Genomic DNA, 121,896 nt, shown 5'->3' with positions numbered 1-121,896 from the left:
TAAATGAAATTGAACCTCATAGGTATATTTCCCAAAATGTTGGTGTTTTCTTTTAAGAGTTGTAGCACTATGAATGCATTTGTGACCACCTTTGGGAAAATAATAAATTATTATACTGTAATAAGGGCCACCAGTTTGTCTTTCCTTGTTTTCTCACTTTGTACTTTAGTCCTCTGCCAGCAAGAGGTCATGACAGCCTTTGTCAAGCCCCTTCTCAAACAATTATCCCATTTGTACCATGCCAATAATCTATGGATGAAGTAATTTCCACTAGTTAAGTTGATGATTGACAGCGATGTTTGCAAGCGACATTCACATGTTCAATTCAGTTAACAGCTCATTATCTTTTTCTCTTTAACTGTAAAAATGTATTTTGGGGGTTTATTATTATTATTATTATTATTATTATTATTATTATTATTATTTCAATTATTATGCTTGAAAGAGCAGACATTTTGTAATGATGAGAGATGTGAATAGTGTTGTTTTGTACTGGCTGCAGACAGAGTCTTAACCCTGGGGGGGTGCTGTGCTGAGGCATGCAGTCCCTCTGGAGCATCCACAATGACCCTCTCAGAGGAGAATTTCTCACTAATTCCCACAAATGAGAGACTTTATAAATAGGTTCGCCATTTACTCGTTCTCACAATAAATATAATATGTATAATCCCTGGATTCTTATTTTTCCACGTCGGATTCGACAAGGCTGCCTTTAGAAAACTATCCTATAGGACAAGTCTGATCTGGGACCCGCAAGGTCGGTGGTTCGATCCCTGCTGTAGTCACAATAAGATCTACACAGCCGTTGGGCCTTTGAGCAAGGCCGTTAACCCTGCATTGCTCCAGAGGAGGATTGTCTCATGCTTAGTCTATAATGTAATGTAATGTAACCTTAGGATTTAGCCTGAAACTAACACAAGCCTATTCATGATGAGTCAATGGCACATACACTCAGTGAGCACTTTATTTGGTATTTATTAGACCTATTTTTTTTCTGCTGCTGTAGCCTATCCGCTTAGAGGTTTGACACATTGTGTGTCAGAGATGCTCTTCTGCATACCACTGTTATAATGTGTGGTTATTTGCATTACTGTCACCTTCCTGTCAGCTTTGACCAGTCTGGCCCTTCTCCTCTGACCTCTCTCATTAACAATGTGCTTCTTCCCATAGAACTGCTGCTCACTGGATGTGTTTTATTTTTCGCACCATTCTCTGCAAACTCTAGAGATTGTTGTACATGAAAATAACAGGAGATCAACTGTTTCTGAGATACTCAAACCCCCATGTCTGGCACTAACAATCATTCCACGGTCAAAGTCACTTTGATCACATTTTCTTTCACCATTCTGATGGTTGATGTGAACATTAACTGAAGCTCATGACCAGTATTGGCATGATTTTATGCATTGCACTGGTGCCACATGATTGGCTGATTAGATTATCGCATGAATAAGTAGGTGTACAGGTGTTCCTAAAGTGCTCAGTGAGTGTATGTTCACACTGAAAGTGTCGTTCATGAAGGAGCAGCAGCTTTGCACTGTCATCCACAGTTAGAGGAGCTATCAAAGGTAATAAAGAGTGGAAAAGTCCACAGAGAGGGGAAAGGAAAGTCATCAATCTGACAGTTACTCCACTGGCAAATAACTCACTGTGCAACAATGAGACACTCCCTCCTCATTTCTCTTTAAAGGCTTCCTGTTACAACTCATGTTAAAACATAGATACTAGTTTAGTCAGGGCAGTGGATGGAATATCCCCATACCTGCAATCCTGTACTGATAGTCACAATGCCTGCCTGTACTCACTCCCAATGGAGGAGTGCACTACTCCAGTAGTGGTCAGGATACCAGAATCATTAGTCACCTTCTGGCCAACTGAAGACCTCTTCAAACCAAATCTTAGTTCCCCTCCCATGTCTTTTATTATGGTTTTATGTTTCTCTTTTTAAGACTGCTTATGGATGTTAACTATTGCTTTACTGAGACCTACCTGGGAATGTCGGAAGACAGGTGTGACTACTGCTAATTTAATTACTGCTAATGTTTCTCCAACATTGTTTGTCACTCTGGATAATAGTGTCTGCTCAATTCATGTAATGCAATGTAAAGTAATGCAGAAGACAACAAACTTCAGCTGATATATTTCCTGTTTGTTTTCATTGCTTCTTTGTTTCAGATTGCAGTCATAATAAATACATTTGGAAATTACTTTGTTATATACAATCAACACACTCTAGATGAGGGCGGCACGGATGGTAAAGTGGGTAGCACTGCCGCCTCACAGCAAGGAGGTCCTGGGTTCAAATCCCTGTCGGCCGGGGCCTCTCTGTGTGGAGTTTGCATGTTCTCCCCGTGTCTGCGTGGGTTTCCTCCGGGTACTCCGGTTTCTTCCCACAGTCCAAAGACATGCAGGTTAGGCTGATTGGAGAGTCTAAATTGCCCATAGGTGTGAGTGTGTGAGTGTGTGAGTGAATGGTGTGTGTGCCCTGTGATGGACTGGCGACCTATCCAGGGTGTATTCCTGCCTTTTGCCCAATGTATGCTGGGATAGGCTCCAGCCCCCTGTGACCCTGTTCAGGATAAGCGGGTTAAGATAATGGATGGATGGATGGATGGACACTCTAGATGAAGTTCACTGCAATTGCTGGGTAATGTGCCTTCATCCTCTAGCCAAAATTTAACACACAATACTTTGGCACAAGTAGAATAAACACTTTCACCCCTTCAAATCCACAAAATATATTGAATAGCTGTAGGATATTTTTTCTAACTGACCTCTTTTGCTTACAGAGTTTTGCTGAAATAGTGTGGATGTGATGTAATGTCTAGGACTGAAAACAATCATATTGTACAATTAAAATGTCTCTTACTATTTTTGGCTGTTTCACATTATTAGTTCCCGTCTCAACCACCAATTTTTCCATCTATGTGGCCAAAGTCTGCTGGGCTCTCTCTGTGTCCTCCCAATGAGACTCCTCCTGGGAGCTGCAGGATCTCAGAGGAAAACACCACTGGCCACCAAGTGCTCGGCTGTAAAAACAGTCACCGGGAATGCGGACAGTGTACCCAAATATCCACATCCATTTATGCTACTAATATGGCCACCAGTCAAATGTAACTGGAATGATAGGAATATAATGCAGCTGTACCACAAATACTGAAATAGGGCCAATAATCTTAGTAGTTAAATGTTTCTACATGGTTTGCATATTACTACCAGTTTAACTGCTGGTAAAATGTAAAATATCTTCAGTGAATTTAGCTATAAACAGGCACCTGTGTTCACTTGGCTGGTTACAAACCCAGAGGCAGCAGTATTAACTATGGCCACCAGAGGTCACTCTAGAAACATGGCACTTTTTACAGTTTGAAATCCATTATTGGGATATGGATGAACATCACACTCTTACATTGCAGTTCTAACACAGGATTTAGATTATTGGATTCTGGTTATCCTGTGATTTATTACGAAATAATTTCCAACAGCAGTGGGTTTTTTTCTCTCAGTTTTCAATCCAAAAATATTGCTAAGTTTAAGATGGCCATTGCAGAACATGATTTGTGATTTACTTAACCATTTGTGGATGTTGATGTATGGTTGGAGACATTGTCCTGCTGGTTTCAGTTTCCTAGCAGAGACAGCCAGATTTTCTGCCAAGATGTCCTGGTACTGATTTCCTGTTGAATTAATTAATTGTGCCATTGATCTTAAATAGAGCCCATGGACCCCTGGCAGCAAAACATCTCCAAAACATGTTGATGGTGTTTGTGGCCAAAACATACAATTTTGGTCTCATCTGACCAATGCACTCTCTTCCAGTCATAATTCCAATGAGGTTTGGCAAACTCAAGATGCTTGGTTTTGTTTATTAAGTTCAGTAAGGGCTGTCTTCATGCCACCCAGAGTTTGTCGGTATTGAAGGGCCATTTTATGGGCCATTTTATTCCCGTGGGGGTAATATGCACTCGTGTCTTCTTCCTGGCAGATTTGCAACTATTGCATCTATTGCATTTTACACATTTTAATTATTGCCCTTAGTGCTAAGTGGTATGTTTAACCGTGTATGGGGGTTTTTTGTACCCATTACTCGACTTGTGATGGTCAATTACTATCTGTGTCTTCTGAATTCTTATAGTTGGCTTTTCCCATGCTAATGATTGAAAAGGGATTTTTGCCAGATTTCTACCTCATTTTGATACTCTAGCAAAAGAGGAAGTGACGGAATTACACAATATAGTTTCTTTAGACTGAGATTAACAGTATTAAGTAAAATTATATTACCAATTTCACTAATTCACAAAAAATGAGAATACATAGGAAGCATTGAATCAGGAAAGTAAATGCATTGAAATAAAATAATATAGTTTTAATACATTTGCACATAAAATATAGATCATTATACATGTTGTGTATTATATGCAGTCTTTTTTCTCCATTTGTATTAAGGGTGCCAATAATTCTGGAGCTCACTGTATATAACATGGTATGTTTTGTGAAATGCATTTATGAAGTTGGTTTTCCAGGGCTGATTGGGTAAATGTAATTTTAGCTGTAAGGAAGTTTATTGCAGATCCCAGTCGGGGATTTACCTCTGTGCTCCAGACATGATTGCTGTTGTGTTTCTGTCTTCATTTTCCACAGACCATTTCCAAAGTTCTCCACCAAGTGGCATCAGCTTCTTTTCTTTTTTTAGCTTGAACTATTTTAGCTTTAACTATTTTGGCCCAAGGTATTCCTAATATTTCTGAAGGAAAATTTCAAATGACCACATGCCCCAGATATTCCTCAGAATTAACTTTTGCAAATAAATATACTCACTGAGCACTTTATTCGGTAGATCTGTACACCAGCTTGTTAGTGCAAATATATAATCAGCCAATTATATAGCAGAAACTAAATCCATACAAGCATGCAGACATGGTCAAGAGGTTAAACTGTTTTTCAGACCAAATGTCAGAATGGGAAGAAATGTGATCTAGGTGACTTTGACTGTGGAATTATTGTTGGTGTTTGAAAATCTCCTTGGATTTTCACACACAACAGTCTCTAGAGTTTGCAGAGAATGGTGCAAAAAAACTAAAAAACATCCAGTGAGCAGCTGCTCTGAGGGCAACACGTTTTTAATGACCTCTATCATTAACAACGTGTTGTTAATGAGAGAGGTCAGAGGAGAAGGGCCAGACTGGTCAAAGCTGACAGGAAGGTGACAATAACGCAAATGACCAGAGATTACAACAGTGGTATACCATAACATAACATAACATAACGTAATGCCGAGAACAGGTCATTCAGCCCAGCAATGCTCACCTTTTCCTACCCCTGAGTATGTAGAAGAGCAGTGGATAGGCTACAGCAGCAGAACACCGATAAGTCTAAAAAATAAGTCTAATAAAATAAAGAACTCATTGAGTGTATATATAATGTCTCTTTTCTTCTGCATTCTTATCTGATGCAGATGTTTTAAGGAGGGCAGCTTATAAATGCTTCTTTAATCAGTTACCACTTTGTGGACTTTGGCAGAGATTTTGCAGGCTCCATAGTCTCTGACATTTATGTGAGCACATATAAATGAAAAGTACAGAATATCAAGCTTACGTGATTTTTACACGGTTCGCACAACTTGGCTTGTGTGAACTACTCAAACTAAGTCAAAAGCTCTTTCCTGTCTGGCTGTATAAATGGGTCTAAGATGATTTAATATAGCCAGCACCTGGTCTGAGGTTATTTAGTCTGGTTGCTGAAGCAGGCCTCACCAGTTTCCATTGTCTAATCAGCAAGCAAAGCTCTGCCTACTGCACAATAAATAGCTTTCGTTGGACAGCTGTCTGTCTCTGGTATTCACACTGGGGTGCTGTGAGCAGCATAGCAGCCACAGGCTGTGTTTTTATATTAGATTACACACAGGAATGCTGCCTCCAAACCTGTTTACAAGTGTCATCTCTGCTACTTGATACCCATTCATTTTGCCTCAGACTTTGCCCCTGGGTAAACGTACACTAGAGCAACATTCAATGGTAAAGGAGTCTCTTCTTTCAATTTATGTTGAAGTGTCTTTTCTTTCTGAGAAGGAAGTTTCAGTTATTGGTGGTGTGTGCTATTTTTCTGCTCCAGAAAAATGAGGACCTTCAAATGCAATGCTATTCAGTATTAATTCAGTACGTTTTGCTTTAAAACCCCTCAAATAGCCCTTGTTTACCGAGGGAACATGCTCTTTGATCACGGCAGCAATATATCACTTTGGACCATAGTCCAGAACATTATTGCTCTTCGCCTCCCATCCCCTGCATACTAATTCATTACAGACAGAGCTACTCCCTTCAGCACAGAACATACTGTACAATCAGAAAACATACATTCCCAGTCACCCATAACCACACATGTGCAAACTCAATGACACTAATTACAGTTAGCGATTGTGTGACTGATCCCAATAATGCCACATCATTGTCACTTGTGTGGAGTTCTATTTACAAAATAAGAAAAACATGGGTTCATTTACTGCAAGTAGACCCAATATTCCTGAACTTACTATTGCCCACCTGCAGGTGTACATTTGAGTTCAATATATTTTTTTATTGTTCAGTTTATACCGGTTTTGTACTGCAGTCTCTGAGTTAGTAAAATACAGAAATACATAAATAAATAAATAGAAGTAGGTGCCTGAAAATGTTTAGCTTCCTTGACTGTCACTGGCTCAACTCTGGACCTCATGTTGACAATGCCAATGACAATAAGCCTAGAATCAAGACTAGATACTGGAAGTTTTTGAATATACCAGGCCATTCAGAAGCAGCTGAGAAGCCAACTGTCCAATTACTTTTGGTCCCCTAATATGCATATAAATACCATCAAACTAAAGGGAACAGTCTGCACTTTAACCTCACATTTATTGTTTAATTTCAAAGCTGAAGTGCTGCACCACAGAGCCAAAAGAACAGAAATTGCACCAACTATCCAAATACAAAATGTCTAAATATTGTGTACAGTATGTACTATATGGAACCAGAAAAATCTGATATCTGCTCCACTTTAGTATTGATGTTGGGATTGATGTCTTTCATGGTGCAGATGTACAGTATGTATGAATTATGGTTGCAACCGAAGGAATTCACATTGTTCTTGAGTTCTTGGCCCTTGAGTCTTATTTTCATAGTGTATGCCCTGCGATGGACTGGCGACCTGTCCAGGGTGTATTCCTGCCTTTCGCAACCCTTTCGCTCCAGCCCCCCTGCAACCCTGTTCAGGATAATGAATGAATTAATGAATGATCTGAAACATTTTATATTCTTAGGATTCATTTGTCATTAATTGTATGACATAATCCTATGATGTGACTTTTTATATACTGTATATCCCCTTTGATTAAAGCACCTGATCAATAAATAATATAATTGTAATACTGAGGTGAAAAGAATACCTGCATTAAGGCAACTTAGTTAGGATGCATTATATTTTGATTTGAAGACCTTTTGTTAAAGTCAAGTTTGTTTTAGAGTCAAAGCTTCAACACACTAAATAAATAATGACTCTAGCAGGACTAGCTCCAGACATTTTATGTTTTTTTTTTTTTAATTGGCTGGATTTATTTCAGTATTGTAACATGTTTTTTTAAGCATTTATTAACAAACAATCTAGCAACAGGAATGCTCCAGTGATTCCAACCCCATTGTAGTGGCACATCTCTGGGGTACTGGGCCAGCCAAGTGGTGACCACTTTAATATGACTGGAGTCAGCACTATATCCTGGCTTTTAGATAGCTCTTTGAATCACTCTCTGTTTTCCACACCATCCCACTGGACTGTGCGGTCAGAGACAGTTCTCGTGTTATGTAACCTTTCAGAACTGCACTCGGGCCCAGGCACCATGTTTAGGCAGTTATCCCCTGTTACAAAAGCCCTTCAAAGGACCATTGTGTGTGGATCAATGTGCTCTCTGTGGAATGATGTGGAAGGAAAACCTTGGCAGGGATTTGACCATTTGAGGCGCTCTTTTTAGCGTGTGCCAGGTTTTGTTGCTTTACCCAGCCTTTAGTATTTTAGATGACCTAATCCAAACACATGGTTTAAAAGTTGCTTCTGGATTCACAGGGATCAATGAAATGCATTTTGTTTGATTTTATTGATCCTTTGTTTACTCAGGGGAAAATGCCCATTTTGATTAATATAATATAAACATTTCAGGGGGGGTTTTTATGTTCACATAAAAACAAATAGACAAGAATACACAAGACAACATTAAGACAGACAATAAGGTTAAATGGTGACATTCCTTTATAATGAGTGGAGAGAGGAGAGAAGGTAAGTTCCCATCCAGTCTCATTAAGATACTTATGTTTGATGGTGCAAGGAAGCTGCAAACACCCTTGGTAGATGAGCAGGCTAGTGGGGAAATATGGAGCTTCATGATACTTATAGAAAAGAAAACCATTGCACTTGAAGAAAAATGCACACTCATAGCTGAGGAATAAAAAACCTGCCAATGTCAGTACTGAAATGTGAACTTTGGGTCTCCTATCACATCCACTGCCTGGTGCTCTAGCCCATGCATCTACTGACAGTGCTCTTTTCTAAATGGTGAATGGTTGGCATTTATATAGTATCTTTATCCAAAGCGCTGTACAATTGATGCTTCTCATTTACCCATTCATACACACACTCACACACCAACGGCGATTGGCTGCAAGGCGCCGACCAGCTAGTCAGGAGCATTTGGGGGTTAGGTGTCTTGCTCAGGGACACTTCAACACAGCCTGGGCGGGGGATCGAACTGGCAACCCTCCGACTGCCAGACGTCTGCTCTTACTGCCTGAGCCATGTCACCCATCAGCTCTAGTAAGGGCACAAGACAAATGTATGATTAAATCAAACAAGTTCCTTTTTTAAAAATTATTTCCTGCAGCACACTGCTTATTGCAGGAAAACCACTTTACCTGAAGTCCTCATAATGTGAGAAAGTAACTCTATCATTCTCATAATGTGTCTGTGATTGAGCCCAGAGCACATGGTAGTTACATGGCATTGAACTACCATGTGCATTCTACTTTATAGTATCTCTGTCAACAGGACAGTGTGCATTCTGTTCTAGAACTGCTTATATACCATAACAGATCTAAAGGTCACAGCTGAAAGCGAAGGCTGGCTGGATGGTAGCACATGTATTTATATGTGCTTGTGTACAGGTGTCTGCTCCAGCGTATGCCAGTGCCTGAGTCTAAAGGCTTTTATAACCTTTGGTTGAGGCATTCAAGCCAGTACCTGCTGTAATGAAGTCAGTGATTGGTCAAAGGTTAGGGAAACTTCAAGCTGTAGTTATCAACAATTTATTACGCAAGAAATGCCAACAGCAACAGAACTGGCTAGACACCACAAACAAAGAACAATGTGTGCTGGCCACTGCAATTACTGAGGTGGCGCAGAAATTGGTAGCAGAGGTAACAGCGTATGCGTTACTAAAAAGGAAAGGTTGGTAGTTAACTTTCAGTGTTAAAAACAATAGCAATACTGTTAAATGAGAAGCCATTTATGAGTCATGAGCTTATCAGAGATGTGGTTGTGCAGCATGTTTTCCGCCAGCGTAAGCCTTCACGTCATGTTTGTGTGCCAAGTTTGTATGCACTCTGCAAGACTGGTTGTGAATTTGGCTTTCACGAAAAGAAATACTGCAGTTACCATGGTGCCCAACTTTTTTTGGACCCTCTATAATTGAGTCTTGCATTTTTAGCCCAAATTCCTCTACAATACAAAGCCCTGATTATTCCTAGGCAGCGGAGTATGCCCTTCCAGCCCTCGAGAAAAAAAGAAAGAACACGGCGATTGAATGAATGCCATAGTTCCTTTCTCATGAACTCAATTGGACGCTCAGTCACTGTCCTTGAAGCTGCATTCTTTGACTGTACTCACTGTGTAGTCTCCCTTTGTTTGCTAATCTCATCCCATGGCCCCTCGTTAATGGCTAACATAGCAAACGTGGAACACGTCAATAACACCACTCCTACCGATACCGTGATATCAATGTTTACGGTTTCAATCACAGCCATTACAAACTGGAACTTTTAATTCAAAGGCATTTATTTGAGAGTTCTACATTCTCAAGAGTAAATCGGCAGACCTTATAGATAAAATGCGCCTTAGCTGTTACTTTAGTCATTCCAGAAGTAACCATGTCCACTCTTCGTTAAACGACGCCATCATAAAATTGCGTAAGTTTTAAAGCCAACACAACAGCTTTTGTTTGGTTTACACTCCCCTCTCATGTACATATATTGAGTAACCCTGAAGAAGCAGTCCTTATTCAGAGAGCTTCCTTATGTGACGAAGACCTTTGCAAACCCACTAGAGAGCTTGAAACTTTACACACATTACCCCTACTCTGCGAACCATATCCGACGCAAATCAGTGGCTTCAGTGTTCAACCAGTCATCCGCCTCCCACAAAGAGCTGGAATATTATTCCACACCCACCCCCGCATTTAACACCCTGCTCAGCCATCTGCAACGTTACTCCCCTCCCCTGAAAACAGTAAAAAAAAAGAAAACAATGGGCTTCATTTAGGTAAATTTGAGGTCAATGGTACATTCAGATGTTCCCATGTCATGCTTTAGAAGCAGGAGGAAACTCTTCAGACAGTCTATTCAGTTCAGCCCCACAACATTATATTTCTATAATCACATGACTGACGAAATGAGTTTCAGTGGCAACTAAAAATCTCAGCGAACCACCTTCTCAGGACATGATCGTATGCGAGCTGAGGATCCTTCTTGGTTTTCCAGTGATCCGTTTTACATTCCCAGATGACTATGGAAGATCACTATTTGAAGCACATAAAATGCCTTTTGATAAAGCCATGGAATCCGCACTGAGCCACATGTAATGAAGGCAATGGACGCAGGCCCAAGGATTGCTCCTATAAATGTTTCCAGAAACCGTGGGACATGAGAACGAGTGGCCGTCGTCCAGAAAACCCTCTTCCGAGGTCTTGTGAGGCTAGCTTCAGTCATAAGATTTATGGGCTTTTCTTCTCGTATGAACAGATTTAGAGCATATTCAGTGCACCATTCTTCCAAAGATCCCAGCTCTGTATTTAAAAAAAATGGTTGAATGTGGCAATTTATTAAGCAAGCCATTCCACAACAGGTTCATGGTAAAGGCCTGCAGCACAACTGTCAACTTGGAGGAAAAAGGAGAGGTATTACCAGTCATGGATTTGAATCCCAAGGGAGAGAGCTCTCCCGGAAAGATACTATTTAGTTTGCCATAAAAGCCACTTTGACTTTCATAAATGAACTCAGGTCAGATGTCAGGTCCCAGTTTCATCAACTACAAAATGGAGGTTCATGTGACCAATGTATTAAAGGCTTTATTTATAACATACACTGTGTTCATAAAAAGATCCATACAACAGAGGAACAGTTTATATTGAAAAGACATGGCAATAAATACAGGGGAGTAGGGGTTTTCAATGAATAAGGACATTATGGCACTAGGGAGCAACGGCATAAAAGCTGGAAGATAAACTTGTGTTTGGTCGTAACAAATGAATAAACCGCTTAGAATACCCACACTTCACCACAGCAGAAAAACACATTCCAGTGATTTCACATGAATTGAAAGGAGACTAGAATGCTGTATACAAGCCTCCTGTATGTACCCTCATTACACTACAGATCTCAGTGAAACCAAATCATTTTAAACACTTTTTAAAGACGATGTCCATTTTAAGATCCTGTCCTTTTCAAGATCTTGTCTGATAGGGAGGGGGTGGTGGTGGGGTAAGGTGGGGGAAGGTGGGTTGCTCAAACAAGGCCAGTGTAAACAGCATCCAGGGACTGGCAAGTTTGAGTTTGCATCACTTCCTTTAAAAGCAATGCATTGCTCGATTAAAAAGTAAATTTAAAAAGAAAGAAATTGTGTACGAAGCCAATGCTGCATAGTTTCTGAAAAGGGAATTATTACTTCACAGTACTCCATACTTCATAAAAGGTTAAAGAGGATAAAAAGGAATGTTCTTTCTCATAACAGAACTCAATATCATTACAGTTCTACACAAAACTATGATTGATTAAAAAATACTGCCACTCAAATGGATGATAGGAATGCAAATAAGGCAATATTCATATTGTATGCATCAATAAAAACAAACAAGGAAGACTAGCAAGGATAGCAAAAGACTTGCTCTGTTGATAGAAGGTACTTAACGTTAATACTGCTCAGACTACAGCCTAAGGCTCCTAATAGTCGATGCCCTGGTCGTTGTAATGCTCGCTGTACTCGTCGTGATAGCTGCCCTGGTACTCCTCGGGGTACTCCGCCTGATAGTCACTGTCGCTGATCTCGGAGCCGTTGGTGCCCGTGCCCTGGCTGCCGTTGGTGTGGATGACAGGCTCCGTGGGGGTGGCGCAGTATTTGGGGTCGTACACCTGCCGGCCCAGCCCGTACACGCTCATGCCTTTCTGCGAGGCCACTTTGTTTGTGCCCATCTGCAGGGAGATGGTGGAGGAGTCCACCGGCTGGACTGCCACCTTCTGGTCGAAGATGTCTCTCCTGGTGCCCGGGGCTGACATTCCAGCCTGGAGGGGGGGGGGGATTGAGTTAAAGGGAGAGAGAGAGACAGCAAGGGAGAATGAGACATTTTTTAAATAACGGGATTGTTAACCCTTTCAGTCCCAAGAATGCCATATGGCACTCTCGAACTTATACCTTTTCAAAAATCTAAATTGCTGCTACCGAGCCCCTTTTAAAACCTGACTAAATTCTCAATGTTCTCAATTTTCTAAACCAAAGCCAAAACCCTTTGGGATTTGGGTGGAGCCATGTCATATTGGGCTTGGGATTGAAAGGGTTAAGCAGCCTCAGAGGAGAAATGGCAAAAGTAAAAGGATCCAGCAGTTCCATGAGAAATTGTCTCTAGGTCAGACTAAAAACAATACAACTCCATGACAATATGACTCCAAAAATGCCTCAAAAATGCCTCAAAACACAAGACTGAGAGCACATTTGCTGAGGAACTAATGATTAGTAATTAATGCCACACACCAGAAAACATGCCAGAATCTTGATTGTGAAAGAATCAAATAAATCAAGCTCAAAGCTTACAGCAAAGCACATTTCGTCCTACGGAACTTTAACCTTGGCCTCGCAGTCAAAGCAAAAATGTAGTCTTGATTACATAAACAAGCTTAATCTCTTGCTCCTTGAAAAAAATGTGGATTGTTCTAAGGATGGTGTCTTATTGTATCAATGTGTTATTTAAAATTTGTGCCAACTTTCAAAATTGAGTGACTTAGGAACGGGAATTCCTCTCAAGGTAGAGTTACCTGGCTAGCTCCCTTGTTGGTTCCCATTTGAAGGCTGATGGTGGTCTGATCATAAGGCTTGTCTGCCTGTGTCTTCGGGTCATAGAGATGCCTCCTGGTCCCATAAGCTGTCATTCCAGCCTGACTGGCACACTTGTTGGTCCCCATCTGCAAATTGAAGAAGTGAAGAAATGGCCCACAGTAACCATGGAGAATGCACCTCCATGTCTTGCACCTCACTTGAACCAACTGCCTGAAACTATGCAGCAATATAGCTATAAACAGTGGAAAGTTTGAGGATAATTTGTTAAGGGTTGGGCATAGCCTACACAACTTACCTGCAGTCCGATAACACACTGGCCAGCCTTCATCTTCGCTTCATCAAAGTGCCTTGCCTGCTTGTCGGAGTATTTCACACCAATGTCAATCTTCGTGTCCAAACCTTTTGTCTTTGCCTGTAAGTTCAGAAGCGAAAAATTAAAAACTTAACTCAGTGTGGTCTAAGAGTACTGTATATGCATATACTGTAACATACTGCATATACGGTAAACCAGGGATTCCAGGCTAATTTAAATCCTAACCCAACATGATGTAATCATCCAAAGGAGCAAAAGCATGACCTTACATAGCCAAAATAAATGCTAATGTCCAGAACAAGATTCAGAAAAAAAACCAAGAAAAAAATTGAACTTTTTTGAAGAAATACAAATACAACTCATTCAGCACAAGCAGTTAAAGCATTTGGTCATCTAGATTTCAAAAGTTTTGAGATTAAGAAAAATGAGATTTCATTGCAACAGTCTTGCAAGCCAATATGAAACCTGCGACAATTCATCCTGTTTCGGCTGAAAAAGCCAGACAGAATGGCGACCATAAAAATGACAGCTGGGTCCGCAGGACTCCATCTTGAGAACTGCACAAACAAGATGTGGGACGCAGGAAATCCTCCCTCGCTCCTGACGGAAGTTGAAAGCTTACCATACTAGCCAGGGCGAGGAGGGTGGTCTGTACTTGAGTCATGTTCCCGTTTTCAAAGAGGTCATTGGCTTCAAAAATGTCATTGGGCTTCAAGCCATATGCTAGGATGGCTTTGATAAAATTCCCAAGGTTCTCCAGCTGCAGGACACAAGAATACAAGGCTTTACAGCAACTCGGTCAGAGTGCAACACTCCACAGTAATGCTCCTCCCCAAGTGTTATCCACGTAACCACGTAACAATGGAGTTTACACACACCAATGAGAAAGCATGTTGCAAGTCTTAATATTGTTATTGCAGGAGATGGGGAGTTTATGTTTTTTCCTTCCTGCGGTCACTATTCCAGACAGCATCTGACCAATCCCATGAGGCTCTCATGAGACAGTTGGTTTAATAAAAGAAAAAGGCCCAGTCTAAATGGAGTCTTACCTTGTGCCAGTTCAGTTGTGAGTGGTTGATTCTCTTTATTGAGCCAGGCTGTAGTTTGTTAATCAACCTAGAAAAGAAGCAAGTGATTTCACAAAACCGTTTCCCACAACCCCTTACTACATCAGCTTTGAAGAATGCGAGCTCTCTAAACCCATCTGACTGGAAATGCAAGTCAAGGGTCATGAAGGATGCAGGCTATGAAAACAAAACACAGTGAAGATGGTTCACCCAAGACAGCAGTACACGGTTGATACAAAGGGAACAATAGGCTGCATGGCTTTGCAAAGAGCGGTCGTCTGCATAGAAACAGGCACAGACAGGCTCTGGCATTGATTATGTGTAAATCTTAGTGGGGATGTACACTGCGCCATTAGCTATGGATTACAGCAGCGCTGTAGCTGCAGAGGGGGCCTGACTCCCTGCAAAGTCAGGGCTTTGTGGCAATGTCAGCCATACTGCAGTCCCCAGGGAGATGACATGGACACACAGACACACAGACACACAGACACACAGACACACAGACACACAGACACACAGACACACAGACACACTCACTCGCAGAGGATAACGCCATCCTTCAGGCCTTTCTGAAAGTTGTCTCCGATGGGCATGCCCGTCACGTCCTCAATCCAGTACCGAAGCTCCTCCTCCTTCTGTGGGTCATATTTCTGTGCGATCTGATGAGATTGCAAACATAAAAAACATCACCGCCTGTCTCTCCTCTGACACCTCTCAACAAGAATCCCATTCATATACAGCCATCTTGTCCTTGCTGAAAAGAGGTTTCATCCACAACCAATTTACTGTTCTCAAAGAGCACAAGATGAGGTTCACAATAGTAGGTACAACCAAACCCAATGGGAATAAAATCCAAATGAGTTTCTTTAATACTTCACTACACACCTCATTAATTTACCCACTTAATTACATTACTTAACCCAATGTGTTACATTTCAATGTTTTACTCCCAGATGAATCCCTTTGGTATTTATGAAGATGCAAATAAGAATTGCAAGACACATTCTGTTCATAACAAATACATTTAATAATAAATAATTATTTTCATCCAATGCCATGAGCAGGTTTGAAAACTTAACCTTATCATGGCCCACTAAGTGTGGCATTACACTGGCTTTAAAAAAAAGAAATTATAACACATCCTGGACCAATAATCAGCTCAACAGAATATCATTTTATATGCATCAATACACAGACATTTTACATAGCAGCCTACGCTGTATAATATTCATACCAGTAAATATTTTTCTCAGTTTTTTTTCCTTAAATGAAGAACATGAAGGCTAGGGTCCAAAATAATTTTGGCTTGCCACTTAGGCTGGAATGAATTTCAATCCCCCATTAATAAGTTGATAGAGCCTCTGTTTCAAGCCACATGTAAAACAATCAATAAATTATGGAAATTGTTCAATTACCATTTAAATTATCATTTAATCAGAAAGTAAGTACAATGTTTGTCTGATGACAATAGGTGTGAGACACAGAACTTTCTTTGTGGAAATGGAAAATGTTGATTTAAGAAAAGCAACCTGTTCTACAGTGCTAAACTAAAATGATTTTAAAGCAGTTTTTCAGGGGCACATCAAAACTGAACTTGGCATATGAAAGCAAACTAAAAAGTCAAATTCTCAAAACCATATTCACTGCCTGTTGGTCTACACTACAAGTGACAGGTAGCATCTGTGTTAGTCTAAACGGATAAGTATTTTCTCAGCTCTAGCCTCTATCCCGGAATTCATCCATAGACATTTCAACATTATCCTCATTTTTGTGAATTTTACACTCACATTCCGTAAATCGTATTAAGCCGTTTGGACTAGGGATGGGACCATTTACTCCAGTAAGCGAGTACTCGCCCGCCGATTCTGTCATTTTTTGCATTTTCGTTTCTTTCAGCACCAGCAAATTGTAGTCTTTGTCTCCACATCTTTGACAAAGTAAATGGCAGTATGCAATGTACCTGTTGTTTTCATCTGTCATTGTGTTAGATGTTGTTCAAGCAGCCAAGCTTTACAGCATTATTGTATCATCTCACACCTCATAATTAGGCCTCCTCCCCAATTGTACAATGAGAGAGGGTGCAGACAGCCAAATGACTGCTGAACACTGAAGTAACTGTAGAGACACCTGGAGTACTGCTGAAAGCCAAGATGACACACTGAAAGAATTCTCCAAGCCCTAATCACACAGCATTTTATGGAAAATAAAAAGCTTGTAACAGCTACAGCCATGCAAAACAAATCATATAGCCATGAGGCTATAGCTAGTATCACCAGAGGTTAAACACCGAAGCAGGAATGTGCAGACCTTGTTGTTCGGCGTGTTTTTGTGGTTGTTGTGGTGTCAGGCGCTTTGCGCTTGTGTCATGGGTCTCTGTAAACCAGAGATAAGGCTAGACAAACGGTCAGTCAGACTGAGTCACAGCATTCTAACAGCATTCCCACGCCTGGATTAATTCCCCTTCAAATATCTGTTGGGGGGTGGTTTCATCTATTACTTCACACAGTACATTTACTAAACCTGAAACTACCTAGCATTTCATGTACACTTCATGCAAGGGCTGCATTTAAACTTTCAGCCAGATCACATATTCATGTACGGTAGGACATATAGGCCACTAAATTTTGAAATAATTGAAATAGGATGGGTAACAAAATGATAGTTTAAAACTTCCAGTAAGAAGTAAATATTTAAATGCGGAGATGGAAGTACTGACGGAGGCATCACCTGTCATGACTATCTGCCTACCAACAATCTCCCAATGTGGTCATGGTAACCAGCTATTGAGATAAAGAAACGAAAATGCATTTTTTTGCATGGAAAGCTTAGTGAAAAGGCACCAGTGAGGTCATGCTCAAAACAGCAGTTAATCATGCGCAGAGTAACAAATGGCAATCAATACCTCACATCCTCTCCTCTTTGATTTATCGGTTAAAATGGTTCAATAGCTTCTCCTATTTTACTCCCCAACACCATTTCATTCCATTTTTAAACGCCAAGTTCAGTAATAACATTCAAAACTGAGTTTGAATTTGGAGCAGAGTACTTTTCACACTTCCTGTCTTTACAATGTAGAAACAAAGTGGTTATCTAATGGACAGTGTTACCAGCAGCCACCAATTCCCACACTACGAGTGTCCCTTTGCTGAATGTCCATTTCCAAATGACAAAATGAGTCAAGAGAAAGAGCACAACAGGTCTGAACTGAAGGGAGAGAGGGTCTATACCGAAGGGAGAGAGGAATTTGGTCGAACACATTTCCAAAACATTCTTCATTCAATATTTTCGTGTTTTTCTTGGACTAAAGCCAACAGCAGCTAGCCGCACAGGAAATTGCATGGACGAATTCCCTCTCAGTGAAGTCCCAGTCAGGACGTGGAGGACGGCTCCACGTATTTCAGGCTCAACAATTTCAGGGCCTGAACTAATGCACATGACAAGAAACAACACTACACGAGGACAGTAGGATAAGGCAAGGACTTCTCAGAAAGATAACAATCGGCATGTGTTTTCAGGGGAAACTGCTGTGAAAGCAAAGCCCAGTAGCAGAGCAGGCTTATTACAGCAAAGCCCTCACCTGGTGCGGCTTGGCCAAGATAGTCATCTGACAGTATGCTATTGTGACCCTCTAGTCTTCCTCATTCGTTTAATTCCTGCCACTATCCTATGTTTGAATCACACCACTTGTCCTCCAATATTCCATCTGCCTTATTTTAATTAAATGGAGCTTTAAGCTTCTCAATAAACCATTCCAAACATCTCTTGGTTAGACCTAGGGCTGCACGATATGAGTAAAATATGTGATAACGTTGTTGAGTATTGCAATAACAATATGCGATAAACAAATAAACAATTTAAATAAATACTATTAATCTGAGTTCAATGAGTCTCACAATGTATTTATTGTGCATGCTCCTCGATGACGATACATACACAATATAGTGCAGCCCTAGCTGCATCATAATACGGTTTCAAAATGTTTTCAATAACCTCACAAGGTGAAAATTAGAAAATACTGGAAAAACAAACAAGGTGAAAGGAACTTTGCAAAAACTCATATTTAACCTTTTGATTCTGCTTTAACAATTCCTAATTCGAATCCTTTGGATTTTTAAATTTAAACCACTTCAAGTATTGGGCTACGCCACTTAAATGTAATCTTATTTGAATTGTTATGCTTCTATTTCTTTCTCTGAAGCACTTTGAACAGCAAATAACTATGTACATTATTATTAAATGAGAATAATTATTATTAAATGAAAATTGCTTTCGCAATGTTCCTTTAATCGGGACTACTTTCAGTTATGGTTATGAGACACTTTATTCAGCGGTCCAGGGGGAGCATGCCATATATTCCTCAAACAGAAAATCTCCTGTTTGTTCTCTGCAGGCTACTCATTGTTTTAAATCTTCACCGTTTCTACACAATAGAATTTACCCCTGCATCAAAAAAAAAATATATATATTCCTTGTCCCCATTTTAACATACAAAAAGGGACTCAAAAAAACCAAAAAAAACAAATCCCAAAGCAGGCAGACTTTAAACTGCAAAGAGATAGCATCCCTTAAAGCTGCAGTAGGCAACTCCCCCCCCCCCCCCCCAACAGTCACAATGTTGTGAAAACATCTTGAAAATCCTAACACCCCCCTGATTCTCTACACACCTCGTAGTGAATGTGAATCAACATTTTTAGCTATGACTCCTTGGCAAGCAGGATTACAGAGTGGCTAACTTTAGCTACACTAGAGTACATCAGCTCCAAGATTCCAGGTAAAACAGAATCTTTTTGTTGTTGAATAAATTGCACAATAAATTGTGCACTGGGACCTCTCACAGTATCTCCAAATTTCTAAACCTTTTACCATATGGTTCTAGGGGTTGCCATAGACATCCTAGCCAGAAGAAAAAGACAATGATGAATAACAAGAAAAAGTAGAGACACTGTGTGCCTACACATCTTTGCTGCTTGGCCTCCCATTTCTCCACAATCAGCTCCGTATCAGCTCAGAAAAATCTCATTCACACATAAGGTCAGCAAGTCTTTGAAAAGGTCAAAGCTGTAGTCATTTTCCAAAATGGCCTCAATGCCGTATGTGTGTCCATAAAGAGAACTCTGACATCAATATTGTTAACAGCAATCCTCAGAGCACATTCAGCGAGGAATTAATGACGGCTAATGAGGGGGGACTGCAACATTTAGAGACCCACACCAGAGGATACACTGAAGCTCTTCTAAGCCAGAACTGTACAGATTAGAGGGCAGAGCCTCTTTCTCTCTGCTTTTTCCAACAGTCACTCTCCAGGAAGAGAGCCAAGTCCAAGAAGGAAGAGGCAGAGATGAGAGGGAAAGAGAGAAAGTGTGTGTGTGTTAGAGAGACAGAGACAGAGACAGAGACAGAGACAGAGACAGAGACAGAGACAGAGACAGAGAGAGGTACACATTTCTCCTCTTGACAGCAGAATCGTTGAGCCGAGCCTCAGTGGAAGAATGCTGAAAACTATGGGCCGATCCCGCAAGAGCCAAAAGCTGGCCACAGAGGGCAGCCCCCTCAGCCTTTCCTGATGACTGTGCACAGTGAAAGGAACGCACCAACAGGGCCAGGAGAGAGAGCGCCGCAGGGGCCTCGAACGCCAAACCACACATTCATCACAGGCACACAACACACAAGCCTGTGGAATCTTTCACATAGGCTCGCACACAAAGCGGTCCCGAACTAGATTTGCTTTGCAGGCCTTTACCAAAATACAACTGCGTAGCTCATCCATTAGGCTACTTGCAACCTGACTGTAACGTTAGGGGTACAGGGCCATGGTGGTGACAGCATGAAAATTCCAGTGAGGAATGTCAAGAAATAGCCATATTTCTACCGCAAACACATAACCAAGATGCATGTAAACCGAGAGGACAGTGTGTAGTATGGTCTTCAGCAAAATTGATCAGCCGAGCAAAAAATTAAAGGCACCAAAATTTTGTCATATATCCAAGGTTAGTACTGAAACGGTCAACCAATCAAATTCATCTTGATTTTGCTTGCTAAAAGCTAGTAGGACATCACTGTCAAACATATAGCCTAGTACTTGTTAGGCCTGCTAAACTCATGTGGACGTCCCATTATTAAATACAATCTAGCTATACTTTTTACCACTAGCTGGCATCTTCATCGTTACATTGACTAACCTAACTTACTCAGCCCGAGGGCTTGTGACCCACCACACATTCATTTGGCTTTTGGAGCACATGTACTGTGGCTTTACTACCTCATTGGTGGTCCCTAAAGGCCAGGGGGTTATGAGACCCACACAGTAGCAAGCACACACATCTAAGAGGAATAGCAGTGTCAAGACATGGTCCAACCAGCGCTGATAGCACAAAGCGGTTTTTATTTTTAAGCAAAATTATGCTATTCAGCACAACCAAGTAAAAGTGCTGCCACACGTTTCATCCACGCATGATGACAGCTGATTTCTATCTCTGGGGACTTTTACTTTCTGAACCAGGATTTTCCACCACTGAGCACAACAGTTAAGTATGCCTTACCAAGTCAATTTGGATATAGCGTCACCCAATCTATTGTGAAATTGTATTGTGCCATGACCAGCATGCCTCAAAACATTGCTATTGCTGGTTGGGTCCGGCCCCATCGACCCATAATTCAGAAACACCCCTTCCAGTGCAGAGTGCTCATTCGGTAAGCTTACATCTCACACAGGAACAGGAAATAAAGAGGGCTCGCTCAGCTAGCTAATTCAGATCATGTTTATAAATAATTAACCTTTGGTTTGCTCAAGAAAGGTTTTACTTGTCACCAAGCAGGAGCTCATCCATACAGGGCATATACAGGCTTCTGGTAGAAGAATAGGCCGCAAAGACCATTGTGGAATGCTTGTGAAAATTAGGCTATACATTGCCTGCAACAAAGCAAATCCTCGTTTCTGTAGAAAAAACACTAAATACATTTAAAAGAGCATCCATAATTATGTTTTAATCTTCAGAGATTTCCTCATGGAATGTTAGGATAATTAGTATTTAGAGACACAGGAGAGATAAGCACTAGGAGTTTTGAGAGGATGTTTTGTTAAACTGAAATTAAATCCATTTTCATTTGGCAAAGTTTGTCTGGCTCGTTTAAATCCTTCCTCTGTAATTCCATTAGGCATGAAAGACTGACAATTAACTTCTGTCCGCCTTCCAACATTGAGACCCCAGGAGAGCTTTTAATGACACTGTTTTTGTTATGCATTAGAATGAATTCTATGATGTTCTGTATTTGTAGAAGTCCATAAAATTATTTCATAAGTAGTCATTTGTTACAGGGATTCTGCTTCCACTGCATGGAGTTCAGGGCTTGGCATTATATTATTACAGTAATGTTCATATCTCTCAAACTTCATATAACATCCACCTATAAGCACGTCATACGCAGTGGATTTAATTTAGACTGGGTGAGGAGCAAACCAGATATCTTTCAATTGAAATGGTACACCAGATTAAAAATAAAAATATAAATGGAGTGGGACCAGAGCTAAACCTTTATCAATCTTTCCTACCCCTTGTGCATATTCTTCACATGTTATCATAACGCATAAAGACTATGAAGCTTTCCAGGACTGGCAGCACAGGGTTAAATGACAATGCGTGGAGCTGAAAGCACACTGCAAAATGCCTGATGATCCCATCCAGGGAAAAAGCCCCTCGTCAGCACACTGCAGCTAGCACAGTAGACACCAAAACCCTCCCTCCCCCCTGCATTACGGCATCTGTACTGCGCACTGGCGGCCATTCCGCGAAGAGCCCGGGAGGAGTTTAGGAGCACGACTCCCAGTGGGCACATCTCCACCTCCTAAAGGTGGGGCCCCAGAGCCAGTAGCACAGGTGCCTCCTCCAAACCCCGGCGTTGACCTCCCCTCCCCCACGGAGGCGATATTTATTCCACAGCTGACCCACCTCCGAGGCGGCTTTTTTAGGTCCCGTATGACAAATCCACGCACAGGGTGGGGCGATTTTCCAGGAGAAAGCCTACATCATCTGTTCACCGAACGCTTCCGTGACATCCCGCTTAACTTTTCCGGTTCTGAAGTTGTCGTGAAGCCTACGCTACGCTAGCCTGCGCTACGCTACACCTGTAGCGTAGTGGTTAAGGTAAATGACTGGGAAACACAAGGTCGGTGGTTCGAATCCCAGTATAGCCACAATAAGATCCACACAGCCGTTGGGCCCTTGAGCAAGGCCCTTAACCCTGTATTGCTCCAGGGGAGGATTGTCTCCTGCTTAGTCTAATCAACTGTACGTCGCTCTGGATAAGAGCGTCTGCCAAATGCCAATAATGTAATGTAATGTAATGCCTCACGCTCATGACTACTGTCTGTTCTGGCTCGACGGTGGTGGAACGAACTCCCCGTTGAGGTCAGAACTGTAGAATCTCTCCCCACCTTCAAGCGCAAGCTGAAGACACACCTCTTCACGCAGCACCTCTCCCCATCCCTCCCTACCTCCCTGTGAACCTTAATTGTTGTCTCTGTGACTTGCTTTGTGTATCGGTATTTTTAGTTGGCTAGGTAAGCAGTGTTTGGATAGTTAACTTTGGTCACTTTTGCTCGGTTTGTTTGTTTCTTTGTTCAAAAAATATATATATTGGCCCTCGTCCTTAGCTTTGTTGTACAGGTAGCAGTTGAAATTATACTTCCCTCTAGGGTCTTTCAGCGAACTTATCCCTGGTTATGGGTATGCACTTTGTTGTACGTCGCTCTGGATAAGAGCGTCTGCCAAATGCCAATAATGTAATGTAATGTAATGTAATGAAGTTAGCGTGGGTATGTAGAGCTGAAAGGAAATCAAAAGCACTGGCTCTTCCCATCAGCTCAGAATACGGAGCAGTTATCAACATTATTTATTTGCTTCGCTCCAGGGTGACTTAGCCTAAATAGCACGCATTCTTTCATGCTATAAAACTCATACAGCTGGAAATTTGCTTAAGAAATTCCAGCAAGGTCCCTTAGACACAAGGATAAAGGCCACTGCTAAACTGAACCAGCAAATATCTGGTTGCAGGCTCAATTCTTCACTGACCACACCACGGCTATGTGCGCACATGAAAGCAGCATCTGGGGGCCAGAGTTACATCTGTGAACGAAGAAAGGAAACCATTTCCAAAACAGACATTTGTGCCCAGTGCCGTGTATCACAGCAAGGCCAAAAGCAGCCTTCCCTTCAGAGCTCTGAGCCTTGAACCCGGCAACACGCACGACCGCAACGCCGAGCGCACATTCTACGAAGGGAGCCAGCTGTGAAAGGGTAAATTTACCATTTACTCCAAACAAAGCACCGACCAATTTGTTGAGAGCAATTGGGGGTTAGGCGTCTTGCTCAGGGCCACTTCGAAACACAGGGCGGGGGATCGAACCGGCAACTTTTTGGCTGGAAGACGACCACTCTTACCTCCTGAGCCGAGATCCCCACCCTCCCCCTAGATCATTTCGATGAAAAGATCAGGAAGGGTACGCACAAACGCACAGGGCCTTATTATTGCTTTCTGCCATTTCGGCCCTAAGGAATTCACACCGGTTCGGTTCAGTAGCCAGCAGGCTGAGGCGGTTGGAGAAGTCCACTGCAGTGCTGCAGAGTTAATGACTTGGCAGTGCGGTTCTCTGTGCAGCTGTGTCAGTAATGCAGCTCTGAATAAGAATGAGTCTGGGCACTCAGTCTGCCGCCTGCGTGTGTTTTCATTCCCCATGGTCACAGAATCACAAGCCTCTGTACTGCACCGCTTTTGTGCCAACAATTTGCCCACCCAAAAGCAAATCCCCACTACAGCACACCAACAAACCTCATGCCTTATATTAAGGGCCTTATTATTGCTTGGATTATAAAAAGGAACAGCAAACAAACAAATACAAGTATTTCACGTAGCAACTATTTTGGAGAGTGGAAAAATCTAGAAGAAAAATAACTTCACCAGCAATTTTCCTAAAGCTTAGGAACACTTTATAATTTGCATAAAAGACTGCACATTTTGTATACAATAAAAGGCCCAATCCAACATGTGCTATAAGACTCATTATAGTGTGTGAGCCAAGACAAGCAAGGCAAAATCTTAGCTACTTAGCTGAAATTTTTATCATCATCCAGTAACACGGAGGCACAATCAAAAAGCTGCAGGGGGGTTAGCTGGTAAAGGTCTTTCCCACAGACACCAGCCTGATTCTACCCTTGCCATTAGTCCATCACTGTAAAACCACAGGGTGCCTGGGGAAATCAATCCCTGTGGTTTTAAAACCATTACATATGACCATGTAGTACTGTCACTGGCTGATGTGCGCCAACAATAAGCACGCAATATGAAAATAACCTATGAAATGTCCTCCACCACAGTTTGTAGCCTCGCAGTATATACGCAAAGGAAAAAGTGAGTGACAGGATATTCAGTTGTCAGGAACAGGAAACAGGAAAAAAATTGAAAGAGACGTTTCCAAGATTGGAAACAATTGCAAAACGTGCAATTATTACGCTCACCATCCCCGTTTTCTTGGGCATTTGATAATATCAGTAAAAGCACAGTACTGGCGAGTAAGATGGCTTAAAACAGCATGAGCCACAAGAGTTAGAAACGTGCACCCAGCTGACGAGGCCTTTACCCGAGGTGTTATCTGCCATCGAAACTCAGCTAGAGATAGTAAGCCAATTAACAGGTGGCAGACAGAATTTCTTCACAGTGATGTAACGGTGGAATTTGTCAGCTGCAAGAACGCTGTGTGACTGGCTGCACGTTGGTAGACAGTGTCCAAAATGGCACGCAACAGGCCCACAGGCAGAGTTTGATCTCTGGACCACACTGGTTAACATGCATAATTAGTTTGATTATTCAAAACTTGCTGCAGCGATCAAGTAACTGATTTGTCAACCACAAGTGCACAAAGCATGCTTTTTTAACAGGCCTGAAGGGATTCACAGACAGTAGAGAGAGAGAGAGAGAGAGAGAGACAGAGAGAGAGAGGAGAGATAAGAAAGAGGACTTTCTGAACATATTTAAAAGGCCACGATAAGACCAGAAAAAAAAAATGACAGTGTCGAATTGCAGCCGACGGATTTGCATGAGGGAAGCGGAGTACTTCTTATTGAATAAAAGCCCCTTTATACGGAGATCAGACCTCCTGGGCCTCCTGATCTTTAGGATTTAACGTGAAGGAGAAAATGAATGGATTTACAGTCAAATCCAATGAACTGTGCCTTCTTGTGAATGGATTACTCAAAGCTCAAAGGCAATATTTTAGTCTAGTCAAGGAATGGGTCTTATTAGTGAAATGAAGACAGGTGACATGTACCACCAAACAGGAAATTTTGAGAAATCTGGGGTGATGCAAGTCTCGTGAGATTTTTCTAAAAGATTTTTCAAATTGCATAACTTGCTAGAAAGCACGATGGAGAAAAAATATTAAAGCACCACTCAAGCACTTGCAGTTTAACTGCAAAGAAACAGGTGAAAAGAATTCAAGCCACGTGGTGTAAAAAGGGAATAAACGGAATTAAATGGACACAAAAACAAACATGTTTCAGAATTATAGAACACTAATACTTTTTTTTTGTTTTTTTACATTTTTATCTCTGTTGTGGTTCCCATTTTCTATGCACCTGTAGTATAGCAAATCACTTCATCACCAGCTTAACTGACAAGCACATCAAAATTCACTCAGGTCACAGTCCAAAGCTCTGGCCGTGTCGGTTGTGATAGACACTGTACACTGAGGAACAAACAGAAGAGAAGCTGAACATGGTAAAAAAAAAAAAGGGGGGGGGGGGGGCAGGGTACATTGTGATAAAGGAAGAGTATGGGTAGATACTCTGACAAATGGAGAGATAGTGAAAAGGAGTGTGCGAGAAAGATACGTAGGGCATCATACGTCAAAAGTCTAGCGCATGAGTATAGCTCTCGGGATCTTTAGTTACATATACAGGGCTGCTTTCACTCAGCCAAGATCAACATCTGCTTTCTACACCAAGATAAAGCAGCCAACACTACATTTATCTTTGCACGTTTCCCTTCTCTCCATACCAAACCCAACTGCCACTGCCTCTCTTCACTCTCAGGAACAAAAAGGTATGAAAGCGCATAAAAAGGTACAAAAGCTTGTCACTGGGGTGGTACCAGATAGGTACACAAAACTGGACCCCTCACCCTGGGTTTAATCATTAATTTGTACCTTTTTTGCTTGTAAAATGGTGCTTATTTAGTACCAAATAAGATTAGTGTAGCTCCTGCTAAATGTACCTTTCAGGGTACATTTAGAAGATTAGCTCCTGAAAGAACAAAAATGTGCCTCAACTGTACCATTATTTCTGAGAGTGTTGGAATACACAGGGTCAACATTCAACAAAAAAAAAATATCATGGGTCATGCACATCCAAGAGTAGAAGGAATCCCATGATAATTTAAGCCCCGATTACCTCAACTCAACTATATTCACCTCCTCTCATCCTCAGTACATTGCAGACACAATCTCAGGATCAATAAGGGCTTGACCAACACACACTTTTTTTGAGCCTAAAAAGAGCACTTCATGCTATGCTGGCACCACCCAGCATCTTTTTCAACTCACATTATGAAAAACTGGAAAACCTGCTAGTGGGTTCTATAATCTTGCGATTTTGAAAAGGGTAAAAATGCTAATTTGGATTTAATCAAAGATTAATTTGGATTTAATCAAGTTAAGACACAATAATACAGAATAGAACTGTCTCATGGAATTAAATCAGAAATAAGATACTCACTGAGCACTTTATTGGGTAGACCTGTACACCAGCTTGTTAATGCTAATATTTAAATTAGCCAATCATGAGGCAGCAACTAAATACATAAAAGCAGGCAGATATGGTGAAGAGGTTCAGCTGCTTTTCAGACCAAATGTAAGAATGAGGAAGAAATGCAATCTAAGTGACTTTGACCATGGAATGATTGTTGGTACCAGACAGGGTGTTTTGCATATCTCAAACTGGGATTCTCCTGGGATTTTCACACACCTCTAGTGTTTGAAGAAATTATCTAATGAACCATCTAATCTTGCAACTTGTTGAACTATATTTTGCACTTTTGCTATAAATAATGCAATATAACAATAGTAATGCAACAGACATCAATAATAAAAAGTAAACCTACATTATTGGACACTAATCTAAAAAAAAAAGTAAATTGATGAGGTCGGAACTGTGTGAATGAAGTAGTTACTTCGGTCTTGCCTGAATTTATCACAGTATAAAAGATGATAAGTAGGCTAAATGCAAGGAATACTTCAGTGAACAAGTCACACATACTTTACATAAGTATGTAGCAATGGTGTTGACTGGAACCACAGAGAGAACACAGAACGTTGTTTAGAAATAATCATCTAATAAAATGGTTTGGCCATTATTAACAGCTGGGGGTACTCCCAGGAGCTTGTGCAAGGGTTCATTCACAGTTCCCCTGAAATTCAGGCTGCTCTTCCTTTTTACACAAGCTATCAAAAACTGCTAAGTATATCAGTCAGCACTTGAAGAAATGGGATACTTGGCAGCAAAGATGGAAAATATTTCAAATCACACTGGCCTGAAAGAAAGCTATTATTTTAATTTCATGTCCCATTGCAGACTTTTTCATCTGACTCCATTCCATGCAAATGAATTAAACAGATTTTAAGAGCAGAAATAATTCTGTTTTTCTTTTCTTTTTTCTTTTTTATTTCACATGGTAATCCCACAAACTGCAAGTGAAGTGGCCTGCACAACTGGGCTCAGCTGTGCACACCTGCAGCGCTGGTTTTGAACCACCTCCAGTGCAACCTGAAGCTGAAGATGTACTGATGTACCTCTGATTGACGACTTGTCATGTCACAGTGCAACTTCCACAAAACTGTATAGCCTGCTTCTCATCAGACCAAGTTATATATGGCCTTGGAAGCTTCCCTGCACTACAGTAGGGAAAAAGGAAACTCACAAAACAATCCATCCATATGCTAGAGCTCACAAACCATCATATCTAAACAAAGTTCTCAATTTATAATGAAGTGAATTATAACGCTAATATCCCAAATATTACATAAACTATAGTTACTCTTTGAGGTCAATAAACATAAAAGGGTGCGGAGTTTGATTGGAACGGGTGTTATGGAAGCTTTGTTTGGCTAAAAGACAATAATGCAAATAAAGAACAAATCCGGGCAAGAGCATATGGCAGCCAGTCTTGCTTCCCCTGGCCCACTCGCTTCCCATGGATAACCGATGATGTCATGCTTAAGTAATTCTGAAAAGGACAAGGATTGCCATCCTACGTGCTTACGCTTTGACCATCGTCATGCAGAACTAACGTTTTATAAAATTGATATATTGAATCTAACTTTGAAATACTTTGATACTTGTTTCTACCAAAATAAATAAATAAATGGGAGAAAAAATAGAAAAAATAAATAAAAGAATGTTTTAAACGTTTAGCGAAACCAATTTCTTTCTTTCTTTATTTTATTTTACAGCTGAAGACATCACAGTTCTGGATACGTAGGCTACTCAAGCCCGACTGAGTCGCATTTCTTTTAACAAAATACTCTGAAAGCACTTATTTAATATAGGCCTGCTGAACTGCCCAGATCGAGACTCCTCCCACAGCAACTCGAACAATGAATCAGGCATGGATTTCATTCATATGGCATAGCCTCCCCACTGGAAAAAACTGGTAGCCTACCTTTGAAAACACTAGGACCAAATTAGCTAGCCAATTAGAATCGCAAATGACGATTTTATAAAAAGTTATGAAATAATATGCTATTTTGATTAGTTTGGTGACCTCAGTATTCCCAGTCACGATTAGCCTAATCTTTGTTACTAATTAGGCTAATCATAGTATAGACTTAATCAAACAGAAATATAAAACCTATTCTAAAAGAATAATAAAACGGTAAACAGACCAAGCTGCTAGGATCAGGTGCAGGTCGGGATATTCCATGCAAACGCAGCACGATGAGCTGAATTAAAATCTATGACAATTTCAGAAATAACATCGAAATAATAAGCATGGCCTAACGTTACCGTAATTTTTGAGTTGTTTTGGAAATATTCATCGCCAGAACACAATGTGTTAGGCGAACTTATAATTCAGCTATTCCTAGAGTTTGTGCCATTCTCTGTCAACGACGAACAGAGTAACGTGACTATGAAAGCTCACCACTGCAGAACTGCAGAACGCAGAAGTAATCCAAAATCTGGTACGGTTATAAATGTTAGATAGGGGTATGTTAACGTTCATTCGCAAAACAGTGAGCTTTTTCGTCACATCAAAAATCGGAATCACGCCATTAGCCAGACAACTAACCTATTCATGAACATCTCTGGGACATGAACAGTAAAAAAAAGTAAAAGGCTGAACATGAAAGTAGACTAACGTGAATGTTTATTTTCTTACCTTGCTTTTGACTTCTGCGGATAACCCATACGCAGGTCCCTTGTTGAACTGAGTCATTTTCTTTAAGTTTTTAAATGGTGCCAATGTCTAAAGTAAAACGATTTGTAAAGTATTTTCCAGTCCTTTATTTCAATCAATGAGTTGAATATTTGTTTCAGTACAGATCCAATCCAAAGCGATATATAAATCCCGAGTGCTCTCCGAGGATCAGGAGAGTTTTGAGAAGGTAGCCTACCGGAGCTACACAAAGTTCTCGTTTCACAATAGCTCAGTTTTGTGCTGGAAAAAAATGTCGAACGACGATTGACGGACGCTTTCGAACCAATCAGAAGCGTACTTTTTCCATACGGTCTTTCTTTTGTTAGATTCGTGACTACAGCCAAGTAAGTTACCAGCTGAACACTTGTGACATATCCTATACTAGTAGCCTCCAAAGAAAAACAGATCGAAGTATGTAATGTGCGAAATTACGCTTGCATAATTAATTGCCACTTTTTTAAGATATTGCAAAATGTCCAAAGCGCGTATGCACAGAATCAGCTGCTGCCTTACATTATGTCCTTTAAAAGAAGGCAATTGTTAATTTGGAATACATTGCATTGGGTACACAACGCCCAGTCGTATATTTCAAATAAAGTGGGATACTGTTTAAGTCAGAAATACGGAGTCATCAATAATCAAAGTACAGTTACGTAATAACGCTGTGTCCCATCGACATTCTTGGCATTTCACCCACTTTTTCCTGAACATCTGCACATCTGCAGAGCATAAAGGCTCATCTAACAAAAGAGACAAGAGAATCTTTCCATTGGTATTATCGCTGTGATTTAATGTGCTAGCCTATATTCAAAATAAATGTATGCATAGACAAATGAACCAGAATGTACCGCTCACTTGGCAACGGCTATGCATTAGCCCATTTTATGTTTGAAATTACATACCCTCCTCTAGCTTGCATTTTAAAGACATTTCAGCAGCTACTTGCCAGAACACACTGAAGGTGACACTAAGATATGCGTATAATCTTGAAGAAGGTTGAAGAGAGGGCAAGTGCACAAAAAGGCAATACTGCAGGGAAGGGGACAGAGTAGTCTCACAAGGCATATTTAGTCTAATTTCCATATTTGTTCTGTAGATGCCATACAATAGCATACTTTATTCATTGTTCAAAATTACATTTTCTTAAGTTACATCCAACTTACTCCTTAGCCTTTTCTGTTTAGGCTACAAAGAAAGATGATTTCAGAGAATTGGCATGGATATTTTAAATTAATTACACGTATGTGATGTCATGTCTACCAGGGCGATTATAAGGACTCATAACCAAGGCCCGTTAAGTGGCGCTAAACAGTGGCGTCTCGTGAGCTCGAAATTGGTGGCGTGCCAATGGTAGGACTAATCAAGTGACAAGTAACACACAGCTTCTTCTTATTAAAGCATACATTCAATTTATCAGTCAAAATCCGTTTTAATCTCTAAGAACCCTATCCAACAATTACATGTGCCTCAGGATTGTTTGCAGTCTACGCATTGCAGATGTTTTCAAAGTGTGAGTAGGCCTACGGATAAAAAAGTACGCGAATAATGTTCATAAAATGTGCACAATTTCGTAATGCAAATAAATAAATGCATAAGGCATAGACTGCTAAACTGTCTTAATTGGGGAGAGCTGGCTTTTTCTGATAGTAGCCTACTGACTGATTATTTCGTGAATTAAACTGCTTGGTGATTACAACGGATTTTAAAAATTATTTATCATTTGGCACGATGTTAAGCTGCGTGTTATTTTATTGATTTGTCAGATCGTTGACACGCTTGTTAATCAATGAAAATGAAAGAAAGCTTTGGATCAATGATTAGTTTAAAGGAGTTTTCTGCTGAACCAATTTTGAGCTCACACCAATGGTAACATCGTCTGTCATAGATGGCCCACGTGGGTCTTTTTCTTTTTGCATTTTCAGTTGGAAAAGGAAACAAAAATTGTTACATAGTGGTAGTGCAAAAAAGGTTGCAAAGTGGAGAAACTATATGAACATGAATTCAGGTCATTGGTCATTTTAATGGTCGATTTCAATTAAAACTGACAAATGCATTTATTGACTGGCCAGAACACACTTTCTTTAAGGTCAATACAAAATTCAGAGGCCACAGGGAACCTGATCTTTCTTGCATCATTTTCAAAGGCTTTTGACACACATCAGTCCAACTCCACAGCTTGTCTTTGAGAAAGGAAGCATTCACCAGCTTGCCTCTTCAAGATGTGGATTTCAGGCCAAGCATTTGTTCGATAGCTTGTGTTTCAAAAAGGCTTGAGCCGCATCGGCAGTGATTGCGACAAACTGGAAACAATGCCCATCTCCAAACAGATAGTTAGGGTGAGCAGCCAAAGTAACCAACCAACATTTGAGCACATTACAGCACCTGCAAGACATACCTGGTCTTCCTTCAATAACACCTTACTCTGAGGTGCTATTCTCCTGTTTTGTTGGGAAGTCACAACCGATTAAAGCCATTTCAAAGCTTCATTCAGCACTATTGTGCAAACCGTAATGTAGCAGAAATGGTTTAAGCACTAGCGGAACTTCACTGTAGGTTTTTCTAGGGTATATGTCTTTTATATCCATTGTGTATCACTTTACCCTTGAAGCAATGCCGCACTGAGCTCTGCCATGCTTCATCTCATTCCTGTTGATTTAATGACCCCAACAAACTGCCAACACCAATGCTTCATTGGGAGGCTCAGTTTGAAATACTGCCAGTATCTTCACATCTGTTTGTTGTTACAGTATACGTGCTAATCAGTAAGATTATATGTATAGAACCTATCCAAGTGAGTGGTGTACAGCCCAGGCTAATGTTTTCTGAGGTATTGAAACAATGGAAGAGATTTCTGATACTTGGTGCCGTTTAAGGACCTGAGATTAAACCTTCTGTAGTCTGCAATGGAGAGGAAGCTCCAGAGGGACCACTGATCAATACAAATACTGTGCCGTTTATTTTTCATATTTTCAGTTCATCTTTGCATTTGGACTGTCTGAATCAGACTTGCCTAATATCCTTATAACATTAATATACATGGGATCTATTCAGGAGAAAAAATCCAATTGCTATAACAGAAAACCTAATGTGAGAAATACTGGTATTACACAGAACCATTTTCTTAAAATCTGTCTTCCAAAATATAATAACCAGAAATGGTTTTAAATGTATAGGCATGCTAAAAACAGCTGGATGTAACATATTTTCCCTTTTTTGTATTGTGCTGAAAATCAAAACACATCTCAATTATTCCATTTCCTCTCTTCTAAGCAGTGCTATCAAGGGACTACAGTGTCAATGGACAGGAAACCTTTGACAATGGAAATCTACTGGCAGATCCTTCAAGAATGCGTACAAAATAACTAAAAAAAATGCTGCAATCTGCACAATTACAACCTTTGTTTTTTAAATAAATAATCTTGTCTTCCATAGCAAAAATGCTTGAATGCAATCCAAATTTACCAGATAATTTCAAGGAAGAACAGCAACATCTGACAGTGCTCCACAAATATGCTTTAATGTGTATGTACCGTTTCTGATGTGTGAAACGGATGTTTGAAAGAGCCCCAAAGTAAAATATGTCAATAGTACAGTGAAAAGGGAAAACGCTGGGGGAATTCCCTTTCCTTTTTCAGGGAGCCTTTATTAAAAAATATATATATATTTTTTTTAAGTAGAAAAAATGATGGATTACATGAATGATGTCTGAAATGGACAGCAAAGTCTCTGTGGAATGACGCTGTTTACCACCACTGCTTACAGTGTTCGTGTGGAGTCTTGCCTGTATCATTACAGCATTCTTTCAGAGTAAGCTTTCAAAACACTCATTCCTGCAATATTGTGAGACGGGACAATTTTCTCCACTGGTCTGCTTAGCAGCCCAGTCATTTGGACATTTTTGTGTATTCTCAAAATCAGAAAACCCAGATGACCGCATAGCCCCATGTATTCAATCACAATTCTACAGTCACAGGCTACACAAAGTGGCATTACATTTTAATGCATTTTTTTGTACACCTACTGTGTACAATAATGTCCGGAATATGTAACCATAGTGAAATTTCTTACAGACCACGTACTGTATGAACATTAATATCAATACAAAGCTAAGAAGACATCCCCCAGGAAGCAGATAGTGCTAAGTGAACCGGTAAGAGCTGCTGTGTTTTTTTTTTCCCCCCTGTTGTTCAGACTATCCTTCCCATGTAAATCGATCCGGGATATTTGTCTTTTAGGGTCGACCACTGCACAAAGAAGTAATCCGAGAGATAGTAGAGGATCTTTCCGGAGAGGGAGAGGGTCTGGACTCGGCAGATGCTCTCCACGTAGACGATGAGGACCTTCTTCATCCCCGCGGCCCCCAGGAGCAGCCCTGCCACGCATAGGGGGACACACGTCCCTGGGCCGTTGCACAGCACCTGAAACAACAACACGGAGCCGTGAACACAGGCGTGTTTGGACAGCGCGGAGGTCACTGCGGCTCACGCATCCCGGAACGAGGGAGACGGGCAGGGCCTCGCCGATTCCACAAACGAAACGCACAGGCCCTAGATATTAAAAGAGAAACTCTGTGAATTGAGAAGAGTCGGTTGTAAATAATATTCTTTCTCTCTTCCTTTCTCTTGCGCTCCCTTGCCTCGCAAGTGTTAGAGAAATACGGGGCACGCAGGAGAACGGCCGATGGCAGAGGGCCACGGAGTCTGCTGAATTAATCATGGAAAACTTTTCCGAGGCCCGTTTTTGGCAAGCAACGGAATGCAAAGTAAAAACTGTAGGTTAGTTCTGACAGCTGTGTATCACTATGAGTCTGAGGGACTTCCACTGCTCACTACTTAAAGAGAGCACTAACATTAAACTACTGGAGGTGTCTTGGACCCTTTTTAGACTTAGACATTTTTTTTTTACGTTACTACACTACCAACAAGCAAATCGATACTATGTTTGGTTTGGGAAGTTGATACTTTTTTGTCTTGAAAAATACAATGAAAAAAACAATTATAACACAAAAGGGAACTATTTTACAGAATTAACCTGCCACATATAAATATGCAAGCATAATATAAATGTTAATGTACAGCAAATGCTTTTATAAAAGCATGCTTCAAATAAGCTAAATATAAAATAAACTAATATAGACTTGGTAAGACATCTTAAAATTGTGTGGAGTATCAAGTTAAGCAAATTAATCTTCGTAGAAAAATGCTAGGTAAGACAATTCATTTAAAAATAATTATAACAAGTTATTGAATTTGGCTTCATAATAACCATTCAGATTTTTGCAGTTTATACTTGTTTATTGAAATATCTATTTTTAAAATGACTATCCAATGTATGTTTGATTTTGTCTCAGTGTCAACATGAGAAGTTATGAGTGCATGCATCAGTGCATTTACTGCTGCAAGACATACACGTATATCTTGATTCTTGGAAGAAGAAACTACTTTTCCCACACCTATTACTTCAAGAATAAAACCACCATATTTGCATAATGCACATTGAGAAATTCAGGGGACTGATGCTGCCAGGGAATTTATGACACACGGGTTTATGGATGGTGAAACGCTGCTATTCCACACCCATTTGTGAAGGTCTACTTTTGGGAAAGGGGTCATATTGGCCAACAGCAAAGTGCTGACGTTATCACAAAAGGTTGTTACTCAGAGCAGCAAATTTCAACAGGACAGCTGCTACATTTGTTCTTAAACTGGCAGAAATCACAAGCAGGCTGCTGCAAGCCGTCATCAGGACTGTGCAAATTAGAGTCAAAACGTTGTGGGCCACTCCAAATGGGTCACCCGTAAGGGTCGGGTACTGCAGGCTTCATAAAGCCTTTCATGTTCTTTACTGTATGTCAGAGAATGGAGTGCTATTAAGCCATCACCAAGTGCCCAGCCTTATATAATGAGAACCCCTATCTAGAAAATGACATTGTCAACATGATACTTTGTTACACAGCCCATTAAAAACAGAGGCCAACATAATAGAACCCTTATTTTTATTTTAGGTTGTCCTTTCTAAGTTGGCAAACAATCCATTTGGGATTCTGTTAAAAAGTGTCCTGAATGCTGTCACTCATTGATAAGGTAACACAATGGAAAGTAAACAGGTTGCCCAATGTCAAATCTCGTTACTGTGCTACATATTTTGGGGAACATGCAATGTCTGCATTGAAGGATAACTTTCAAAACTGGTGCTTGAGAAGGTTACTGCGCTGAAATAACGATGCTCCAGTCTCCTGTAAAAGTACTCTTTGCAGTGAAAAAGCTTTTCTTTTTGTTGTGATATATTCCAAAACCAGACAAGAACATTCTTTGCATACTTTTCCTATAGTGCCAAGGACCTTGATTTTCAGTGCTGGCTGACAATCACTCTCTGTACAATGCCAACACATAGATTCAGCTACAATGTACTGAAATGCATTATACTGGCAGACGCGAGTATGCCTATAATTAGTGGCTACAGTGAGCTCCAGAATTATTGGCACCCTTATAATATGGTTATAATACATAATATGGTTATTGATATAAGCTTTATTTTCCAACATGTGTAAAGTGGTGTGCTTTATTAATGATTCAATGGAATCAACCAATGTCTTAAAAATTATCGGTATTATAATAAAAAAAGAAAAATATGTAGCTTTTTTTCTTCTTTTTTAAATTTTTATTAAGGGTGCCAATAATTCTGAAGCCTACTGTGCAAGCAGACGGGCACACACACAATCATTCATACACACCCATGCACATAAGTTTTCAGCGCTGATTCCATCAGGTACAATAGAAAGCCACACATGCTCATCATCGTCAGAGGGTGTAAGAATGTGTGACTGCGAATTTTAGTTTATTTTCTGACTCCAAGCTACAGCAGATTTTCTTCTGCCTTGTGTCACCTCTTGAGTAAAAGCCTACTTTTGCAAGGGGAATGCACCTCTCTGGCACCAGTCACCTCTAATTAAGTGGAAAACAGACATACAACTGAGATCAGATGACGAGAAGGGAGAGTATGAAGAGGGCAAAAACTGTAGCATGAAGCATTATCTTTGCTTCCAGACAGATTTGGCAGGCATGTAGTTTTTCCTCACTGATACGCTGGGGTTAGGTGACAAATTGCCTATATTTTGTGTTGACATGAAAGCCACGTTCGTGCCTGAACGGTACCCTAATCCCAATCTTCCACAGCTGAAGCAGCCTGACGATCAACACCTCCTTCCTTTTATCATGCCAGCGAAGACAGTTCACGAACTAATAGCATGTCACAGCACGGCGAATGTGTGTCAGAGTTTCACATAGCGATCAAACGGCATCATGTCTGCACCCATCAGACACACTAGCCATGATGTCATCAACATTAGCTCTATCCCCCGATATAGAGCGCCGTGCATTTCGTCATATTCAAGACACGCCTGGTGACTCACCAGGTTCTTTTGTCACTTCCTGAATAGCTCCGGAACATATTGCAGGTGAGTTGAGTCACAGTGAAGGTGTTCAACTCTCAGTTTCAGTGCACACACCTCATTACACATACTGTAGCTTGAATGGGGGTATAATAATCAGACAACAAAAAAATTGCAAACTTTGTGTCTGAATTGTGATTTTACTGGGATTTTGCATCTGGCATTCATACAGAGAACCTCTCCCTTGACAAAAGGCAGCTGGTAATATTATACAAGATGAATGAGCAGGCTTCTTGCTCATTGAAACTGACAAGAGGCCTGGATGAACAGACCTTTCTGCACAGTAGGCTTCTTTCCCAAGATCAGTGTGATTAAACGTAAGCACAACAGCGCCGAGACTGTGACCTTATATTCATTACGAGTCAAAGAAATAAAGATTAATCAAGCAAGCAATTCGTTGCTTGGACCTTTCTTGTGCCTCTGTCTGCCAGACCAAACGTATTATGTGCCCGTCACTTTGACGTACTGTTGGTTTGTACAGCTGTTTTACGTAGCTGTCTGTGAATGCAGCTTTTCTATTATTATTTTTTGACAACTGGAGACGTTTAGGTCTAGTAACCAGAGGAGATATCACTGTGGCGCTGTTGAAACAGATGGTGATTACATGTCATCATTAAACCACTCCAAGAGATTGTTATTGTTACTGTATGCCATTAGCTGGTGATAAAATCTCACTGAATTAAATCAGAAATCTCTTCAGACATGGAGAAAGAAACAGACAAAAGGTTGTCAGGACCTTGAAATGTTGACATTCTTGCACACTGATCAAGCAGTCTGTAAGATTCTTAAGAACTTACAGAAGGGGGGGAAAGGTCACAAAAGAAAGATTTTCAGCAATCCATTATTCAATTGCGAATTGAATAATTGCGTACTTATACAGAAAAATGCATATGATTTAGCCTAAGGTTTGTGAATAAACTTTAGTATCCTGCGTGAGTGAAAAATTACACACTGATGCCAAAAACTGGTAAGTCTATTATAGCCATTATAATTTGTTTCTGTGCATCATATGAACGAACACGCACAACTTTCCAGACCAGGAAAATTTGAGCCTTTCTGGCACACCCCAGAACTAGAGAAAGCCAAAAAATCCCTGGAAATGGATTGTTCTTTGACTATACTTCAGAGCCTACACTAGGGTCCTGGAATTCAATCCGTGAACTGCCAACTGGACTGCCACAGGCATTTTATTAGGAATGGGTAAGTAACGATTTACACAGAGCAGAGCTACAGCATAGAAGATTGTTGTCCCTCCCTGATTTTTCTCTCTTCATGAAAAATATAAATTGCATGAATTCTCATCTCTCCTTTGGACACCACTATTGTTGCAAATCACAAAAAAATATTACATTGGGAAAAAACACAGCTGTATATATTTTTGTTGGGAGATCTGCAAATAGAATATCCAGAAGGCTATATAACGTAAATGTAAGTAAGTGATACTGCAAAAAAAATGTTTTTTGGGGGTTTTTTTTAAAGCCATAAATGAAGAACCACTGATAAATTAAAATTCACATGGCGCATTACACTAGCACGTGTAGATTTTCAAAAGGCATGACGTAAACCAGATTACAGTTTCTCAAAATGCATTATAGCTATGGGCCTGTAGAATCGCTCTCCTGATAGAACCACAGTTTTTAAATAGTTACATAACAGGTAATAGCACAGTGAATTCCACCACAGCCCTGTAAAACAAATCCATATGATACAATTCGCCTCCATTTTTTTTTGGAAAAGCTTTTAACGCCGCCTCGTACTGCGGAGGTACTGTTGGGCAGCCGGATCACGCTGACGCAAACGACTCTGATTCTGAAGGCCAGAGGGGCAAAAGTGCAGGCTCACAGATGTCCTTTTATGGAAAAACACATGTCTGAGACTGTCCACTTTCCCTCCATTCTTGGCCTGACCTTCCTTTTACGCTCACCCCAACTCAGAAACATCCCATCTCTCCAGCTCATTTGGCCCGAGGCTTGACCATTGTGCACAATTTGGGTAAAAAAAAAACAAAACAACCTTTATACGCTCACATACGAGCACTCAAACCTAAGCGCATATTGGCGAAACACTCAAGGCCAAGAGCATGCTCAACCCACATCAGGAATAGCACAAGCCATTTTATTAGGCTATACGTTCAACAGAAACCAATCAAAAGTTTGTTTAACTTGACTTAGTAGAGTACCCAGGCCTTGATGGTAAAATGAGACAATTTATTGTCCAATTAGAAGCCGACAAAGTCAGCGGCTATTAAATTCCTCAAGTAAAACAGGCATTACAATGTTTATCCAGATATAAAGGGAATCTCCTATAGCAAAAATGAAGAATCCCAATAAACCTGAAAAGAGAAGAAACTTTCTGTTTGGATTTCTCGTCTTAATACCTGGTATAAAAGGCTCTTTCATCTTTGCCATGTGGGGAAATAAAAGCAAAGGCAAAAGCATGCCTAATATGAGCACAGCATAGAGTGCAGGAATGTAGGCATTTTTCTGTATTTCAGGAAAAAGCAGAGAGCCTTGCATCCTCATTCACTTCTGTTCTGAACCATGAGCAAAATGGCCAAAGGGGGAAGGGCAACACTGGTGAAAATGCAAGGACTGCAGGTCATGAAAGAGGCACTGAATGCGTGACCATGAAATAGCACCATGTTGCTTTCTGTTTCTCCTGTTCTCCTCTCCAAGTTGGACGACCCACTGCAGTGCAGCAGTGCAGCAGTGGGCTGCTTAGACATGCTCCGCCCCCCGACCATCTCTCACGCACTCGTCCCAGGAGACAAAGAAACCTGATGCTGTTTCTTTTTTTTTTTTACCCCCAAACTCTGAAGCTGAGCCTCACAGCTGGCTGAAGAACCAGTCCAATCCTGCCATATCCTGTGAACAAGGCCTTTCTACTGCCTGTGCTATTATTCCACAGAAATGGAGAGGGAGAAGGAGAGACAGAGGCTCTGTTTGTCTGTTCGTTCCTGTAGGAATACTATGAACAAGTTTCACTCTCTCACTCAGTCTCTCTCCTCAGCTAAAGAGGTAGCACTATTCTTCAATGAAGCAGACCCCATTCAACTTGTCAAAACAATTAATGGACTGTTATTCTGCCTTGAACTTGCCTGAAAATTATCCCTGTCTGTGATACAAATAATAATTGATTTATTCCATAGTGAGTAGTAGTATTTGAGTCGCCTTTGACTAGCCTGGCCATTCTCCTCTGACCTCTCACATTAACAACGTGTTTTTGGCCTCAGACCTGCGGCTCACTGGATGTTTCTTGATTTTCTTGGTTTTCACACCAGATCAGCCATTTCTGTAATACTCAAACCACCCTGTCTGGCAGCAACACTCATTAAAGTCACTGAGATCACATTTCTTCCCCAGTGTGACATTTGGCCTGAAAAACACCTGAACCTCTTAACCACATCTGCATGGTTTTTTTGCATTGAGTAGCTGCCATATGATTGGCTGATTAAATACTTCTATTAATCTGGTGTACAGAGCTGCCAAAAAAAGTAGTCACTGAGTGTATAATATAGAGTTTGCAATACAAATATTACTTTGTTGATTCACAAATAGGTGTAGTATAAACACCTGTCAAATTAATTAAGTAATTAATTACTTTTGGCCAAGCAACACTTTAAGAACAAACAATGAAATTAGTTTTCACCAAATACAATAGTGCCCTAAATGAAATTTAAAAAGTGGCAGATTATAGTATAACAAACTAATGAGAGCATAAAGGGCAATTTGACAAGAATGTGAAGGCCATTTCTGCTAATTACTGATTACTGAATGCCTCAGTTATGTTAATTATAGGAAATAAATCTTTTAGATGTTTTTAAAGGGCTTTCAGAAAGTTCAAAAAGTATTCTCATAATCCTACCCATAAAATGATTCCAGAGTAAAGGCCCGGACACACCAAACCAACGGTCGGCCGTCGGACGTCGGTGGCGCCCTGTCGGCCGAGTCTTTCCGGTGTGTCCCGCACGCCGACACTCCGTCGGCGTGTTTTGGAGGGCTCCGACGCCGATTCAACATGTTGAATCGGCGTCGGAGCCCCCGGAGCCTTCGATGAGAGAGAGCTCTCTGATTGGCTGTCCAGCTAGCGAATCAGTGCACGAGAAGAGAAACGGAAGCGACGAAAGCAAGCCATTCCAAAGTTACTATCACTACCAGACATAATTTTCGATTAGTATTACTAAATAGCGAGAGAACAAGGAAATTGCTGCAAACTGTTTGTTGTGAGCGAGACAATGGCTGCTTCTAGGTCCAATGCAATGCAAACGCATTCCCCGGTCTTCCGGTTTCCATTTTTTGAAAGACAAATACAGACTACCGCCACCTGCTGGTGTGGAGAGTTACTACCTCTCACGCAGGCGCAGAACGTACGTGCAACTCGGCCATCGGCGGACCGTCGTTGCGGTGTGTTCGGCACAGCCAACATTAACGATGCGTAACGACGCGTATCGACGCGAGGCGATCTTTGTCGGCGCTCCGCGGCCGACCGTCGGTTTGGTGTATCCGGGCCTTAACAATTAAACAAATATTGAATAATTCACAGTTTGAAAAGGCATAGGACGAAACAGTCTACAATTATTTGCTGCTAGGACATTTTATCATTGAAATGACCACATATAGCAGTCCAGGTAATAGTTAAACCAAATGCTGCCCATTCAAGAAACTAGACATGGGCAGGGTATATACGACCTTGCTAATACGACCTCCTGCGCACCATTCGTGTATAGCCATTCATATTACACCTTTTTACATTGTCATTCTATTTCCGCATTGCACATTGTTAAATAAATTGTATTAATTTTATCCTGCATCCTCATTGACTCACACCACTGCACTAGCAGTTTAGAGTCCTAACAGACAGACAACATAGGATACCTGCATCATCAGTCACTGTGCCGTCACAAGATACATAATTGTATCATTGTAGGCTATACAGGCCAGAGGCACGTCTGTGTCTACACAGATATACAGCAATCGTATAGAGCCACACTATTGGCAGACATTTGCAGTTTCTTTTGTTGAGGAGCAGTTAAACTTATCTTTTGGAGTCAGATAAATGAGAAAACATCTAATTAACCCTTTTCCAGAAGTGCCTAGTAAGACTACACAAGTTTCCTTCACCTCTTAGATACTTCAGCTTTTTGGTGTATTTGGGGGGTTCTTACAAGTCCAATATAAAATCACGTTCACAGTTAAAACATTTCACTTGATGTGTGAATGTGTGGTGCTTGTCATAATCATGTTTACTTATTGGAATGCTGTTTCAATTTAGCACAAACAGTCTGTGTAGATGCTGAGAGCAAAAAAACAAGCATACAAATAAATCATACTAGTGTCCTCAATAATGTATTAATTAAATTAATGTTTACCTGGCTCACAACAATAAAATATATGTAATATTTGACAAACAAAATCCCTCTTACACTTCTTACATGATAAAAATTGTTCATGTATATTATCATAGCACCCACTTGGCTGAGGGGAAGAAAAAAAAAAAACAAAAAAAAAAGATGTAAAAAAAAAAAAAGACAATGTTATGGATGTGACGCAAAAAGACAGGAATTTTGGGGAGACTACACTTTCTAAGAACTCTGTGAAAGTTCAATATGCAATGTAGCCATTACTTTGAAGCTATTTTGAAAATATTTGTAATATTTGAGCAAATACCAGCGTTATCGATGTGATGCCATTTCTTTAAGGATGTGATGCAATAAAATTCTACGATAAACCATTTGTTGTCATCTGAAATGGTTTGGAATGTGAGTTTTGACATATAGAAAACCATCTGAAATGGTTTTGAATGTTTTCAAGATGACATCCAATGGTAAAAGGACTAATAAAACATTTTCAGGCATTTTATTTTGGTTAGCATATGTTCAGATTTCAAAATGGTCACATAGTCAACTATTTGGGAAATTTTACAAGTAATCGCAAACAAACTAGTAGGCAAAGGAAGACCACTACAGTTGACGACTGATAAATTTGCATTATAATGAAGCCCCCAAACACCTGTCTGATAGATCAGAAACACTCTTCAGGAGGCAGATGTGAATGCGTCAGTAACTATGGTGCACAGAAGACAAACAGAACTACAGAGGCTACACTGCAAGATGTGAACTACTATTTAGCCACAACATGGATAGCCAGGTTACAGTGTGTACATAAAAGAGCAGGGCTTCTTAAATGTTTCTGATTAGTCAGGTGTATTCAATTGCTGCATAGTGCAAGTATAAGAAAGCTTTCAGTATCTAGTCTTGATTCTAGGCTTTTGATTGCCTTTGGAGTCTGTTATTGCCGTTTGTCAACATGAAGACTGGAGTTGTGCCAATGACAGTCAAGGAAGCCATTATGAGGCAGAGAAATATGAAAAAGCAGTCGGAGACATACACCAAACAATATGCTTACCAAAATAAATTGTTTTTAATATCATCAAGGGCAAATGCTCTGGTTGACATTACTGGAATGAATTTGTGTGTGAAACAAGCCAGACAGCAAAATGGTGAAAAAACTTTTTTTTATATGAAACCTATCAAGGTTTGTATAAATATGTATTTTTAAATTTAGTGGTCAACAGTGACAACTTAAGACCTAATAAAAATGAGTAACTACAAAGTGACTTAAACAGGATGACAGGGACCTATTTTTTTATTGCCTCTGTATTCCACAATTTTAGAATTGCAATCAAACAGTGCACATGTGCTTAAAATGCAGATTCTCAGATTCACCTTACAGAAATGAGAGCACTTTTTATACATGCTGTGAGCTCCATAATTGGTAAAGAATTTTGCTTCTGTATTACACAATTTTAGATTTGTAATCAGACCATTCTGTGAGATACATTATTATTGAGATACATGAATTATTATTGATTTATAGTATTATATTCGCTGTGCATATAAAAACAAAAGATACTCTGGAAATAAACTCTGAAAATGATAAAAAATGATGAAACAAGTCATCGGGTCGGTTTTCATGTGATTTGTTCAGTGTAAAAAGGAATCTTTGCACAGTTCTCTGAATTGAAATACCTAGCCTAGAGAAGGATGCATTATTTCAGTCCAAATGACACGTTCACTAATGCAGGACACTATTACAGTACACTAGCTGCGTCAACACATTGACAGTAGGTACTTTAGCAAGTTAGATAACATTAAACTTGTTCAAAATGCCAAAACAAAATGGTCTAAAGTATCGCCAAATTTTACCCAAAAGGACTCAAACAATGGGATGCACCTTTGCAAGAAACAGACATTCTTTAATGTCTTCTTATTTCATGAAGTTTCCTTAACGGTCACATCCGTAACGTTCAAAAAGATACTGACGATTAGAAAAAAGGAACCAATTATAGATACGTCGGTGAAAGTTAAGTTTTGCATATACATTTTTAATACAATCCAATTTCAAATGCCTGTTTTACAGAAACCTTTCCTCAAAAACTTGACGGATGTTACATTAGGGGTTGCAGTCAGCCTCTCACCTTTCACAAGATTCTAGAATTATCAATTAAAACTGAATGCACTTAAATTCGATTTCATTAAATAAATAAATACAAAAACCAACATTGGTAGATGTGAGTGAAAAAACAAGTTCAGTGAGCCCTTAAATTTAGTTGACTGAAAAGGCCTATTTTTTGTGCGCACTGTAATGGCAATAACATGCTGTTTAATGAATACAATTGCCAAACTAAGTCTGCTCACCAAAATATACACCTTAAGGCTAAATGTGAAAGAAGTTTAATTGGTAAATAAGTAAGTTTATGTTTTCATGTTCAGGTTGACATTACTGTGGAATTACCCACTTAAGAGAATTTTGGAGCGTGAACCAAATCCAGCAAGGAGCAACATATGGCCCCTAAACCTACCATATCTGGCCTGAGCTTGAAGACCAGTGGAACTGAGTAGAGGAGGGCATTCAGAGTGGTGAGAAGAGAGGAGCTCCAGGACTGACGCACCTCACGGCTACGAGGGATTCGATGAATGGTGAACTGCAGTGAAGAGGAGGATGACAGAGTGGAGAGAGAGCAGATCAATCATTTTTGGCATCAAACAAATATAAATAATGGTCGTAACACAATATTAACTGTAGATAAGTATGGCCATATTTGCAAGGAATACGTTTTAACCATGAAGCATTTGTATGGGATAGAAGAATCCCTGCTATTTCACCCCAGCCATATACCATTACCCAAAAGGTCAACAACAAGCCAAAATTCAAGTGAACAAATTGGATTTACAGAGACGTGTATTCATTCTGGATTAGTACAAAGGATGCCTGAATTCAATTGAAAAACATTTATTTATGACCTATTAGTCCTGTGATTTTAGTCCCATATGAATCATCCATGACCATAATTTTTACAGACATGGAAAATTCAGAGGATTCAAATCACAGGACTAATAGCTCATAAATACAATTACAGGATGTTGAGGTAAAAGTAGTCCTGTGTGAATAGGGCTTGATTTATGCTGGTATAGCTGGTTTCAGAAGTAATTTGTCAACTACAAATATTACCTTGGATTCTATTCATTCAGCTGTAAATATGCATCATTCTGGATGAAAAGTCACCTATCAGTTTTGTATTCTAGAAAAATAATAGGGAACTACAGAGGACAACGGTTTGAAAAGAAGTACAGTTCTCCACCTGCTGGTGGGTGCTGGGCTTGTCATTGAGCTCACAGTTCCTAACTAAGTTTGGAATCTATCTAAAATTTGTGGTTTTACAGTTGAAGTCACAGCAATTTATACACCGAAATGAATATGTATGGTATAGGAACAGTATTTTTAAAAGTCAACGCTTACACACACAAGCCGCAGAATTATTAATTTCTTGTACATCTTAAACCCCTTCAAGCCCATGCCAAATCTGGCCAATCCTCACCTATTTATGTAGTGTTCTGTTTAAGGGTTTATGAAGCCTGGTGTGAGCATCACAGAGACTAAATTAAGACACTTGTACCATTTACAACACTATTTTTATTTATTTTCATAATTTAGGTATAAAGTGCCACAAATACAAAAACATTGAGGTGAAAATGCAAAAATGAAAGTCCTTTAGTTACTGAGAGCAAGAAATGCCAAATAGGTAAAACTATACCTTTCCTGGATCATAAACTTCTTGACCACAAGTGTGCAAACTCCTATGAAGGCCTAGGAAGTAATGTAAGCAGTGTACTCTGTGTCCTTTAGTATCTCCAAATCTATCCAAAAAAGCTCAATTGTGCATTGCTGTAAATCATAAAATAATTTGACTACAAATCAGCCGTTTTGACTCAACTCTCTTCTGTATAATCTCCAAGCCTTTCTGTCCAGATGAATATAAAGATGAAACATTGATATCACATTGGAAAATAATGTCAAAGAAATATTCAACACTGTGGTGCACATATCTAAATATGCATGTAACCTTTTGTTGCAAGGGGATTTCAAATCTCAATTTCAGTGTGAGTGATATGAATTCTAACAAAGCCTGCCATATATAAAAATATTAAAATATATTGTAATGTTACAACCAGAAATACGTACATCTTCGTCATATTCGTATGTATCCTAGAGTTCATGCTTCCTCGTTTTCTTCTGACTCACTCCCCAAATCCATGTCAACATAGCTAGAATTTACTGTAGCCATGCAAATGAGTCAGCAAAATTAAATTAAGTAAAAGCTTAAAAACAACAATTATGACTCCAGTGCCTGTATATTACTGCATAATGTTATGGATGAAGGCACAAAGCAGCCTGCAAGGAGGTATATACACATCATCTGTGGTTGGCTGAGCTGAACTCCTGGCCTGACCTGCAGCAGCTGCCTTCCAGCGCACACTGAGGGGAGGAAAGTATCATGGGCAGTCTCAGGATGCCCACGCAAGGGGTTGACGGTTCTATACTTAATTATGTTTTTGTACAGCTGGGTGACTCCAAACATGGATGGAAGATTAGAGATCCTCAATTCAGAGAACAGAAACTGGGAGCTATTAAGTATTCGACTTAATTTTGCCTCAGACACTGCTTGTGGAAGTGGATACTATACAAAGCAGAAGGCAATTCATTTGTATTACAAAATGTAGGTAGCTAAGCGTGTACAGTACTGTTCATGATTGTCACCTGTCAGCAAAGGGACCGTTCAGAATGACAAATGAAAGGTTGAAGCAAATGGATTTAGATTACCGCCATTTACCTTTGCTTGTGCATCCATTTCATTTTTCGAAGTTTCCAGGGTTCGGATCTTGTCTTCACTCATTTTATCCGTGTCAGCGATGACGTAATGACGGGGGCTATATGCATGAGAGAGACTCTCCACCAAGCGCAGAACCTCTGTGGTGTGACCTCCTGTAATATATTGGTGCAAAAGGGTTTGAATGAAAGATATTATCTGAATCAATTTCGTTTGTCGACCTATTAAGCTTACGAGTCTTTAAACAATGTCCGATTCAGGCTATATGATTAGATATCATTTGACAAATTCTGGTTCACCATTGATACATTATAGCCCAATAAGTATCCTCCGAAAAATAATTAAATGTAGTCCATGTACTGACGTAAGCAGAATACAGCTATCACTGTGTAGCTAACATTTGTCTCAAGCTTGCCAAGTTCTGAATCCAGCCTACGCTACCATGTGTATTGGTCCGTAAGTATTACCATTTCAAGCAAAAGATCAGTCTTTCATTTGACATTAAACTAGTTAACCTAGCTTACTGATGTTAGTTACTCTAGTTCTTAGTTAGCATGAATGTTAGCTAGATTGACGTCAGCTACAAGGCTATGTGGAAGTGAATTAGCTAACTAGCTGATTACCTTACCTGATCCTGCGACAACGAGCAAGCTGACAGAGCCCTTCTTTCCTGGTTTGCATTCTGATCCCTTCCTCACAACAATCAATAAACGTATAGCAAAAACGAATACTATAAAACATATTCCAGCGATAACTCCCCCAAACATTGCCATAATAACAAAACTTCAAATACACCAAAGCATGGCGGCTGTTTGCAGCAACGGAAGACACTTGCGGACAAACCTAACGGACAACGCGCTTATGAAAACTTTCAAATCTTTTCCCGCAGTGATTCGAAAACATTCATTTGCTTTTCACCAAGAAGGTGAACTTATCATAGTTTATACTTCCTTGTTCTCCCCTTAGTTCACAGCGAAGTGTGGATCATCCCAAATAGCATTTCTACTATAACTCATTTGTTATACACTGTGCCTCTCCCTCATTCTTTTCTTTTGTATTTTAAGCTGTTACTGTCACCTACTTTTGTGTTTTAAAACCTACATCTTGTGAACTGGAATATCTTTGACACACTTCTACTAAGAACTCCATACCATCTTGGCTGGCTATTTCCCTTTTAACCTAAATTTTAATATCCCATTCACTGGCTTCATCGCAACATTCCCTGCCCTGTCTTCAGTTCAGTACTAGCTTCTTCCTTTAACCCATGGATTGCTGTAACACTGTGAATAAACAGTTCCAAACAGTGATCAGCAAAGACAAGTTGCCAGAAATCCAAAAATATTGCTAACCTGGCTGCTATATCCACAACCACTGTAGAATCTCTTCTCTGGAAAAACGGCAAGCTGCAACCACTAATACACACAAACTCTGGCCTCATTCCCCCTCCCTTCTCATTACAGGTGACTTTGCCGTGTTCTTTGAGGGAAAGTTGCTGACATCTGTAGGCTTTCAAGTCCCCAGCTGCACAGCACACCATCCTCACTGCACCTCAATGTCTTTTTTTTCCATCTTCTCTCCCCAAACTATCTGCAGTGTCTTGCAGCTACAGCCGTCCAGCAAATAGACAATTATCTGAAAATTATCTTGTAGAAAAAGCCTCCTACTATGTTATGATGTTTTCATTCATTGACAACCAGGATCTCAGCTCCTTCTTCTCATTTCCTTTGAATCGGATTTGGTTTAAAAATTTATTTATCAACATTTATGCTTATTGTTCCTCCTACCATTGCTATTCTGATGTGTCACGTGATTCTTACTCTCCCCCAACTTAATCACATTAAAAAATATCTTAAAAGGTTTTTAAGATGTGCGCACCCAAGGAAAGTCCCAGGAACCAAAAAAAATAAAAAAATGGAAAAGGCCAGAACTCACATGATGAAGATTGCACATTTTTTTTGCCTTAAATATACCTATACCTTATTGAGATCTTTGCATGAATGATTAACCTCCTCCTAAGCCTTGACTGGAATTGACTGGCCTACTTTACATTCTGAGTAAATGCTGTCCTTTTCAGGCCATCTCCATGTCTCTTGGTTCTCAGTCAGGCTTGCACAAATCTCCATCTGACTCAGTAACAGACAATCTTTACAGATGGTGTCACATTAGTGTTGCTGTATAGCAGATTCCTACCCAAAAGCATAACCGCACTTCGTCTGTCCCACACCACCTACCTTGCCAATTTCCTTGTTTAGGCCATTGTATGGTCCCATATGAACTGATAACGGTCCACTCCTTGCTACTGCCACCAGATTAGTGTGTAGTGGTGTGTCTTTCCCCACAAGGGGGGCACAATATACAATATTTTATTGTATTTATTGTGTTGTATGCAATCCACTAGGTCCAGGTTACAACACATGCTCAACCTCATTCCATCAGTAAACCTTGCACCTCTGCATGAGCTGGGTAACTTCTGGTAATATAGGAGGCACCCACCCAGTGGGGTCCAAATAGTGGAATATTGTAGCCAGCTCTGCAACCGTCAAAACAATATCACAAACTTTCAGTGCAAAACCCACTGTATCCCACATACCACTAAGAACAGAAAGTCCTGCTTAGATCATTGTTAGACATCATGTTTATATTGTATTATGATCATTTATCCCCATACATGCATTAAAAAATAAGGTGTGTATAATCATTATAATTTGCCTGTAAGGCACTTTGGATAAGCCAAATAAACAAATACAATTGTGCCTGACAAATAAAATAACAAACGGAAGCATTATTTGTTGAGCCACATACATAGCACATCTATAAGCTATTGCAGGATTTATAAGTAGGCCATTCTGTACTATGTACCGCACCTATGCAATTAAAGAACAAAGTGTTCGGCTCTGCCCAACAATGTTAAATATAGCCATAATATTGTTTTGAGGTTGGGACATAGTCCAAACCAAAACCTCAAATATCTGATCTTTCAATTTCATTTGCTCCTGGAATTTCCCAGTTCGTCAGTGAAAATTGCTTGAATTTTATATATTCAAACAGAATTTTTCATCGACGGGAGTCAACCAAAAAAAACAATTGTGTATGATATATTGCACTTATTTCTGCCGGTGCACGTTAATATCTCTTTAAGAATGTAGCTGTAATTTGATACTCATAGGAAAAGCGCCTTGCCCTGCAATAACCTCCCCCATCACTGCCATAAGCGAGCATCAGCTTAACGACACATCTCTCACAGAAGGCAACGTGCTTTTCGATGCATTAAATAAATAGTCTGCTGCTAGGCTTTGCATTGCAGCAGACTCTAGTCGTCATACAAATACAGCTATCTAATTTTAGAATGACACTGCGATGACGACGATTTACCTGTAATTATGGCTGAACCTATTTTTCAGCCCATATTTTAAAACATTACTAAATTTGGTCAATAAACCAGTTCATTACGGAGCTTAGATTTTTCTTCTTAATGAGAGGCAAAAGGTAAGTTTATTTTTTTCATGTTTCTGTGTATTTCAGATCGGGAAATATTTTTAAGCAATGCGGCGTGAGATGGCCTATCCGTCTGCGAGTGCACTGGTCATTTAATCAATGTAAAAATATGTATTGAGACATTTATTTTCATTAACAAATATAGGGGGATATGGTGTTTTCACTGGTGAATTACAAATTGCCCTAATCGTAAACCACATGGCAAACTAACCAGCGTCACACTTAACGTTAATAACTACTCCAAGGTTTTGCTTTCATTTTTTAAAATGTGTGTATGGGCTACAACCGTTTTATAGCGAGCATACAAGGTAACTACTGCAGTGACATTCGATACAGGGGCTATATCGTATCGGATATTCCATACAGGCTATCTGCACGTCATGCCACTCACAGTCCTGTAATCTGTGCAAACTCAACCATGGAGGATAGCTTGTTTGCTAATTGTAGCCTATTTCAGTTTGATTAAGACAATTGTATCTTTTTGAAGATGTTAACTACAACAGCATATGCGGTATTTGCGAATGACAATTTTCTTCAATCGAGCGTCGGCAGCTAGCGGCACGAGCTCTAGGAGAGAAAATTGAAGGTTTCATATAGCCTAAGCTAATCATTTTGAGCTATGGTAGCATACTAGCTAACCAATTAAAAGGACCGCAGTGGAATAACGACTACCATTTCCTATCTGAACTTTACGGCCGTGAGTCATGCTGCACGTGTAGCGAGATGTGATGCATCCGACTTCCTCAGCAGTGCAAAGATGATTGAATAGGGTCGATCAATGCTTCCGAATCCGGTTCGGATGAAACACTTACATACTCATTTAGGCCACTAATTTAGAGCTGACATCGCTTGCTTTTGTTTAAAGAGCTGCCCGAATACGGTCCAAAGTATAATGATCGCCTTTGTATAAATCTCAGCCTAAGAATATCTCTGTCGACAGATTACTGGCTTCAAGGACTTAAAAATAGACAACTTATCAGGTATTGTAAGACCCAGACCTTTAATCAACAGCCTAATCAAATGTAAAAATTTAGAAGCAGTTGGAGCAAAAATAATCTTACAAAGTATTCTTCCAGGATTTTGGTTGGGCTGACACTGGCAGATCCAGTCACATGTCTGAACACTTGTGTACACACTAATGCAAGCTGTTATTTAATTGATTTTTCTATTGCAATCCAATATGTTTCAGTATGTTGTGCCAGCTTACACTTTTTCAGTATTCAAAAGTATTGTTTTGGTATCACTATACTATACAGTATACCCTGAATTTATTCTGCTCTACATGGACTTGCAGATACTGCATGTTTGTATGCAGTCAATCATCTGGACTTGCAAAGTTATATTGCAAACTATTGACTAATTATATAGGTAATAATGTTCACTGAGGTATGCTCATCCAGCTGTTTGAGTGTGATATTGTGGTAGATTTCACAATGCACCTTTAATTAGGTTAATTCAATTATTAGTATTCTTATTATTCATCATAAGCACGACTAATGAAATGCCTCATATCACTGTGTCTCAAATTTAGTTTGATAAATCACTGCATTTATATAGTGCTTTTCTTACACTCAAATGCTTTACAGTGATGAGGGGGAAACTGACCTGAACCACCACCAATGGGCAGCACCCAGAGGTGATGCACAGCAACCATTTTGCACCAGAGCACTCACCACACATCAACTAATATGGAGAGGTAGAGACCCTTCTTTTAGCCAAATAAATCTGGAGATGATTAGGCGGCAGGTTGAAAGGGCCAGGGTGGGAATTTAGGTAGACAAGTGTAGTTCATGAATAATTTGTTCATAATCTGAAGATTAATGTAGACCATGACCTTGTATCCCTTTTAAGGTCAACTAATTTGGGCCTCAGCCGCAGATAAGGCTTTATTTAAGTTTGTGTATTTTCTTATGTCCAGTTAATTTGCTGCTGTTTTATGTGAAATGCTCTGGTTTGGTGATTCCAGTTTTATCACTTTTGTTAGGCTACCATTTATATGGTTAGCTCCACAATATTTTAGTTTGTTTTTCCAATTGAATATGTTCAAATCCCTACCCCCTAATCTAGAATTTCATTTTAACTATTTGTAGCTGCTTTCATGTGTGAGCCCCACTGCTGATTCAGGAGAGTGAAGACATCCGTGGATCTCCTCTGAATCGCTGTCACCAACCTTCTTTTCACACTGCAGCTCACAGCTCGCAGCTCGCATGGAATTGAGTCAGAGGAAGACATCTTATTTGTGACTTTTGGCATGCAGTCAATGGCCCCCTATTGACCTGTGGTGGTTGCTAGAGAACCAATAAATGTGTACTCTTTACCGAATTAAGCCTCCCATACTGGCAAGACAATTGTGCACTGTTAAACTACTTTAATTGTTATCTATAGGGCAATTCCATGGTAACTGACATTACAACTGCAGGATATTTGAGTGGTAAAGTCAAATACAGCTAAATAAGAGACTGACATATGCTTTTATAACTCTCAGGATTTTTGTATTACTCATGTAGCTATATTAGGCTTTGCCACCCAAATATTCAGTAGGTGTAACTTAAGGTCAGGTACTGTGGAATTTCCCTATAGCTTATGCAAAAGGATTTAAATATGGTATGGTAATTACACTGAAAACAACTACTTTAGGCAAAATGGAGGCATACAGTAGGAAATTACTTGACTTGGACCAGTTTTAGACCGTGAAGGTGAACAGGAGGCTTGATTTCCGGTTAGTTTGGCTGTCCTCCATTGATCCATGCAGTGAAATCTGACAATATCTAAATCCCCTGCACCAGGCAGTTTCTCCACAAAGATACTGCAGTAGTGGGTGTTGAATTCCTCAGGTCAGATCTAAACTTGAGGAAAACTATCTATGTCTATGATTATTGCTTCCAGTGCTTCAACGAAGAATACCATTTGTGCCACGATAGTACACTGTGATCCTTTGTGAGAAATATTTACTTTTATAGGAATGTATTAATTCGCATTTCATCTGTAAAGCAATGTTTTGATAAATCTGATAAACCACATGATTGAATATTGGTCAACACTTGGCATTTGTCACAAGCAACAAAATATTCAGGTCAATACGCTTCATGATTCAGTGTGTAGTATGTTTCTGTCAATGAAATAGTAAAGGCTTTTAGAATAGAAACTCACTTTTATAAATTGGATGCCTTAGAGCCTGTAGATTTATTTTCCATTAAGAGATGGAGCTTGTTATTGGAGATTGTTGTTTTTGTCATTCAAACAGCATTCTTGGGTATCTTGCTCTTCAAAAAACAAACCATCTGGAGCTGTGTAGAATGATATACCACAGGAAATATTGGTACAATCTTTTCATTATGTACACGTTTTTCCTGACAGTTTCTTCAATGCCCAGTAGTGGCGTGTTTTAACAAGAATACATAGGCCTATACCTGACAGGGTTGAAGCTGATTCCTTTTCAATTCAGTCGTTTATGTAATTCATTTCAAATAAGTTGAATTGAAAATAGTTACAATGATATGAGTTATTTAATATTAATTTATTGAATCATAATTTGTTGGCTGAATTGAAATGAGTCCAGCTCTGCTAACAGATGCAAATTCCTCTTCGGTTTTTAAGATTTCAAGTGGTGACATTTCCTCCTGGTACCATATAGAACATTAATTGTCAGAACAAAGTAGATGTTTTATTGAACTGAAGGGTTTTCTTTCCATTTCACCACTGAGTCTCTCTGGAGTTACAGGTAGGTACACTCCTTTCTCTCCCTGTTTACCATCTGTCTGACTCAGAAGGAGAGATTATAAAGTAGGTCAAGTTCTCGTGGTCCTGTACTCAGATGCTCCTGGAAATTGCTTTAGATACAGTGAGCACTGTTGCATAGTGCTGAGATGAGGTGATTGATGGGAATGTCTGGTCTCCTGCTTCACCTGGTTCATGGTTGGTACTTTGGAATCTTTGCTGATGGTTTATTGATCAGCGTAAGTGTGTCACTACTTTAATATGATGTGCCACATTGGGTTCATTTGGCCATTGGTGCAGAACAAGGGGCCTTTCAGTTCCGCTTACATTTTCAGTTAACAGTTTAAGTTTTCTCCCATTCAATTAGGATGCATTTAATATACAGTACTGTGAAAAAGTTCTTAAGTTCTGCTTTTAAGCCGTCATTAATGATCCAATTGTAGTACCTGAATCAACTTAATTAATAACCTGATTACCTGCCTATTGATTGTCACATTGTCTGTTGATTCTGGGAGCTGTGCTTAAGGCAATTGACACACATTAATCAATTTTAAGTTATTGAGAAAAATGTGTAAATAATAGCTACATGAATGTAGCGCAGGTGAATATAATCTGTCAACTGAAATGTTTTGCTTTTTAGTTAATATCAAGAGAAAATAAATAGCTTAGTCCTGGGTAGCATATCCTGCTAAAGCACTAGTGCTTAGTGACGTTTTGTACTCCCAGGTGGAATATGAATCTCAACCATATTTGTCAGAGGTCAAAGAGATGATTTGATGCATGTCAATTAGTGAAAATGTCATGCTAAACAATAAGCCTAATCATAATCATCTGAAACTGTTATTTATGTGGCTCAGTACCTCTTTAGAGTCATGCTGTCTGCGTAAGTAAACACGAGGAAACATTTTGTTACACAATAAAATTTTTCCTTCAGCCTGATATCTGTGCTCATCTGCTTCTTTTGTTATTGTGGAAAGCTGTCTAACCTGTAATAATCTGGAACCAAGACTGTATAGCACAAAGTCACAAATTCCACAAAAGCACTAAGCATAAAAACTAAAGGCCACACAAGCCTTCCTTTACAGAGATGACTAGGCTATATTGCTGGATTGTTCGTATTGTATACTCTCTGTGTATTTGATCAAATGAAACATGCATTTTAAATATGAGATAAAAAAGGTAGTCATGGTAATGCCTATGTTAAAGAATGATGTCTGGTTTTAAGTGAAACAATGTGCTTAGTAAAACTGTTACATTCTGCACAATGAATGCTGAACTTAATTTTGAAGCTTGTAGATTGTAGATCTTGTAGATGGCATATACCCGACATAGGCGGCACAGTGTTGCAGTGGTTAGCACTGCTGTGTCGCGAAAAGATGGTTGTGGTTGCGAGTCTCTGGAGTTTGCATGTTCTTCCCGTGTTTTGAGTGGGTTTCCTCCCACACAGAGTCGTGTATGTCAGGTAACTAGGTATATTCCTGCTCCTTGGAACTTATCTTTTCTTACCTTGTTTTATCTTATACTAGTTTCAGGAAGTGAGGGCACACCAAAGGACACAGAAGCACACCAAAGGATTAGCTGTTCTCAGTTTTACTGCAAGTAGCAATGGGAGCTCCTTGGATGGCACTGAATTGGGTCCTGCCCAACTTGCACTTGGAAAGGATTGGGCCCAGGGCTTATCTTTATGAATCAGTGCTTCCAGACTCTGTTTACTAAAGGAAGGCAGGTCTAATTCCTGCCCCCAACATAAGGAAAAAGCTATTTGCAGTATGATTTGTATTTCAAGATTTTGTAGAGGATTGTTTCCTTATCCAAAATCCACTTCAGCCCATAACTAAACTGCAGAGTATAATATTATATGTGCAGGTTTTTGGGATGCTTTTTGACTCAGCTACTTTTGCAGAGGAAAATGAATGTTAAGGCCTTTATTTGTTAACTAGCATGGCTCCTTGTTTCTTGGCATAAAGAGCCAGTGTTACCCTTGGCATTTGTGGTTTTTGCTCGGGACATAAACATAAGTAAACATTTTTTGTAGACTTGCTGCTAATCATATTTCCGTCTGTAAAAGTCAGCAGTTTCCATACGATAAGAAATTCTGTTCATGAATATGATGACAATGTGCAGCCTGTATTCATTTTATGGGCAATTGCATGCTTTCTTAGAAGCAGTCAGTCATGCGGTCATAATTATCCTACACTGCACAGAAGTGATTTTTTGTACTATTATTACTTTTTCACAGAAATGTTATGGTCAGTTTGTTTCTTGGTGGACTGCCACGGCAATTCGTCTGAAGAGTGATTATCATGATTTACAAATTCACAATTTAAGCAGTGCTTACATGAAGCAGTCTAAAAATAAATTTTTAGGGACAACTAGTTCATAAGTTGTGTAGTCCTTGTAAGAATTGCTTGTTCATGGTTGTAACCGTTTTGATCCAGTGCTATTTCCAGTCCCCTCCATAATTATTAGGAGCTTTAATGAATAAAAACAAATGAGATAAAATGTACTTTATTTATCAAATGTTTTCCATGATTATCAATATAAGAAAATGTATATTCGCTAGCCTAATCTTATTGTGATTACATTTCCCAGGGGACATTCAATTGCAAAAGCTTGATTCTGTTCTTAGTGAACCATCTTTGTGGATTTTGAGGAATGCTTTAGGTCATTGTTGGCAGTAAGGTCCAACTACCACTCAGTTTTCGCCTCCTGACAGAGACAGCCACATTTTGTTCTAAATTCTCCTGGTACCTGATGGAGTTTGATACCATGTATCGAGGTTACCAGAGCCTTTGGGAGCAAAACAGTCGCACAACAACAGATATCCACCATACTTCACCTTGGGGTTACCTTGAGTGTTTTGCATGACTATCCCTCCTTTTACAGAAATCCCACCTGATTATAGAACTTCCAATGCTGTTTAGCAACTCCCAGGCACTTACATTTGCGGCTGTCCACAAAGGCTCATTCTGTGCCTACTTCTATTTCTGTTATGCAAACTCAGAGGCTGTGGAATGAGTTAAACATTCACTCCTGCTCTACAGGTGTTGAGTTTCCACACACATTTAACATTGGGGCCATCACACATAGAGATGTGCTTTGTAAGTTAGTTTGTTACTGGGTTTACTTGGCCAGAAGAAAAACATGGTGCATAAACTGCACTTTATATCATAATAATGTTTTTTATTTTTCATCTTTGTTTCTCTGTGTGGATAGTTCAAAGTAGTCTATTATGTCTGATGGTGGTGAAGATAGACAATGTTGTTGGTTAACTGACTCTTGTTTGCATGTGGCCACCAGGTCACTTTACAGTTGAACAGTTAAGGTTATGCTGCTTTTTGGTCAGCATGCAGCATGCAAATAGGGCCAATGGATGGTTCAACTTTCAGGCTCGGTCTCACTAATTCTGTTTTTTTTCTTCCTTGTAGCGGGGGCGAGCAGCCATGGATCCCTTCAGCCAGCTGATTCTCGCCATCTCAGTGACCAGCTTCTTCACTTTCCAGTGGCTGTTCCACAGTGTCAGCCCGTGGGTGTCCACCCGTGTCAGCGCTGGCTTCCGGGGGCTCAGCCACAAACAGACGATAGAGTGGAACTCTAGGTACTGAAATCAACAAAGCTTTTTTTCCCCTCACATGGTATATACATTTGTACCACAGAAACCCGGGTCTGCTGCATGGAAAAGCAGTGTTCATGAGCTAAATATGATTGAGTTATCCACTGATGACAATTTGCTTATATTACTTTACATTATAGGCATTTGGCAGATGCTATTATACAGAGCAAAGTACAACAAAGTGCGTACCCATAACCAGGGACAATATGCACAATAATGTGTACATATAAGTCAAGTGTGCAAAACACAAGGACAATTTAATGTGCTTACATCACAAAAAATAGATCTGTTTATTTGAATATATTTTAATCTCTATCGGCATTTTCTTTTAGTTTAATTTATGCCCACAGGATGCGATCAGCATGCTTTAAGTGTATTGGAAAGATCTGTTGGTAGAGCATCACGGTACGTATGTAATAAACGCAGCAGTTGTAACACCTGTAAACGAGCAATAGAGTAGCGAACAATCCCTCGCCATTTAATTCCCTGTGAATGTGTATGTCCGTGACCTGTAGTCTGACATTTTCTTCAGTCTCTTCTCAAACATTGGAATGTATTAACCTGTGTTTAACTGAAGGATGTGGTCGTAAAGTCACACAAGTGTTTACTTCGGAAAGCACAGCAGCGGCATAATTCTGAATTTCTTCCCACCTGGCTTTGCATAAAAAACGAGAATGTTTTGGCAGCCTAACTCCAGGGAAACGCGCTGGGGGTGTGTTAGAAAGTCTGAAGGCAGGACAGGGAAGCTAAAAGCTCACACCTGGCCCAACGTCTGTGTCTCCATGGGAGCGTTATGTAACCGGCTGCAACTCCCCCGTTACAGCTCTGATCCTCACCTTACAGTTTATCACAGTCATTAACTGCGCCGCAAATCCACTGGGCATCGGTAGGTGGCCTATTACACCCTTGGCGGGAATCGCGGATACAGACAGGATCATGGATTTGTATCAGGCAGTACGGCTACCTCTGAGTGACATCAGCACGTAGCGTATTGGATGCTATAATCTTGGATAGAGCCCATTCTTTCAAAGGTAGCTTTTCCTATAAAATGAAAAGGGCCCTCTGGGTGGAGCACTATAGTCCTGGAGCTGTCTTTGAGCCTGCAGACTATGAGGGCTGTTAATCGCTGCAGTCTCACGCTCTCACTGAAGCTGGGATGAAGGAAGATTAATGGGGCTCTGTGGACCAGGCAAAGCCGATCGCTGGACTGGCAGGGCGATCCGGACAGATTTAGTACAGCAGTACATCAATAACTAAAACGGCATAATCGATTAATAAAATCGAATAATTGATTTGATTCGATTCTATTTGATTCTATAAGGTAATATGAATATTCTTATAAGACCTGTGTCAAATTAATTATGTGTAATTATTTTGGATTCAAATACTTTTCTACGCTTTATTCAGCTTGTCTGGTGTAGTGAAACCTATTAAATATTCTCAAAAAGTGCGAACCCTGCTTTCTGGTCCTCTTTGTTGGCTCAATTGCACCAGGCAAGATAAATCGAGCACAGAAAAGGATTTGAATCCAAAACAATTACGTAATTGACCCAGGTCTGTTATTTGTTTACATTGATCAGTTTGTGTTCGTCACTATATTTTGTGTGCTGGAGAATGTGATGACCATAAAAGGTGTGTGTGAAGCATTTGCTATTTCCTACTTTTAGGACAGTATCCACTTTTCACGCCCTGGTGGTGGGACTCTTCTGTCTCTACATCTTGCTCTTCGATGACGCTATCAATGAAGATCCTGTCTGGTAAGATCTCTATTGCATTATGAGGATTGTGTAATGAGTTTTCTATAGAAGCCACAACATTGTTTTCCAGTTATTATAGCAATATAATAATCTTATTATCTCAAGTAACTGTACTTTATTATTATTGTTTGTGTCTGTGACTATAGGGGAGATCCTACACTGGTGAAAATAAATGTGGGCATAACAACAGGCTACCTCATTTCCGGTGAGAGTTTTCTGATAGATTTTCTATTCTATCTGCACATGTATTATTTTCAAGCTGATGTTGGTAATGATAACCACTATAGACAGGATGCAAATATCTACCGCACAAGAAATCCCTTGTAGACTGAACATGCATTTCTAAACAATGTATTTGTAAAAAAAAATTATGACCTCAGTATTCTTGTCTGTCTTTTGTCCTGTTTTTTCAGATCTGCTGCTCATATTTTACTTTTGGAAGGCAATAGGGGACAAGTTTTTTGTAATCCATCATCTGGCAGCGTTGTATGCTTACTACTATGTACTGGTGAGTTCCCTATTGTCCAATAGCAGAACGTGCAGGCAAGATGGGAAAGAGACAACCAAGTGTGAACAGCTGTGCAGTGTTTGCTATTAACAGGAGGACTATGAAGTAGGTACTTACGTACACATCACTGTCCCCGTTTGATGTGATCCTATTAACTATATGTAAGATAATTAACCAGCATGCACAATTAACAAGGTGCACATTTCTCTCAAACTTGAAGACTATGCTGTCATGAGTCTGTGAAATATTTTGGTGACCAATTGGAAAAGTCAAGTGACCCATCTGAAGACATTCCTAACGTTACATATTTCTGACGTGTACCGTCAGAAGGTTTCCGAAAGTGAGAAAATATGTTGCACTACTTTTACGCTACTACCTTACAGTTCACTACTTTGAACCTTTTAATCCATTAGCTAACACTGTGAATAAATGGGCTTCAACACGGATGCAGCAATAAATGTAGTTGTATTGTGAAATTAAGGGGACATTCTTTCCTCCTTCCTTTGATTTGGTTCATTACATTTCAATAAAAATCACACTTTGTCCAGTTTGGCCCCTTTAATCTTAAAGTGATGTCTAGACAGCAGGCCTGCCAGCCCTTGTCCAGCTTGAGTCTAGGGTAGGTGATTTAGAAGGGCCACTGCTGTTCACTCTTGGTTCTGTGCGTCTGTAACCCTCTAGGTCGCCAGGTTCTGTAGATGATGATGATGATGATGATGATGGTGGTATTTTTTGCATGGAATGCTCAATGGCAGTAACAGCAGAATCCCCCCTCCCTCCTTCCCTCCCTCCTGCCCTCCCCTAAGCCCTGCTTCTCTCTCACTGGCCCCTCTGTATACTCCTGAAGTGAAACCAGCTCCTGAAGCCAGCTGTACTGTGTGCATGCCTCCGCTGCTCGGGTGTAGGGTGGAGGGTCTCTGTGTGCATGCCATAAACGCCTCTACTGCTTTGTGCCAGAGCTGAATTCTGCCTACCTCCCGCTTGATAGCCGGCCCACGCCGTTATCCCCGCTCCCCGGACACTCGAGACGGGGGGCGCTGCAGTGCTATTGTCCAAATCATATCAGGCTAGCAGAAGCCAACACTTTTGACAACTAAAGTGAATGAAAAAACAAAACAAAGCGGCAACTGCGATGGCACGTGCGTTATCACCTTTTTGTGATGCATAAAACTGGGAGGCACAGGTTCATATTGGTAAGAGACTGTGTTGTTCCAGGTTGCTCTAAAGTGAATGTGCCTGACTTGCACACTAGCAGGCTACCTCCATTAGTAAATACCGAAAACAGTACATCATATCAGAAAAGGCAAATAGTAAAAATTGGTTGACCACATGTTTTTTTAATTTTTTATGTATTATGTTTATGCTCGGTATGGTTAAATTTGTTGATTTTCAAAGGCTCGCTCAGCTCTGTGGCACAATGTATTTTCCTTTTAACAATTTGCTCAGGAAACTGTGGGTAAAAGTAGAGGGATGTGCTGGGTGATGCTGATGGAAAACCAAAATAAAACCAAAAAAGAAGCAATACTCCAATTGCTATTCACCTTATAGCATGCAGACCTAATGAATTCAGACAGATTCTGAATTGAATTAAAGACACTGGGCGAAAGTGGGTAGGGAAGTAGTGCATTCTTTCAATGTGCTTTCTGGTCATCATTACTGATGCAGGCTTTCCTCTTGTTGTAGAAAACTGGTCAAATGACTGTCAAAGTATGACTGAATGAAATGCTCAGATATTTTCATAAAAATCTTTTTATGAAATCCTGATTTTAATCATATTTCATCTCGTAGGACTTGCATATATTCAGTTTTACAAATTGGGATAAGTGATGATGACGATGAGTTTCCGATGAGTTAAAAGTAATAATTGCATGAAGCCCATAGCTATATATCTGTACAAGATTCTGTGTGATGCCGTTTCTGGTCTGTTATTTTAGAACATAACCATCATGGCATTACTTTTGAAAGTCTATGGATCCTGAATTCATGGAATGCCGTTTGTACTGACTGACATTGACATTATTAATGTGGATATTTTGCACTGTAAATTGTTTGCATACGTTTTGAATATTTTTTCTTTGCTACTGTATGCCATGCACCAAGGGATGGACCCCATATTCATAAGCCACTATGATGCTAAGATGATGCTAAAACTCCACATTGAATGTGTTTTCTGGAAAGTGCTATGCTAAATCATTCAGTATCTACAGTGAACAGAAAAGTGCTTGCCAGCTATTCGTAACATATTCAAACCATCATATTAGCTAGCGAGCTATGTAATTCCAAATACCTAATATATCAGCATGAGTTTGGATTTCTGAACTGAATCTAAAATAGTCTGCAAAATATGCCCCAAATTAGGCACAGTCATTTAAAAATGTTTCCAATGCTTGTAGTTTTAAGACTGAATATCAATTATGCATATCTTGCAAACCATTATGTCTCTACATAGTTTCTATAGTTTTCCATCTCTTTCCATATTCCTTTCTATATATTTATGAATACATTTTCTCGGACAAACATTTATCATGTAAATCCAATAAAATAATACGCTATTGCCAGAAAATGTATAAAACAGTACAGCTATATAAACCTTAAGATTCATATTGTTCTCATGATTAATCTACAAATGGTACTATCCAGATTGATCTTAATTATCAGATTTTATGTGTAGTCTTCAGTGCATGGTAAATGTCTTTGACAGTGTTGGTGTTGCTGCTTTTTTGCTGCCGGTTGTAGTTGCACTTATTTTCCAACACTCTTTTGCTCTTTGTCTCTTTCTCTGTCCTCACCTAACTTGTCTTATTGATTAACTCCGTCCCACTTCTCTTGCCAGCCAATCCTACATGCAAAAACTACCAAAATGAAGTTAGTCTTAATTTAATGAAAGGCCAGACTTGACTGACCTAGATGGACTCCCTTCCTGTCTTGTCTGCAGTTAGTGCTGTTGGCGGTACACTGGGCACTCTTCTGTTGCTCAGAAACAACAGTATGGACTTACCAGTATGTAGAGGTACTAGCTTACAATGCTGGAAGGTTCATATCCTCTGCTTTTAACTGGTATCAGGTGTATAAGGTCTGTTTCCAAACTCCAGTAAGTATAATGTTCCTTTGCAGTCTCACAGGTAAGTTTGTGTTCCCTGGTCCAAGCTTCTTTAAACACCACTGTTCCTCAGCCCCCTCATGCACTTAGTTCATAAAATTGCTTGTTTTATGGATGAGATCAGTTAACTAAATTATGACAAAATTGACTGTAGAATTACCAATTTTGCTGTGGGAGAGGGGGTGTGTGGTGTTCAGAGTAATGCTCCGGGTTTGCACGGTAAGAAGCGTGAAATGTCCAGTTTGGGTGGTGGTGGAGGAGACCTTTGTTTGGCATGGCTAATTATTGCTTTTTTGACTAGTGGCTGTGTATATACTTTTTATTACTCCTATGCATTCATGCAGATTGTAGTGCTTGTTGTAGTAATTGTTGTGTACGGATGCTATATTGTCTGGATAGTGGGATGTTTTAAAAATGAATCCAATGTTCTCTGCCTGGCTCTCACCTTGAATGGAAAGAGGTCCTGGTCATTTTGTGTGTGTTTAAATAAGCTGACTGATTTGTGCTGATTAGTTTCTCAATGGTTCTACGGTTGTTTTTTTGTGTAATGAATTATGTCTTTATGATACACAACTAATTGCTGTAGATGTAATAGTACATTGACAATCTGAATAAATATTTGACTTTCAGCTTCCAATCCCAGGGCTATTAACATGCATTATAGTGTACATGGAGTACAGATAATGTGTTACTGAGGGACCAGATGAACCAGATGGTGTTTTGCATTTTTGTAAAGTTATTGCTCATGTTGTGCCAAGGCACTGTGTGGTAGTTCTGTAGACACACCCAAGTATTTATCTTCCAATAAGGGCCATATATTTGGTGCGTGGCTCTTGAATTATCAACCACTTACATAAGTTTGAACTTTTCTTGACAAATATACAGCACAGTCCATAAGTATTTGGACAGTAGTAGAGTTTTTGTTCTTCTGACTCTACACCAGCACATTGGATTTGAAATTAATGTGAGGTTAAAATGCAGACTATCACCATTAACTGGAGGGAACATTCATATGAAGTACATTCATATTGAGTGATCCATGTAGGAACTACGTTCATGTTCATACAGTCATACAGAGCCCCACCCCCTTTTGGTGGACCAAAAGTCATTGGACAGATGGCTTCTCAGCTGTTACTGATTAGTCGGATGTATTCAATCACTTCCTTAGTGCAGGTGTTAGAGGGCTTTCAGTGTATAGTCTTGATTCAAGGCTTTGGATTGCCTTTGGAGTCTGTTACTGGCTTTTTCAACATGAGAACCAGAGTTGTGCCACTGAAAGTTAAGGGAGCTATTATGAGGCAGATAAATACGAGAAAAGACAGTCAGAGACATAGGCCAAGCAATAGGCTTACTGAAACAAACTGACACATCATAAAGAAGAAAGAGTGCAGTGGTGTATGTTTTGGATTATTGCCTTGCTGTGGGATGAAGCCCCATCCAAAGAGTTTGGAGCCATTCGATTTAACTTGAGCAGATGAGATGCTGTTGTACACTTCAGAATGGGTTTCAGAGGGGGTTCTTTATTTCTTTGACAGTTCCTTTCCGTCCCCACACTTTGCTCTTGCCATCACTCTGATGTAAGTCAATCTTGGCCTCATCTCTCCATAAGACATTTGTTTCAGAGCTCTGCAGGCTCTTTTAGGTACTAATTAATTAACCATATGCTGAATTCTTCAGTCATCAACAGTTGAGATATTCCTTGGCCTACCAGCCCCTTTGCAATTACTGAGCTCACAAGTGCTCCCTTTCTTCTTAATTATGTTCCAAACTGTTTATTTTGGTATAGCTATTGTTTGGCCCATTGACAGTTTTTTCTTATTGCTCAGCCTCATAATGGCTTCCTTGACTGTCATTGGAGAGGAGAGTCAAGGATCCTCTCCTCTGATCTGTTATTGCTGTCTAATAACAATAATAACACTCCAAAGGCAATCAAAAGCCTCAAATCAAGACCTAATACTGAAAGCTTTCTTATACCTATACTAAGGAAGCGATTGAATACACTTGACTAATCAGGTGTATTCAGTTGAGAAACCAACGGTCCAATTATTGTTGGTCCCCTAAAACAATACCCTCAGATCAAAGGTGACAGTCTGCATTTTAACCTCATATTCATTGTATCATTTCAAATCCAATTCTATTGAAATGAAGCATTTTATGAATATATTGCAGCTGTGGATGATGGATACCACAAATAGGTTATGAATAGTTAGTCTAAATTTATGGGAAAACATTCCCACATTTTTTGTTTTATCTCACGCTTACTAATACAAACAAACTGTATGGATGATGAACCTTAACGAGGTTTCCTAAGCTGAAGCTATGCCATTATGTTCTATGCGTGTATGTATGTGCACTTTTCCTAGTTCATTATTTCTCTTGTACCTTGTTCTTCTAGGGCCCAGGAATGTTGCCTTATTTTGCTAACTTCCGTCTGCTTGCAGAGTTCTCCACCCCTTGTGTGAACCAGCGGTAGGTACTCACCCAGGTGTTTGTGGTTGCCAAGAGAACTGCTGAGTCAGTGCTCTGACCGTGACAGCAGTCAAGAGTCATGTAGCCAGTAATGCTGTAAAAAATATATTTGACAGATACAGACAAAATAATATTTAGTTCAGGTTAGACTGATAATTGCATTGTAAAATCACCCCATCGTGTTTTCTGTGAAATTTATGAAATCTAATCAATTTATTGTGTTTAATTCCAGATCATAATAAAACATATCTATTTATATTTGAAGACTAGGTATCCTGGGGAATGAAATAAAATTAACTGGAAAACTGGCTTCATGGCCCATTGCTGCTCTTTGAGTTCCTTAACCCAACTGGCATGCCAAGACTTCTACTTATGAATACTTTTTTTTTGGTTAACTGTAAATATGTTTTCAAGACAAAGTAGACCATGTTTTTATCAACGGACCTTGTAGTTCTTAAATTGTGCATCCCAAATCAGATAATTTACTTTAAAGATATTATCATGAAGTTTATTATTTACACTCAATTGAGTATTCTTTGTATTCATTTATTTTATTTTATTATTAATACATTCAAATATGCTAATTCAATCACAGGGAATTAAGTATGCATATATTTGTTCAAACACTGTAAAAGAAACTGTAAAAAAATGTTTGCCCATTTTTTTTTACTTAATTCTATCAACAAAGTACATGTTTTAATCGAATAGTTAAGTTTAATAACAATGCAGTTTGTAACTACTATATGTAGTTATTGTGAATGCAGTTTCAGCCGATGTTTACAAAGAAAATGGATCCAAAAATGAGGAAACTAGTAAGATAAACACAATTTTCTGTAATCACCATCTAGACACAGGAACCAGTATGATCAGTTTGGAGAATATACCTGTGCTGGAATTTGAGATGAATGGTAGCTACTTTAACTGTATCCTATAGGTGTACATCTATGGCTCCTGAATGTAAAAATGATGTATATGTGGACAGTATATTTGTATTAAAACTACAGGGCAGTCCGATTGTGCTGAAATCCGTATACAGAGGTTAACCTGAACTCAATTCAGACCTGTATACTTAGTTCCCTTATCCCAAAATCCAGCGACTCAACTACATGACTGAGCATAAATTAATCAAATGTATAGTTGCATATTTTTGTTCACATCTTTACACATTTCAACATGCTCACATGTCAAGTTCAAACTCTTGAGCTGAAACACTTTAATTGGTAAAACACACTACATGCTGTAAAAAACAGTTATTTAAACATTATTTCAGTTTATTATTTTTATTTTTTAAATAAGGTCAACCTCATTTAGCTGCCAGGGTGAAGAGTTAACGGCACATGATGCAGTTAGGAGATCTCCATTTATTAAAACAATTATCTAAAAATGAGCATCACTCCTAAGGACTCACAGACTGAAATCCTCCATGAATCCTGTTGCAGACGATGCAATATACAGAGCGTCATAAAATATATCATTTGTCTCCCCATAAGGTATGTTACTGAGGTCAGTGTCCATATACCTGTTCATATTATTATCGTCACTGTTTTTCAGCTGGTTCTTTGAAGTGTTAGGTTACCCCAAATCCTCCAAACCCAACATTGCCAATGGAGTGATGATGGCAGCCATTTTCTTCCTGGTGAGGATCGCGGTTATGCCGGTGTATTACACCCGCATGTACTCCGTCTACGGCACGGAGGCCTTCTACAAGGTGTCCTGGGGTGGGCGCACTGCCTGGATCTTCTCCAGCTTCTGCCTGGATATCATGAACGTCATGTGGATGCACAAGATCGCCCGCGGATGCTACAAGGTCCTGCGCTCCAGCAGACAGCGTAAAGTAGACACACAGGAGAACGGGAAGACGGAATAAGGAGCTGAGAGAGACGGGAGATACCGCCGGGGCCCACTAAGAAACACACCCCACGCACAGGGTTATTCTGCTGACAGCCTTGCCTGTGAGTATCAACCGTCTTCTACAAGTCACGAGCCCGGAAGAGATGCACAATTACGGACTATCCCAGGTTCTGCATCTCCTTTCTAAACCAGAACTAAACCGAACATGCTGACACTATGGGACTAGTGGGTACAGCTGTCGTGTGCATGGCCAATTTCCTTTTCTTTTTTTTTTTAAAATATGTAAACTTTTTATTTGCATTTGGTGCAGCTGTTTATGATGAAATTGATATTTTGGTTTTCTACTTAAATGGATCAACATTTTAACACACTGTCAATGTCCGCATGGACATTTCCCCCATGGACCATGTTTTTATTTATTTTTCACTGAAGAGCTGGTCAGATGAACCCTGGAAGATGATATTTGGGGTACAGTACTAAGGGTACTGTAGGAGACGGGATGCATTTATTTCATCCCACTTCACCCCCATTAAGTCTGGTGTGTTGCCAATCAAGTGTGCAGCATACCAGCTGTTCTGAACTGTACAGTACAGCATACCAGTTATTCTGAACTGTACAGTACAGCATACCAGTCATTCTGAACTGTACAGTACAGCATACCAGTCATTCTGAACTGTACAGTACAGCATACCAGTCATTCTGAACTGTACAGTACAGCATACCAGTTATTCTGAACTGTATAGTACAGCATACTAGTTATTCTGAGCTGTACAGTACAGAATACCAGTCATTCTGAACAGTACAAAGCAAGTCTACTGAACTGACTTGTAGAATGCAATATAACGTATAATATAAAAGAAAGTGAACTAAACGGAACTGAAGGATCTTCTGGGCATGTCGTATGGTTCATTACTTGAGCAGTCACTGTGATTAAGAGCCAATATACTTACAGAAGAGAGCAAGGTGCACTGTCATTTGGAGAAGTCATGCGTACACTGAGATGAGTTATTCTATATGTGTTTCAGCAGTGATTAGACATCAGTACATTCTCTTCCAGATTTTAATGTACATTAGAATGCATTTATTTTTTGATTTTATTTTTTTAAACATAAAGGGGATTAAAGTGCACTTATGTCTGTGTGACATACCACAGGATATCTCACATAGCTTGCCTCTTAAACTTGACTAGTGAGGCAGAGAGAACTGATAAAATGTGCCAATTGAAGGATTTTAACTGTTGTGCATCATGGGAGATTGTGACAGGATTCTGACATATTTATCACCAAAAACCATTATGATTTTGCCATTACATTTTCAAACAACTGGGAGGTAAATACCATATTATGTACTCATAAAATGAAATTAGGAGGTAGGGTGCAACATGGTGAGACAGGTTTTATGTTTTTTTTTTTAATCTTTGGAACATCCACAAAATTAACATTTTCCTCTTTGTACAGTGAGCCGGTGCATGCCACAGTCTTGTTCTCAGAATGTTTTCATATTAAATGTAGAGATGTAATCGAACATTATTTTACAAGTAAACTGATGTACTGCATTCAGTCAATATTGAATTTGAGTTGAATAGCATTGGATCAGTTTCAAAGAATATTGCAATGCCATAAAATTATGTCTATTATACAGTGACAAATGTACCCTGTGGACAAAGACAATTGCACGTCTGGGACCTTGCACTTTGATGGCAGGACCTTTTCTACATCGTACCTAATTTATGGTAAAACCAGTGAATTACTGGACCAGCACGTCTATGTTTGTACTTGCATATTTATTATATTAATGGAACTGTATGACATATGGCTTATAAATGGTGTTTGTGATGTTTCTACTGTAGATATAAAAGGAAGAACTCACTGAGCAGTGACACATTAGCTATAATATATTGAGGGTGCATCTGCTTTCACTATGCTCTTAGCACTTTAGTATAGAATGCACATTTTCGCCATGTACTCATGTACATTAAAGGGAAATCCAACTTCTCTGCCAGAGGGCGGTGATTGTCTCCTGTGTGTCAGAGTTGGACTGATGACATAAGCACTGAAAATGAATCTGACAGGAATGGAACTTGGTGAAATGGCCCTTTCACAAGCTTTACTTTCTATTTGTACTTGAATTTTCTTTTCTTTTTTTATGTAAATATATATTTTATTTTTTACTGTGCTTGTTTTTTCTTTTCTTTTTATTTTTTTACTTCATTTACTGGGCACTGACGCAGGTTTAAACGGAGTTCTTGTCTGTGGGAATCCAGAGAAAGCAAGCTTTATCAACAGCCTTATAATGTGTTCTGCAGTGGTCATTTGTGCAAGTTGCCTTTTTAGAAATTGCAATTAAGATACTGCATCTTAAAAGAACCTAAGTGATACTTTGTGACCATCATAGCATTCAGTATTTTAATGTATAATTTATTTAAAACAAAGTTAGTCTGAGCAAGCAGTTTCTGTCATTCTTGCTTGCCAATGTCAGTTTGAGGTTATTTGGTGAGGTTAGGCCTCCCGTACTTACTTTAATGTACAAGTATCGCCATCAGTGCAGTGCGCACTGCTGTGGCACATTTCTTGACATTTTAGTAACATTATTGCATTTTAAATGTTCTCCATTGCTTTACAGAAGGTCTTATCCTCATGCAATTTAGATTTTCAGTTATGTTACGAAGTAAGCCATCAGTTACAATACCACGGATTTGAATATCAAGAAAGTCTTGTATGCTGTCGGGGGTGGAAAAGGGGCCACCAGGGGTGACTGTTGTTTATGCATATTTTGGAGTTTCATTAAGTTGTTAGTTGTTGAGTGTCCATTTGTACATTGCTAGTAATGTCCCAGCTAAAGAACTTGATTTGCCGATCTTCTAGTCTTCAGTAAGCGGGGGCTCATATGTGCAATATGTCAACATTTGCTTGCCAGTGTATTAACAGTGTACAGGCTATTGGTAATTTCTTCATCAGGATACTGCAAGAGACCAATAGGTACCACATTCGACTACAGTAACAATGGGGAGTAGTTGTTCAGGGATGATGGTTGAGGAGAAGATGGGGCCACTGCTGTTGTGTCTCAGCAAGGTATTTAATCAGAAGCTTATTTGGTAAATATGCAGTGTAAACTAGGTAAGATATGCTGTATATTTTAGTCTACTTAGCAGTAAATCATGTAACAGGCAGCCTATATGAAAATATCATATAACGGCGCATTTTTTTTATTTTATCACAACATGCATGCATTTTTCTAGAAACTCGCAAGCAATTCATGTCCATTCACTATTTTCTTTTTAACCTGTGTTCGATACATAATCTGCATTGGAAACCATGGCATATGTTGATCTTTGGCTGGGATATAGAATGAATTCACAATATATACAATATAGAGATCTTATTTAAAGAATGTATATAATTCATGGAGAATGAATGTCCATGCTGCCATCCATTTTATTCTTTAATATTCTTTTTATTTTTATAAATCATGTGTTTTCTGGTGGTTTCTGATTATTTTTAAGTAAAAGTGAGAGATTTCACCCATATGTTGGGGATTATGGGGTATTGTATGAATCTCTGATTAAGGGTCTATAGAATATGTTATGTCCAAAGATGTTTGTCAGATGCATTTGGAACTGTGTCGACATAGGAGTCTGATGTTTACAGAAGACAACCCCTAGAGGTTACAGTGTAATTCTGCAAGTAGTGAGTGACATCAGTGTTTTTCTGATTTTACGTACTCATGGAAAAGGTACGTTTATGTCAATGAAAGGGCCAGACCCTTATTTTCTAAAGCAGTTTTATTCATTCATAATTTTAAACTTAAAAGGTAAGCCATTATTTTTTGCCTGAATAAAGCAATACATTCATTAGAATATATAATGTCAATAAATTATTCAGATTGAAGTCATTGGTCTTGTATTTTTCTGTTTTGACTTTGCAGTTTAATCTAACCCCGATACCGCCAACAAAGCCACGGACAAGGGTTGTAAAAAATAATTCTAAAATCTTACACAATCTCGAGCACCTAACGCGCAATGCAAGATAGGCTATTTAACATATGTCTAAAGCCAAAGAGTTTATTATTAAACTCAAACCAGTTTATTCTTAAGATGAATACTTATATATATAGCTCATCTATAAATGAGCTATAATTAAGGGAAATAGACTGACGTGCACGGTTCAATAAGCTTGCGTTGTATCTACTACTGCATTCTCTCCATTGAGAATCTAACCTATATCTTTCGCGGAGTGTAACCACGGAGAAAGCCAGCCGATTAATTCCGTATCGAAAAACAGCCGATTAAATAAAACACCCCTGAATTCTACGGGAACGTACTGGAGAGAAGCTCCTTTCCACGGAATTGATTGGTCAAAGGGCAGTGCTTTTAGGCCTACAGAATATCATGCAAAAGTTCATTTATTTCAGTAATTCAACTAAAAAGGTGAAACTAATATATCATATAGACTCATTACATGCAAAGTGAGATATTCCTAGCCTTTATTTCTTATATTTTTGATGATTGGCTTAAAGCTTATGAAAACCCCAAATTCAAAATCTCAGAAAATTTGAATATTGTGGAAAGGTTCAATATTGTTGGCTCAAAGTGTCACACTCTAATCAGCTAATTAATCCAAAACACCTGCAAAGGATTCCTGAGCCTTTAAATTGTCTCTCAGTATGGTTCAGTAGAATTCACAATCATGGGGAAGACTGCTGACAGCCTCAAAAGGTAATTGCAAGAGAAGTTGGATGTTCTCAAAGTGCTATATCAAAGCACATTAATAGAAAGTTAAGTGGAAGGAAAAAGTGTGGAAGAAAAAGGTGCACAAGCAGCAGGGATGATCGCATCCTGGAGAGGATTGTCAGGAAAAGGCCATGTGTGGGAGAGTTTCACAAGGAGTGGACTGGGGCTGGAGTAACTCCTGAACTCGGCTCCTGAATAACAAACAACGCCAGAAGCGTCTTACCTGGGCTAAAGGAAAAAAAGAACTGGTCTGTTGCTCAGTGGTCCAAAGTCCTCTTCTCCGATGAGAACAAATTTTGCATCTCATTTGGAAACCAAGGTCCCAGAGTCTGGAGGAAGAATGGAGAGGCACACAATCGAAGATGCTTAAAGTCCAGTGTGAAGTTTCCACAGTCAGTGTTGATTTGGGGAGCCATGTCATCTGCTGGTGTTGGTCCACTGTGCTTTATTAAGTCCAGGGTCAACGCAACCGTCTACCAGGAAATTATAGAGCACTTCATGGTTCCTTCAGCAGACAAGCTTTATGGAGACGCTGACTTTATTTTCCAGCAGGACTTAGCACCTGCCCACACTGCCAAAAGTACCAAAACCTGGTTCAATGACCATGGGATTACTGTGCTTGATTGGCCAGCAAACTCACCTGACCTGAACCCCATAGAGAATCTATTGGGCATTGCCAAGAGAAAGATGAGAGACATGAGACCGAACAATGCAGAAGAGCTGAAGGCTGCTATTGAAGCATCCTGGTCTTCCATAATACCTCAGCAGTGCCACAGGCTGATCGCATCCATGCCATGCCGCATTGAGGCAGTAATTTGTGCAAAAGGGGCCCAAACCAAGTACTGAGTACACATGCATGATTATACTTTTCAGAGGGCCGACATTTCTGTATTTAAAATCCTTTTTTGATTGATTTCATGTAATATTCTAATTTTCTAAGATTTTGAATTTGAGGTTTTCATAAGCTGTAAACCATAATAATCAAAATTATAACAAATAAAGGCTTGAAATATATTGCTTTGCATGTAATTTGTCTATGTAATATATTAGTTTCACCTTTAAAGTTGAGTTATTGAAATAAATGAACTTTTGCACGATATTCTAATTTTTCGAGTTTCACTTGTATATGTTTCAAGACGATAGCCTGAATATAACCTGCCGCGGACCAGGTTATAGAATACGATATACCCAGATTTACATTACATTACATTACACCCAGACGTTCTTATCCAGAGCGACGTACAATTGATTAGACTAAGCAGGAGACAATCCTCCCCTGGAGCAATGCAGGGTTAAGGGCCTTGCACAATGGCCCAACAGTTGTGCAGATCTTATTGTTGCTACAAACCACCAACCTTGCGGGTCCCAGTCATGTGCCTTAACCACTACGCTACAGGCATTTAAAGTAACTCAGTTTCGTAGTCCAGGAAACCCAGGGTTATATCTTAAATTACCACGATAACGCCGTAATCTCGCTTCGTAGTACAAACCTCATGTGCTTGGATTTAGACCCTTAAAACAAATAGTTTTCAATATTTCACATATTGTTGCCAAAACCATCTCGCGAGCATGAAAGTCCAAAGCTTGGAAACTTTGTATACATACAATTATGACGTAGGTGAAAACAACCCATTCGGTTTGCTTATCAGTAGGACAGCTAACTGATTCATTAATTTAATACGTTACATATCTATCTAATAAATTGTTAAATCTAACAGCAAATCCAACTTGAAAGGCTAAGAAACATTACGGTTTCAGAAACTATACACGATAGTTTAATTTCGTGCCAAGCCTTACCTAACCTAATTTGACTTTGAATCCCGTTTTCTTCCACAGTTGCGATTTCTTAAATTATCAATGAATTCTTAATAAAAACTTGTATTGCCACCTGCAGGTACATGGCGACGTTGCACTGTTAACTTTTGGTGTGCATCTCAATTACAATATTGGGTAATCGAAGTAATATCAACATACCTCCGTAAGGTAAAGTTTCAGTAATTCAAATGAAGTTGGTCGCTAAAGTAGTTATTAATCCTATATTCATTTAATTTTAATTCTTTTTTTTTTGAGCCCGAAACGCTGGCGCATTAAAAACCGGAACTTACGTTTCATAATCGTGCCCTATACTTCTGGTATTGACGGCTGTCTCCACAACCGCTGATCCTGAATTAGCGTCCATCTTCTTTCAAACGTTGTTTGAGCCTCCAGATAGGGGTGAGCCAACTGATTCTGCATCAGTGATCGCTGTCCGAAATACCCAAAGCAACGTTCCAAAGCAAAAGGCGTGTACTTCCTCTCAAAAGTGCTTTCGCATTGTATTGTGGGTACCCTCCATTTGACTTTGGTTTGTGAAGGGGCTTTGCGAGGTGAGTATAGCCATTGACTAATAGTAAAATATACTTGCTTATTACAACATAATTTAATAAAAACGAGTAGCATCCTAATATTAAGGAATACGAGAAGTTGATTTAAGTTAATTCAAATTCCGGTCATCTGGTGTGATGAGATATCGAACGACTTTACCACGCGATCATTAGCTTAACTGGCTACCTAGCTAGTTAGCCTACATTTGTTGTACTAGTTACTCACGTGTTTGAACTTGGGTAGATGGTTGTGGGCAAGCTATTTGTGAATAACAGCCTAGCTAGCTTCTTCGATGAGTTGCATGAGATAAGGTAGATGAAAGGCCCTGCAACTGCCTGAATAGCGTAGTAGGTAAGTTAGCCGAGTTAGTCATCATCGGCACAGCAATACTTAATATAGCTAGCTAGCTAACGTTAACGCCGGTATATTTGTTAAACTGACTGGATTGACAGCGCGTAGCAGCCCGGTAAACTGGCTAGTTTATAATTGAATGTAGAATTCTATTAACGTGTGATTGCAGATAAACCCAATTTTGTGTGTTCAGTGCAACGGTCTGTGATACTGCACATCTAGTCAGTCCAGATGGGTGCGACCATGTCCAGTCCCGCAGCGACAGTCAAGGCTGAAGCAGTGATGGCCCCCCAGTTTGGCGTTTCTCCACCCCAGGGCTGTCCAATGCACCAAGAAGCAAAACAGGGTAAGAAAAAAAAAATGCATTGTTGCCTTCAAATTGACTAAATAAACTATCAATCACTTAACAGTTATTTGTTTGGGAACGGAAGCCTACAATTGGTCTTTTTACTTGCCTTCAGCGGCTCCGCCACCACAATGTCCCATGCACCACGCAACCAGTTCTACTCCTGCCCCTGCTGAGGTGACGACTCCCAAGCCTCCAGAGCATCAGGACAGAGCCTATGAGTTTGTGGAGTGCCCAATGAGGGCGGGATCTGGACCCAGCCAAGGACCTGATGACATTGACCCTGCCAACATGGTACCTAAAGCACTTAGGAGTAAAGACTAAATTTCATCTAACAATTGAGTATACTGAAGGAGAACATATTTTGTCTGGTTGACATTCTCATTTGCACAACATGAAACAAAAGGGCATGGATGTCATGCCTCTAGTTATGGTGAGCTGGGTTGTAGGTAGCATTTGTCAATGTGTGTATGGATTAGCAATGAATGCTTATGTTGGATATCTTCTCTGATTGCTGACTTTTGCTGAATCGGTTAAACAATGGTGATTCATGCGTCTTGTCAGATGCCCCCACCAAACCAGATGCCAGCACCCGATCAGCCCTTCCCTCTGAACGTGGCAAGAGAGGAGTCCAACATCCCTCGTGCCGGGTCCAACAACAACTGGGTCTACCCCTCTGAGCAGATGTTCTGGAATGCCATGCTGAGGAAAGGGTGGGCAAAGTTGCTTTGTAGAATTGCGGAAGTACTCCTTGTATGTGACACTTGAAAGCTGTGTCCCTTCATTGTTGAACTGAAAATGGAACAAAACATCTTGGCCTCTTGTAATTAGAAAGTGGAAGGAAGAGAGACCGTGACGTCTGTAGTGGTTAACCAGGGCCAAAAAAAGTGTTGGGCTCTTCAGTGAACGCCTTTCTTTGATCTATCTTTCAACTTTAAGCAGCCTTCCTTCTCTCTAACATTTTGTAGTGTGACAGTGTCTGCACATTTCTGTGTGTTTGGTTCAGACCTCGGTCAAATGCGTAGTTGCTTTGGATTCAAATACTTTTTCGTGCTCGATTGATTTTGCCTGGTGCAGTTGAGCCAATGAAGATAATCAGAAGTGGGCTTTGCACTTTTTGAGAGCATTTCATAGGTTCCAGTACACCAGGCAAGCTCAGTAAAGCGTAGGTAAGTATTTGAATCCAAAACAATTACGGATTTGATCCAGGCCTGGTTTGTTAAACTCAAGGACTACATTGAACAGAAGCCTGCCCACCTTTGTGGAATTATGGTGGATGTACTAATGAAGTGCTTCCTGCAGGTGGCGCTGGAAGGAGGACGACCTTGCTCCCCAGGACATGAGCAACATCATCAAAATTCACAATAAAAACAATGAGCAGGCATGGCAGGAGATTCTGAAGTGGGAAGCTCTGCATGCAAAGTGAGTTGAGTGAGTTGAGTCCGACAGACCGATACAAGTGAATGGATAAATTAAGGTCAGTCCTCTGACAAAATGACTGCCCTGATAATCTGGTGGAATCAATTGTGAAAATTGCCTGCTCATCAAATTAGGCATGGCAAAGCAAAAAGGAAGAAATATGGGATTGTATTTCATTTTTTTTTTGTGTGCATGTACTTTAAGAGTTAATGTGCTATTATTGTAATAAGTCTTGAACTGGTTCAACTTACATTAAACCACTATATAGGGAATGCCCGTGTGGACCTTCTCTGGTTCGCTTTGGCGGAAAAGCCAAAGCGTTCTCTCCGAGGGCACGCTTTCGCCACTGGATGGGGTGAGTTTGAATATAATTGAACGATAATGCACTTATAAGGTCTAGAACTCTGACATGGTTGTATTAATATTGATGAATTAAATTGGACCCACATAATTTCTGTGGTTCTACTGTATCATTGCATTAAAGCCTGATGTTAATGACTTAATTCAACAGCTATTTTTCTGTAGAACCAATTACAAAGTTTTGTCACACAGTGCTGCATTATAGAGTCCCCGGAAAATAAAAAAGCACTAAAACCTAAATTGAGCCAATTTATGAGTAACGGGAGCACCATTACTTTGTCATTGTATGCTGAAACAGATCACGTACATGACTCATGCAAAGTTTTTATGAAAACGGATGGAATTAGACTTTACACACACAAAAACTAAATCTGATCTGGAAGTAATTTCTTATTTATCCGTCATGAAAGTTGCAATTTTCAGAACATCGTGAGTTAACAAGGTGAGTCCGCATTACAGTTGTTTAAACAAACACTGCCGTTTGCAGACGTGTTTCCCAGCTATTTCTCCAGCTTATAAAGCCTCCGGAAACTTCTCGCCACCATTTCGGTGCACTGCAGTACAAAATGTTGTGTAGTGAACCTTTAGTGTTCTGACAGAAGGGCCTGACCAGAAGTCCTATAAATATAGTCTTTGCACCCACATCTGTGCAGGTACGAGTTGCCTTTCGACAGACACGACTGGATTGTCAACCGCTGCGGACAGGAAGTGCGGTACGTGATCGACTATTACGACGGGGGCGAGGTGGACACGCAGACCTATCAATTCACCATCCTGGACGTCCGTCCGGCTTTTGACTCTCTTGGCGCCGTGTGGGACCGCATGAAAGTGGCCTGGTGGCGCTGGACCTCCTAAACGCCCAACCTCCACATGAGCTCCCACTGTCCGAACCTGCGATGTGAAAGTCGATCTTGAACTCCCAACAGGACATGAATCCCAAGGACTGGCAATGATTGTTTCCAGACAGACACACGAGTGGCTTGCTTTAATTTCTGATCCTAGGAAATGCAACTGGAAACAAATACGTTTGTCAACCTACCGATATCGCTGGAAGGGGATGAGAAAATACGGGTTGTATTCTCATCTTCTGTCCCTCTGTAATGGAGTTATGTTTGCACTGTGTGCTTTGTTGAAATGGGGTGTAGCATTCATTTCCACTTTGGGTAAGTGGGTTTGTTTTAAAAGGGCTCTGGTTGAGATCAGTGATTGCAGATTTTATTTCCTTATTACTTTCATTTTTTGCCTCATAGATGGTTCAAAGAGTTCTCAAATCTAATTGGATATAGTTAACGCATTTGTTAAAAGCAAAAGTGTCATCTAATTCAGAGATCAGAAATGAAGTTGGAGACTTTTATAATATGATGCTTCTAATGTGATCGTCATAATAAGGAAAATTCCAAGTGACAGTTATTTATTGCTTGCTACAACATGTAATTTTCAATGTAAATGCAAATGGCTGAACAGTCACTCCGTTTGGAAATCAACGTTGTGTTTCAGGTGAAACATCTTTCATTTGGTGAATTCATTATTCAAAGATGAGTAGCTATGCATGAATGAATAATTATGCATCTTTGAATGTTCTTGGGTGCATTAAATGTTCCCAGAATTGGCAAAGATCAAGAAGGGTCTTATCCACTCCACTTAGAAAGTGGTGGTAAGCATCGTCCAGATTGACTGCATTTTGTGTCTTTGGGACATTGGTATTCCGCCGCTTCTTCTGAGTGTACCTGTCTGCTTTTGAGTCCAATAAAAGTAATTTCATGTTTTCTAGAATTGTGTCCTTATGTTTTCTTTTTTCCCCATTACTGGGAAATATTTGCCCATTAAAGGTAAATGTTTTTGTAGTAATTACTTGATTGTTAGAGCACACGCATGATTCGTGCAGTTACATTTTTCTTCAGGAGGTGGTATGCAACAAGGTATGGCACTTTCCAACAAATAACATATCCATGCGAGTGTGAAATTTAAAATAAAAAAATGTCTGGTATCTCCAGTAGAATATTAAATATCCATATTTAAGTCAAAATAATGAAATCTTTGCTCATTCCTCATAGCCCTGTTAAGGCATTACCTGTCATCACGCACTGATACCTCTGATTTCAAAAAGCATATGGCCTTCATGAAGCTATTTTTGATGGGATATTCAGACCACAGTATCTGCTTCCCACGCAGGTGATAAAATGTTTTAAGCATACATCATAACCTGATGCAATAAGGGGGGTATCCTGGTGCGATTTGGTTGGACTAAAATGTGGGAAATGGTGCAGAATGTGCAGGAACATGGTAAAGCCTCATGTTGAGATTAAGGTTCAGTCCTTGTAGGGTAATTTTTGTTCGTTGAGTCTCTGGAGGTTAATGTTTCCCTGTTCAAGGGCATCCAATATCTTGTGACTTATTGTTTGGAGAAACAGCCCTATCTGATAGACATTTTTGGTTGCTGATTATTAAAAAGCCAGCTGATGAAGGGCTATGCAAAGAGCTGGTAATTTTGACAGTGATAATATTCTTGCATTTATTATCTGTTTCTATCATTTTCTGCATATAGAAAATGCTCTTCCCTAACATAAACTGGATCCTTTTCTGTGTCAGATGCAGAACCACTTTAACACTGCTTAATCATCCTGTGAATATTATGGGTTGAGGTGATTATATGAATCATGTACTCTGAGGAACAGCAGATGGCTCTCTTACTCCAAACACGGATACCATCCTGGAGGACACAGGGATAAACACAGGCAATAATTCTATTTTTATACATTTAATTGGATTCCTGAGGGCTATTTGACATCAGACTATACATCTAACAAATATATTAAAACTGTAAATCTTTTATGTTAATACCAAGTTTACAATAGCGCATTCCTACATGAAGTGTAATTTACACACACAAATAGAACCAATCAAAAAAACAATGGGCCTCATGCAAGAACCACACGCATGAACAGATTTATTCTTAAATCGCTCATACGAGTGATTTTGGAGAATTTTGCGCATTCACCAATTTTCCCGTATTGAGAATATTTTCTTGGGTATGAACAAAAGTGATCGCGAATTAAAAGTGTACACTTACACTGCCAAGTTTTTGATTATTGAATGGTCTATGTCACTACAATGTTTTTTTTTACAATGTTAATACTAAAATATGTATGTAGCTATTTATGCATCTCTGTTTCTATGCCAAACATTCGCTATATCTGACGAAAACATTCAATTTTGGTATTATTTGGTCAGTTAAATTATGACTGAACAAAGGTTTGTAAGGGTAATTTTCTTAATTGATTCTTAATTGACAATGTGTGTTAATATAAAGACAATCACATGATTACAAATAACCTTTTAGTGATAATCCTTATACTATTAGACCACTTTCTGAATTGAAATTACTATGAGTCTTTCTCTGTCTCTCTCCAGCAGACAGACAGCCTTTCACCTTAATGTCTCTGCTTCTCAGCTAGCACATTCTGGTCTTACAGCAAGGTCAACAAGGGGTATTCAGAAGACAAAATACTGATAAATGTTCGTGGCCAGCTTCATGTCTTTTTGTTTTGGTAAAGCCCCCCCCTTCAGGAAAATTGTGTATAAGAGTCTTACTATGTCTGATTCAAATCAGAAAGCCGGTAAGCTTTCTCACTTTCTGTCATTTCTTTGCAAATAAATACGAGAGTTAAATAGAAGAATAGCTATTGTTGTGTTTTTACTGGATCTGTTTCATCAGACGATGCTCACCTGTGATATTTTATTTGTGCATGTTAAAAATGGAATTTTTCCCTGCACAGGTTCTATGGTCAGATAAGACCAAATTGAACATTTTGGAAAAGGAATAATAAATTGCGCTGGGTGCAAGGGGTTCATTTCCTTGTTTTCTTTCAAAATGTGTTGTGCTGAACTTTGGTTAACCCATCTGGCCATGCCTCTTTTTCTGTGTTTTGATTGGCTGTACCTTTCATTTTGTTACTTTGTTTTTATCTAGTGTCTGGGTTTGGCTGTGGTGAGGGTTGGAGAATGGACTGGTGGTAAGAGTGTTGAGACTGCGGACACAGAATGGGGAAGTTCAGTATCTGAACAGAGGAGCGGGCGAATTCGCAACTGTAAATTCAAAAATTTGGAGGAAAGAGAACCCTATTCACATTTTTAATAGCGCGTGAGTTCACAGCTGAAGCGGTTTTTAAAATTTCCAGAACGGCAAGGGTTTTTGAGACTACAGTGAATGCACCGCTGAATGTCTACCATTTTTCGAGGAAGGGGAAGTTCAACTGAGCTTGAAACCCGAAGAGAACCTAGGCCTACACGTGGGATGGACTGAGCCGTTTCCCAACGGAGAATCTTTTAAACACTCCCTCTAAAAATGATCGGCAAAAGTCGTGAGTAGTCATCATTGAGCTCCAACTGAATAAGTGCGCCAACAGCTTTCTCTGTTGTATTTCATATAATATAACAACGGCATTCTTCCTTTAATGGACGGGTTGACTTTGTGTTGTGTGATGGTGTATCTATATGGGGGATCGGAGTGTAGTTTATTGTTTACTTATTACTGAAGATTGTACAACGGCACTGGAAAATAACTTAACATCTATGGCAAATACGGCATTCTGATTGGCCAAGATAATTATTTTTGTGTAACCTTGCCAACGAGAACAGATCATACAGGTGTGTAGAATTTTTTCACAGCTAAAATATCCGACAAATATTCGCGTCGGGATTATTATTTCAGATTATTTCACCATCTACAGTGCTGGCCTAGGTCCCTAGACATAAACGGAGTGGGCTACATGTCGCTGTCTCGGTTTGCTATCCAGGCAAGAATTAAATGCAATAGGTGCACTCACTCACTGTAGTCTCACAAACCCTAACCATTCTGAAATTTGCTGAGAGACGAATGGTTGTCGCAATTTAAATTGCCACTGCAACGTTTTAAAGGCATATCAGGGCCACGTTCAGCCCAGAGGAACGTAGCAAAACGATATTTTAAACAGAAACGGAGGTGCGTTGAACATCCTGGCGTGGGCGGACTGACTGACATAGTAGGGTTTGCTCCTATGGCAGAGGTATCAAACTCCAGTCCTGGAGGGCTGCAGTGCCTGCAGGTTTTTGGTGTGTTTCAGCATGAGAGATACATTTCAATGTCTTTAATTGGCTAAAGAGTCCACACACCTTGTTCTCTAGGCCTTAATTGGCTGCTGATTGAATGGTAACCACAAATACTAGCAGGCATTGCAGCCCTCCAGGACTGGAGTTTCACACCCCTGCTTTAAAGCATAGACATATGTCATTACTGATTCGGGCTACACCATCAACACAGCCACCAAACAGGAACAAACATACCTCAAAGCCTGTTGCAAAACACTACACACGCTCCCCTTGGTAATCAAAGCCCCCAAGACTCTCACCCAGGTACATCAAATTCCCATAAACTGCTGTCGAACAAGTACAAACTAAGGATCATCAGAGGAGCAATAGCCAACACATACAGGAACAGAAAATGAGTCATGCAGCCTACGGACTGCGCCACGCCTCTCACCTTGTGTTAGGTTTTTTCCAGATTACTTCTCTTCTCCCAATTTGGAATGCCCTAACGCATTTATCACTGCAGTGTCCTCCATCAATCCTGCATCTCTGATGTATGGTATTGACAGCTGAAATGTATCTATCTGCATCCCTAGAGCTGATGGCCTAGTTGAGGTGCTATCATTTAGGCTGCTTTGACAGATACCATCATCCACAATAGGTCAAGTTACCCACCTTAGCATATGTGGTGTTGGCTGGCCATTTATACTTTAAAGAGAGGTCTGCTTTTCCCAAGGGCTGAAAAAAATAAAACAAATGGCCGCCCTGGCTAAAGATCTTCCTGGTATGATAGGAAAAAAGACAGATTGATGAGTTGTTGAGGGTGGGTGAGGACAGAAAACAAATGAGCATTTACTCTCTCTTCTCCCTCTGAGGAGTGGGTGTGGGAAAATGATTAGAAATCACAGGATTGAGCTCAGACTCCTGAGTGCTTTTGCTCATTTCTCAACTTGCCCCTGCAAACATTCTGTTGTTGCGGGTTTGTTTTGTGCTGACTCTCCCACCCACCTTAAGCAAAACCACCAAAGGCAGATTATAGCTTTTGACTTGGGGGTCTCTTTGGTGCTGAAGCTCCACCCAATCAGTGTGATTTACTGCGCTATTAAGCTCTAGCGGATAGAATCTGCTGCAGTCTTTCTCAGTCAGTCCATTAAGTGAGGAAAAATAGGTAATTTTAGAAATAACCTTAAATAAATCCAATACCAATCTCTGACTGCATCTGTCTTAAGATATGTATTTTGTCAAGATTATGGATTTCACTGTAAAGGGTCTAAATGTCCACAAACTGTTTGACTTTAGGATTTGTTAGACAACTGTGGCATGGAACAAATATTTACTGCATCGTTTATGCTGATCAAGCGAGCTGGTCCTATTCCAGTTATCTTCGTGGTATACATTGGATTCAATTATGATTGAGCAAGATGGTTAATGGTACATTATTACAGTATTATCTGCACAATTATACTGCATCTAATCAGAATACCTAAAAGTGCACTGTGAAGCTATAAGCAATACTGTAAAATATGCTTCATCTGTGTTCTATTTATTTCAATTTAAATTGAGTTATGTATATGAGAGAATAGACCTAATCATTCCTTCAAATAAACTGGAAGTATATAATCCACTTTTTGAAAGCTCACATGGGCCTCGATAATCTGCTCTGTTTTTCAACAATATTCTGTTCACTGGACTGGCTTATACATGTAAATGTTGTCATACAGATAAATCTGTATGCAGTGGTATGAAGGCAACATTTTGGTGATAGACATTTCTGAGTTGATAGTGAGTGAGTAATATCAAAATCCTGAAATTGGGGGGGGGAAAAAAAGAAAAAAGGTTCAGAGAACCATTCAGATAATACAAACGACCCCACATAGTAATTTCATGATTGACCTAGGTTTTTCATTCCAACAGTACAGTTACATTCTGGTAAATTGTATAGTAGTTCCCTCCTACCAATCTAACATCAGTGAGTACAATCTGTAGTGAAGGATCAGGCTAATTCAGGTCAAAGTGATTCATTTGTATGAGAAACATACACTTGTGTCTCAAAGAAAGGTGCACAGAAAATAAATGAAAGGAGCAAAAATGACACATTTGGCCATGGATACAGCACTAAGTTAACAGATTTTTACAGCAATATGGAATAAAGTTGAACTGTACTGTCGATAGATTGATAGGTAAGGTGTTTATCTTCCTTTAGTCCTTGAAATATGCAAGACATTTTCAAGTGTTTATTTCATTATAAATCTCACTTTTGTTCCTGCAAAATGGTCCTTTATTAAATATCACTATTTCTGTTTACTGCCAAGGTCTGTGCAAAACAGCAATTCACCATAAGAGACAGGCCATCTGCAGTTCCAGGTCATCAGCATAGATTAGCAGTTTTATTACTGAATAAAGTGCACTGGCTCTAGCAGTTCAGATGGTGGGCTGTAGTTGGGAAAATAAGTGGTCAGCTGATGGAACATGTTTTTGGATTTGCATGCTAGTGTACGCATTCCTGAGTTAATACAGGATGAATCTGCAGTTAGTGATTTGGAATTTGAAAGTGAAAGGGTTAAATTTGATTAGTCAATCCTTGACCCACGAGGATGTCAGGAATTGGTTATAATTACTACTTGACAGGATGTCAAGTAGTATTCATTATTTACTTATTCAAATTGTATTTCAGTCTTCAACAATATGGGCTTGTTCTCGTTTCTTTTGTTGCAATATGATCTGCAGTTATGTCATAACAGTTGAAGACAAACTCTTGTGGCTATTGTTTTTGTGATGGTAGTGATCTTTGTGGTATTTTTTATCAGTGATAAAGAGGTTTGAAGTGGCAATGGAAAATATGTAATCTCATGTTTTATTATTTTATTCTTAAAATGAATATATATTATTACCCAGCTTTTATACCTATCCACATGCACACACGCACACACACATGCACACACCATTTTCTGAAATCAAACATAATTTATGCTGGTCATTTTAAACACCTCTTGAAATTTCCTTCAAACGCTTCAGTAATACCAACTGAAGACATCTTGCTTGCAGATTTTTATTCCATTGACTTTGATCACTTCAAGGATTCATGCTGCCTCTATTTCTGCATCTCTCATGGACATCAAAGTGAACCTTGCTACGCAGAAGGAAAAGAACAGTGGAAAATCTTCAAATATATAGCCAAGAATAGTAAAAGAATAAGAAATGCAGCCAGGGTCAAGCCCTCTACTTGACTGACCATGTAACAGAATCGTGTTATATTTTATTGGTTTGAAATGCACAATTTCCAGGTAACATCTCTCCACATTCCTTGCCTTGTAATTGAGGCTGGCAATCACTCAGTATTCTCATTAAACATTCTGTCCAGTCTATTGAATTAATAAGACAAGGTGTATGCAAGTGTCAGTTGCTCCCTTTGTGCTTTCTTTAAACTTGTTAGTTACAATTCCGCCTCTCACCTCTGGCTTTCATGATGAGAGTCAGATCTGCTGCAGGATTGGCAATTATAATATAATTTGTCACACAACCCCTCCATCTTACGCCATCTTGCTCCAAGTTACACCATCTTTTCTACAACTCTTCTTCACATGCACAGTTGTCCAAAGGATTAAGAATTTACAATTAATGTTATGTAAATACTTTTTTGGTAGTTCCAAAAAATAGATTTTTGAAATAAATAGATGTAGAAATAATTGTAGTAATTTCAGTTTTTTGCAGTTGCACCCAGCCCTATTAGGACAAAGTCCATTTTTAGTATTTCCATACAAATGGGCAGTTTTGGACAGAAGCTTCCGAACGTTGTTCACTACAACATATGTATAAATGTGCGTGAGTACTAAAATATATGTAAATAAAGAATTGATGGATGTACCCCTTGTGCATACCACATACCCACAAGAAATAGCCCTTGGCAATATTTAACATTTCTCCTGGACAGCATGGACAAATGAACAGCCTACTGCATTTTGCTCTAAAATTCATGAACTGCCCCCGCCCCTTTCTCAGTGTATTAACATACCAAAGGATAGTGGCCTGTGTTTCATACAGTAATAGGTCTTTGTCTGCTTGTCAGTACAGTGGTATTATTAATGCGGAGGTGACTCCATCGCTTTCTTCCTTTTCCCAGCATCTTGATCATGGCTCTGAACACTCCAAATGTCAACAGTGATTATTATTCTTTACAGAGACTCCCTAAATGAGCTAATTTGAATGTTGGACAGTGTTTTATCGTTTTATTGATTTTGACTTAAAACAGCGCACATTGTGAGATTGATGGCTTTTATGCTCTCCCAGGTTAATCTCAATGATTGCTGGATTTTGTTTTCTAACCCCGACTCGTATAACTCAATCATTATGAAAATCAAATGCAAAACAGACATTATTTGAAGGCTATTCAATCCTGAGACCGCTCTCCTCTATGTGGTATAAACATAATAATATCTCAATTCTGTTGATAACTGAAGTCATAGAACAATTGTGACACATTACTAGATTGTTACATGTAGGTTTGTATCATCAACATACACTCAGTGGGCAGTTTATTAGGTATTTATTATTTATTGTTTTAGACTTATTGGTCTTCTGCTGGTGTAGCCAATCCATTTAGAGGTTTGGTTATAGATCATAGCATGCATAGCACTTCTTCCCCATTATGACATTTGGTCTCAACAACAGTAGAACCTGTATTGCATTAACAAGCTGGTGTACAGGCCTACCTAATAAATGAGTGTATATCTACATCATATACAGTCAGGTCCATAAATATTGGGACATCGACACAATTCTCATCTTTTTGGCTCTATACACCACCACAATGGATTTTAAATGAAATGAAGATGTGCTTTAACTGCAGACTTTCAGTTTTAATTTGAGGGTATTTACATCCAAATCAGGTGAACGGTGTAGGAATTACAACAGTTTGTATATGTGCCTCACACTTTTTAAGGGACCAAAAGTAATGGGACAAACTAACAATCATAAATCAAACTTTCACTTTTTAATACTTGGTTGCAAATCCTTTACAGTCAATTACAGCCTGATATCTGGAATGCATAGACATCACCAGACGATGGGTTTCATCCCTGGTGATGCTCTGCCAGGCCTCTACTGCAACCGTCTTCAGTTCCTGCTTGTTCTTGGGGCATTTTCCCTTCAGTTTTGTCTTCAGCAAGTAAAATGCATGTTCAATCGGATTCAGGTCAGGTGATTGACTTGGCCATTGCATAACATTCCACTTCTTTGTCTTAAAAAACTCTTTGGTTGCTTTCGCAGTATGCTTAGGTTCATTGTCCATCTGCACTGTGAAGCGCCGTCCAATGAGTTCTGAAGCATTTGGCTGAATATGAGCAGATAATATTGCCCAAAACACTTAAGAATTCATCCTGCTGCTTTTGTCAGCAGTCACATCATCAATAAATACAAGAGAACCAGTTCCATTGGCAGCCATACATGCCCATGCCATGACACTACCACCACCATGCTTCACTGATGAGGTGGTATGTTTTGGATCATGAGCAATTCCTTTCCTTCTCCATACTCTTCTCTTCCCATCATTCTGGTACAAGTTGATCTTTGTCTCATCTGTCCACAGGATGTTGTTCCAGAACTGTAAAGGCTTTTTTAGATTTGTTTGGCAAACTAATCTGGTCTTCCTGTTTTTGAGGCTCACTAATGGTTTACATCTTGTGGTGAACCCTCTGTATTCACTCTGGTGAGGTCTTCTCTTGATTGTTGACTTTGACACACATACACCTACCTCCTGGAGAGTGTTCTTGATCTGGCCAACTGTTGTGAAGGGGTTTTTCTTCACCAGGGAAAGAATTCTTCTGTCATCCACCACAGTTGTTTTCTGTGGTCTTCCGGGTCTTTTGGTGTTGCTGAGCTCACCGGTGCGTTCTTTCTTTTAAAGAATGTTCCAAACAGTTGATTTGGCCACACCTAATGTTTTTGCTATCTCTCTGATGGGTTTGTTTTGATTTTTCAGCCTAATGATGGCTTGCTTCACTGATAGTGACAGCTCTTTGGATCTCATATTGAGAGTTGACAGCAACAGACTTGAAATGAACTCTAGACCTTTTATCTGCTCCTTGTAAATGAGATAATGAGGGAATAACACACATCTGGCCATGGAACAGCTGAGCAGCCAATTGTCCCATTACTTTTGGTCCCTTAAAAAGTGGGAGGCACATATAGAAACTGTTGTAATTCCTACACCGTTCACCTGATTCGGATGTAAATACCCTCAAATTAAAGCTGAAAATCTGCAGTTAAAGCACATCTTAGTTTCATTTCAAATCCATTGTGGTTGTGTATAGAGCCAAAAAGAGGAGAATTGTGTCGATGTCCCAATATTTATGGACCTGACTAAAAGGACAGCTTTAAATAGTATTTTAAAGTTAATAAAATGCAAAATACAGATAAATTGTGGTAAATGACACCTCTACATTTGATTGTAAGATTGTAATACTTACATTTTCTAGTCATCTTGTAAAGAAAATGATACAATTATACGTAGATTTTATACTTTCTAAGGGGAACTAGTGTAATATGGCCGATTTTATGTCCTTACCTTCCCTGTATTGGAGAATCACCAAGCCTGAAAGGACAGATGAGGCAGTTTCCTGGTTAACAAAACAAACAGCAGTTAGAAGAAAAGAGAGTATGTTCGAGTCTGGAGTGGGTTTGGCAAGACTTCACTTCAGAGTGAAAAACCCAAAGTGGAATGAACCAGGAAACTGCCCCCTATTCCTGAATCATTGGGGCCTTTCTTGCACAGTGACTGAAGCTTGCAGATAGCGCTTTGTCTCTCCACAGTTCAGCAAATGGGATTTTGAAAATGGAACTGAATGGTGCAAATCTGTCTGGAGTGGCTGCAGGTGAGATTACAGTCACTTTCAGAAACGAAGACAGATTGTACCCTTGGTAATGACCAACAGGACATTTGTTAAGGTTAATAGTTTTAGCGTGTTGTATGTCAGGCCCTTGTAGTATAAATACAGCTCATCTAGATCTGTCAGTGGTGCTTATAGAAATGATGTAAAAAGAATTTAGCATGGTGTAGCTTGGTGGTGCTGCTATTTTGTGTTCAAATTGTGTTCTATAGTTTCTCTTCAGGCACAGTCATCCGTTGGAGGCAGACCACAATATTTTCTGCTCTTAGTTTTTTAAATAATGGTTGGACTCTTAGTTTTTAGTATGTATGTCACAAATGAAGATGCAGTTAATGTTTGCCAGTTTGGAGAATGTACACTCACCAAGCACTTTATTAGGGACATTTTTACTTTATTACACCTACTTATTAATGCGATTATCTAATTAGCCAATTGTACAATGTGTACAATCATGTAGATACTGGTCAGGAGTTTCAGTTATTGTTCACATCAACCATCAGATCTTAGTGACTTTGACAGTGGAATGATTGTTGGTGGCAGATTGGTTGGTTTGAGTATCTGAGAAACTGCTGATCTCCTGGGATTTTCACACACATTAGTCTCTAGAAAAAAAAAAAAACAGTGAGTGGCAGTTCTGCAGACGAAATGGCTTGTTAATGAGAAGGTCAGAGGAGAATGGCCAGACAGTGGTATGCAGAAGAGCTGTGATCTGTGAACACACAACACATCATAACTCTTAAGTGGATAGGCTACAGCAGTAGAAGTCTAAAAAATAAGTCTAATAAATACCTAATAAAGTGCTCACTGAGTGTATGCGCCTGAGCTGGCCAATATAATGAAATATGGCTATTATTTCCTCTTGTGACTCCCAGCATGTTTGCTAATTGTTTGTATACAGTCCCATCTGTTGGAGCGGAAGGTTAAAGAACGATGACAGAGAAGCCAAACTCTGTCCATAGTCTATGCCTGTGAAAGCTTCTGTGTCTGTGGAAATAAGCTTTTGTTAAAGCAGAACAAATAAGAATCTCTCCGTAGCCTACCCATGTTAGTAATCCCAGCAATAAAACCACCTTTCCTGGCCTTTTGTTAGACACACATCAGTGTGGATACTGCTTAAATGTCACTCAATCAGTCCATCAATGGGTGACATTTGATAGTTACAAACAGGAACACGAACTGACAGCAGAGCCAATATATCTGGACGCAGAAAGTTGGGCAAGGGTGAATCAATACCTTGAAAAGTTTGATCATTTCTACATTGCTATTATGGGCTAGTTGCGCTGACAATTTAAAAAAAAAGCAGAAGATGTTGATCATTATCCCTGTCTGCCACTGTGGAATCCCTTCATTTGAAAAGCCGTGACGCTGCTTTATTTATCTGTATGTAAGGGACGTGACAGTTTGAGTTGGCACATTGAAATTCTGAAGGGTGGAATGTACTGGGATATATCTGGAACAGGAACCTAGAGAGCACATACAGCAATTTGCCCATAAGTGTCAGAGATCTTCCAGTTGCGCCGGTGTACAGGGCCCATCCTCGAAACGGCACCTTGAGGAGGAGTGTCACCTGAAGGTCCGCCAGCTGTCATAACCTTTGCGGCGGGTCCGGCCCCGGAGTCGCCCGGCTTCTCCAGGCCCCCACCGGTGAGTGACACGGCGCCTGATTGGTCTCTCCCTCCGGTTCTGGCTGGAGGGCAGTCCTGTTACCCTCCGCAGGCAGCAGGGGGTTATTAAGCTTTTAATTCTCCCCGGTTGAACGTGACACATCTCTGTTGATTACGGGATGTGAGGCCGAAGCGAATTATCATCGCCGTTTGATATTACCGTGTTGGGGTGTTGGGGTTTCGGGGCGGCGCCGGGTTCGAACCTTCTGCGAAAGGGCACAGGGTGCGTTCCCACAGGGCCGGTATCTGTCAAGTGCATAGTGGTGCGCTCACACCTCTCTCCTCGCCACGGTAACAAGCCGCGCTTTTACCTCCCGCCCGAACCAACAAACACATTCTAAAAAAGGAAAATCTATGAAAAAGCTAGTGGAACGTGATCCCAAGCACATTGAAGGTAATTGTGAAGAATTCAGCAATTCTTTTCATTTGAGAAACGTGATAATCATCAGCAGAGAGATTGCACAAAACTCCTTAGATGGTGACATTAAGCAAGCGATTGTATTCCCTCAACTCAATTTATTTATGCAGTCTCCAAATTGCTGGAGGGCTTTTAAATACTTACTGAGATGTGCTTGGACTTGCTGTCATGCTGTCGGAAGGGCTTATTTTTTCCGCGGATTGTGTTTGGAAGGACCTCCACATCTGTCATAGGCATCAGTACTTGTGGTACACTGTTGAAAGGTATTGAAACCCTGCAGAGTTGCCACCAATTTACAGGATTTTATACACTTGGTACACAGAGAATAACTCGGAATGTGAAACAGCAATTAAACCTCATCTTAACAAAATATAATACTCAGCTGAATTGTATTTCAGACAACCCTCCATCCCCAATAGAAAAAAAATATCCCAGCATACACCGCTGTGGACAATACGTATGAACATCAGACATGCATGTTGTGTCATAGTGACAGAATTCATCACTTTGAACACCATGCATATTGTTTCAAGCTGCACCGGTACTCAGCTCCCTGCACACTTGGTTGGAATTACCTAAGAAATGTTTTTGGATTTTATTATTTTGCAGTTTCATCTTCTGTTACTGGTTTTTGGCATACAGTACAAATCCCATCATTATCATTATGTCTGCACCCTGCACAATGCTCGCCAAAATCAAAAGTCTGAAAGCAAAGACAACGTCTAGATCCTGTGAGGATCTTCGACAGATGAAATAAATGCTTTTGTTTCACCCGTATATAGGCGTGGTTACGGGCGAGACACAGGCACTGCACTTACCATGAAAAATGTGTATATGTTACCAAAACTACATATATATGAAGCTAAAACTCCTATTTGCCTTCTCATTCAACACTATGATATCACATCGGAACCCATACCATCCATTTATACTCGAAACAGAATGGCAATCTTTCACAGGGCAGACTCTGGCACACAAACACACACAGGCACACCCTGGGGCGATGAGATGACAGAACCACCCACTTTTCCACCATGCCTTCGAGCAACCCTGCATATATCCCGAAAACCGCAGCTCATGTGGTGTCTTTGAGAGCGGCGCACTGACAATAAAAATACAGTTTTGAAACAGTCCTAACTTCCTTTCATCTTGCTTTCATTGGGTGGCCAGCGCAGGGTTGTTTTGGAGCATTGCCTACCCTTTGTTTTAAAGGCGAGGGCGTGCAACGCAAAAGCCCCTCGGCAGGAAGTTTGAGGAGAATACGCAGACAGCCTTCGTGCTGTTGCGTGCGTGGAGGTGAAGGCTTCATGTCTGGGATGAGAGGTCCCTCGTAATCAAACCAGTTTCAATTTGAGCATTCGGCTTATCGCCCGACTGGGAGCAATAAACTCCCGACTATTACGCTGTAGCCGACTAGCAAACAGCGAGGATTATCAGGCACAGAGCAGGAACGATTGTTTTGATGGTATGATACTTTTAATGAGATCTGAGGAGAACGTCACACGAAAGCGATAAGGAAGGAGGATACATACACGGCTGTAATTATTTCTGCTTTCATCCCACTTCCGTCTGTTCGGCTGGATGGATACCCCCTCGCAATCTCGTGAAATTGTGTTTTAATCTCATTATATCCTTTTACATATTTTTTCCAGTGGAGGAAAGATGAGAAAACGCAGGTATATTCTCTGTCTGGGAAGAGGGCAGGAGACCAGCTAAGATCGTTTCAACAGAGCTTTTCAGCCCCTGCCGGCGGCAGTGCGGTGGCCTCTTAAGTGGCGTGGCAGTGTTGTTGAAATTACTTAGTGCGCTGATCCCATTTGCCGTCCTTCCATGTATTGTGGGATATTTCAAAGTAAACATGCTTCCATCCTCTTGAATCTTGCCCATTATAATTGCTGAACTGGAAACCACTTGCCACACACAGTTATAATTATTTTTTCTATATTAGCAGTCAAAGTAATTAAAAGAAATGGGACAGGAGACGTATAATAAATCCCGCTCTTGGCTTTATGCTTCTCGTGTGTGACTGAGCATTCGCTGTTAATACCAGCAGAAGCCATTGCGCATCATAAACATCTGATTTGTTGAAGTGGTCTCAAGACCCATGGCTCTCGTGACTTGAGCCGGCTACAATAGTAATCAGTGTTTGCATTCAGATGAGAGTGTTCGTCTATTAACCTGTCTGACTGCTGTAAAACCTCTCCACCAGCAGCTCCCAGCCAGGTAAATTATCTTTGCTTTCGCCACAGTGTACTTCAAATTCAGAGGAACTGCCACCTCAGTCAAGGCCAGCCACGTATCGCTGCTGTTCTATCTTTAAAGCTCCTCGCCAGTGGATGACGGCACACTGGTTTTTACTGGAGAGTTTTCACAACTGACCGTAGCTTAATCATAGTGCAAAAAATGTATGCCTAATTGGTTTCTGTTACAAAATTATGGGATTTAGTTTTTCCATACACCATCCCTGGTCAGTAAGTTGTTGACATTTGCTGTCAACTTGTAACACCAAATCTTATATTGTCTGATGATTTTTTATAAACAAATGGGAGGTGTGTTTCTTTTCCCTGTCCATGGCCATGATTGGCTCAGACTTATGTCAGATCCAATCAAAGAAGAGTGCAGACTGTGAAAGCAAAAAATAGCAACATACCCAATTGTGACACCTCATCAGGAATTGATCATTTTAAGCATACACATACTGTATAAATAATCTTTTCAACCTCAGGAAGATGATTATAATACATAATACATTTAAATATCATTATTTAAAGTGACATTAGTACATTCTGCACTACTTTATAGAACAATAATGGTTACACTATATGTAAATCAAGGCAACCTGTCCAGACAATATTATTGTGAATCATCATTTTTATCTTAAAATTTGTACAGCATGTACACTGAGTGAGCACTTACTTATTAGGTATTTATTAGACCTGTTCTTAGACTTATTGGTATACTGCTGCTGTGGTCTATTGCACAGGGCACCAAATTACTGTAGGGTCCTCGCACAGGCCGCCAAATAACGTAGGGATTTTACTCTCTACGAAACCGGGGCGCCAGTTAATGTTATGTAGCAGTATAACTGCAAAAAGTAATCAGTCTCATAAAATTACTGTTATCAGAAATATCTAACCACAAATTTAGTATTTTAATTAATAATTAAAACAACTAATATTAATGATTAAACATACCGATAACCTGAAGGTTGGAAGACGGCAAATATATAACACAGATTCACAAAAACAGTTAAACAGACTAAACTAAACACTGGCTATGCCTGAATGTTTGTTCTCTTACTGAGTCCATATGCATGGGATCCAAAAGACGTGCTGTCCTTATAGGAGCCGCGATGGTGCTGTGAATGTGTGTCCTGGAGAAGTGCGCAAAGCTGGGGTGTTCCCGTCTTTGCTGCGCGTTGTTGTCTGGTCCGCTTGGTTGCTGGAAGGATGTTCGCTGGTCCCTTTTCCGGGTGTAAAAGTTTGTTGCTGTTGTTCTTTGGTGAGCTTTGCTGGGGTAAACTGATGTAGCGTTCCGCCTACACCAGTTTCCACTCGCTATAGGCCACGAAGTTACCGCGAGGTAACTAGGTGTGTCCGTAGGCCTGGTAGTGCGCTGTGCAGCGTTCAGCCTCTGTCCGAGTCTCGGAGCAGATGAGCTGAAGCGAATGGCCAAAAAGGGTGCGTCGAGGAAGAAGGGAGAAGAAGAGAAGGAAGAGAAGTATCCCGAGAACATGTCTTGCTCTTATACGGGAAAGTTTATTGCTCCAGCCATTACGGGATTGGCTGAACCAAGCTAGACGTCATGCGGGGTGGACGTCACAAAATTGTCCTGTGGGATTGTGGGAGTCGTAGTTCCTACACTATCGACTTTGTGTGTTTTGCATATCACTGTTGTAATGCGCGGATATTTGTGTTACTGTCCCCTTCCTGTCAGCTTTGACCAGTCTGGCCCTTCTCCTCTGACCTCTCTCATTAATAATGCATTTGCCCACAGAACTTCTGTTCACTGGATGTTTTTTGTTTTTCGCACTATTCTCTACAAACTCTAGAGACTGTTGTGGGTGAAAATCCCAGGAGATTCTGAGATACTCAAACCACCATGTCTGGCATCAACCAACATTCAAACTGCCACGTTATCTCCAGCTATCAAGACAATATACAGGGTTCTCTCACAATCAGCTATAGTATGTTCCAGTATTGGCACATTATTGTAGTGCAAGATGCATGGTAATAAGCATGTTAATCAGAAATATAGAATGAAAATGAGTGAATAATCTTAATTATTCACTGATGGAAAAAAATAGATTTGTGGAGTCTCAGACAGACTATTACTCCATTTGGTGGTCAAAAATCAATTATAGACATTTCTGCAGAATCTTTAAGAAAGAAAAATCCACTGCTTTAATTGTTGGCTACTTCTGTACATTTAAATCTGTTGTTTATTTCACTCTATACAATAAGTTCTCTTCAGGTTTGGTTTTGAATTGGGCCATAAATCTAATCACACACATTATTGCATGCTTTGCACAAAATGTTTAAGTGGTAATTAATTTTTAATGTTGAACTAAAGAATTTTCTTTGGAAGTGCACGTAGCCTAATTATCTGCCATCAGATTGTGAAAGCTTGGCCATAATTCTAATTTAATTTACTTTCATTAGAACCTCTAATGATTATCTTTGGGTGACACGCTAGGTCTCTCTGCATTAGGGGCTAACGCCGGACTGATAATTTTGATGAAGCCATTCATAACACTCCAGATTGTGCAAAGCGCTACCCATCAGGACAGAACTGGAGATGGCTTCTGCACAAACTAAAGCAGGGCTCTGCTGTAAGCGTGTGATGGGGATGAGAGAACCAACCCTGCCATGGCTGTGTGAACGAGACGGATAGATTGATATTGGGGCCGCTCGAAGAGCCGCTCCGTGAGAAAGCACTGACTCACAGTGGTTCCCTGAGCACACAAACATTTCTCACTCGGGCTGTCATCATCACCGCAGGTCACTAATAACAGTGTGCGTCTGCGGTGTGCGCGTGCGCGTGTGTGTGTGTGCGCGTGTATGTGTGTGTGTGTGTGTGTGTGTGTGTGTGTGTGTGTGTGCGTGCGCGAGTGTGTGTTTGTGTGCAAATGATGGCAATCACAGTTAGATAAATGGATGTTTTTCAACACAGCTGAAGCCATATGAATGGCAAGCTGCAAACAAGTAGATATCAAAACTGGAGAAGATGATGAAGTCTCTGTCATTGTCAGTTTTATTGACAAGGGAATATACTGCACAAGAAAGGCCTTATGAAAAACAGTGCCCCCACTATCTACAGCCATCTAAACAAAAGGCAAGAAAAAAAAGAAAGAAATTCTGAGCTTGGCAGTTGGAATTTGACAGACTCTTTGTGGATATTCTGCCTGTCCTTTCGATATTGATGACACTCATTCTCAACAAGGTTCTAACAAGGTATACAGTACATGTAATCTTGCAAGGGTGGGGGTACATTAGAATTGAGTTACAGTGTTTTCTGCTGTAACTCTATTGGATAATACACTATTGGATGATAGCGCTGCCCTATTCAAGCGTAGGATCACCCGCTATAGCCGCGATTATATTAGAGGCATCGTTAGCCGGCGTTGGGCAGTGACCTCTATGCTGATTGTCGAGTTTTAGGGTCACCCCGACGTGGGTATGACAAATAAATGCACTGACCGCTATGTGTTTGTACGGAGTGACAAGAGTAATTACATTCCTCCCCCCGCTGCGAGTCACCTCTAAACAAGCTGTTAAACAAAGCATCAAACAGCCCATTTACAGCAAGCCTCTCTCTGCTCCACAGCTGCACGCTATTTTCAAAAAGAGAACACAGAATAAAAGAGAGCATTTTCTTCTCTTATCCCCCAGCCTTTTATTTATGTACATTTTTATTGACTGGCTGCTAGTCAATATTAAACTCCGCTGAGCAGATAATCAAGTTGGCGCTATTTTTTAGACAGAAAACAGTTTGGTATTGGAATTATGTGTTTGTACGTACCATGAAGAGGGACTGTTAGTGTGCACAGGATTTATATATTTACCATGCAAGGAAATTCATGTTTAAATATGTCCAATCCAAAATGAAAAAAATTTCATTTTGCAGTTTGTTTACAGGCCAGAAATGTACATCGCTATAAGTACTCATTTGCTAATACTGGGCAAAGACTTTATATGGGAAAAAAAGATGCAGTCAATTGTATCCCAGTGAATAGACTGTTTGCAGAAATCTGTAAAAGCTATAAATTCCAGCAATGTGTACCTTCATGCACCTTCTCATCCTGATTTCATATTAAATATTCCCTCAAAGACAAGACAAGGGAAGTATATTAGATGATATTGTATGTTCTGGGTTGGAGGTAAAATATTGAAATACATTGAGCATTATCAATGCAGATATGTTTCTCTTTTATTAAAGAGAGAGAGAGACTGAAACATTATCCCTGAAGTATAATGGGGTGAGCTGCACCATCAGTGTTCTTGGTGATTTATTCTGAATTATAGCTCACATTCTTTTTCAGTGGTTCTGTGGTTTATTTGCGCTGTGCGGGGGCACGGCCTGCTTTTAGAACGAAATAAAATGGATCTTTGTTTGGCTGGCGAAATTGTAAAATGTCTTCTGAAGCGCCGAAATGTGTTTGTCTTTCACTCTTATTTCATACGACACTTAACCCTGCATTTGCTGTAATATTTTAATAGTTATAATGACCTGCTGTTCCGAGCAGTGACAGGCAAAGCCACCCGCTTCAATTACCGTGGCACCAGCACTTCATTTTCCATTATTGAGCATGGACTTTTTAATTAGAATAACAGCAAGAACACATCAGCTTATTAGCATGCACGCACACACCTCAGAATAATACATTGGAGGAACACTACCTTTTTAAATTAGAGGAGTTGGTTTTAAGGTGACAAATTATCATACGTTTAGTACCGCAATTTAAAAAAATGGGAGATAAATAAAAAATGAGAAATAACTTATCAGCTAGGAAAGTGGATCATTGTAAAGAACAAATGATCCAAAATTTGAATTTTGCAAATGTATCACAATTAAGGGACACTCCATTAAAAGCCAAGGTTCCGTCTCTACTCTGAGCGAGTAGAGACGGAAATGTTAGGTGAGTGCAGTGTGCTAACATACACCTGCTTAATGTTGTCAATGATTAATCCTCAATTAGACTTGGCATTTCCTATAACTAAGAAGCTTTAGAATGCATGAAGTAAAATCTGAAATCTGCTGATTGAACAGAATGGGGGTATAACACTGTTAGGATTAACTGCAAACACTGAAGACAATTCTCTGGACACTCCATGTTCTGACTCAAGCATAAATGTCCAAATGCAACATAAGTGTACATAAAATAATTTGAAAACATAAATATACAGTAAACAAATAAACTCAATATAATGGACCCCTAAATTATACAAGCAATGTTTCAGACTTTCTGTGAAGGTTCGGTTTAGTTACAGCAACTACAGATGGATTTGTGAAACTCTTGAAAAGGTTAAGCCAACACACAATTATTTTGGACGCATTACACAGTGGATAGTAAATTGCTTTGCTAGTTGACTGCAAAATGTGTAACAATAAGCACGGAAGATAAACTGCTATATTACTAAATACACACCAGAGAGCGCTGTTGCACTGTTAGAAACCAGCAGGCAAGAAGCTTTTATCTGGACCAATACTAATTTCATTCATATATAAATACAACTTAATGAAACTGGAAAGACAGATGATGCTTAAAGTATGTTTAATCTGACTCCTTTAAATAACACTAAGGAGTACTTTTAGGAAAAAAAGGCCATTACGGCCCTCCACGCTAGTAACAAGGCAAAGGGGATTTTGCTGCAGAAGGAAAACACTTATTTTATTCTAAAATGCTCGATAATTTTCAGTTTATATGTTTTAAGAATAGCATGTCACAATATAAATGACAGAATATGCTTCATTACAAATGCAGCTGTCTGCATGGTTATGTATAAGTATGATGAGATCCATATGGATTCTGGTCACAAATGTTTATTTTTGTCCAGTAATTTTCGACCAATTATTACTGTGCAGATTTTTTTTTAGTTTTAGTATAGCTGCCATTTTATCTTGCATTGGTGATGTGAAAGTTTTACGATCCAGGCATCTCTCAGACGCCACCACCTTTCCTCGCTCACACAGGGCCAAAGAGCCCTTCTCTGGCCTCATACCTGTAGGGCATAGGGGGCTCACCCTGTTCAAATCACTCTCCACTCCTCCTTCTCTCACCTCCTCGGCTCAGAGGGGAGGGGAGGGGAGGGGAGGGCCTCCCCGTTTCTGTAAGGTAGGGAGGAAGGGGGGGTGTCTGCAAACAGAGAATGCAGATTTTGAAAACGCGCGGTGAAGAGCGACGACAACGAGAGCAGAACGGAGACAACAAAATTCCATTTCACATTCATCAGTGAGCAGAAGCAGAACCTTTGTTTTTCTCCCCAAGATATACGCAAAAAGATTCATTACTACACAGAGAGACTGCTAGTGGTATTAAACATCACACGCGGCGCGGGGAAAGCACACCTAGTTGTCCAAATGTCATCTCCGTGCAAAAAAAAAAAAAAGATTATTCTGGTAAACAGTATGGCACCTGTCTTCATGAAATATCTATTCTTAGCATTTTGAATATCAAGGCTCAGCAGTAATGAATATTAGAGCACAATGGTGCACATGGCTGCTCAATAGCACGTTGGCGGAGATTAATATGCGAATCCCCTGGCCTTTGCTCATTACCGGTGACAGATGATCATTGTCCGAGAGGTCAGAACCATTCCCGCCATGCGTCAGAGACACAACAGCGGCCCGTTGAAACAATCAATGACAATCCAATTAGGGCTGCTTCATTTTACTATCTCTCCGCACTGTTGTTCTCTTGCATTCACAGCCTAATAAAAGCCACCGGTCATAAACCTCCTTTGGACTTCCAACTTTATATAACTCACCATGCAGGGACCTATATACTGACAAATCCATGTACAGTATATGTATGTATGAGCCTATGTACATACAACGAATGAACTCGCTCCAAAGAGTGATTTCTCTTCATCAGGAAATAGAGCAAAATGTTGTTTTGTCTTCTACCACCACGAACCGACAAGTTATTTACTTCTCTTTGAAATTCATTGCTCGTTCCCATACACTTTGAATTGCAGTTTCACCTTAATAAATCTCACCCCCCGCCCTTTCTTCCCAAAGTGTGTCTGCCTTTGTAACAAAAGTTGTTTTATTGTTGAGCATGCCCTCAGCTCGCTGAGGAGTGCATGTCCAGTGCTTGCTGTCTTTGCACTAACTCCGCTGATCTTGATTAGTGTGCCACCAGATTGTAAGAGCTCCCATTATCCACAGTTCATGCTGCAAGGACGGAAACTTGGCTATTTTATTTCCTGCGCTCTACATTATCTGGCTAACAAGCTTATTCTTAATAACAGATCATTAATTCCAGCCTGAATAACAACTCTACTTTGACTGCTTTCACAGGCTGGTATTTGCCATTAGTTTGCAGAGTGCAAGATTGTATGAGGTTTTCAATGGGCAGAAAGCAAATTAATTCTGTGTTTTAAAGAAGAAAGAAGTGGAGGAAGAAGGCAGAAGACATTTGCTTTCAATGTTATGATCCGGGTGAGAGGTTCTGTCTTGTGTTTGGGTTTTTTGAAGCGTTACAGGGAAGAAGGTCACCTTTTCTGCCGATGAAATCCCCACACATGTAAGACTTTCATCATGACGGTGCAAGATGTATGTATATCAGATATCATTTTCAAATTTCAGATTCATAGCATCCAACATAAGGCTTCATATATTGTATGTGGTAACTAAACTAATTATAAATTTGGTAATACAAGGTTATCCGATTCCCACCCAAATTTTGAATGTCAAATCGTCCGCAACCACAGTGACGTTCCTACTGCGACCCCGACTGCCGATTCAGGAGAGTGTAGGCATCCGCGATTCTCCCAAACACAGTTTCACCAGCAGCTACACACCACAGACTATAATTAATCTTGCATCGGGTGGAGTCGGAAGAAGACCTTTCATATGTAGCTTTTGACTGCAATTTTCAGGCACCCAATCAACCAGCAGGGGTCACTAGATAATGAAGAAGCCCTATCCAACTGAACCCTCCTAGCCCTGTTCAACGTTATCAGCAATTGCATGTCACCCTATGGAGCTACTATCCACAGTCAGCACTGGCATTGATCCAGGTCACGAGGCTCATCCAGGCACCACAGTACAGTGCCTTCAATGAATGAAGGCTAGTTTATCATCCAGTAGACTATATATTGTTGCTCGACTGAAATCGAAGAACATCCATGAACGCTCCATTGTCGCCCAACATAGAAGGTGGTCGTTGCCCTTAGCAAAAAGTATAAACACACTTCAGTCACCCAGAGTATAAACCTAAAGTTGCTGTGACCAGCTACATCCATTGTGCATTGTCGGTTGCAGCGACATTCTGTCACTAGACTATAAACTGACCATAAGCCGTCCAGGAGCCCAAAAAATTTAACCTGTTACAAGGGCCTAGGGTCACAGAGGCAGAGGGTGTCAGGGATGAGGTTAGCTTTTGCTTTTTTGCAACATAACGCAGTGAGTTACAATTGTGGACAACAAGCCAGACCATCATCATGGGTCATTACCCCAATCAGTCTAACTGGTGAAAACGGTGAGCTAATGGGGAGCCGTTTTTAATTCTCTGGTTTGAATTGTGTGGAGGTTGAACTTTGAAGCCATGATGTCACTCCTGCAAATTAAGCACCAGTTTAATTCACTGTCCCAGACATTTTGTTCCATGGCATATCAACAGAACACAGAGGGTAAGTTTACGCCTTTGAAATATGGGCAGATTTTCTCTCATCCCTTGTTTCGTCTTGCCATGCCTGGCAGCTAAACCTGTGACCCCAAGCTCATGAAAGGTTATGGCCAAAATGCCAGGTATATCCTTTGTTTGGAATTCTATGGCACACAGTCTGACCTCTGAGGAGACAGCTGATGATGCCCAAATAAAGTTTTTATCACACAAAATGGAAACTTTTCTTCTGCCTGCCTGGAATAAGCCTGTGAATTTGGTTGTGTCCCTTTAAAAATGATTGTGTTTAATTACCAGGAGAAGAATAATGAACATCCCAGTAGTATAATGGCACATTGTCATATGTCACCTCATCTCTTATAGACACACAGTCATTAAGTAACTCTGTCGAAAGCTACGATGTACCATTGCACAAATACATTTTTAGAATGAATTTTTTTGTAAGTACAGGAATATCCTGAAACAATACTATCCACTGGGTAATACTAAGTCTCTTAGGCCAGCAGAAACACAAAAACCCGGATGGTGTCTGGTGCCTCATATAGCTTGGATATTTGCCTAAATATTTGCCCCCGACTCCATTATAGCTTGTCCTGTTATGGTGTCCTGCAGAATTGAGAGAATGTCGTGTTTTTGGAACACATAGCCCACACTGTTGCTAAAGAATCCCCTCCTGGCAGAATACCCTTATTTTGATGGTGGAACCCCTCAGAGCTGCTCTAACACAGTTTATGTCAATGTAAAGTTCTCCTGGTGTTCCTCTAAGGTTATAAAAATGTTATGAGGCATATTATCCCAGTTACAATTTCTTACGAGTTGCCTGGCAACAAGCAAGCCAGCCACCAATGGTTATGCAAACTGGACTTTAAGTTAAAAAGAAAACAAGATTTTTTTTTCTTTCTATATTTTTGACATATTATAATAATATTATTATAATAATAATTATAATTATTATTTTTAACAAAGACTAAGAAGAGAAATATGATTTTTTTTTATTAGCAGCCTTAACACACAGTATGCAGAATTTACTTGCGGAAGATCAAAACAAAAACCTCATTTTCTTAAAACCCGTACAAGTAGCTTCGGGGTTATAAAAAGTACAGGCTAATAGAAGTGTTTGCCCCCACACGAGAATTACTCCCCAGACCCGGCGTGCCCTCTCCCTCCTCTCCTCCAGCTACAATCAGTGTTGGGTCATGGTGGGGGGCAGCAGCCTAAGAGGTCACTCACAGAGACCCTTTCTAATCTGGGGGACTTCACACTACCTGCAAGAATGCAGTGATTATTCTGAGACGGAGCCCCGCATGCTGGCCGGATGGAGGCCCCTGGCACACACAATCAGAGAGTGCTCTTGGACCTCGCGGGCAGGCCAGGCTCACCCCACCTTTGAAAGGAAAACCAGCAACATTACAATGCCATATCCGCAGGGAGGATTTTGGTCTTGTTTAGGTATTAATTTATTGTTTCTTTTTATCACCCCCGAAGCTGATTGTTATGCGAGTCTTGAGTAGAATCTGAAGCGCAGACAACGCACAGGAAGTATGTGAGGCAGAATTGTGTTGTGTGTGTGGTAGTGCGTGTGCTTAATTGAAATGACTGATATTAATACTCTCTGAAAAGGACCCCATACCTGTACTGCTATATAAGAAGAAGAGAAACTGAGGGGCAACAGCTACAATGGTACTGAGTACTGCTAGCCTCTCAAACAAATGACCTTCAAATGAGCCCCCTTTGGCTTTCTTCACACTCTGGAAAATGGAGACTGGAAGTCATCTCCAGTTGTCACAAAGCCAACAAAAGATATCACACTGTTTGGTGCTTGAGTTGATGGGATAGGCATGCAATTGTGATGGGATTTGCTTGAAAGGTTCCTCCTTCTGTAAACAGTCATGAGTTTGTCTGAATATTCATGGCCATACATTTCCCCATGCAACCGGAAATTTTATAATCTTTTCATAATTACAGTAGTTTAGACAATGACGAATGCATGAAATGTTCTTTTAGTGAGCAGAATTCTGAAGAGTATGAAGGCACACAATAACATCACGAATACACCCGTTTTAGCTCCTTAAGTTAAATGTTACTGGCTAGAAATTCAAGTGTGTTCGAGCGCTTCCACTACTGAAACTGCTGTTTGTCTGTTTACACTTTCGTGTAAGAAAAGTAACACACACCCAGAACAAAAAAGCTTTACCAACTGTCCTCTGGTGGTACTCAACCCCTGGATTGGCTCAAATTAGAGCTGGGCTCCTCTCCCTTGCAGCAATAGCCATGCATCACCTACGAGTGACTTATTAGAGGATAAACGGGAGAAAAAAAAAAAAAAAAAGTCAGTGGGCCACCAAACACAGCCCAACGTCATTAGGGTGAAGAATGTGCTGCATGAATAAAGTGTGATGGTTCGGAAAAATGAGCTGTTTGAATTCTTAACAAATGCAATCTGTCAGCGTTTAATGTGGCAGGTGGGGGAAGTGATAGCCCGGGCGCTCGCTGAGCCTCATCACAGAGTCGGACTAAATAGGTACATCCACACGGATTAGCGTTAAACTGCAGCCCTGGGTGCGCGGTGCACTCCGCATGCCGTGCGGCAGGCTGCCCTGCGTCAGGGTTTGAATCCACTCCCGCCTATTACTAACATCGCCGAACAGGGTGTCTTTCTGCTTCCTTTCACTCAGACCCAGGTGGCCTGCATTTTCATTTCTGCACCTAACCGGGCATCTGGCAGAGAGATCTCTGAAGCAGTTTGAGACTTCCATAGTTAATGGCTGGGGGATTAGTCCAGAGTATAATCCTTTTCTTCGCAGGGGGATTACAGCACTTTTTCAATTTCCTACTTGAAGCATCATAAGCTATTTCTGAAAGCACATGGGCCATTTCTGAAAGCAGGCTTTTGGGAGCATGCTATGTCAAACTGAATACCAATCAGAGAGGCCTCCCACTTCCTGCTGCCGCATTAAAACTTCCAGGGGTTCCCGCCGGTGACTCATTGGCACAAACAGGCTCATGTCAATATGCTCTGTTCTTCAGCTGTACTTCAGACGTCACCCTGTCAGCTCTCACCAACGCAGAACATCCAGGGCCATTGTGAAAACCTAAACCCAGGGTAGCTAAAAAGGGTACTCAGGAAAGGTTGTCCATGAAATGAATGGCTAGACCCAGACACATTTTAATGGTCTGACATGAGCAAACAAGGGTTGTTTGGAAGGATTTTAAACTTGAATATTCTAATGTGTCATGGTTAAATCCGGGCCTCACAGTGACACAAGAAACTGTGGGCATGGGAGTTCTGCTTGTTGAACAGACAATATAAGTTAAATTATTTTTACAGATGCTCGTATCTGGAGAGACAAACAGTGTAGGAGAACATAAATGCATAGACCTGATTAATGGGCAACAGTGCCGGACTTCGCTAACAACATTCACAGGTCAGCAAGTATATATTCAGTAATTACAACTACATAACCTTATTGCTGAATGACAATGTATTAACATTACACAATATTTACAGCTTAAACAATCATTTGTGTTGCTTTATCATTGCTTTGGCATATTTTGTTCTGTGACTGGCTATAATATTCAAGTGACTGGCTTTCATTTTAATATCTCTCATATCATATTTCCACTTCAAATCGGATAATTTGTGTTTATAAGCATTGCTAATATATTTACTATGTCATGTGGTTTTGAAATAAGAATACTGTGAAAGCCAACTTGTTTTTGCAGTCGATATTAATGCAAAACACAAACATAATGTCAAAATGGCATTAACATGAAACAACATCAGTTAATAACCAAATATCGGCAGAAAATGGCGTTGATTCTGCGTAAACGGAGGTTATATATAGCTTTCTCTGCTGTGGGCACATTGCTCATGACAAAAGTTAATTATTCTGGCGATTTCATCTTCCTGGCCGCGTGCGAGGTTGCAGGAGCCCACGCGTCAACGCTGCCCCTGTCAGCAAGAATTTCACTGCACCTATCAGGAGGGGACTACCCTTGACCTGGAATGACAACAGAGAGATGAAAACAGAAAAGACAAGACAAACTTACTGATTTTCCTTTCCACCCAGAGACCTCCCGTAACCCTCCATCTGGAAAAAAAGCGGCAGTTGACATTTGAAACTTAGCGATGAAGGCAGCTCTTTAAAGACTCGCGGTCTGAGCTCTATGTTGAGTCGCATGTGGTTTTCCTGGGGGTGAGCGCAAAGAGGAAAGGCATCGCGGATCACAATCAAAGTATGCCCTCAGCACTGCGGGCTCACCTAATCACGGAACTTGCGAAGAGCTCGGGAAATGGCGGAACACATATTAAGCCTGCGCAAAATATAATCGAAAACAAATTGTCCGTTATTTGCAAATTTGCAAAAACATCTTCAGTGATTAGTTGAAAGCGCTCACAAATTGAAGTGACACATCTTTATCCCAGCACCTAAAACGTATATCCATCACCTAAATCTTAGTGCTTAGTTCTACTTTTTTGTACTATTATTGCTTTTTACACTTTCCTTGCAAATAAGGTGGTTCAATACTTCAGTTGACAGGAGTTTGTAAACTGTTCAAATTGATTTTTTTCAGGGCATACATATTGATATACTCATATACTGTTTCCTTTAAAACCAACATTATTAGATAATGAGACACCCCATCCTGGCTTTTTTTTGAATAATTAAGCAATCAATAGTATTCACAAAGAAAGTAAATTTGCATGGTTTACTGACAAAGCAGTTTGCTTTCTGATAGGTGATTGGACAATTTGTTTTTAATTGCATATCCAGAAGCAAAAAACCAAAATGGCAACATCTTTCGTAAAACATTTGCGTTTTAAAAGTGTCTATTTAGAATGCTCCTAGCCATGACTCAAATTGCACTTTACACCGATAATCCCAGATTACACTACCAGCCCTAACTGCTCTTTAGCCCCTTGAGGGCTGTTAATCTTGTGCAGTGTCATGTATCACACAGTAGTGTAGGCCTATTTCTCTGTTTTGTAGCATGTTATTAGCAGGTGAGCTTTGCCTTTTTATTTTAATGGCAGCATTTATTGCTGTTCCTTTCACAACTGTTGTAGGCAGGCACTTCATACTTTGCCGGAAGCACAGTCAATTATATTTCAGAAATCCACTTAAACAAATCTTTACACCAACCTTTAAATGCCTACCCTAAGGTTAAGTAAGCACAACCCCTTGTAGTTCAAATGACCTGGAAAAATAAAAAGTCTAAAAGGGATGCAGTGTATAAGGAAGGGTGACAGAAGGCCTCCATTAAGCTTTATGGGGGGCTCTAATGGCTGTACTGTACTTGATCCCCACAGGAGAGAAATGGACGATCCAGCACTTCGTCTACATACAGCAGAGGAATTGGGTTATGATGCGGCATGGTAATATGCCAAAGCACACCACAGCTACACATTTTGAGAATGCAGGAATACAAATAGACATGTACACATGCACCCATGCACCTACCCGTCGAAAACATATGTGTGTATACGCATTCACACGGGCACATACACAGCAGACCTTTCGGATAATTTAATTCATACACACCTTTCAGAGAAATAGTCTATTGAACAGTCTTTTGAAAGATCACATTCATGCACTGGAGCACATATCATTCCATAAGTACGTATATAACTTTTATATTTTAACAATTTATAAAATAAAATAAAAACAGATCAATGTCAATGGATAATAAAACATGTTTTAGATCCAATTCTAACATTCAATAGCTATGATAATTTGACAAATGTTGATACTTTAAGTTCACCAGTTTTTTCACTGAAAATGGCTAATTATGACTTTTGTCATTGCTGCACCACACTTATCTACCTGTATGTAAAGAGCACTGCTTCTAAAACATCAGCTGGCCTACAGTGACTACAGTATACCATGTGCTGATTCAAACCATATCCGTCATTGGAAACAACTGGCAGCCTGTGGGTCCCTGGCACATCTTTGAAAGGAGCAAGGCTAATGTGGTAGTAACCAGCGGAAACACAAAAGAGCATTTTTATGAACAGGCCCAATATATGTTATAGCAGGATTCTTGAAGAATGATGTCTGTACAATGAATCTGACACAAACTTTGCTTAGAATCTTACATTGATAAGGCCATTATGAAGAATATGGTGTTGAATTAGTACTAAGCACTCTGGAAATGCCTCGGTCTTTGAGGATTGGTACTTGCACTAGCACTCTTTTACTCTTCCTTTTTGATATTTTGATTTCCAATTTCATCTTTATTAGGGCCCAATTGGACACGTAATTGTTTCAAGAAGAACAATGAATTTCACTCTGCTTCGGTTTTAATTACAGCGGACCTGTTTGAAACTATGCCAGCTTTGGCAGGTGCAGAGCTTAAAAATATGTAAATGGTTGCTTGTTTTTTTGACTCCTGCTATTTTTTTCATAAACTTGCAAATTATGTTTGAGCTTATACCAAAATACATTAGCTTGAGCACTGAATCAGGCCACATTGTACCTTGCTTTTACTGTCTGCTGCCTCCTTTAATTGATACACAGAAAGGGAGCTTGTGTTGTATGCCTTTGAAGGCAAAAGACATCGCAAATGAAAGGAAACACCGCACAAGAAAATCCATCCAGCTTTCTCCTTAAACGGTCCCCTTCCCTGACAGAAAAAACGGCTTTGAAAAACCCGCATATGAAAATAGTCTCTTTCAACATCCGCGTTACCGCAACATAAAGTAATATTTGTATTACACTGTCAAGAGGGAATATGTCAAGGACAGCCCTTCCCGAGGCCTAAGAGAAAATAATTGCATAGCGAATGGAGGAGAAGATGCAGGAATGATGATTCCAGCTAATCAATTTTAGAGGGACAATGACCTATTATTGGCATATTCAGTCTTATTCAGACTGCCAGGGCGGCGCTGGTGAAGGGAGGCCTCATTCCCCTCAGCGGAGAGATCTCCCAGCGTAGAGCAGGGAGGAAGGCTTGCAGGGAACAGACTGATAGCACAGATTGCATGGCCCATTCCCAAGACCAATTAATCCCCAGTTAAATCTGACACATCTTAACCTGCACTGGATCCTATTCAGCACTCTACAGCAAAACCCATATGGCAGAGAGACACTTGCAGGCAGCAATTTGCTGCTGGCTTCCCGGGGACTGGCGGAGAGCCAAATTCCACACACTGCACACCTCCTGCTAATAGACATGTTTGTTCTGTGGTTCTAGCCTGCATATATACGGACTGTCTCCCCGCATTTAATGAGGAGCAGTCCTGACATCACCTTGCCACACAGTGTTACAATATACAACTTTTTACTGGTTGTAGCAGAAGTTCTCAGTCTTGTTCTGTTCTGTGAAGATGATCTGTTTTTACCACATGCGGGTGTTTAATGGTACCAAGCCATCCTGTCTTTGCACAAAAGAATTGAACTTTCTCTCAGCGTTCTGGCTAGAAGGAAAAGGCCCCTGACATTCCTAAGTGAAACCTTGACTCTTAACTTTAATATTTATATTTGTTATATTTTCCTTCATAAATACATTTTAGTTTGTTTATCAAAATTACCATAATTGTGATAAAAATACACAATTAAATAACTTATTCTAGCTTTTGAGTTTACAGTAAATTGCCAGCTCCCCAATCACCAGTAATATAATTAGAGTAATGATATCAATGATATGATGAAGCATATTTCACATACATCTTTCTTTCCTCAGGTGCATATTGCATGTGATTCAAAGTGGCATAACATGTGTAGGTAAGAACATGTGTAGGTAACGTTTTTCAGGTTACTTTCAACCGGCAAACAATTTCTGGAGGTGTGTTTGTGACACTCAATACTGTTCACAAGTGGAAATAGTGTCCCCTCATTGCTTACTTACTTGAATGGGTGCGATGCAATTTCCTGCCGTAAAGGGTGTACAGGTGAGCCGGGGCCAGACATGGCAGACCTGTGCTGTTTGCGGAGGTGAGAGAACCTCGCCGTAGGTGACCCGGGGTAAAGTGGAAATGAGACTTTGTTGGCCGCGCTAGTGCGAATTTAATTTTTAACGACTTCAAAATGAACACTATTGCAAATTGGATCCCGTTTTCAATGGTTCCGTTTTTTATGGCAAAATGCTATTCATTATGAAGAGCTGAAGAAAAAGACGGATCCGTTGGAAACATAGCTTTAATCTTCAGGTGTCTGGATGTGTTTATTTTTCACAGGCTTGAGACAAAAAACTCTTGTTATGAGAGGAAATTCAGTTCTCACTAAGTGCCTTGCTACCAGGGATTGAAGATGATGGGTTTTACTAAAGTACTTCCATTTTTTGTTGCTTTTGCTGATTCTATATAACATATTCCCTTTAAAGGATATTTTATTACACATATTTACTGGCTGACAGAACAGTTATGCTTCCTAGCACAAAAATGTGCTTATTTTATGGTTAAAAGTGCTTATGCATTTTCCAAGGCAGTTTGTAGTGCGATGTTCTTACTGAGGGACAGATGGGAGGATGATCTTGTAATCCTGATCACCAAATTGTGACCTAAGTTTACATTATAACATCCTGTACTGTATATATGCAAGGAATAATGTAAATTGAGGTATCCAATGGTTTCAAAATAAGTCCTGACAAGGGATCACCCTGAAGTGGTTTATTTTGGAACAATGCAGGCTCGCTGTACATTTCTTCACTTTTAGCATGGCTACTTCCTAAATAGGTCACGGTTATGTTAAATATATTATGCATTTGAAACCAAAATTTCGACCTTATGCCACACAAATAGTTTCATACAAATTAAGATGTAACAAATGCATACAAACTCATGTCTCTGAGTGGCAGAGTTGAGGCAGTCATCGAATGCAAAGGCATTGCAACCAATTACTAGATATGATAGCATTATTTCAGATCATGCTAATTTGTCCCAAATGTATGTATAAAAAGGGCTGTAATTCCTACACGGATTACTCAGATAACCTGATATGGATGTAAATACCCTCAAACAAAGGCTGGCAGTCTGGACTATCTTCATATTCATTAATTCATTAATTCCTTCATTCATTATCCTAACCCACTTATCCTGAACAGGGTCGCAGGGGGGCTGGAGCCTATCCCAGCATACATTGGGTGAAAGGCAGGAATACACCCTGGACAGGTTGCCAGGCCATCACAGGGCACACACACCATTCACTCACACACTCATACCTATGGGCAATTTAGACTCTCCAATCAGCCTAACCTGCATGTCTTTGGACTGTGGGAGACAGTCCACACAGAGAGGCCCCGGCCGACAGGGATTTGAACCCAGGACCTCCTTGCTGTGAGGCGGCAGTGCTACCCACTGCACCATCCATGCCGCCTATCTTCATATTCATTATTCTATTTAAAAGTTCAGAGCCAAAACAAAAATTGTGTCACTGTCCAAATACTTTTGCATGCATGAGTGTGATTTATTTTTTATAGCATATTTGTCACACAGAATGGTTTCAGAAATATATCCCAAGGAAATCTGAGTAAACACAAACAAAAACCCTTTTGAAAAAAGTAATTGCCCCCTTAAATTTAAGTACTTTCTCCAACTTTACCAAAACCTATAATCAGAATTTTAGCCCACTCTTCTCATCAGAACTGATTTAATTCACACAAATTGGTAGGTTGTTGAGCATTAACTGCTTGTTTCAGGTCCTGCTAGCTCATCTGGATTGGGTTCGAGACTTTGACTGGGCCATACATACAGTACAGTCATTAATTTGTATTTTGTTATTTGATTAAATGTATCTATGTACCGCTATGGTGGTTGCTTAAATCTGTGAGATTTAAGGCATGCTTAACACCTGGAAGATTTCATTCAGGTTTTAAAGTGTACTCTTTCCAGTCGAAAAAAAACTGAAATATGTTGCCATTTGGTAAAGCTCCAGATTCATATCCAAAAAGATATGCTGGCAGTAACTATAATAATTTCCATCAGTTTGCTCTCAGTGGCTACATTTACATGTACACCAATAGCCCGATTACTGTAAGTAATCAGTTTATGCCAGTATTTAGATTATTGTGTACACATGGATATAGGTAGTGTGATTATCCCAATAGCCATATTTACATCCTCTCCGTAATCTTTGTATGCACAATGCATGCAGAAACAATGCTTGTTTTCATCCTGGGTTTTCTATGCACAGTTTCATATCAAAAAGCCAAAAATTGGTTGCAAGTAATTAGGGTAAGACATCTATATGTACCAGAAAATAGAAAGATTGGGAAAAATTCCAAGTGTCTTAGTCAGGTTTAGAATATGCCGATGAAGATAATCAGGTTAAGGCGTACACATGACCACACACCCAACTTTGCCATTGAACTTGTGAAATTGTGTGTCTGTTTTCTATTTCAAAGATTTTTCCTAAAAGGGAACATTCAGGCTGCTGAAAATTGATGTCAGTGCTGAGAATGCAAAATTTGCAATGCACATATTTTCACTATGATTAAATGACAAAACTCAGCATCTCCTGCTTTTATTACATTTAATGTATGCAGCTAAGATAGTTTAAGAAATAACATCACTATATGGTGCTTGACAATGATTTTCTTTCTTTACTCAAAAGTTTGTATTGTGAACCAAACCCAGCACTAATGCAGCAACCTTCCTATGACTTATTGGCATTCTTTTTTAATTTGGTAAAGAACTGTGGGATCCCCTTGTAATGATTGATTGAATAAATTGAGGTTGGCAACCATTCTGAGCTGACAAAACAGGTACCCGTCTGCAAAAAGCCCAATGTCTTGGATGTGTGGCTTCATCACTTTCTGCCAGCTTCTTATTAAAAGTGTCATCTTTAATCCGTTAATGACCTAAAAGACGCTTGCCTGCAGGGACAATTTAGACAAGTGCCCAGTGATTGAAAATGTTTCATCCCAAAATAACTCTGAAAAGATATCAGTTTATATTGAGCAAGAAAAAAAACACAGAAAAGATTCAATAGATCAATTTTTCCTGATTCATCATTTTGGATTTGGATGATAGGTGCCCTTGCTAAAGGTACTTCACCTGAATTGGTTCAGTATACAGGTATATCCATCTGTAATAAAAGAATCCTAGTAAAAAATTGCAAAAGCAAAGTCGTTCTGGATAAAACAATCTGCTAAGTGCCTGTAATGTTATGTAATATATTGTAATTGTTAAGACTAAAAGTCAAACTAGCCACTGTATCCAATACTTATGGCTAATAGCTAAAACATCTCTCAAGTTTCAATGTATTTCCATTTAAGTGCCATTTTTGGAAATTATTTTATAAAATACATGGGAAAATGTATTTTATTGGAACAAATTATTAAAATGCTGTAAAGATTAAGTAAATATGTTTATTTTCTAAATCCTGTGGTTCCAGTAACACATTGTTAATGAGCGAGGTCAGAAGAGAAGGGCCAAACTGGTCGGAGCTGACAGGAAGGTGACAGTAATGTAAATAACCACACATTACAACAGTGGTATGCAGAAGAGCATCTCTGAACACATGCGTCAAACATTTAAGTGGATAGGCTACAGCAGCAGAAGACTTATTAAGTCTAAAAAAATAACTATAATAAATATCTAATGAAGTGCTCACTGAGGGTATATAAAATTGTACCCCTAACCAGCAATATATAATTAATGTGTGCCTTTTTTGCTTGGAAAACATACTCATTTGTACTCAAAAGGAACATTACGGTACATTCAGGGTACATTTGGAAAATGTGTACCTCCACTGTCGCTTTATTTCTGAGAGTATAGCGATGTCCTTTCCAGTTATATGGTAAGGAACCATACAGTATAAGTGATTTGCACTCGACACAAATATCTGCACGAATTGAAGACAAAATAGAGAACTCCGGAGCTAGAGGTGTACTGTCCAGTGTCACTGTTATTGAATAACATGCACACCATCTGTGACAGCACAGTATTTTCACTTTATTGAACACACAGGCGATGCATGTTCATACTCTATTTGTGAGCAGCTACGTCCTGCAACATCGGCCTTGATTATGTGGGCCCAGAGGCTCATTTCCAAATCCTATTACTTAGTAGGTTGCATCAGAACAAATTTATTTGGAAGTACATTTGAGTGGAGTGCACCTTTTCATGAATGCTTTGCTACATGTGTGCTCAGGCTTGACTGCTTTTCATAAATAACATGGCAGACCTCAGCAATGTATCCCGCATACAATTTCAAGCTGTTTCTTTATGATTGAGATGAAAAAATAAAATAATCAAATACAAACCATAACATGTTTTGTTGCTTCTGACAATATTATAATAAAATATAAAGACACTGTTCTACCCTTCGTATTTACCACCCACACATACACATTGAAAGACACATGCATGTGCGCTCACACACACATACACACACACACCACATACACTGACCCACCCAGGAAGCAACATTATGCTGGCCAAGGGAACAATCCCAACTTCTTGCAATGGTTTCCTTTAAAAACACTGGGAAGCTCAGTGCGTTTCTCCACTGTGGTATAAACAGAATATCTGATTTGTTGTGAAAAGATGATTTTATATTTTTGATTGGAGCTGTCCACCCTGTAGTTGTTTCAGGGTCCAGGGGTTTTGTCACAAAGCCTCTCTCCTGCCTCAAAGCCATAGTAAGGCGCAGACTGTTAATACTTATTCTCAGGTTGCACAACAAATGTTAGTGGCCTAGGAAAAGCTGAGCCTAGTTTGCATGATTAGTAGTATATTTTTCTTATACCCAGTCTATTGTCTAAGAATGAGTCACTGTGAAATATAATGTTGCCAAATGGGAGCTGATGGATGCAGACATGCAGTCAGTGGACATTAACCCAGGTGATGTCTAGTAATATGAAACGGCTCCCTTTGGAGCACTCCACCATTTGGAGAAATTATAATGATAATGAGCATCTGGAACTCGGGAGAGACAGACACATAACATCAAATTCATCAGACTACCAGGGGCCAGCTGCAAGTCAAATTACAACAATGGAATCCAGCGGATGGTTTCGAAATAGTGTCTATAGCTGTCTACCAGCAGTGACACTGCTTTTCCCAGTGGTGCTAATCAATGGATCAAGGTGTGGTTTGCAGAGATGGCAGACACACACACACACACACACACACACACACACAAAACGAAATATAAGTCAGTGTTCTTATGGTGTTCGCTTACTGTTTATCCTCATATATACAGTATATTACCAGGTTCCCATTTTCCTATTTCATTTCTTCATCATTTTTCCCTCAAATGGACTGTATATGCAGTTAACATTAGACACTTGCTGGCTATAGTATATGCCAATAATGTAGTATCTACAGTATTACACTATAATGTCTTAAAGTACTGTCAACCTACTATGGAGAATACCACTGAGTACCACATATAGTAATAAGTTACTAACTTGGACATTGTGTATGTTTTGGAATTGATACTGTGTGGCATCAAATTTTTGTACATTCTAGGAACAATGGATATGAAACAACATTTCAAAACTCATGCAAAGCCAATTAATCACTTTCAGTTGCAGCGGTCAAAGTGATTTTTAACCATTGGCTGATCAAGTCCCATTTTAATATGTCTTTAATATGGAACTGTACATACTTATCCATGCTTCTCACATTCACTGAAACTATGTCTGTCTTCTCACTTGTAAATAATTAAAGTTTCCATAAGACAGATTTAATTCTTCTTGGAAAATGATATGAAAATGTAATAACATTTACATAATTACACATCTATTATACATTCAGTCCTTCTTAATGAGTTAATCAGACTTTTTCTTTTACGACAGACACTATCCATTCCATGGAAAATAAAGAACCGTCTTATATTTATTAAATTATTCATTTATTAAATTTTCCAGATTAGAGACCAGGGTGTCTCAGAGATAAACAGATACTTTAGCTTACTAGAGCCTCTTCAGACAAGATGATTAACCCTCCTAATGTGTCTTTGTAACAAATGGTCCTCAGAAATGATAAATTAAAACAGCAGGATTTTGTTTCTTCATTGGATAAATCAACAATTTACACAACAATTTATGGCAATCACAGTGATTGCTGAGCTAAAATTTTGAGTAACCACAAAACTCTATGCTAAGCCAGTCAGAACTGTGGAAGGAAAAAGCAGCTTCAAAACTAAGCCAAGTGGTCAACAATTAATTCAAATATATACTATTTAAAAATTGTACCATTTCATATTACCATTGTACCATTTCATCCATGGTCTTGGTGAATATACAATTCTGTTTGGATGCTAGGTGGTGATTATTTTCATATAATCCTTAAACGTTTGGCAGGTAGTCCCGGTCAAGCCTAATCACCGTTCTGAATTAATACGCTGCCTGCAGTTTGCGAAGGAGAGACCAAAAGCCTGAAGTGTGATATGAGTTAAATGTTTTTTTGTTTTTTTTATTTACCACGACTTTGTCGTGCCAATAAAGCTATTGCTAACATTACTAGCTGACGTCCTGAAATGGTTGATGGTAAACAGACAACTCTCAATTAGCTATAATCTTTTCCTTTTTTGGCTATCACCAGCACAAAATAGAGAAGTTTGATGTTTGTGTAATGTGTGGTCCAACACGATTTTGGTATTTAAAAACTATGTAACCATAGCAGCATCCTGAAACAGTAGCCACCTTAATGGCTTAACATAGTTAGAGCCAGCAAAAAAAGCTATAAGATGAGGGTGAAAGTTTTATTTTGAGGCCCAAAAATATGAACGATCATGGTCAAGGTGGTCTCCTAGGTGGTCATTACACAGTTTTAACGCACTCCACAGAGGCAACCATCACTTTTTGCTCATCCTCTAATTCGCCGAAGTCAGAGCTGTCCGTCATATCGCTCAGGCTAACCAAGTTAGGTTCTGTGATATTTGTATGCTAACATTACCATATTTTTGTTATGTGATTGCCTGGATGGGTGGCCATCCATAAACCAGTCTCTGCGTTCAAGTGTGGAGTTTCAGCACCAGTTACCTTCTAGGAAACACAGGTTGGAGATTCAAGTGTCGTCGCTGGACGTGTTTGCCCTTAGAGGTTTTGCCCCATATTTAGGAAACTGCTATATTGACAGTGAAGGCCAACACACGTAATCTAAGCATTTAATCCAAATAAGCTCAACAGAAACAAGCTTGACAGTGCTCCTTTAAATTAGGACAAATCTATCTATTGTTTTTATAGCTATTGTCATTTTCTTGATATTCATGCTGGACAGGCTACAGTAGGCCTATCAATGTGTAAAAACGGTACACAAATCACGTGTTGTTACAATAATGCATTTAAATGAGCCGCAATTATTGTTCACCTTAATTATGAACAGACAATTCCCAATTATGGCGAGGGAATGGAGAAGAGAGATATGAGGGGAGAGCTTAAGGAAGGAAAAGAAGGGAGAGGAGATGAGGACAGTGGGGAGGAGAGGAGAAAAAGGGGAGGAGTATCGTTTAGAATGTTGTTTGATTGACGGTAATGTTTGATAGAGTAATTGAATGCAGGGCTCCCCTGTGAATGAGACGGTGGTCTCATAGGACTCACTCTGCCAAAATAAATAATTATGTTTAGCTAATTAAGTAAATAAATAATTAAAATAGCTGTTTGGGTGCGTTGATGTGGTAGCATGTGCTTATGTAGGCCTAAAGCTCTCTTATTATTAGTTATGTTGTTGAGGCATTCACTCTAGACTGATGAGATGTGTTTGTGCCTACACACATTATATAACGGTTGGCTATTGCATTTTGTCGGCGTAATTTGTTCAGCACAATATCAGGACCGTTTGAAGGAGACTGTGTTTATTGTTCACTCATTGCTTGTTTGTTCCACGTCAGATGGTGTATTGGCATTTTTCTGATTTGCATTGTTAAAGCACTGCAGGCTAGAGGCTATATTTCAGTGTAATTATTTGGCCGCAAATGAGGCCAGCTTGTATAAAACACTTAACTTATAGCTCAATAAGCGAATTTTGCAGAAGTGAAAACGCCTAATTTTGTGATGTAGGCGAGTGATTAGCCTGTTTGTTCTTTGTTTATTTTTTTTCTGTAAAGCATTTGTCTATGTTTTAATAATATGGACTTACATTTGCGAGTAAAAGCAAATCTTGATTATGAGTGAGTGATTGCCCCAGAAACCCATCTAATAAACCCCCCAAGAGAGTATTGGTATAATTCGAACCCTGGCAACATCCACCATATTATTTTTGAAGGAAGAATATGGTGCCTCCACTGTGTTTGTGTGAAGGAAGTGGAAGAGTGTATCTAACAAACTGGCAGACTGACACACAACAACCCAAAGCAACTGCTTTCTGGAATTGACGTGTGTTCAAACTGATGATTGAAAAAGGATGGACGTTCCATTTTTACGTATCCTCGATTCCTCTGTTCTTGCATGCTTTTCCCACTTCCTTTCCTTGCATTGTCTGATGGGAGGAAAGGATGTGAGGAAAGAAAGCAAGGAAGTAAAAATAAGCAATTGGAAAGAGCCAGACCATACCAGTTGTTCTTAAAAAAACAAAAAACCCTTTGTTCAAGCCTCCTAGTTACCATGGCGCTGGTGCCATGACACTGCTCAACTTCAGTGCTTCAGTGCTCCTGCAACAAATCCTGGGTTTCAGTTTCATTAGTAAGCAAAATACGACGACTAAATCAAACACAGAGTTAAATTCAGCCAGTTAACAGGCACCCCCTGCCCAGTCTCATCTGCAACTAGCATGACACATTGGACAAAAGCATTTGTCAGAGAACATGAACTGAAGGATACATATGAATATTTCACCACCAAAAATTATTATTCTGTCAAAGCAACAACATAAAGCCACAATAGCCTGAAGGTATTCCAAATGCTCACCATGTAAGACTTTTCTAGGGGCTTAGTACCCTATTGGCACAGAGTTGCCCCAAGGCAACGACAATTATCATTGATACATTATCAGAGGTCCTAAAAAATCCAAGAAATAGGGTAGAATATTTTTTTCAATGTAAAACCAAAATGTGTGCAGAAGAGGTAACTATGTAATTATAGCTTTGTTACAGACTCCCCTGGCTACAGCTACATTAATGTTTGGTAGAAAAACCATAGTCAAAACCACAATGACTGATAAAGGCTAGGTAAAGACAGATACTGCCTGAAAAACTTTTTCAACCTTGTTTTTAGCTACATCAACTGTCACTACTACTAGCTGGTAGTTAGTGTTCATTACCATACTAGATAGGTAGCTATATCAGTCTAGCTGAGTTACAAAGTAAAAGCACACATGTACATGTAATTCCATTTAATGACTGAACAAATAATGTTATAGCTAGCACATCGATAATAATTAACTGGCAGATATTCAAGGTTTTGATGCGAAGCACATAAAAAACCTAGCAAGTTTGCCGATGTTCACTAACATTAGGTTGTAGCTAGGTAGCTAATGTTACTTTATTGATAGGGGAACAAAGAAATGGCAAGATAGCAAGCTATAATATGTTTCCACATATATGTCACTGTTATGATGACTGGATAACAAACTATTGATGAAAACTTTGAAGTTTCTCACCCTGCTGAAAAAAACTGCTCAAGCTATGTTTTGAAACAGCTGGATAACCAGCTACCAGCACAGACGAGCTACCAGCACTAGCTGGTTGACCTGCTCATATGCAGCTAGACCAAATTATGACCAGCTTGACAATTTGAAACTGGTCAAACTGGATTTTACAGCAGGGCATTCAGTGCTTCTAATTTGATCACAAGTATATCCCTGACAGAACCTTATAATTATGTAAGGGATAATGCCTTATTGTCCCCTCATAGTTATTTCCTCATATTATCCCACTTGATTGGTATTTAATATTAAGTACAGACACTCCAGTGAAATTAAGTTAGAATAGATTTTAGTTTTCGTCAACTAAATATACTTCAATTTTGGCAAATGACTAAAATATGACTAAAACTAAAATTCTATTTTGTTTGAAGACTATGACTAAAACTAATTAAAAATGTGTTGTCAGAATGAATGCTGAAACAAACCCACATCCCCAGCAAGTTCAAGTAAATCTCAATTTTCACTTTGTTTCGTTTATAGTGAAGTTTTATGTAAAAATACTGTTTAAAAGTATGAAAAAATGAAGCATTTAACAGGTTTTATCTGCTTGGAGCCCATTCACTTTGGAATCTTTGAAGCTCAATATCTCAAAACTACTCAGTACGCAGATAGAACCGTCTAATTCTCAGCTCACAAATTCATAAAGCACAAATATGTACATCTTTCACAGGTCCCATTGTGGGGTACTGTAAAATATCTATTGCCTCTGGCTGCCCTCTTTAGTCGAAGTCCATTGAGGCAAACTCAGAGCGGTAATTACAATCATACTTTCCCGAAAGAGCTTTTTCTTCACCATGGCTGCCTTCATACTCCGCCATTTGTAACATTGTTCATTAAATGCTACCTACCGCAGTTTCCCAGGAGCTTTTGAAAGGCCTTTCTGGGAACTATCAAATGGGAACCAATGGATAATGACATTGTCAGATGTGACTGGAGTGATAATCAGTTAACATGACCCCTCACATTGCTGTGTATAAAATTGACGAGAGGTTCATATAAAAGCATATTATTATTTTAAGTGTCAATTTTAAATGGAACAAGAAAAAGTTTTCTATCCGAAGGAAGTTGAAAGACAAGTATCTACTAGGCTCTGTACCATGTGCGTTTCGATAGTACATACAGTACAACAAGGTTTAATACAAACCTGTAGTGTATTGTAATTCTTCTGTTTTGTGTCTTGACATATAAACATACTAATTTATCTAAAAAAATAATACATTGTAAGACTTGTATATTTGTCATGTGATGGAACAGCTTTTCCCTGAAATGAAAGTGCTGTTATTTTTTTTTTAGTTCACGTTTATTTTAGTTCACAATATTGATAATACAGTTAGGTCCGGAAATATTTGGACAGTGACACAATTTTCATAATTTTGGCCCTGTACGCTACCACAATGGATTTGAAATTAAATAATCGAGATGCAATTGAAGTGCAGACTTTCAGCTTTAATTTGAGGGTATTTACATCAAAATTGAAGGAAGGGTTTAGGAATTGCAACAATTTTCATACATAGTCCCCTCATTTCAAGGGACCTAAAGTAATTGGACAAATGAATATAATCATAAATAAAATGTTCATTCTTAATACTTTGTTGAGAATCCTTTGCAGGCGAT

General features: G+C 39.7%; 4 protein-coding genes and 1 long non-coding RNA gene across 10 annotated transcripts; 3 read left to right on the top strand and 2 right to left on the bottom strand.

Moving 5' to 3' along the window:
- Window positions 1–11,336: 11,336 nt before the first annotated feature.
- Window positions 11,337–30,410, bottom strand: cnn3a (calponin 3, acidic a). The gene is made up of 7 exons (XM_061238497.1): window positions 30,139–30,410; window positions 15,253–15,374; window positions 14,698–14,764; window positions 14,271–14,408; window positions 13,631–13,747; window positions 13,314–13,460; window positions 11,337–12,566 (listed from the first exon to the last, which is right to left on the bottom strand). The coding sequence occupies exons 1-7, from the start codon at window positions 30,193–30,195 to the stop codon at window positions 12,228–12,230; spliced, it is 987 nt and encodes a 328-aa protein (XP_061094481.1). The 5' UTR covers window positions 30,196–30,410; the 3' UTR covers window positions 11,337–12,227.
- A 1,201-nt stretch (window positions 30,411–31,611) lies between these two features.
- LOC133127326 (uncharacterized) lies at window positions 31,612–34,731 on the top strand. Its single transcript, XR_009708614.1, has 3 exons — window positions 31,612–31,687; window positions 34,248–34,327; window positions 34,413–34,731. It is a non-coding gene; the product is annotated as an uncharacterized LOC133127326 (long non-coding RNA).
- Window positions 33,378–48,615, bottom strand: alg14 (ALG14 UDP-N-acetylglucosaminyltransferase subunit). Its single transcript, XM_061240114.1, has 4 exons — window positions 48,423–48,615; window positions 47,798–47,949; window positions 45,488–45,610; window positions 33,378–34,595 (listed from the first exon to the last, which is right to left on the bottom strand). The coding sequence occupies exons 1-4, from the start codon at window positions 48,565–48,567 to the stop codon at window positions 34,365–34,367; spliced, it is 651 nt and encodes a 216-aa protein (XP_061096098.1). The 5' UTR covers window positions 48,568–48,615; the 3' UTR covers window positions 33,378–34,364.
- Window positions 48,616–51,021: 2,406 nt separating this feature from the next.
- tlcd4a (TLC domain containing 4a) lies at window positions 51,022–72,191 on the top strand. Of its 3 annotated transcripts, XM_061237677.1 has the most exons (8): window positions 51,022–51,280; window positions 52,876–52,985; window positions 58,435–58,604; window positions 60,287–60,376; window positions 60,523–60,581; window positions 60,790–60,884; window positions 66,380–66,453; window positions 68,005–72,191. In XM_061237677.1, the coding sequence occupies exons 3-8, from the start codon at window positions 58,450–58,452 to the stop codon at window positions 68,318–68,320; spliced, it is 789 nt and encodes a 262-aa protein (XP_061093661.1). In that variant the 5' UTR covers window positions 51,022–51,280; window positions 52,876–52,985; window positions 58,435–58,449; the 3' UTR covers window positions 68,321–72,191. The 3 variants fall into 3 exon arrangements, with proteins under 3 accessions (XP_061093661.1, XP_061093659.1, XP_061093662.1); XM_061237675.1 differs by lacking the exon at window positions 52,876–52,985; XM_061237678.1 differs by lacking the exons at window positions 52,876–52,985; window positions 66,380–66,453; window positions 68,005–72,191 and adding an exon at window positions 63,820–66,378.
- A 3,006-nt stretch (window positions 72,192–75,197) lies between these two features.
- On the top strand, window positions 75,198–79,646 carry LOC133125922 (holocytochrome c-type synthase). 4 transcript variants are annotated; one of them, XM_061237674.1, is made up of 7 exons: window positions 75,198–75,399; window positions 75,971–76,094; window positions 76,210–76,388; window positions 76,659–76,807; window positions 77,397–77,516; window positions 77,782–77,868; window positions 78,527–79,646. In XM_061237674.1, the coding sequence occupies exons 2-7, from the start codon at window positions 75,980–75,982 to the stop codon at window positions 78,726–78,728; spliced, it is 852 nt and encodes a 283-aa protein (XP_061093658.1). In that variant the 5' UTR covers window positions 75,198–75,399; window positions 75,971–75,979; the 3' UTR covers window positions 78,729–79,646. The 4 variants fall into 4 exon arrangements, with proteins under 4 accessions (XP_061093658.1, XP_061093657.1, XP_061093655.1 ...); XM_061237673.1 differs by having other exon boundaries at window positions 75,199–75,399; window positions 75,918–76,094; XM_061237671.1 differs by having other exon boundaries at window positions 75,202–75,399; window positions 75,942–76,094.
- The last annotated feature ends 42,250 nt before the right edge of the window (window positions 79,647–121,896 follow it).

Source organism: Conger conger, chromosome 4 (assembly GCF_963514075.1).
Source record: "Conger conger chromosome 4, fConCon1.1, whole genome shotgun sequence".
Lineage (NCBI taxonomy): Eukaryota > Metazoa > Chordata > Actinopteri > Anguilliformes > Congridae > Conger > Conger conger.
This window is presented reverse-complemented; position numbering and strand designations above follow the sequence as displayed.

Bases quoted from the DNA above. Each gene is read 5' to 3' on its own strand.
- LOC133125922 (XM_061237674.1), top strand. From the start codon at position 75,980: ATGGGTGCGACCATGTCCAGTCCCGCAGCGACAGTCAAGGCTGAAGCA. The intron at 76,389-76,658 runs GTACCTAAAGCA...GCGTCTTGTCAG, and splicing joins ACATTGACCCTGCCAACATG to ATGCCCCCACCAAACCAGAT. The intron at 76,808-77,396 runs GTGGGCAAAGTT...TGCTTCCTGCAG, and splicing joins AATGCCATGCTGAGGAAAGG to GTGGCGCTGGAAGGAGGACG.
- tlcd4a (XM_061237675.1), top strand. From the start codon at position 58,450: ATGGATCCCTTCAGCCAGCTGATTCTCGCCATCTCAGTGACCAGCTTC. The intron at 60,582-60,789 runs GTGAGAGTTTTC...CTGTTTTTTCAG, and splicing joins AACAGGCTACCTCATTTCCG to ATCTGCTGCTCATATTTTAC. The intron at 60,885-66,379 runs GTGAGTTCCCTA...TTGTTCTTCTAG, and splicing joins ATGCTTACTACTATGTACTG to GGCCCAGGAATGTTGCCTTA.
- cnn3a (XM_061238497.1), bottom strand. From the start codon at position 30,195: ATGACTCAGTTCAACAAGGGACCTGCGTATGGGTTATCCGCAGAAGTC. The intron at 14,765-15,252 runs GTGAGTGTGTCT...CTTCTTTTCTAG, and splicing joins GATGGCGTTATCCTCTGCGA to GTTGATTAACAAACTACAGC. The intron at 13,748-14,270 runs GTAAGCTTTCAA...CTGAACTTACAG, and splicing joins TCCTCGCCCTGGCTAGTATG to GCAAAGACAAAAGGTTTGGA.
- alg14 (XM_061240114.1), bottom strand. From the start codon at position 48,567: ATGGCAATGTTTGGGGGAGTTATCGCTGGAATATGTTTTATAGTATTC. The intron at 47,950-48,422 runs GTAAGGTAATCA...AATATATTACAG, and splicing joins GCTCGTTGTCGCAGGATCAG to GAGGTCACACCACAGAGGTT. The intron at 45,611-47,797 runs GTAAATGGCGGT...TCTTCACTGCAG, and splicing joins AAATGGATGCACAAGCAAAG to TTCACCATTCATCGAATCCC.